General features: G+C 45.2%; 1 protein-coding gene and 1 pseudogene across 1 annotated transcript; one reads left to right on the top strand and one right to left on the bottom strand.

Moving 5' to 3' along the window:
* Positions 1 to 24,106: 24,106 nt before the first annotated feature.
* Positions 24,107 to 133,991, top strand: LOC149326869 (arylsulfatase B-like; annotated as a pseudogene).
* Positions 70,305 to 83,755, bottom strand: LOC149326870 (uncharacterized). The gene is made up of 6 exons (XM_089563763.1): positions 83,553 to 83,755; positions 81,952 to 82,161; positions 77,157 to 77,231; positions 74,826 to 74,912; positions 72,879 to 73,126; positions 70,305 to 70,766 (listed from the first exon to the last, which is right to left on the bottom strand). The coding sequence occupies exons 2-6, from the start codon at positions 81,983 to 81,985 to the stop codon at positions 70,590 to 70,592; spliced, it is 621 nt and encodes a 206-aa protein (XP_089419889.1). The 5' UTR covers positions 81,986 to 82,161; positions 83,553 to 83,755; the 3' UTR covers positions 70,305 to 70,589.
* Positions 133,992 to 144,179: the final 10,188 nt, after the last annotated feature.

The raw sequence follows: 144,179 nt of genomic DNA, 5'->3' as shown, positions 1-144,179 counted from the left end.
TACTCCAATGCCCTCGTATCATCTTAATAACAGCAGCATCGAATCTGTATCTTGTTACAAATATCTAGGCGTCTTTATTTCTACTAATCTATCTTCAACACGCATGTAGATTATATAACTAACAACACTAATCGCATGCTTGGCTACTTACGCCGCGATTTTTATCTTGCTTCTAGTTCTGTAAAATTACTTCTTTATAAATCGTTAGTTCGTACTAAACTGGAATATGGTGCATCTGTTTGGGACCCCAGTCAAGAGACGCTCATCTATCAACTGGAATACCTCCAGAACTGGGCGGCTCGTTTCATTCTTTCAAATTATCATCGCAACTCCAGCGTCACGACTATGAAAACAAGCTTGTCGCTACCCCTGTTGTCACAACGTAGGAAAATATACCGTCTTTTCCTTTCCCATAAGCTTTATTACGACAATCCCATTCTTAAGAATAAAATGATATCACCACCCTTTTACATTTCACATCGCATTGACCATCGTCATAAGGTTGGTATTCCTTCATGCCAAACCATTATCACAATTCATTCGTCCCAAGTACGTCAGTAAGCTGGAGTCACCTTCCCGGATCTATCGTCGAAATTCCTGATAATGCTACGTTTAAATCTGCTTTAACCAACCTGCTGCTGTCATAATCTCGAGAATCCTTAACACTGACATCTTTTTCTTTTTTTTTACGGTTGTTACACTTGTTTTATATGCGCGCATGTTACTGCATTTTGAACGTGATTTCTCTTGTCGTTTTTCTTTTTCTTGTATGCTGTTACTTTTGTTGTTTTTATTCTGCGATATGCGCTGTTAATTTTTTAAATGTTTTGGCGTAACCTGTTCGTTCGTTTTTTCTGTGAGATTCATTTATGTCTAATTTTTGTGTATTTACACCTGTATTTTTTGTTTCACTTTCGTGTGTAACCCACTCCCCTCTGTAATGCCCTCTGGCCGTGAGGGTAATGAAATAAATAAATAAATAAATAAAATAAGTTGTCCTGGACTACTTGCCGTCAGCAGAGACCTGGAATTGTACACGTCGTGCTTATGAAGCCTTACTTTTCGCAAGACGTTTAGGTGCTAAGCCCGTGCGTTACTCAGTTTTGTTTTTCTTTTCTTCTCTCTATTGTCTTCTTAAAGCATCGGGCCGATGCTCTTTCGGAGAGGTAGGGTAATACCGCGTCTGCAGCGACAGCCGTTAGGCGGCTCCTTGGCACATAGCGTGTGCGCCCCGTTAGTGTTATGGGTGAAAAAACTGACGTTCCGCTCCGGTCTCTGATTTCGCAGCTTCTCAGAGCTTCTGGGTTTTTGGCGTTTCTTTGCGTCTAGGCACAACAACCGCTATGTGGCAATATGTTCTTCCAACTTCCCCTCAGACCTCCATGAAAACTATGGTTCCCCAGTACACACTCTATGAGGGGCTAACCGCACGTATTTCTTGACCCAATTAGCACGATGGACGAATCAAGCACTCACGAGATGTCGGGGAACAATTACTCAAGAACACTGATTTCTTGGACATAACACCAACTTGGTGAAAACTCGCAACCTATGTTTAGGGGTAGCTGACCAGCTTTTCCAACGAAACAAGTGGGAGAAATAACAGTACCTTCCCCAATCGTGTACGCTTAGGGAGTACTAAAAAACAAATGGCTTAAACCAAGGTGTCGAACCGGAATTATTTTGGGGTTCTGTTCGGGTTCACGCCTTTCTGGTTCAGTTCCAGGTTAGGCTCCAGAGGGACATTCTGTTCCAGTTCGAACCTGTTCGGACCCTGTCGAACCGGTTCAAACGGGTTCAGGAAAAAAAATTGAACATAGGTGAGTTTCAATCAACCTTGCTATCCTGTTTACTTTTTTTTTGGCACATCCATATACAAAATGAAAAATGCCAAAATTGTTTACGAGAATGTGAAACAGGGCTCGTTGGTAAGGGTTCATGCTTAAGCAGCGCAGTAAGCAGGACAAAATGAAGACGAGAGACGGCATGAGCGTTGACTAACAACTGGTTATTTTGTTCTCGGAAAAGTATATAAAGGCGCAGGACACAGTGAACAACGCAAAAAAAAAACAGAACACAAAGATGAAAACCTAAAAACCATACTGCGCATGTACGTGATAGTCAAGTCATGACATCTTTTTCAAAGAAATTCGAAGACTATCTTCCATAGTAGACGGCATTCCCCTATCTCCTGGACCTCACACACTTACCAAGAAAGCCTAACTCCTTATCTACTAAATTGATACATGGTGAAGCAACACGTTCATCAACTCCCTTCCTGATCATAAAGGCCTCAACCAGCTCCCTACATAGGCGAGTAGGGTGATTAAACAAGACACTTGTCTTATCTAAGTGGGGGATCTAATAAACATTTGTTCGATGTACGCAGATGGATGAAAAATTAAGGTGAGTCGTACAACTTTGCTTTGCACTGCAGAGTGCAAAGATTGCTTTCCCCAGTTAGGTAAGGTAAGTGTCCTGTTTAATTACACTGAGCTGCTTAAGGCCTATATGATCACGAAGGAAGCAGATGAGTGTGTTTCTTCTTCATCTATCAGTTTGATAGATAAGGAGTTAGGCATTTATGGCAAGTGTGTGAGGTCCAGGAGATAGCGGGGTGCATGTCTACTATGAAAAATAGCCTTCAAATTTAGTTGAAAAAGCTGCCATGACTCTACAATGATAGGCACGCGCAGTATGGTTTTAAGTTTCAATCTTTGTTCTTATGTTTTTTTTGGGGGTTGTTCAGTGTGTCCTGCGCCTTTATGTACTTTTCCAAGAATGAAAGAACCAGTTGTTAGTCAGCGTTTGTACCGTCTCCCCTTTTCCTTTTGTCCTGTTCAGTGCGCTTCCAAGGAGAATTTTGATTAATGCGAGATGTTCTCACTTTACCCATTTTATTTATTGTCCGCAGCAGGTCGCGAGGAAGGCTCCAGACTGTGAACGGAGCAGATGCGTTTCGGAAGGTGTGGACGTGCTTCTTCATCGGGAGTCGACAAGAAAACATCGACCTGTGTGGCAGGTGGCATCCTTCTTATGCGAAAACCAGCTGCGTGTTCTTCCGGAGGATAAGGAAGGCGTCCTTGTTGTGTGCTCCAGGGAAATGTTCGGACTGAAAGCCCTTGATGCCATTAGAGGAGTGTTCCGTGAAGGTTCTATGGTACGCTTGCCAAAATTGAAGCAAGCAGCCAAATAATTGTGTGAGAGGCTGAACCTGACCCGATTAGACCAAAGTATTGACAGCTCCGAAATCAAAAGCCTTCAATTCATGTTTTCCGCTAAGACGCACAAGCTCGATTGCCCATTCAGAGTCATTTTGTCAGAAACAGGTTCATGGCAGAAAGCGATTTCACAATTTCTGCAAGAAAAGCTAAAGACCATCCCTATTGATGATCCTTTCCAGATTAAGAGCTCGGTCATAGGGTCATAGGGTCTCTGTGAGGCCAGAATAGGAAGAACATGCAAGTATAGGTATTAAGGATTTTTATTACTCTCTTCCGCAGAAGAAGTTACTTTCAAACCTTGAAAATAGCATTGACAAATTTGGCTCTGAAGCTTTCCACAATGCAGTTGGGATGCGTGTCAAGTCATTTTTAGAAATGCTTACTTTCTACTTTGGATCCACTTACGTAACTTGGAATAAAGAAATATATTTTCAAAAACAAGGTGTATGCATAGGTTCCTGCTTGGCACCCATCCTCAGTGACATTTTTTTAGGCCATCTTGACAACATGCTGATGTGTCACCTGGCAGTTAACGCCGTAAAAGTGTTGAGATATGTAGATGATTATTTAATTCTTTTTGATGATAGCAATGATTCTTTTCAGGCAGATGTAAAGCAAGCATTGTTATTCTTTCAGAGATTGTTCGAACGACCCGAGTTAACGCATGAGCTGCCGACTAACGACACAACCTGGTTCCTAGATTTAAGTATCACGTGTACGAGAGATCATATCTGCTGGGCATACGATCCACGAGGCGAACAAAAGTGTCCTCCCGTTCAACTCGGCACATTCCAAACTAGTAAAGCGTTCCATTATTAACCTGTATTAGACAAATGCTTTTGCACAAATCTTGTCCACATACCATGGAGCGCAGTTTTTATCAACAGACAGCGAGGTTAAAAGAAAGTGATTATCCGGAGCAGATCATCATCTCGGTGGCTGAACGAATCTACAGGGAAGTGAAAATTAAAAGCAAGGGAGGTGTAAAAGCCTCGGCTGAGAGTGAACAGAAATGAAACCTGGTTACGGTGCTCTATTTGCACAGCATCTCCCACAATTTGAAGCGGATAGGCAAAAAAGTGAAGTTGAGAGTAGTTTTCAGCCCCGGAAAAGCTGTCAAAGCTTTGCAAGCTTACTCAGACGTGTGGTACACCACGTGTGCAGTGTTCCAAAAAACACAGGCTTCGTTTGTACCTTGTACTAACTGCGTTGTGTATGAGATTCCGTTAAGCTGCGGGAAAGTTTATATAGGACAAACGGGCCGATGCCTTAACGACCGACTCCGAGAACACAACAAGAATTATGACAATCTGCGCGAGAGAGACATACGAAAAGGAAATCTCGCTGTGCAGTGCAGCGAATGCAATAAGAGCATACCACGGTTCCAGGAAACCACGATTTTAAGTAGAAGCAGCGATAAGACCACGAGCGAGATTATCGAGGCAAAAGCCATCGAACAGAAGGGGGCATGTGCGTGAGCGCTGCGTCCATAGTGCTCCTTGATAAAGAACCTGGATTCTTGCAGGCCGCAGACGCACACCCGTAAAGTTGGACACTCTTTAACGCGTGAGATAATATGGGTTGTATGCTGTTTTAGTTAATGTGTTTTTATGCCGTTTCAGTACTGTCTTTGTCATTTTTATTTTGTTTTACTTTTTCACAACGGGAGCCCGTATAGAGCTTCACCCTGCTTTTGCATTTTGGTATAAAAATTTTTTTGACAGGGTTTTCTATTGTTGTTTCTTCACCGTTGTTGATCATGACATCCTTTAGATGGTTTTAAACGGCACGTGTCTTTAAAAAAAGGTGGGCGTTCCACAAATCTAACCCGTTTCATCTGGTTGGTTGGTTGGTTTATGGGGTTTAACGTCCCAAAGCGACTAGGGCTATGAGAGACGCCGTAGTGGAGGGCTCCGTAAATTTCGACCACCTGGGGTTCTTTAACGTGCACTTTAACGTTTCATCTGATTGACCTGTCATGTCTTCTCAGGATTCCTCAGTGTATTCAATCACGTCCTTTATCAGGGCTTATCTAGAGTATCAGTGATTTTGGATGGCACATGTAGTAGGACGTTTTGACATCTTCTGAGTCACATGTTAAAAATTCTTTGTATAAAAGTCGCTTATTTTTCCAATGAAGCTCAGTTGAAAGTCAGCGCTGTATTTCGTTCCCTTTTCTGTCCGTCCTTGTTCGTGTGCGCTGCTAACACCTACAGCATAAAAAACCAACTAGCCCAAGAAAATACGATTCTGAAAAAGAGGAATTTGCGGCAAGAGCCGCAAATTGAAATAATCTCGAAATTAATGTAAATAGGCTAATTATACGCTGTAATCCACCTTATGAGGTATAAGGCGAAAAGCCGGTGGATTTTGCATCTACAAGACCCTCCAGATAGAGCAGTTTCGGGAACCGTGTCGCGCGAGTAATAGATGTACCCTGAAACATGAGTCACTCGAGAACTTCTCGTACGCAGTGCGCTTACTCGGGCGCCTAAATGACTGCCGCGCGCGCTCTCTACTTCCCGCGCATTACTGAGAAACGAAGCCGTCATGTATAGGCACATATACGAGGGGGTACCCAAAAGAAACCGGACTAAATTTTTTGGTCGGCAAAGCTTCTGTGCTACCGCGTTTTGCCACTAGGAGCGCATAGAACGATCATTCCAGAGTCAGTAAGCCGAGTGCCGTCGTTGAAGGAGGTCAGACTAGTTTAGGCAGAGTTTTAGAGTGACGACTGTTTTGTGTGAATGTCGTTTTTGCAGTGACTGATTTTCGTTGACAGCGTGCGCCGGTGAAATTCTGATTTTTGCTGGGAAAAAGTTGAATGGAAACTCTTGAAATATTAAGAAAGACGTACAAATACGATGCTATGGGGACAACTCAAGCGTTCCTGAATCGAATCCTGAATCAAATTAACAATCATGCCAATGGAAAACTTCAAATTCACCTCGCCTCATGAAAGCTCGTCAGGTGAAACCAAACCTCAAAACAATGCTGATTTGTTTTTTCGACGTGAGAGGAGTCGTCCATTGAGAATTTATTCCGCAGGGTCAGACAGTTAGCCAGGCTTTCTACTTGGATGTTTTGAAAAGATTGGGCAACAGTGTGCGGTGGAAGCGGCCAGATTTGTGGCGGTCGGGTGACTGGTTTTTCCATCATGGCAATGCCCCTACTCCCACAGCCCTGTCTCTACAACAATTTTGGACCAAAAATGGCATGACCCCTATTCCTCAACCCTCATACTCTCCCGATCTTGCCCCGTGCTACTTTCTTTGTTTCCTATAATGAAAAATAGGTGAATGAAAAGCGTTTCGCTGATGTTGCTGAGGTGAAGAAAAAACGACGAAGACACTGTCAAGCATCACAAAAGATGAATTTAAACAATGTTTTGAAAAATGGAATGAAAGATTCGACAAGCGTATCATTGCAAGTGGGGAATGCTTTAAAGTAGAGTGAAGGTCTTTGCTTAAAATGTGAACAAATAAGTTCAAACAAAAATAAGTCCGGTTTCTTTTGGGTACCCCCTCGTATGAAGACAGACACCTTTCCGTCGCCCCGAAACCGACTTGCTAGTCACCCCCCCCCCCTCCTATATTATATGGAAACAAAATGTACGAGAATCCATTCCTCCACCACCCATCCGCCACCCAACGAGAGCCTCGCGGGAGTACTGGCTCTCCCTAATATCGAGTGCTTACCAAACACATTTTATTTAAATCACCTCTTCGACATCGCCTTTGTGACCCACGTTAGATGACCAGAGTCCCTATAGCTCAATATCTTCAAAAACACAGCTAATCGTGCCATCTCGCTATTACAGTGAGAAATTACGACATTGCCTTATTATGATGACGTCAACCTCTTTTCTTTGGATATAGAGAGTATGATAAAAAAAAAACACGCTTGGATGGTTTGACAACGCTTCGCTTTTGCAGGGACAAAAATTGGCAGCATCTTCGTTGAGACGTCGCGCTGCACCATTTTTCCAAGTGCAGCATTGTGGGAGCAAGAAGATATAATTGCACTACAAAGAATTGTTGTAACTTCTCCTGGGGCGCTATCGAAAGCAACCTTTGCATCAAAAGAATTTTTCGCGCCCTTCATAGACAGTGGCTGATCTGGTGTGCACCATTTGTGCACCCGCTTATTCAATCATTTATTTTCAAAACTGGAATCTACCCCTTGCTGGCATTAATAGGCGGCTAAGTGCTCGCCTGTCTTTTCTGGACATGTTCGCAGCTAAACTTTGTGCTGATTCATTCGGTTTTCTCACTGTTCGCTTTTCTTTAGGGCACCAGTACGGCCTCTCCACAAGGCAGATGACAAATGTTGTGATCGGTCATTACTTCTTGTACCCATACGTCTACAGCCTTACCTAGACATTCTTCATACCAGTGTATTAAAATGAATTCAGAGGATGTACACACGAGCGGTGCGGTGCTACGTTCAAAATATGCATAAGGGCAATGGAAATTCGTCGCAGATGCAACGAACCACTCTGGCCACACCATTCGGTTATAGCGAACGAGGAGGCGCGGTAAACAACCCCCGAAGTTGGAGAGGTTGTGCTTCCACTAAGCACGAAGATGAAAAACCTTCACGACACCGCCCCGGAAAGAACATGGCTACCGATAAATGCAATTAAAAGGCTGCACTGCTATGTGCAGTGCTAACCGGAAATTCCGGCGTCCGGTAAAACTGCAAAAGGTAAAGTAAGCACGGAACGATATGTTATACCTATTTATTGAAACAGTAAGTAACCAGCGGTCAAGCCCGCGTCGATGGGCTACGAGGGCATTCATTGCCTACGCGTTCCCCGGCTGGGCAAAGCATCCTAAATGGAAGAAGCGCAGTGCGGGCGAGGGGGGCGCCGTCTAAGGCGAAGCTATACTGACCACGGCCGTGGATGAACAAACAGCAGTGATATACGATTCTTGAAATTCTTGATGACCATGCTGGTCACGTGCTATGCATAGCTTGTCGAGTCTGTTCCATCTTTTGTGCAGCTACCACGTGTAGGCATCGCCATAATGCGGACAGTTCAACTGATGCACTCTGCGCCACAAGCGCTGCCTTATATTTGCCGCTTTATCAGCCCAGGAACGACAGAAGCTTGAAAACACATGTGAGCACACGCATGCGGATTTCTGGCAACGCTTCGTTGATCCATAGCAGGCGAAATGTTTCCTAGGATAACTACGCTCCTGCGGGCCACAAAATTTCAGAACCGCGTGCTCTGACGAAGACGTTGAACACCAAGTACGACCACTTCCTTACTGGCAGGAGTCTTATTTATCTGACCGACTTGCCACCAGCTGCCGTCGACACTTCACCCACAATTAGTTATACCCGCCGCTAAATTACAGTTGGCAGCAAGGGTCCCGACGAGGATTAAGTGACCGCAATAGATAGCCTAGAAGAACTGCGGCAGGCTCTGCTTTGCACTACTAGGCGCGCATAACGCAGTTTTATAAGAAATAAACGCCACTTGTAGCAGCCTTAGTATATTTGGCTGTTATACGAAGAATCCACTTGCTACGAACAGCAGATATAACAAAAGGAGCCCGCGTGACTATCAGGTTGGCTCGACTTGAGTTTCAATCGGCCGCAAAAACCATTTCACGCTTCAAACGTGGACTTTACGCGTTAGGCCGTATACCTTCGCGCCAAGAAGACGTTTGTGCCGTGGTCACTGAATTTCTACCTGTGCGAGCAACAAGAAACCATTGAGCAATAAAATAATATTTTTGTCGTGATTCTGTGTTCTTTTGGTACATGTTTAAGCAGCCTCTTAAAAACCCACTCACATCATGCGTTTCATTATGGCATTTACGTCTCCGATGAAAAACTCCGGAATTCCTTGCGAACTCTTCGTGTTCATAGGACTGGTTAGCGTGTGAAAAGCCCGCATGATGAACGAACACGCAGAACCGCCGCGTTCAGTGAGTTCACTGCTCAGACAATAGTGCACTTTAGCACAGGAGGAATATGCTACGCAAGTTGAGGCTCCAGTCTGGTCCTCCTTCCTTGACGTGTGTGCTGTCTGAAATTTTCATGTGCTGGTGGAAAAAGGGAGTCACGTTGGCGTGAGGCCTTATGACGAGATCGCTTATTTAGACGCGGTCAAGTAAGGCATGAGGAGGGTCAGAGATGTTTCAAATATTCTGTGCAACAACCGTAAAATGAAGCCCCGAAGATAGCCTAGTAGCATTAAGCATCTGTAAACAGAGCTTTTCTGTTGCGCCGCCAATGCTACGAATCTCTTTTAGTTGTTATTTTTACTGCCTTAGCATTATAGCCGCTTTTTCAAAAATGTCTGCGCTGTGTGTGGGTGAGGGGGGAGGAGGGGGGGGGTGCGTGTAGCCTCCATCCTTAATGCACACTCTGTTGGTTGCACATCAGGGCATTCACGGGTAAAAATGCACCTTCAGCCACTTTCACTCATCTCTCCACCCCACATCACCCACCTGTACCCGATATAGTCGAAACGGGTTCTATCATTCTACAAGCCATGTCGTATGTATAAACTCTGTTTACTTAAAAATAATGATGCGATAACAAGCTTAGCCTGGTTAGCGGAAAACTTCCCTGTTTACAATGTTCGACATCCCGAAGTGTGGTATGTCGCCAAATGCAGAACAAACTATGGAAATCAAATGGTGAAATTTCTACTGCCCGCACTTCTGAATCGCTTATTGAAAGAAAGTAACATTGATATATCAGGTTTATCACCAAAACAACTGCGTGAAATGTTTGTATACTAATGCCATACAGTGACTTTATTTTGCCTGATGCTTTCCAGTTTCTAGCGATTTTGCTTAACTCATGTATTTTATGCGATTTTGTATGCGATTTTGCTTAACTCATGTCTCGAATTGCATTGTACTCCCTTAGCCACAGGCTTCTATGCTGCCCTGTGTGCTAGGGAGTCAGGGCTCCTCAAGCTGTTTCTTACAGCTTTTACCTGCCCTCCTCGCACCTTTTTTTTGTGGCGGAATAAAATTTGATTTGATTTGATTTGATTTGATATTTCAGTGCTTTAATTCTGGCATACGTCCGTTCATACTGTTCGGTGTGGGGTTCATTTTTTGCTCATGAAAGAATCTTTAACGCCGAATATAAACTTGGGGCACACTTAAGCTCACCTCAAGAGTATGACGCTCTAGCATTGAAGAGTCCCTATACTCCATTGTGGTTCTCCTTACGCAACCTACACATTATTGTTGATTATTATGGGTGACATTACTGTCATCTTAAAAATTATTACACATTATTGTCAACACTAACGGTTGACGCAAACACGTGACCCTAATTAACCAAGTGTTCCTGCAATGTAATATAGCTATTGTGCGGTGTGAAATGCGCCTAGAAGGCCGACACTTATCCCCCTCAACGAAAGTTCCTCAGTGCTGCTAAAGTAGCGGCCCGGTTACCTCAGATTAGTTGTTCGATTACACTTCATCCCACTTTTAACTTTCCAGCAAAACTGCTTTTCTATGACACAACTCTATCCACCAATCAGCATTTTTCGGTCACGGCAGCACACGAGCAGGTTGTTACCGTCGAGCGGGTTATGAAGCCAGCGCGTTCATAAAGTGAGACGAGGACAACTTCAACAACCTCTCGAATGAGTGCATATCTTATGTAGTGCACATACATTCTCTCGAGCTGTTAATTTGAATACAATAATGAAGCTTTCCTTTATTTTTGATCATATGAGCAGCAATAGCTCGCGATCAAATTACACATGGAAGCTACGTGTTTTAACATGTTGAAGCTGCGATCATTGCTTTCTTTCTGTCCACTGTTAACTCTCAAAGGACATTTGAAGAAACCTGAGTGGTTGAAGCAAGAGAGGATACAAAAATTACATATTTCCAGCTACACCATACAAAACACTTAGCAACATCACGAGCGTCACATAAACAAACATCGCCTCATACAAATGAGAAATGTGGTTTAAATTAAATATTTTAGTTATGCGTGGCAGTCACTGACTGAGAGATGTACTGCAGGTGCTTTACGCTCAAGATCACAACGTTCGTTCCATTTACAGAACATTCGTGTTTTCTTTCGACTTTGTCTGACGCTTTCTTTATAACGTATACAGCTACGAGCGCTTTGTTTCACAATATACATGATTCCTAGAGGGCGCCCTTTATTTCCGCCCTGGTCTCATTTTTAGGGCTCTCTATCATTCCTTGTAATGCCTCAAAACTAGCTCAAAAACAGTACTTGAAGTCAGGCAATGTCTGGCGCAAGCAATGCGCAGCAGCTGCAGCGTGCCTTCATGTGCTCGACAGCTGTGCAGCGGCGGTCGTTTTTATCACGAAAGATGCGAGGGCAGTGACTGCCAACGCTACAAAAACCGCGACAAAATTAGCAGTGAGTTGTCTCTGTGCCGGCACCTGTTTATCTTTCATGTGGTTCGGAGCCCGACTTACTGCAAGGTGTCCGCATTTCACAGCCCAGGGCGGCACCTGAAAGCTAAGTGGCCGAAAACTAAGCACTCCGTTATTAACCCTGACACATGGAGAAATTTAGTGCCACTTTCAAATAACATTCACATTCAATTTCATTCTCTCCGTCTCATAGGCTCAAATTTTCTTAACATTCGGCGCAGAAAGCAGTCAGCGCGAATGGACAGGATGAACTCACTCTATTCGGCTTGAACAGCTTTCAGGCCGTGCACTTGTGCAGTCGACTTTGCTCTTCGACCATAAATCCACATTGTCTGCTTGGCTTCACATAGGGAATAAAATGTGGAACAGTGCCGCTGCCGCATAGCCTCAGCAGCTGTGCGCTTGCGGTGTGTGGACATACTTGCCGTGCAGTAAGCTTTCGGGGACGGGGGGGACCTTTGATCGCCTTCCTCTCCGAATGGATGACTTTGTTCAACGAGACCAGTTCTGCTGTTTCGGTGCAGGTCTATGGGGAGACAGGTGGGCATCTGCGCGGGCTTAGAAGACGCCATCTGTGCACTTTGTATACCCCCTGCAGTTCTTGTTGCTCTATGAAATGCCTGTTGTGGAAAGCTGCGCCTCGCAAAACTGTTAAGGAGCATGAGATTGCAACCGCAAGTCTGAACTGAACGACGTATTTTCCATGTACAGGTAAGTAGATAGGTAGGTAACATTTAATGATTAAAATCAGGGGAATGTAATGAGTCTTTTTGGTGGAGTCCGCATTCCAGGGTTCCGTTGGTTTCAGCTGGCACCACCGCACAGCCAAACTGACATAAGTGAATTCCGTATCAGTGGCCTTAGACTTTCCTATTTCATAGATAATTAAAACCACAGAAAATAATCACTTCCATTGCAGAAAGAGTTGGTTGTTTTCTGAACCAAAACCTCACAGGGGGTAGAGGATTGGGGCGAGTGTAGGGTTCCGGTGGTCAAAGAGGAGTCGCTGGGAAGTTTTACCCAGCAACCCAGTAAAGGCATCTACGATGATCAAAGGGTTCATGGAAACGAGGATTAATTTACTGAATGATAACCAGAACGACAATTGAAGGACGCCAGAAATCGCATCATCGATTGACAAAATTCAGTCATCAGGTATCTGCCCAGCCCTCGAACCTGCATCTCCCGCCATCGACCTTTCCACACCTTAAAGTAGGCTCTTCTTGTAGGCTCTTCTGAGCAGCTAAGATGTACCTCCATACCAGCATCACTGGTGAAGTTAAGCCGTCTGAAGGTGACCATGCGCTACCCTTTCTAAAGCACTAGAAAGCGCTAGAAAATCACTTGGGCTTCCACCTTGTTTAATCATTCCAGAAATAGAATGATGTGCGCTAGGAGGCCACGGTTGTGCTGGGGTGGTAAATGTTACCAAGAACTACGATAAAGATTAATAGTTATCAATGCCGCATTAATGTATTTAAGTATTCCTTTTTCCCTAAGACAATCCTGGACTGGAATGAGCTTCCGAATGATGCGGTTTGTGCACCTCATTTCGAAAGTGCTATTGGAATGGTAATCTGATGTATTTCTTCTAGGTCTCGTGCGTTTACCAGCGGTGGGCCATCACTAATACTACTTGTAAACTCATTTAGTCTTCTTTTAATATGTTGTGTTATCCTTGCTGACATGTATCCCGATATCTTCTTTGCATGTGTTATTGTATGTAGTAATATGTCCCCTACAATAATGCCTCATGGGCGCTGTAGGTACTTACAACAAATAAATAAATAAAGTCAGCCAATAAAATTTGCAGCATCTCTCAGAGTCGATAGCAAACCCAACAGGCAAAGTTGTATGGCTAGGGGCTAAATGCACCCTCAAGCACGTTAAATAAGCTTGATACACAAGTAAATGTACAGAGATAGACCATCACCTCTGCCACTCAGCAATCCACTGCGCACGTCTGGACGCTTGCATAATCATCTTAGTTTTTCTCGCATCTTCGGCCGTACAAAACCGTTCAATTCATCTGCACTTCGTGCCATTTCATTCTGGAATGATCTTTCTGATGGATTTGTGTTGTTATCTAACCCTGCGTCATTCCGTGAACATTAGTTATACTTGTACTGCTAGCACTGAGTATTTTGTTATTTTGTACAACGTACAAGTGTTACCATGTCAGCCTTATTTTCTGTGTATATGTATGCATGCACCTGTAAGTATCGCGGTGTGTAGGTACAATGTAGTTTTCTGTTAGTTCTTGTGAATTATGTTCTGTTCTCAAACTGATATACCCAGTGTTTGCCTCTTGTTACTGAAATCTTTTTTGATATTGTAACCACCCTTCAGAATGCTCGTTGGTGCCTCTGAGCTTCAATAAATAAATAAAAAAATAAATAACGCCACCGTGTTCAGGTTGCAACTTCAGAAAGGCCGTACAAGGTTTGACACAGCCCATTTGTTTGTCTTTACAACATTGTATCATCATCTTAGTATCGCGTGCTCGCAAGGTAGGATCTTTCGCTCCCTTTAACTACTCGCTCTGCATTACGAGAGTGCAACAGTGCACCTTGAGATCGTGCGAGCTTGTTCTTGGGTTCGCCTGAACGTTAGATAAATTCTAAATAGTTTTCCGTATTTGTGCCATATTAGTGAATGGCTGAGCTACTGAGCACTGAGGGCGATGTAGCAAGTGCCGTGAATCATGAATCAAGCGCCACATGCCACGCACTACGTAAAGCTGACGTCATAAAAGTTAGCGCCTTTGCGAGTTTTTTAGACTTCCTGGTGTCTTCTTGTTCATTAAGGCTACGTTTTTCGCGCCGTTTAACGATGAATCATGCACAACTTATCGAGCTTCTGAAAAATGCAGTAAATGTTTTGTCCCACGTCCCTTTTGTGAAAACTTGAGTTTCTGCGCATTCTTTCTGTAAGATACGAGGAAACTCACCTACGCGGTACTAACGAGCTGGAATTAGAGCTTGTGAATTTTCACGCTAGGATAACCTGGAGATTCTCTAATCATTTGAATTTCTCTACACCAAAAACACAGCCACGACTGTCGATGGTAATGAGTTGCCCGCTCTGAAGGCGTAAATATTTTCAGCCTCGTTAGCGGGAGACTCCCTGGAACTCATGATAACTATCTTTAAACGACGCTTATCAGCAGACGAAATTACTGAGGTTTCGGAGTCCGCGCAAGAAGCCTGTAAAGAGTTCATCATCATCAGTATCATCCTCACCATCCTGACTACGCCCACTGCAAGGCATAGGCCTCTCCCGTGTCTCTCCAATTACGCCTGTCCTTTGCCAGTTGGGGCCACCGTATCCCCGAAAACTTCCTAATCTCACCCGCCTACTTAACTTTCTGCCGCTCTCTGCTACGCTTGCCTTCTCTTGGAATCCACTCCGTTACCCTTAAGGACCAGCGTTTATTTTGTCTTCGCATTGCATGCCCCGCCCAAGCACATTTATTCCTCTTGATTTCGACCAGTACGTCATTAACCAGAGTTTGGTCTCTCACCCTCTCCGTCTGCTTCCGATCTGTGAACGTTGCAGCTGCCATTTTTATTTCCGCAGTTCGCTGCGTTGTCCTCAGCTTAAGCTGAGCCCTCTTCGCTAACCTCCTCGTGTCTGCCCCATAGTTGAGTAGCGGTAGTGGGAAGCTTTTTTTTAAGTAATTAAGGAAGCCTAAACATGTTGCTATTAACACTCCGCATGACGCCGTAATTTGCGGTACCTAAAGTTACGCAATTTTATTTTTGCATTATTTTGAATAACGCTGCAGCACAAGAGTAAAAACCTGAATGAGTTGTGAACTTCCCCCAGGGTATTTCAATTCTTAGTCGCCTACCTTTAAGCCAGTAAGTATTAGACGCTAGAGGAATTGTGCTCGAAAGTAAATGTCGCAATTCTATTTATGCATTTTCCATCCAATGGAGTTCTTAAACTTTAGGGAGAATAAAACAGCCACGACCATGTTGAGTATCGTACTGACATGTTTATTGCGGCGCTTGCACAGTGCGCACTCGTCCTTAATTCTTTACTACCAACGTGCGCCATGTGTAATGGGGCGCTATGTTGCTACAGGGTGACAGAACAAATATCGAATCCATCCTGCATTACAACGAGGCATCTCACTTAAACTCAAATAATGCTCATCGTATTCCTTCCTACGTAACTGTGGATGTAAGAACGTGAACAGACATGTGTGGAGCGTTCGAGCTGTTTTTGTCGGGGCAAAAGTTGAAATTTTATTCCTTGTAGATATTGGAAGAGGTAGCCATCGCGCTCAAACCCCACCCTATAGCTCAAAGAACGATAAAAGCACGAGGGCAGTGAAACAACTAAGCAACTGCGATAAGATGTCACGCCATCTTTTATGCAGTCCACCACTCGCGCGGTCATGGCAAGCGGGCTTGCCTGTGTACATGCGCGCCCGACGAGCCCGAAAGGCAAAAAACGGATCATGCGCAGTAGGCCAGTCGGTGAGCTTTATAAGCGGGACGCACGCTAGACGCAAGCGCTTTTTGCGGAGTAAAGTGGCTTTCGCTGTGCGGAGCGGCTTCAACCAATAGAGGCGCTTTGTAGACGGGCACGAGTATGGACTAGCGCAAACACCGGAAAGCGGCCTTCTCACAGCACAGGGCAGCGATGTTCCGCCGGCAGCAGCCACATTGCCCACTCAACCACGTGTCCGGGTAAGTAACCGCTAAACCTACTAACCCAAAGCATGGATCTGTCGCGCTGACTGGAATCTAGTGCAGGTGCGGGATTGTTTTTCCACTGAATGGCTTTGTTTTGTCTTTCTGTAATGCCGATTCCACTCTGCGGCCGAGAAGAGATCATTGTTTTCCGGTGTACTGCGTTATTCACCCAGTAATACTTCAGCTGTCCTAAACCTGTCGTTCATTAATTCATTGCAACAGGTGTTAGGTAAAAAAAACGTGTATGGCATCTTCCTTTTAACTGCTTTAGAAGTAGAGTCCTCTTTCCATGAATTTTCTTGTTGTGTGTACGCCTCCGCCTATGGCTGCATTTTTTATGCGCGTTTTTTAGAGAAGTCACTACATTAAGGCAGCTCACTGTTGAGTCTGCACCGACGGGTGCCTAATATATGAAATGCGTGTCTCACCTACAGGCCTGCATCCACCTCATTTTTCACCATTGTTCGTGCTCCTGAAGCGCCACACACTTCAGCTATTTTGCCTGAAATCTCTTGAATCTCCGCTCAACACCACTCACTCATATGCTCCCGAAGCCTCCAGCTGCCAAAAGCCCACGCAGCATCCGAACTGAAAAGCGCCGGCGAAATCCATTCCAAACTAGCTATAAGCAACCGGTCGCGCCCAGACAACTCTGAAATTGTTCCACATCGCGCTATGTGCTGCCGTATGCCGCCTGGGTCGCGATAAACGCGACACCACAATCTGCACGATTAGGGGCACGTCTTTGTCCGATAAGCATTCCTTTTTTAGGTGCTCTCTGAACCACTCCACGTCTCATGTAAGGCCGCTCCTCGTTTACGACCTTATTGGCTTTGTTTTCGTTACATTCGCTTGAGTTCGCCGTGCCACTCTGGACATCGAAGAACTTCCCCCAAGCTCTCTGCCCACATGGTCACTACAGATAAACACAAACGAACGGCACATACCAATGTTGGCTTAACGGCGCCGCTATGACATGACTATCCTTTTTGCGTAGTGAAGGTGGGTCCGTCTCTAGCACGAAGGGAGGAGCGCGCACAACACGTAACGTAAGGCACCTGTTGAAAATCGCCTCAGTCCGAGTGGGCCCACCCCCCCTTCCGATCCCCTTGTCGGTGGCTTCGTCATCTGATGTGCGATAAGACTATTGTATGTAAATTTTCCCCCTTCTTTTCTGGCATTCCAGAAATATTTCCTCTATCTGAAGCTCCGCGGCACCCACCGCCTGACGGCGGCTTCCCCCGCCGCAGCCATCGGCGCTAAAGTAACTAATTAGCCCATGTATCTGGCTCCCCCAAGATTCACGTCGGCAAACAAGCGGTCAACCGGGGAGTTATCGGTGAAATGAAATGCACGCCGTCAATAGGCAGTGCGTCAGGCTTCTGGGACAGCAGTAACTCCATGTCAGAGGCAAGGGCAGTCGGCAGCGCAATCAACGCAACTGTATAAGTATTTCATTGGTTTATCGAAGACTGAGCCGGATCGCTGGGAATAACTGTCACAATATCTTATTGACATGATGTCAGTGTGAAACAAAGCCGAGACGTAAAAATACGAGACTACAAAAAAATAGTATTTTGCAGCCGTGCAAGCTTCAGCGCATTCTTTTTCAAGTTTTGTTCTTCTCACGCACACCGCCACGTAAACAAAGCTGAATAAAGTTATCACAACACGTTTCCCTTAACATTAGGTAACTCGAAGGGGTTTTAAAGTATGTCCTTTAATAGGTGTTTGCTCACTGCTGTTTAGCTATCTGCAACGACAAATTTGTTTAAATGGTCAGGAAATTCAAGCGGCGCTCTACTAGACTTTCATCTCTAAAAGTAAGACCATAGTACCTAGCTACAAACCTGTTTTCGTGCATTTGTGCTATAGTTTCATGTTTGCCTTCCTTGGTATTCACGTTTCACGCAAAATGAGCCGTAAATTTTCTCGCGCTAAGCTTTTTCTGTTCGTTAAATAACCGAGGTATTAAAACTCTTTGAAAGAACTCCACTGCAGAGAACTTCTAACCAACTGTTTTTTTTTTTTTGCAAGCGAAACTCTTGCCCATTAACCATTCTTTTATTTTACATTTCCTGCGGCCGTGTAGCAATTTAAGAAGCAATATAAACGCAACAAACAGCAAGGCAGAGTCGAAGCGCACGCATTGCTGCGATCGCTCAGGAAGAAGTTATTTGAAAACTCGTTAAACCGTTTTGGAAAACGGCAGCATATGCTATGTGAGGTTCGTTGCACTTTCCAAAAGATTTGGCACGATAACAGGATGTGGTCTGCCCATAACTCATAGCAAAACCGCCAACGCCATTATTAAGCAGCGCTGGCATGGATATAGGGAATCAGCCTCGCGTACAAGATACAGGCCATATACTTTATTAGCTGAGTGGAAGGAGTCGATCCCTTCTTAACGCTGCAGGTCAACCCCGTCGGATGGCCAAGAGCTGATGCGCCTCAGCGACGCAGTCAGCCGGTTATATGGGCCGACCCTGAAGACACCCCTCCGGGTTGTGCAGAGATGTCTACCACCGCTACAAGGGAGAGGAGGCGATAGGGCAACCAAGATGGTGTAGGATAGGGTAGCGTGCCCACCGCAGAATCTTTAGTTGGAAGAGTACTGTGTGGGGTAGATATGGGAGAGAACGACGGCATTTGAGAAGGCGTCCGTATGAAGCTGGCACCAGAACATTTCGTGTGCGCGGAATAGGGAACTATCTGTCGGTGCTTAAAGGCTTTGGTCAAGTTGGTAATTTTGTGTGATTTCGTTATAAGTGTTGAACCGGTGCTTCGCTGTCCTCGTTCCATGTTGGCGATAGGGGCTGGGCCCCGCCTGGATACTAATGTATCGGGCGTGTGAGTGGGCCGCACCGCTCCCTGGGAGGGAATAGTGTGCGGTGTCGAGATCAGGTGGATATTGTGGGTGGGTGGCCAGGCTTGTAGAAGACGGATGGTGATGCGAGGAATGCGGCCTTCATAGAAAGTATTGATTGCTGTTTTGCAGTCGTTATGGTGGCTGGGTTGGAGGAGATGATGACTAGCGCGATGACTGCCTCGCTCGCAATAACGGGGGGAGAGTCATGACGGAGACAGAGAAAGTCAGGCGGAGAGTATAGTCCGTAACGACGAGCGCAAAGGCCTTTCGGCGGTGATTCAAGGCGGCATCCACATAGAACACCTCGCGGTTACTGCCGTAGTTTTTGTGTAAAGTCGGCGCCCTGTTCTACCTTCTAACAGCATGGAGGACAGGGTATGGTTGGAACCAAGCCGCGGCTGTCGCGTTACCCTGGAGGCGAAGAGAAAAAGGTGCCCGTGTGCTGGGTTACTTCGGCAAGAGTGCGAACGAGGCCAATGTGTTGAAGTCGCTTGCTTTAGGTGTAGAGCGTCGACTCAGAGCGGCATTTCCCTTGCGCTGTGCAATGTCAGTACGCGATAAAGATCCCACGTGTTTGAGATTATTCCAGAGATCTCTACTACGGCCTATTCCTATCTTCTTTCACTCCGCCCCCCCCCCCCCCCTCCGTCGGTGCATTTGAGGTGTCTAGCTAGGAGTAAGACTGTTACCGTAGCTTCCATTTCATCCAGGTCATTTTTTTCCCTCTTTCGATGCAGACGAAACGCAAATACGCTATATGTTGTACTCAAACATTCTGAAAAAAAAAATCACTCTTGAGGCGGAAACCATTTATAAAAGCATTTTTTTAAGTAGTGTGAAATTTCCCTATAACAGTCAATATATCTGAAGATAACTCGACCGCTGGCTGGTCTTTTTTTTTCTATTAACGTTTTTTCTGTTGTCAAAAGCATTCCACATTAGTTTTTTATGGCAGTCTTAACTGCTCGATGCGATGGATGGGAACACTGTAAAATAAAGATTTTGCCATATATCAGACGAAGGGAACATTAGCTTGAATATTTTCCTGACAGTATCTTAGACTTTACCGATTCTCAAAATTTTTTCCCGAGTATGCTGAACATTTCAGTGCATGGTAATGATCGCCAGGTGATGAAACCCATTGTGGATCCCTCTACTACGGCGCCTCTATCTCTTTCTTCTTTCACGCCCTCAATTATCTAGTCCTTAACTGCGCAGTTGAGATGTCTGTTGAGAAGAGAGAAATACGGTGTCACGCCAACCTACGCGTAAAAGGCCCACTTAGGGGAGCAGGCCCCTTCGCGACCTCTACGGGAAGACAGGTTGTTATGACGGAGGCAATGGGAGACGGCACAGGAGCCGTCAAACAGCGACAGTGTGTCACATCTCAACTCATCTCTATCTGCACGTGGCAGCGATTGATGCTGAAGCCAAAAGAGTAACCCGTGCATTTCCCTTTTCATTCTTGCAGCTGTCACAAAACCAACTAAGAGCTATCTATCTTTCTCTTGTGTGAATTTCTTTGGAGGAGAAATTCTAGAGCCCCGTGCACTGTGCGATGTCAGTGCACGTTAAAGAACCCCAGGATGTTCGAAATTTCCGGAGCCCTCCACTACGGCGTCTCTCATAGCCTTAGTCGCTTTGGGACGTTAAACTCCATAAACCAACCAACTAACCAGACATCTATTCCCGCTCTTCGCAGCACAAGGTGTGTTTCGGTGGAGGTGAAATGCAAAAAGGCGTCCCTATTCTGTGCGATATCAGCACACGCTAAAGATCCCAAGGTAGTCAAAATTATTCCAGTGTTGTGCACAACTGCAATTCTTTCTCTCATGTTTTACTCCCACCTTCCTGCCTTTCTTCACGGCACGGTTCAGGTGTCCGCCGAGAAGTGAAGTAGTTACTGCGCCTTTCATTTCCTTAATCCTCATGTTTAGAGCCTGTTGTAAATAATGCACATAAAAGCTTCTTTTGTTCCGGTCATCATCAGAATAGCCAATTTAGTGCCGTACCAGCACCAAACCAACTGCGAGAAGGACAAGATTGAAACCATCATTAGGAAAAGCGAGAAGTCAGCATTATGCCTCCCTATCAACACGTCTGCAGACCAACTGATGAAATTGGGTGTGCCAATACGTTGGTAGAAGCGGTCACCGCCAACTCACTCTCTCAATATGAAAGAATGGCTAAGTCATCAGCGCGACGAAGCATACTCCTAAGATTAGATATCCCCTACGAGAACCAAGAAGAACCCAAAATCCGCTTACTAACCGTGGTCAGGAAAACACTATACATCCCTCCTGCTTCCTAAGGATATGCACCCCCGAATGCCATCAAGAACTAAGGCATAAAAGAGCGGAAACGCTCCGGAATAGATATCTAGCAAGACAGGATGTGGTCTATGTTAATGCCGCCTTGTATGAGGACCAGCCCGAAATGCTAGCTATCGAGGTCACGAACGGCTAAACCTCAGTGTGATGAGCGACTGTGTCAAAACGGGCGTAGCCCAAACGTCCAAGAACGTATTCGTTGCTCTCGCGATATTGAGAGCAACCGCAATCGGGATATTGGGAACAGCAGGGGACAACAGAAGATAAAAATACAGTGACCTGGAACTTTTTTATGAACATTATCTCTGGGAAAGCGAAGAGAATGCTGGACATGCACTCTTCAAGCCACTAATTCGGGCACCAGCCCCCTCTGAACTCCCTAGTAACGAGGGAGCTGGCCAGCTTGCCCGCGGCCTTACTTTCCGGGCAGGCTCAAACTATCTGTAGACCCTCGGCAGAGACATGCTTGTCAGCTACAGAAGAGCTCACGCACCACTATCGGCTCAGCAGGATGGAATAGCCGCCGACAGATAGAAAATTTAGTAAGAATCAGAATGACATGTGGAGACGATTACGATCGAGGACTTATCCGAACCCAGCTAGTTTGGGCCACTGGTATGTGGTAAAATTCTGAGGAAGATGTCGGTTATATCAGAGTAGAGCAGACCTCTTACACGTTGAATGTACAGCCTTGATCAAAAGTCTTATTAAGGCAAAAGGATTTTCGCTTCAGCCCAAAAATAGAGCTATTACGGCATGATTAAAGACAGAATGACCTTGGAATCCTACCAGAAGGTTTCTTCTGGATGTAGAGAAGCTTCCTGCTTGACTTGTGTTTCAAATGAGCCGCTACATGGAGCATTCTATTGACATTCATCTCGCTGCAGCTGAACGCTGTGCTCTTAAGGCTTTGATGAAGACTGTACTTCTCTAAAACATCCGGCATAAGCGACATGCAACCAAACTAGGACTAGGAATACACGAACTAGGACTCTATAACCTGATTTATTATGTGAATATGGCGTAGTGTCGAGTAGCATTTACGAAAGCTAGCTTAGCTCTTTGGTTGATTGAAGTTACGGTTTCTCAGCAGTAAGCTGTCGACAGTACGCTGATCAGCGCGTAATTTCTCAGTGTCTGAAATACATGTTCTTTGCACTTGAATAATATTAGCGTTTTTCGATTCCAGTACGCCTGTGGTTGTGAAGCCTTGTGAACACAAGGTGATCAGATTTCATACGTTAGCATTAGAAGTACCATCATAAAGTAAAGCCAGTGTCTGTCGTAAAAGTGTGTGTGTGTGTGCGTAGTTTTGTGAGCCTTAAAAATAACCTTCCATACTAACAGCCGCAATTGGCATTCGAACCCATGCCGGCACGAAAGTGTCAGTTTCGCTGGCTCCTGTTTTAAACCACTCGGCCATCCTACCAGCCTCTGAGCGACGTGCTGGGATGTGCTGTGGAGTCTGGGATGAGCTGTGGAGCCAGAAGCAGCCATGGTTTGGGGGTAATCTGTCTCCGGCTTCTTTCATTGGCTCGGCGGCAGGCGGACCAGCGGGGAGCGTAGAGTGCAGGCGAGGGTGTCACCCTCTCGTAAATACGCAAGGCAAGCTGCGGGTAGCAGCCGCGGAACTGCCAAGTAGTCGCCGAATAACGCTGCGCACGCACCGTTGGAGCTTGCGCAAAAGCCATTTTATCCCCTGCTGGAGTAGCGATTTTTTCTTTCGTTAAAATTCTTTCGTTAAATTTTTTTCCTTCAAGTAGCGAGGAGGCCTGAGACGAAAGGAAGGACGGAAAGCCGCACCGGAGGGACTGGGTGTTGGCAGGAGGGTCAGAGTAAAAAAAGAAAGTGAGGGCGCTGCAGCTTGTCACACATGCAAAGTAAAGGGAGAAGCTAGCGCTATAATTGTACGAGAGGTAGAGGACGTCCGCTAGACGAGGTGGTGACATGTATTAGGTACCAAGAGCCCTTTGTGGTTTGCGAATGTCGCACAGTCAGCCGTGGAGTCCAGGGCCGCTTTGACGAGATGCGAAGAGCAGGAGACCACGCCGGATGTTCATGAAAACTGTACGCCGTATGGTGCTCGTAAAGTCACCATGCTAACGTAATGAATTATTCTGGTGGGAAAGTCCAAAGCGTGTTGATACCCGAGCTGGACGTTCAAGACGGTACCGCGAGCGGTGGTGCTGGCAAAAAAAAGACAGCGAAGCCCAGTGGCCAAACTAGTTCGACAAAGACAGGCTAAGCCAGGCACCTAAACATGCTTGAAATAAGCAGGCCAAGGCCAAGTGGCTAGACTGGGAAAGAGAGGCGCATCGAAGCAGCTATACGAGCGTGTGTGGGGTTGGTTTGTGGCATGCACAAAATTTGTCTAAATATGCTTGTTCCAGTGCTAACGTTCTCGTTGCATGCATGCGCCAGACCGACTAGACATGCCTAAATAGCCGCTAATTTGAACCAGCTTTCGATGAATAACGCGCTGAGCCTGTTAGCTTAGCTCCACTATCATTTCCAACTTCTGCGTCTGCGTCTTCCTTCTTTGTGTTCTGAAATACCTCCTTTGAACATGTTTCAGGATGATCGCGGCCCTTGTCGCCTTCCTGGCGCTGTCGAGTGTTTGTGCTGGCGGAAAGCGTCCGCACATCATCTTCATCCTGGCGGACGATATAGCAAGTAACATCTATCCACACTTTTCACTCTCCGCCAAATCAAAATCGATCGCTCTCCCGATAGCACCCCGTAGAGCCAACCTGTATATAATTGCCACATACGGGCACTCTCTGGATATGCGTCAGTAACATAATGCAGAAGAAGAAACGAGATGTGGTAAGTAATGAGGACGTGCATGAGAAACTGCATATGCTCTAAGTCGGACGCAAGGAACAAAAGGTGTTTAATTCTCAGCGGTGAAGTAGCCCTGTTGTAAAATCAGTGAATGTAACACCTTGCTGAGGGAATACTGACCACATCTCTCAATTTCAATAAGTTATGAACGTTGGGGATGCATAACGATTCACAAAGTATGGCCAAGAAGCAATTACCTCTAGCGCCATACCATTGACATGCGCTATGCGTGTCGTTTCTCGCTGCGGCAGCTGTTAAGCATACCTCAAGAAATGGTCCACACGTTTACGACTATACTATTCAGAGTGTCCATAGCGCGCAATGAGCTCCTCAGCCCGATGCAAAATAGGTGCAATTAGTAGAACATTCTTTCTAAACCTCGGAACGTTGTCGCAGGGTTTAGTACTCAAGTCTCCTCCGTCCGGAAATCGACCTCGAGTGTCTTTATAAGATGATAGGGCAACGCCGACGATATTATATTTCTTCGTGCATAAAGGGTCGAACACAGGCATATGGACGAAAATGCTCCAGATACTTCGCCGTCTTCCCAAGGCTAGTGATCAGCAGAAATAGCGACAGTTATAGCTCCATCGCACTCCCTGTGGTGGAAACTCTCCTCCATGACGGCAGCAAGATGCGACAGGTTTTAGAAACCAGGAAACGTACGAAGTGTAGCCCTACATTTTTAGACTTAAACAAACTGTCGTATATTTCAGAGATATACAATGATCTAACAAAACACTAAAAAGGCAGTTCAAGGCTTTGTGATTTCTATAGTAGTTTTCTTTGATGCAATTTATCGAGGGCCTTCGAAAAACGTAAGGCAATATCTACCTGCCCAGGCACAATATTTGCGCCCTACAACTAATAAACAGTTTAAAAAACTGTGTAACCATGGAAAATGTTTATGAAGCCATGACGTGACGACAACACTTTACGATCAGCTAAAAAATCATCAGCGTAACATGCAACAGCATGCTGTAACATTTTCCAACAAGTACTTGTGATAGAAACAGGGTGATAATTATTTACGAAAAGCCAGTCACCCTTTTTATGGATTTCTAAAACTCGTGCACTGCACCAATCAGCTACTTTGTTGGTTTTGGTTAGGTTTTATGGGTTTAACGTCCCAAAGCGACTCAGGCTATGAGAGACGCCATAGTAAAGGGCTCCAGAAATTTTGACCACCTTGGGTTCTTTAACGTGCATTGACATCACACAGTACACGGGTCTCTAGAATTTCTCCTCCAAAGAAATTCGACCGCCGCGGCCGGGATGGAACCCGCGTCTTTCGGGTCAGCAGCCGAGCACTACTGTGTCTCTTGTGGCTATCGGCAAGTTGAACATATCGGTCAGAAAGCCCGAAACCTGATTGGCATGACGTCTATTAATTAAATGCATTTGTAATGCCATTAGGTCCTGACGAATTCTTAGCATTCAGATTAAATGGCATATCATTGATACCTTCGCGAATAATTAACAGTGCTTTCGTTCGGACCATTAGTGCGAACTGGTAGCTATAATCATTCTATCCAAAATAGATTTTGTTTATACGAATAAAAAGTCTATTATTTCGCTTACGTCATTTATACCTACATAAATAAACTTTATTTTATGGCTTACACTACACCAAGTACTTGCGGGTTGAGTCCCCAACAGACTTTACTAGTGTTCTGCTGATCAAATTTTGTCTTGCGTGTTTTAATCTTGTCAGTGTTTTTTAGCTTTCAAAACGTCTTAGCTCATGAGCGGTGAGTGACCTTGATAGCTGTAGCTTATTCGTTCTATATGCTGCAATTACATCTCTTTTTCTTGTGTGTATGCAGAAAATGTGCTCTGGCGCAACCAGTTGTCGATCGCTCAAAGAAATTGATCAGCATCATCACCTTGACTACGCCCATTGCTGGGCAAACGATATTGAGACCGACTAAAATTGCTGCCGGCTACAACCATTTAAGGCGCTCTGTGCAGAATTGTATAAATTGCAAACACGCAGGCTTTCTTCACACTGCCTTCAACCTACCGCTCAGTTCTTTGTGTCAGGCGTATTTAAGTCCGGGGTTGCCATTAGTCTTTTAATCGACCGCAGAAGTTTTCGCCATTTTAGTAGCAGCCACGTTCTGGGTAACATACCGGAAATGCTTGCTAGAAGCTCCTGGTAGTTGTCATAACCACGTACGCCGAAGTGGCCAGCAAAAGTGAAATATTCATATTGATCAAGCGCCTCCCTATACCCCCGCCCCTGGGATAAGGTTCCTTTCACCATTTCGCTCCTATGTCAACTGAAATTTAGAAGAACTTCTTGTTGGGCGAGTTGGTGCATTGCTTGAAGGAACCTAGTTGCGCTAAAAAAGACAAACACAGGAAAAAGCCAAGAGACAGACAGAGCGCAAACTATCAACTGAGTTTATTTGTGTGAAAGTGCCTTATATAGTCAGAATCACAGCAAAAGAACAAGGGGAATGAGAGAGGGGTACAGCCAATCAACTCCTGGTCAACAACAGGTGCGCAGAAAATGGTTTTCCTTATTGTACAGTTTTACAGAAGTGTCGCTTACACATTTATCACCGTTTTCTTTAATGTGATAATCCTCCAAAATCTCCCGCGCTGTTTTGTTTTTACTTCTTCCTAGTATTTTAATCTGCTTAAGCAGAGGCTCGCATCCACTGCAAGCAAGGCAATGAGCAGGCAAGTTTGCTCCTTCTTTATTCCGAATGGATCGGGCATGTTCCCCTGCGCGTTCATTCACGCATCGGCCTGTTTGGCCCTCGTAGGCGCCTCCACACTTCAGTGGGATTTCATACACCACTCCAGTGGCACATTTCACATACTTTTCGGCATGTTTTATGTCGCATCCACTGCCTCTAACTCCTTGGTTCCCGGTTCTCGGGCACAAGGCTGCGAGTTTCCGTGGGGCAGAAAAAACAACAGGGACGCCATGCCTCTTGGCCACTTTTTTTACGTTGTGCGCCACTTTGTGTATATAAGGCAACACCACGACCTTCTTTTTTGGCAGCGGCTCATCCACACTACCTCGATTTCTTCTTTTTATCTTCCTGAGAAGATTCTCGGCCACGGCTGATATGACGTCGCAGGGGAAGCCGGCTGAAAGCAACCTTTCAATTTGATTATTAAAACTTGTATGCATTGCATGCGGGCATGACTTGGTAAGAGCGGATTCCAGGCACGAGCTTGCAATTGCTCTTTTGACTGTCTTCGAATGCGCGGAATCATACGGAAGCAACTCTTTCTTTGCTCGTGGGGCATAGTGCCAGCAGGCGTGTTGCGTGCCGAGGTTCAGGTTAATATCTAAAAATTGCAACGACCCACTAGAAGGAAGCTCATGCGTAAAGGTCAAACCTCGCCCATACTGTCTAAAGGCAGTTAAAATCCTACTCACTGAATCAGTGTGGGCCATTTTCTGCGCACCTGTTGTTGACCAGGAGTTGATTGGCTGTACCCCTCTCTCATTCCCCTTGTTCTTTTGCTGTGATTCTGACTATATAAGGCACTTTCACACAAATAAACTCAGTTGATAGTTTGCGCTCTGTCTGTCTCTTGGCTTTTTCCTGTTTTTGTCTTTTTTAGCGCAACTAGATTCCTTCAGTCAACTGAAATGTCAGCTGGCAGGATATCAGCTTTCACTCGTCGAGTGTGCCCAAGCTGCTGCAGGAGTCGCAGGAGTTCGAGTAGTGTCTCCACACATGAAGACTGCGAAGACTTTATGAGCAGTGCAGTGTTTTGTGTCGTACTCTCAGGTGAAATCAATGTGACGCCTGTAGCTATGGTTGAGGCTGGTGGTAGCATGAAAGTGGGACTTGCATCATTGACAACCAACAGGTAAACATAGTCAGTGCTGTTTGCGATTTCTAGTCTGCGGGCTTATGCAATCTTTGTCACCCCTGACAGAGTGCTGGGCGTTGAAGTCACCGCAGGTAATTCGACGAGCTAGGTAGCGATCAAAAAACTGCTATAGAAACTAATCCAACGCTACCTTCGTTCCACGGAGACACACAGACATGCAGTCGAAAGAACTCGTGAGCAGAGCTTCGTTCTTGCTGCCGCTACTTCAATGATGTCCGATCGAATAACGGGGATGGTTGAAGACACGGAATTTCTTCGCATAATTATAGCGCGGCACCTTCGTCGGGCAATGCCTTCACTACACGGCTGTATTGTTTATGAGCAACGTAACCAGTCAAAGATCCGCCACATTGGAGGCCAGCTTACCACCATTTCATTCTCTTCTAAATGACTCAACTATATCGGGTGTAATGTACTTCACAGGTCCATCTCCTGATTTCAGCCAGCGCTGCCGTGCCGCCGTTTTAGCCCGCGCACCAGGCACTCCCTTAGAGATATGGAGAAGTTTCATGACATAGGTACTGCTTTAGCGCTAAATCCACTTGCATATGATCCAAAGCCCTCACCGACATAGCGGCCCTATCGGAACAACACACCACAGGGACTTTAGTATAAGCTCAGATTATTTTATCCTGCTTGAATAAATACTTTGTAACTGGTCCTTGGAGAGGGAACTCAACACCTCCAGTGGCGTCTGAGATCGCTGAACATTTATATTTGAAGGTTCCAGTGTGAGGAGGTCACCTGTCACTCCAATGTGTCGAAGATCGTTTCAGAAGCATAAATCGAAGGATTTACGCAGGTGTTTACTTAGATACTTGAAGCTCGTGCCTGGGGAAGTGTACTCTCTTTTATTCGCAGCTTTCGTCTCCGCCATGTTCGCATCGAGATAAGGATCTGACGATTTGTGCATAGATGTTAGCACTCTTGCTCAGGAGTGGACATTGAAGCTTATTTCACCTGACGTATGGGAGACAATGTGATGTCTGGTAGAAAAGGGAGAGTAGCACGATACTCCTATATCTTCAACAAGCTAGGTATTATCCTTTTCAGTCCTTTCACTGGTTCGCGAAGAAAATGTAAAAACAGCAAAAAAGAAAGATAGGAAGCCCAGATCAGCAACCATTTGCCAGGCTTAACGCCAATTGAAGGTAAATTAAAAAGATCTAAAGGGTGAAAGAAAAAAAAACTATTTAAAGGGAAGACCAAACGAGTAATAAAACAACACTAAAACAAGAGCAAACCCCAATAAAAAACACAGTGAAAGTCACAGTCACAGGCAGACAGTCAAAACACAGGCTGCGTCTGGGGAAGTGGGATTAAAAGAAGAGACGTAAACGGACTCGAAACAGCTTATGGAGTAGTCGGCCAGAGGAGAAGAGCTCGAGAGGAGAAGCTGCTAAAGGGACGTTGTCGTGGTGGACGTGAAAGGAGACGACGGGTCTGGAAAGGCGACTTCCGGGCGGAGGGAATGAGAAAGCCAATCAGACTGGCGCGAACTTTGTCTGCCCGTTTCAGCCCATATTGAAAATGCACAGATTATCACTTCTACATAACGGACACACTGATGCATGTATGTTCTTCCTGCTACAAACTCAGGGATGGGCAGACACCTGACTCTTCGGCGCCTGCCAGATACCAACACCAAACCTGGACGCCTTGGCTGCAACTGGAGCTCTGTTCAGCCAGTACTACACGCTGCCGACATGCACGCCGTCGAGGGCCGCTATCCTCACGGGGCTCTACCCAATAAGGCTTGGTGAGTGTGCGTTCTCAACGGCCATTGCTGAGGGACTTCATTTCAATTTATTAACCCCGATACTGCTGAGTGGTATTACAGAAGGCGGCGATAAAAATGTTAACATAACACACAAAACTAGGAAACACAGAAAAAAGAAAAGAAAACTATCAGTTATTAGTGTTTATTTACTTATTTATTTTATTTCACCACACTGCAGGCCAGATTGGCCGAGGCAAGAGGGGCATACAAAACATTCAGGAAGCGCGTTCCAGTCGGAAATAGTTGTTGGGAAGAAACTGCGCTTGTATGCGTTTGTTTTGGCAAAAAGAAGCCGTAAAGAGTGTTCTTTGGTGTGACGGCTCTTTCTAGTGGTGCAATGGCTGAGAAATGGAAGAAATAATTCAGAATTTACCTGACACAGTTTTATGAAGAAGTGAAATGCGGTTGATTTTTTTGGCGGACATGCAGCAACAGAATTTTGTTATCGTCCGTAAGTTTTGTTGGCGAGTCGGATCATCTTTATTTATTAAAAACAAAACGGACCGCCTTTTTTGAATGAGTTCGGGTTGATAAATAACGTTCTGAGTGTGCGGATTCCATATATCAGAAGCGTATTCGAGTTTAGTACTGATGAAAGTATTACATGCAACTAACTTTATATTGTTAGGCGTGTGTTTTAGCTTGCGTCTTAAAGGGACCCTGAAATGGTTTCTTCAATCATATTTTATTGCAACAACTCTGTAGAGGTGGTCTCTGCCTGATTCAGAAAGCTGCGCGTGGAACCAGTAATTTACAAACAATTTTTCAAACTTGCCGCTCACAGCCGATTAGGGCGACACCTCACCGCGCGTTTTTAACCGCCTCTACCACATGACATAAACTGGGCAGCCTTGGCGATGGACTGGGCGGCCCTTATCATTGGCTCTGCCAAATGACGTCACGCGCAATTTTTGCAGTATTTCATTTGAAACTGACCACTGATGCTCCTTGAAATACTATTTTATTGATTGCTCATTATTTTTTAAAACACACGTATACAGAGGTAAGAATCCAGCGCATTTCTTGAAATTAATGTGGTACTTCCGGTAAAGAAGGAAATCCGTCTGCTCACAATAGCAGGTGTTCTTGTCAAATCTTGGCGCCCGCCTTTGCGATTTTCCTAGCTGCGCCGACGAGTCGCTGCTATAGTGTACTAGAATTATATATGTCGCTGCTGTCGTCGCCCTGTGGGTCTCGGTATGGCGTATACTGAAAGGCTTGAAGCCCATCTCAGCGGTGGCTGCACGCAGCCGCGCTTCGAGCTCCGGATCCATGCCGTTCGAGCAGCAAGCAGGAGACGCATATGTGCGAAAACTTGGCCGGCGCGCCGCACCGATCGTCACCAGAAAGACTGCCAGCTAACTCGAGCAGCGACAAAACATGCCTGCTTATGTTGGGAGCTTTCGGCAACGGCATCGCTCGCGGGCTTTACGAGCGACGAGCTCTGCTGCTGCCTGGCTGCCGTGGTCGTCGCTAGGCCTATAGCTCGTTTCACGTCGAAGCCGCAGCGGCCGGCGCTTCAGAACTCTCCTGAGCTATAATAAAAGGCTTACTCTACACATCGCTTTACAGTCGACAGCATCATCTCACAATAAAATAATAGTATGGTCACTTTCCGCGACGCCTTCAGCAGCGAAGCGAGCGGGCGCCAGGCGAGCCGGACCGCAACGTAGGGCCAGCGGCAGCTGCAAGGCGGTTGTGCCCAGAAATTTGCTCGTATCACAGTTGTTACCTTTACCAGCAGCTAAGTATTGGTCAGCGATCCTCAAAAATGACACATTTTTTACATTTCATGGCCTAGGGCTTATTATTTACGTCAAGAACACTCTTTAGCTCATTTTTTATGACGCCGGCAGACGTGATCCAGGCCGGTCGGCCGGCCGGCATGCTCGGTGTACTTGACGTTCGCACAAGGAAATACAAAACAGCCATTCTACCAGAGATGATGCTTCGTAGATTCGAGCAACGACAACATGTCTGTTCAAAAGTGGAACTTTCGGCAACGACACCGACTACGGCAACGCCGGGCGACGAACTGCGCGTTGGTCCCAGGCTGCCCTAGTCGTCGCTAGGCCTAATGGTTTCGCATCGAAGCCGTGGCTGACGGCGCTTCGGAAGTCGCTTGCGCTATATCAAAAGGCCTACTCTTCACATCGCTTTACTGCGAACTCGTCCCATAATAGAATATATATTCGATTTCCACGACGCCTTCAGCAACGGAGCTAGCAGTCGGCAGGCGAAGAGCCGCAGCAGCACCAAAGCGGCTATGGGATGATATTTGCTATTATCGCATTCATCACTTTTACGATCAGCTCGGTATTGGCCAACGACCGTCAGAAGTGATGCATTTTTGACATGCATCTATCCCAGGGCTTGCTATCATCATCATCATCATCAGCCTGACTACACCCACTGCAGGGCAAAGGCCTCTCCCATGTCTCTGCAATTAACCCTGTCCTTTGTCAGTTGCCGCCACTGTATCCCCGCAAACTTCTTAATCTCATCCGCCCACCTAACTTTCTGCCTTCCCCTGCTACGTTTGCTTTCTCTTGGAATCCACTCCGTTACCCTTAAGGACCAGCGGTTATCTTGCCTTCGCTTTACATGCCCTGCCCAAGCCCATTTCTTCCTCTTGATTTCAACTAAGATGTCATTAACCCGCCTTTGTTCCCTCACCCACTCCGCCCGCTTTCGATCTCTTAACGTTACACCTATCATTTTCCTTTCCATAGCTCGCTGCGTTGTTCTTAACTTAAGCTGAACCCTCTTTGTTAGCGTCCACGTTTCTGCCCCATAGGTGAGTACCGGTAGGATACAGCTGTTGTATACTTTTCTCTTCAGGGATATTGGTAAGCTACCATTCATGACCTGAGAGAATTTGCCATATGCGCTCCACCCCATTCTTATTCTTCTAGTTATTTCCCTCTCATGATCCGGATCTACGGTCACTACCTGCCCTAAGTAGACATATTCTCTTACTACTTCCAGCACCTCGCTACCAATGGCGAACTGCTGTTCCCTTGCTAGGCTGTTGAACATTACTTTGGTTTTCTGCATGTTAATTCTTAGCCCTACCGTTCTGTTCTGCCTGTCTAACTGATTGATCATGCTTTGCAGTTCTTGTCCTGAGTGGCTTAGCAAGGCAATGTCATCAGCGAATCGCAAATTACTCAGGTATTCTCCGTTAACTCTTACCCCCAGCTGTTCCCATTCCAGTCCCCGGAACACCTCCTGTAAGCAGGCAGTGAAGAGCATTGGCGAGATCGTGTCTCCCTGCCTGACACCTTTCCGTATTGGAATTTTATTGCTGACTTTATGGAGAACTATAGTAGCTGTGCAATCGTTATAGATATCTTCCAATATTTTCACATAGCACTCTTCTACACCCTGATTCCGCAATGCCTGCATGACAGCTGAGGTTTCCACTGAGTCAAATGCTTTCTCGTAATCAATGAAGGCTATATATAGGGTTTGGCTATATTCTGCGCATTTCTCGATCACCTGATTGATAGTGTGAATGTGATCTATTGTCGAGTATCCTTTACGAAAGCCTGCCTGATCATTTGGTTGACTAAAGTCCAAGGTTGTCCTGACTCTATTAGCGATTACCTTAGTAAATACCTTGTAGGCAACGGACAGTAAGCTGATTGGTCTGTAATTCTTCAAGTCCTTGACGTCTCCTTTCTTATGAATTAAGATAATGTTAGCGTTCTTCCAAGCTTCTGGTACTCTCGAGGTCACAAGGCATTGCGTATACAGGGTGGCTAGTTTTTGTAGCACAATCTCTCCTCCGTCCTTCAACAAATCTGCTCTTACCTGATTCCCACCAGCTGCTTTCCCTCTTTGCATTGCTCCTAAGGCTTTCTTTACTTCCTCCCTCGTTACTGGCAGGATGTTCCATTGCTGTGCTCGACTGCCTCCCTCAGTAACTTGATGATTAGATTCGCTTCTGTATAGATTTGTGTAGAATTCTTCGGCTAATTCATGTATCTTATCCATATTGCTGATGACATTGCCCTGTTTGTCTTTTAGCGCATACATCTGGTTTTTACCTATGCCCAGTTTTCTCCTCACTGGTTTTAGGCTACCTCCGTTCCTTAGAGCATGCTCGACTTTCTCCATGTTAAACTTTCTTATGTCGGCTACCTGGCGCTTATTTATTAACTTCGATGGCTCTGTTAGTTCTATCCTGTCTGTGGAGTTAGACGTCCTCATGCTTTGAGGTTTCTTAATCAGATCTTTAGTCTCCTGAGATAGCTTGCTGGTATCCTGTCGAACAATCCTTCCACCTACTTCTGCGACGCACTCTGTAACGATAGCTGTAAGATTATTATTCATCGTTTCAGCACTACGGTCGTCTTCTTTAGTTAAAGCGGAAAATCTGTTTTGCAGCGACATTCTGAATTCCTCTACCTTCCCTCTTAATGCTAACTCGTTAATAGCCTTTCGCTTCACCGGTTTCCTCCGTTCCTTCTTCAAATCTAAGCTAGCACGACACCTTACCATTCTGTGGTCGCTACAAGGGACCTTACCGAGGACCTCCACATCCTCTACGATGCCAGGGTGTGCACACAGTATGAAGTCTATTTCATTTTTAGTCTCACCATTGGGGCTCTTCCACGTCCACTTCCTGTTTGCTCGTTTGCGGAAGAAGGTATTCATAATCCGTAAATTATTCCTATCTGCGAACTCTACTAATAACTCTCCCCTACTGTTCCTAGAACCTATGCCATAGTCACCTACCGCCTTGTCTCCAGCTTGCTTTTTACCTACTTTTGCATTAAAGTCGCCTATCAGTACAGTGTACTGTGATTTTACTTTGGTCATTGCCGATTCCTCATCCTCATAGAAGCTTTCAACTATCTGGTCATCATGGCTTGATGTAGGCGCGTAGGCCTGCACCACCTTCAGCTTGTACCTTTTATTAAGCCTAATTACGATAGCTGCCACTCTCTCGTTAATACTGTAAAACTCCTCGATGTTGCCAGCTATATCCTGATTAATGAGGAATCCCACACCTAGTTCTCGCCTATCAGCTAATCCACGATAGCACAGTACATGCCCGCCCTTTAGTACTGTATACGCCTCATCTGTCCTCCTAACCTCACTAAGCCCTATGACATCCCATTTAATACCGGCTAATTCCTCCAATAGCACTGCTAAGCTAGCCTCACTTGATAAGGTTCTTGCGTTAAACGTTGCCAGGTTCAGCTTCCAATGGCGGCCTGTCCGGAGCCAGAAATTCTTAGCACTCTCCGCTGCGTCACAGATCTGACCGCCGCCTTGGTCAGTTGCTCCGCAGCCGCTGGGGACTGAGGGCCGAGGGTTAATTGGTTTGTTCATAGAAGGTCGTGGCCAAGTACTACACCAGGGTGGCCAAATCCTGTTCTGGTGAGGAAGTGCGTTGTCGGTTCTGGTCACCGAAATCAGGCCGCACTCCAAGCCTGGGTATGCAATTCCATCGACAGGCGGAGGTTTTTTTTTTAATCCGGTGGAGAATTGCGTGGCACCGGGATTCGAACCCCGGTCCTCTTGCACGCGAGGCGAATGCTCTACCTCTACGCCATCGCTGCAAAACCCTCGTGCTTGATATAAACGTGAACAAACAATACTAGCGCGTTTTTCACTCCCCGGCGGCCGGCACCAAGGCTGGCAGGCCGACCCGGCGTGGCTCGGCCCCGAGCGCCCTGAGGAGCGCGCGTACGTCATCACGACGCTGCCGCTCTCCGCCCTCGATTTCGCTTCCGCTTCCCGTCGTTGCGTCTGCCGCGCGCGGCTCGTCGTTCACATCTAGCAAGTTGCACGCAGGCGACGAGCTGCGATCGGACGTTGCGACGCCGTTCGCAACAGCGCACCGCACTGAATCGGACTCACTTTTCGCACATGTGTCTGTGACCACCGGAAGTAAACAAGCAGAGCGCCATTGCTTGACGTATGCATGGGCGGAGCATCGGCCCGTCTTTTCTTTTTTATGCGAAGCATACTACTTTAGCTACCACTTCAGCCCTTCACCGTGGTTATGCGCCTCCAAATCACGTGACACATGACGTCACACCACGTGACACGATGACGTCACGACAGTAGAGAAACGGGACCCACCTCGCGCCGTCGCTGTGGTTGTGCACCTCCAAATCACGTGATACATGACGTCACACCACGTGACACGATGACGTCACGACAGTGGAGAAACGGGGGCCCACTCGCGCCGTCGCTGTGGTTGTGCGCCTCCAAATTACGCGACACGATGATGCTTCGCATTCTCCAGGCTTAACCAAGTTAAGCCTCAGCCATTTTTTTTTCGGAGCCAGCCCCGCGTGTATGAGTTGAGGGTAGTATGTGGGGGAGAGGAGGAACATCATTTTTAATCGGCGATATCTTCGGTGTTGATGGTGTTCACTTAACAATTTTTGCGGTGTGGCGACATGTGATGGAATACCGACCTCTCGTGGGCTTTTGCTAACCGTAGCAAAGAGCTTTTCAGGGTCCCTTTAAGAAGCAAAGCTTCGTGAACGCGGCCGAGCAGATTTGAGAAATGTGAGCGCTCTAATTTAGTCTTTTAGTAAGAGTGACTCCGAGGTATTTATAATAGGGAACCTCCCGAATATTACTGTTCACAAGGTGATACTAGTAAGAGCTCACATTTTTCTTTCGTGTAATCTGCACAAGAACAGTCTTGTCCATATTAAGGTTCATATTCCATTTTCCACGCCATCGACATATTTTTATCATGCATTCTCAAAGCGTCTGGTGGTTTGCTACTGATAATATTTTTTTACAAACAGCGCAGTTTTCTGCGAACCGATTTATTGATACTGAATGGGAAGTTTAATCAATTATATTTTTTATATATGTTAAGAAAAGTATACGTCCTTACACGTTTCCCTGGGGGACTCCTGAAGTGACAGCAAGTGTTTTGGAACAGGTAGCGTTTACCTCGACATAATGAGTTCTGTTTGTCAGATAAGCTTTAGGTTTGGTTTAGTTTATGGGGTTTAACGTCCCAAAGCGACTAAGGCTATGAGAGACGCCGTAGTGGAGGGTTCCGGAAATTTCGACCACCTGGGGTTCTTTAACGTGCACTGACATCGCACAGTACACGGGCCTCGAATTTCTCCTCCAAAGAAATTCAGCCGCCGCTGCCGGGATCGAACCCGCGTCGTTCGGGCCAGCAGCCGAGCACCATAGCCACTGAGCCACCGCGGCGGCTCAGATAAGCTTTAATATACTCGACAAAATACAATGTAAGTCCAATCAGCTGCAATTTATAAATAAGTTTGGAAGGCGGTAGTTTATCGAAGGCTTCCGCAATATCGGGAAATAATTCACCTACCTGTCCCGAACTATCTAAGATGCTAATGAAGTCACCAACAGGTGCAACTAATTATGTAACAGTAGACATGCATTTCCGGAATGCATGCTGAGCCCTTGATGAAATACCCCTGTCATTTAATAAATCATTAAGGAAGCCAGCAACGACATGTTCTAACAGTTTACAACATGTAGAAAGAATTGAGGCTGGCAGATAATTAGAAACCGTTAGTTTATCCGTTTTTATTGTGAAAGCTGCACTACACTAGTCGCTCAGCCATTTCGCGGAGCTCTGGAAAGGCCTAGCTGCGCATGCGCGAGGAGCGGGTGGCGTCACACGGCGCATAGCTGGCGCTCCGGGGCCGCCGTCAGAGCCGCGGTCGCGCGTTCTCCATCGCCTCGCCGACAGTCTCTGTTTGTTCCTTTCCTCAAGAATGCAATTTTCATTTTCTTCATTACGACCCCTCTGTCTTCTTTCGCTACCACTTCCTCCCGTCCTCTAAGGTGCATTTCGGGTGTCCACCGAGATGACAGAGAATTACTGCGCCATTTCCTTTCCCCTAAAAACGTTGCGTTCAAAGGGCCAGGCATCGCACCTTACGGGTGGTGGCGTTCCGTGGACTCCCTGGTAGCGCTACAGCATGCTGTCGCGTTCCACTCCTGAAGGCGAATCTTAAGCGCCATTCATTAGCAGTTAATTAGTGTGTAGTCATGAATCAGTAACTAACCATTAAATAGTAATTTTCATTTCTTAGTAGTTAGCCGTGAAATATGTGCGACGTCGCCCAGTGGTGACGTCACCAGTGCCACAGAGGCAGTCAAAGTTCTGCGGAAAAAACTTTCGCCTCTACGCGCTTTAGACAAAGTGCCGATGAATTTTTTTGTGAATGGGAACAACACGACCCTTTGTGCAGTCATTTTCCAAGTCACTTGAATGCAAGGAGACTGAAAAAAGCCTAGCAAGATGCTCAGAGAGTTGAGGCGCATACCGTTAAAAATAACATTTGGAATAAAGTCGGACCGTGGCCTTCGAGATGTTTATCCTGAACAGTTAAGATAAAACTCCATCAGCGGGAACGATAGGAATCTCGTTAGAGGCACTGCTCGCTCCGGTACTGCAAGAGCCATAACAGAGGTGAAGACACTTTGAAACTATCGATTAAATAGTTCTGCGATTTTCTTGGGCTAAGAAACTAGTTTCCTACCTTCATGTTTTATTTCTCGCAAGGTTTTCATATTTTGACTAAAGTGACGACAGAATTTGCTAGCTTATGAGTTTAGGAAGGATCGTAGGGTGGTATTAATGTAACGAATTTTCGTAGGAGATAGGCTATGAGCTAATGCATATTTTAATGTCTGCAGGGACTGTAAGGATGTAAAATGCTTACGGCTATGTCGTTTAAGTTTGCCCTTAATATGAATAATATTGCGACTCACGAAAGGGTGTTTGCGCTTCATTCTGACCTTTCTTTTAGGTATAAATTTTTTGACCCAGAGTAAAATGCTATTCGTGAGGCGCTTCAATAAACTATGGACATCATCATTAAGCGTCATCAGCCCGATCAAAATCATGTACATGTGCAAAAGGCAGATGCGAGTGTTTTCAACCAGATCAGTAGACCATGAGAAAAACAGCAATCGGTGATCTTAAATACCCAACATCCATCTGAGAATAATTCATCCACCAATAACATATCCAGAAGTGCATTATTACGCGTACAGTCACGAACAAATTGCTTAAGGTTTAGAGCTAACATGATGTCCATAAGAACATCACCAGAAGTGCTGTTCCCATAAGCAGTCCTGTCCAAACCTGGTAAATTGAAATAACCTGTTAAAATCACTCTGTTTTGATGTTTAGTTGTCAAATAGTCACACAAAATTTCAAGAAATGCAATGCCCTCAACGGAAGCACAATAAACAGCACAAATAGAGAAGATAAACCGAACTAGCGACAGTCAAAATAGATTTCCCTGGTCAGGAATATGGTCAAAGACAGTAACCTGGAAAGACGACTTGAAAATAACTGGTACACCTCCACTCCTGGAACCCCTGTCCTTTCGGAATAGCTGGAGCCTGGTGTTGTAATATCATGATCACTCATTTTTTAGGAGACAATTGCGAATTCTAGCCTGTCAGTTTTGTTGACGATACTTCTGGCGTTTAGGAACAGCACGCGTAATTCCTGCATGCGGATCGGTAACCGCTGTCTCTCAGAGGTAGCGCTGCGTCCGACAGGCGCTGGCACATGCGTATTTCACGCATCATTCCCCATGTAACAGTCGTCATCGATTTTGAGTTTACCAAATGTGAGAAAAATTTTCTTGCTACAGTCTTGTTTATTTTTTTGCACTTTACCAAAGCAATTTGCGCCTTCTTAATGTTTCAGCAGAATAGTCGTTCTCCACTGAGAATTTGGTTCTCTTCAACATTTTAGCATCGCCCATAACCTCTTGCTTTTCTAAGTAATACTAAAGAAGCAGGATAACAGGGTGACTAGATGAACGGCTAAATCTGTGAATGCGTGCCACGGATGACCAGGTACGTTTAAGTTTATCTTGGAAAACTTCTTTAATCACTTTCCGGCGCAATGTTTCTTCAGTCTCGTCTTCTTCTCTTTGAATCCCGAAAACAATCAAACTGCTTCAGCAACCTTTCTCCTCAAGATTAGTTAACTGAGGTTCCAAGATTAGATAATTGATATGATCTCTGATTTCTGCGCCTTTTCTTATATCTCTATTATGTTTTTTTTTTATTTCATTCATGCGCAAGCCTGAGTTACGAAGAGTGGCTTCTATTTTCTCAAGTCTACTAACTACATTGTAATGAGGGAGGAATTACTCATTGACATCCACCTGAGTGCAGCCATACGGCTACAAAGGAAAGCTATGCGGCTGTTTTAGAAACTTCGCAGTTAATGAAAAATTCGTCCTGGTCCGGGGTTCGAACCCGGGACCACCGCTTCACCGGAGCAGTCGCTCTACCAAGTGTGCTAACCGGGACGGCAAGTTTATGATAGGGCGAGAGCGAATTGATCAATAACTCGATGTAGGACCACTCCACCTCCGTCTACTCCTCCTTGGGGATTCACGTTAACATTTGACTACATTGTCTAAATCAGTTCGTATAGCCTGCTGACCATTAACAAGTTGCTTTAACATCTCAGTGATAGCAGGATCAGAACCAGATCCAGGACTTTGCTACTGTAAAGAAGAAGAATCTACTCTTCTCCACAGTTCGTGATGTATGGCCACTACGTAGGGACTCGCGCTTTATTGGTTATCAGGTTGAGCGTCCCAAAGCGACTAAGGCTATGAGGAACACCGTAGGGGGGCCTTCCTTAATTTCGACCACCTTTGTTTTTGTTTGTTACCTGGAATGACTTCGCACGCTACGCGGTCCTCTAACATTTCACCTTCATCGAAATTCGACCTCCGCGGCCGGCATTGAACCGGCGTCTTTCGGGTCAGCAGCCGAGCAGCATAACTGCGGACCCACCGCGGCGGCTATTGACTCGCTGTGTACGTGTGCACAAGACTAAGCCCAAAACAAACAATTGAAAAAAAACTAAAGTTATATGCAACAACATTGTTTATCCCAGCACCGATATGTTTTTATACCGTTTTGGAGGACGCGGTATTGACTCAGCGCGGCCATTTAAAAATACCCAGTTTTGAAGCGAAAGCTGTTCATCTTACTTCCCAAGATCCTGGAATAGGCCGTTTTGTGGGCCATGAGGATGTGAATTACAAAGAACGAGATGAAATGTGTACAGAGGAGGAATTAGCGAGGATTGGTGAAGCTGGCGTGAACCTAGCGGCAGTTTTTTTACAGAGCGATGAGAGGCGACTAGCACTGAAGCAAGTACTAAACTGACTTCTGCGGCCACTGTGCCGATGTTCATAACGTATGCGCTTTCCGGCGCGGAGTGGACACTGTTGTGGCCGCATGTTTATCTTTCATCGGGAATATTGAGCACGTCGTGAGTCTTCAAATAGAGGTGTATGCTTTAGCCCCATAAAATGCCCAATCCTGCTACTGTGCCTGGAGACAATAGAATACGCATATGTTTGATGAAAGAGAACAGTGGTGTCAAAGAGATCATCCGCCACGCGTGCAAGAGGAGCAGGGCTCGAATCCCAGTACAGCGAAATTTTCCACCGGGTAGTAAAAAAAAACGCGAGTCGATGCAATTGCATAACGAGGCTTGGGGTGCGGCCTTATCTAGGTGACCACAACCGACAACGCGCTTCCTCACCAGAACAGGATTTGACCACCCGTAACACTTGGCCTCCTACATGAATAAGCAAATTACCTTTTGGTCCTCAGTCCTCAGCAGCTTCGTAAGAACTGACCAATGCGGTGTTCGTACCTTTCACGCACCGGAGGGTGCTAAGATTATCTGGCTCCACCTAGGCCGCCATTACAAACTGAACCTGGCAAGAACGGGGCGGCAGAATGTTAGGTGGGTGTATGAAATTAAGTCGTTTGCGGGGATATGGTGGCCGCAGCAGGCACAGGACAGACTTAATGGGTGAGATAGGGCAGAGGACTTTGTCCTGCAGAGGGCGTAGTCAGGCTGATGATTATGATGTGTGGTGAACGTCACCACCGTTCTTCGTGAATCGTTAAACACTGACGCGTGCCAAAACTTTCCGAACAGTGACCATGAACCTGAAAACGTTTATTGTACAGAGCAGAAATAAAGAAGTATAAATGGCACAACACGTTCTAGGTGAACGTGTGCTCACAAGTGTGTAAGATTTCGAGTGCATCTCTGACGTGTCCTTACATATAAAAATGTTGGCATGGATATGAAACATCAAACATCTGGTTTGCTAACCCAAAGCCCTTGCTTTGACAGATAAAAGTAGCTTCTGTTTGCTGCTGCAAAGGTAATTCATTACCTGCTTTAGGAAACAGTGTGTGGGTATCAAGAAAAGGAGCACAACGCCAAAATAAGGCTAAATTGCTGAAAATTGTGGCACAATCGCTCCGCAAGGATCCGCAAGCAGCCCAGGTTTAAAATATACAGCTGCCAAGGAGATCTTGCTGGCTTGCGCAGCAGGCGGTGTGGTAGTTGCGCGCGTCGTGCTCATTCTTGGGCTTCGAGCGAGTGCGAAGCAGACACTAAGGCTCATGTTTGGCTCGTTCTTCGCGCAAAGCGGCGTAAGTAAGCAAGACATCATGACTTTGATACAAGGCTGCTTGGGCAGATGCCAATGAGTAATTACTTTGTTATTACATATCTACTTCACCAAAATTTTAATCGACTGCTTTACCTTGTGGGTTTTCGCTCAACCTCTAACGCCACTGTTTACTCAGTAATACAACTACAAAGACTAACATCAAGAAATTGCTCATGATACAAAAAAGAATTCTTCGTCATGTTGCAAATCTCCAAGAATTGAGTTATATAGAACACGCCTTCCAAGCACTTTCCATCATTCGCCTAGATATCCTATATCCATTTATACTTCTGCAACTAAGCTGTTTTTTCCCTCAACCATGTCAGAAATTGTTTATCAACTTTGGCCGCCTTAGGATCACACCAAGCATTAATTCACACACGAAATGAGGATGTATTGGTTATATCATTTTTTCGTAGTAACAAATTACACTCGTTAACTCATAACGTTTCACGTACCTTAAATGCATTTCAAAACACTACTGGCTATAAAAGAAAGGAACTGCAGGGCCACCTCGTTACACGGTGAATACTTGTGTACTGTTAATATCATCGTTGTTATTGTTTGCTGTGTTGGTTAGCTCGGTGTCGTACTTGTGATTGGATCGTTGTTTGAATGCATGTCGTATTTAGTTGTATGTTGATTGTAATTTTTTTCTGTGTACAGCTAGTGCTTTCATTATTTTGTACTATATCACTGTCTCTATTCTGTGATTTGTGTTTTTGTCATTTATTGTTATAGTATGATTCATAGTTATTAAGGGTTTCAAATTAGTTCTCGCGTGCTGTACGCTTTGCCTTGTACTGGATAAAAGCTGCTAACGCAGCTTGACAAGGTCCAGGAAACCATCCAGAGATGTCTGGTAAGTAAATTGAATTGAATTGAAAGTGATTGGGACGTTCTCAATAATCCTTTCAAAATTGGTCACCTTCCCTAGGTAATTAACTTGAAATCACCCCCATCAATTATTCCAAGTAAACCGCGTAGTTGGACGCTCCATGTAGCTGACTGGAAGCTATTCCGGGAAAAGGCCTCTCTTGATAAACTGTGTGCATGTCATCACGAGATTGATGAACTGAACGAAACGTTTACATCTTGTTTCATTACTTCGGCACGTCATGCTACTTCTCAATCCTCGTGAGTGGTTCGACAGAACCATAAAGTGCGGTATAAAAAAGACTTTCGAGAAGCGAAAAAGGCGCAGAATAACGCCTGGTGTTTTGCAGGTAGTCAACACTTGAGAATCTTATTACCTTTAAAAAGAGGAGAGCTAATGCACGGCGTATCCGTTGGAACCCGATCAACACACCTAATCGGCACAATATTGAAAATGTATTGCCAAAGTGTGGTCCTGTAAAGAACCACACGGAAACCATCTATTTCCAGTATTCGGCCAATTGCCTGTGCTGCTGTGGAATGTCCTTGAAAAAAAAAACTAGATATCGTCCATAAACAGTGCAATTACATAAAAAATGTGGCAGAAAATTCACAAATAAACGGCAATATCTCTCCGTTCACAACTGCTTTTTGCACAGGCCCTAGTACAAAAACAAACGTAGATGAATAAGCAGATATCTTAGGCAAGCATTTCTCAAGTGTTTCAAGTTCTTCAAACTACACAGAATCATTTTTAAGTACAAAAACAAAACTGAGAAAAAAATTTCCAACAGGTGGTCCCACAAACGAAAGATTTAATAGATTAATCATAATCCATGAAATAAACAGAGTACGAAATGCTGCCACATTTTTCACAACCTTCTGTAGAACAACTTCTGAAATTGGGGAACAAAATCTAGAAAAAATTCCTGAAGCTCGAAAAAAAAGCCCTGATGGTGCTATTTCTGAAACCTGGAAAGCAGCCAACTTCCCCTGATAGCTTTAAACCAAAAGCTGTTAACAGTTGTTTGGCCAAGTCTTTTGAAAGCATTGAAAATATCATGCTAACTCTCGTGATTTAATGTCGTGAACTTCTTGACATCAGTGCGGTTTAAAAAAGGCATCTTCGGTAACAGACAATTTAGTTCGCCTCGGAAATACTGCCCAGAAACTTCCATACATAAACCACACTCCCTTGCTGTCTTCTTCGATCTCGAAAAGGCATATAAAACCACTTGGAGGTTCGCGATACAATGCGACCTAGAAGACCTTAGCATCCGCGGAAGGATGTTGAACTGTCTAAATGACTTCCTGTCCAACCGTTCTTCCTTCCCCCGCCCCCACCCTTTGGTCATGGTCTCTCTCAAACAAGGCCTACAGAACGAACCGACCCTCAACCTTAGGAAACCGGATTGCCAGTCAATGGACAACAGAAATTTCTAGCTATAATTTTGATAAAGAGCTCAAATTCCTTCCACACATAAACAACCTGAAGAAGAAAGCTTCCCTATCCTTAAATGTGCTAGAGGTGCTTTCACGAAAGCGGTGGGGTCTGATAGAAAATGCCTTTTGGACATTTATCGGGCTGTAGTACTATCTCTGCCTAGATTAGGGGTGCGTCCTGTCTGGCTCAGCGAGAACATCATAGCTAAAACGGCTGGACCCCGTACATAACCTTGCTTTACGTCTCTCAACTGGCGAATACAGAACAGCCCTCAAAAACCCTCCCTTACGGACAAAAGAACTATGCTCACATGCACGTATGTCTTGAAAGTACTACGTTCCCTGCAGGAACACCAGTGGTGTCGCATAGTTACAAAGTGCACCTCTATAACACTGTTAAACAATAAACCCTACTCAATCAGACGTATGCTTCTCCGCTTTGAAGATTTTTACCAAAACATCGAAATACTAGATTCCTTTTTTGATCTCGCCTCAAGGCACTACCGAGGTTTAGAAGAACTTTTTGTTGGGCTAGATGGTGCATATTGTAAGAAAAGAACAGTAGCGCAACCAAGACGAACACAAGAGAGGACCACACAGGACTAGCGCTAAACTTCATCTAACTTTATTCACTAACAGCGCAGCAAATATAAGGAAAACCAGGACACGTGCAGAGAGATACCTGTTTCCACACAACACTATCTGCAGAACCGTTCATTATACGCCATTTCCCATTTGAAGAGGTTCACCGACGTATCGCTAACACAAGATACACCTCTCTTCCTTATATGAAATGCTTCCAATAGTTCCCTTGCCCTTGTGTCTTTGCTTCTACCTAAAATCTTTATCTCATGAAACCGTGGTTGACACTTTTTGCAGTACTTGCATCTTGCCTGTGGCAAATGTTCTGCCGCTCGAGGGCATTCATAACACTCAGCGCAGTGCTGAGAAAGGTGTGCACCACTTACGTCCTTCACTGACCAGGCGTGCTCACCTGCCCTTTCATTGATGCACCGCCCTGTTTGGCCCACATAGGCCTTTCCGCATGACAGCGGTATTTCGTACACCACCCCGATGCAGCAATTCACGAACTTCTTTGCATGTCTGATGCGGCACCCACTCTTGTCTTTGCTTCCGATGCGCGCACAGAGCTGTGCCAGCTTGCGTGTGGCCGAGAAAAGAACCGGTACGCCATGTTTGTTGGCCACTTTTTTCAAGTGGTGGGCTACCTTGTGCACATATGGCACTACTTCGGGTTTCACAGCCGCTTTTCTGCCGTCACATGGCTGCTGCATCTTGATGTCTTTCATCTTGTTTAACAGGGCTTCAGCAACCGCTGTGATGATTGTGCCAGGAAATCCTGCCGAAAGTAACCTTTCAACCTGCTTGTCATAGCTCCCTTGCATAATATGACAACACGATTTCATGAGAGCCGATTCAAGGCAAAGCTTGGCAATGGCAAAAGCTTGCAAAACCGAGGCCCCATGGTACAGCCTTCCCACTGTATCTGTCTATATATCAAAACACTTGAAAAAAACAAACACCACACGAACACATATTACAGAAAAACTGCGCACGACAAGAAAAATACCTGAACGACACAGAATTTTACACTCACTGCTCAAAAACTGCAGCTCATGTTCGTAGTGCGGTGATTCAAGGAATCTGACACAAAAATAGTAAGGCCGCCAAACTGTGCAACTATTTTTCCTGCCGAATGTTAGGATTTCTCTGTAGCTGTAAGCACCATAATAAATAATTGCATTGAAATAGCATACCCTACCCAGATTCACTAAGCGTGCTCACGGCACTACACTGCTGAAATTGAGTCTAACCGTTAGTAGAAAAAGTAATAGCATAGAAAAAGTCAGAACACAGGGACATATGATGAAATACTGCTGTGTGCCGAGCCATGTTTGAACAGATGTAAATGAAAAAGCCGACTGATGAGCTGCTCAAGCTCACATTCATGAAATCAAGGAAGTTTACATGCCCCATAGAGACTGCACGAAATTTATACATAGTATTGTGAAGGCTAAATGACAGGCAACTTGGGGTAATGAAATAAAGAACAAGCTGAATTTTGTGAAGCGTGTCCTCGGAGATTGGAAGATATGTGCACACCAGGCATATTTTATAGAAGTAATTTCACGTCGTCTCTGCTTAGGCCCCACACACCCGACGCATAACTTCTTACTGATGAATCAAAACAAACCTCTTTGTGAAAGATGCGGAGAAGAGCTCACACTAAGCCATATTTTACTGTCATGTTCAAAACTTGAAAAACTAAGAAAAAGTATTTTACTCAATTTTTCGGAACAGATCCCTTTTCATCCATTGCGGCTGTTGGGAGATATTACAATTGTTGAAATACCGTACGTTTTTAGTTTTGTTATGAGAAGGCGATTTCTTGATAAACTGTAAATTATAGCCCAGCGCATCTCTTGTCTTTTATAGACTTCCGCAACTTCCTCATTCTGGAGAAAAAGACCCAGGTGTTTGTTTCATTGGCTGGGAGCCTTGAAATCCTTTCCCAGCGAAGGGTGGCCGCTGAATTTGCCTGAACTTCTTTTAAAACTTTTGCCATCAGCGATTTGAATTTTTTTTATTTTTTCTTCAATAGGGGGTACGAAATAACTTTTTAGGACGTTTACTCCACTTGTTTTGCACTTTTTATAAAATCCTGCAGAAAACAATTTGCCCCGCCGCGGTGGCTCAGTGGCTACGGCGCTCGGCTGCTGGCCCGAAAGACGTGGGTTCGATCCCGGCCGCGGCGGCTGAATTTCTTGAAGGCGAAATTCTAGAGGCCCGTGTGCTGTGCGATGTCAGTGCACGTTAAAGAACCCCAGGTGGTCGAAATTTCCGGAGCCCTCCACTACGGCGTCTCTCATAGCCTCAGCCGCTTTGGGACGTTAAACCCCAATAAACCAAACTAAACCAAACCAAAACAATTTTCGACGCCATGTGTTAGGCGCATGATAGCCTTAGATGCTTACGCGCCACTGAACTCAATAGAACCGTTACGGATAACGTCTTTTGCTTGTGGTATAATTGCCCTCATAACACCTATCTTCTGCGTCACGGCCGTGGGGTGCGGTTGTGACGGCAGCAGCCTGATGCCTAAATTAGCCACCCCTCCGTCGCATGCAGACATTTCGGCTGGCACTGTGCTTTTCCTTCAGCTCGTCCTGTCTGGACTCGGACCTTCTCCCCTGTCCTAGTGGGAGTGAACATTCACTCGTAACCTTGCTGGGTAGTGGGACGAGTTCAATTCCTCGGCATAGAATATTAGCATAAAATAGCATAGAATATTCCTTAGCATAGAATATTCATTGGAATATTCCAATCACTTATATTATCAACCACAATACTGTAGAATTAACAGCAAGATACAAGTACCTTGGCGTGCATCTTCAGTTTGACCTAACATGGCATCACCATATCGACCTCACCATAGCGTCTGCTAGCCGCTCACTTGGTCTCCTTAAACATACCTTCAGACACGCCCATATACACGTTAAAAACTGGCTTGTATAACTCTAATACGCCCTAAAATCAAATATGCTGCCGCCATTTGGGGCCCTGAACAAACCTACGTTTTCACTAACATCGAATCCTTACCCTACTACTACTTACCCTCACAAATGTTACAGCATTCAATAAACGTGCCGAACTGGAAGTTTTGGCGCATCACAGTAAATTTGTCCGATTAATAATTTTCCACAAGCTTTATCAGCACCCATACCTTGGAACGGACTTCTTTCAGTCACCTCATGTCATCTTTCCACGCCGTGATCAATCTTTCAAAATTAAGCCCCTATAGTGCCATTCAATCAATCAATCAATCACTTTATTTCAGCTTTTTTTTTACAAAAACTGAGGGCGGCAAGAAAAAATCAGTCATTACGACCGCTTGACAAGCCTCGCCACCCCTACAAAGAGGCAGTTTGGTAGCGACTATGATGGTTACTTGATACACTGGTAACAACGCACGGTACACGGAAAGACAAGGCATGTAAATATATGTATAAAAGGAAACATTTTTTTTTAAATACGTGCATAAAAAGAAACTTTTTTTTAAATACATGCATGAAAGGAAACTGTTTTTATTTTGCATGGACAAGTAGTATTTCCGCACAAGAGAATAAAGGTTTTACACAACATTTGCGGTTCAATGCAATAGAATTCAATACATGGGTACGCATACTGTGGGGCCTAGCTTGCAAACACATTTCGAATAACCGAGACAGACATGCTAAGCAACGTGTCGTGAAATGGCGTGTTCAAGTATTTGGGAAGAATGTATTTTAGTGTGGAAAAGCCATAGTTTGTTCTGCATCGTGGTAATGAATAGATGATACGATGTCGTGTCATATACGATGTCCGATGTGATGTAAGTGTCACAATGCTAGAAAAAAATGTGTCGTCTTCGGCTATTATTTTTTTATAGAAGGATGCAAACCTGTAATCGAACATTCTTCTTACGGGTATCATTCTGTATTGCTGGTAGATAGGACGTGTCGGAGCATCATACGGTACATTAGCAATTACGCGAAGTATTCTTTTTTGTAGTACTAGAAGCTTCTGGAAGTCAGATGCTGTGGTTTGTCCCCATACAAGGAAGCAATACAATACATAAAAATAAAAGAACGCATAGTACAGATTCACCTTAGTTCTGGCGGGTAAAATATGTTTATTTCGCGAAATTATCCCAATATATCTGGAAAGGGATAATCACACTTTGTTTACATGGGCGTCCCACGACATAGTAGCAGTAAATGCTACTCCGAGTAATGTGAAGGTTTCCACCTACTCAATGGGGGCGTTGTCGAAATAGAGTGGTGGCACACTGCCTATATGCTGCCCCTTCGGATGGAACAATAAAGCTTTAGTTTTTAGTTTGTTTATTTTTAATGAGTTCAAAGATGACCACTCAGATAATGATGACAAAACTGTATTTGCGGTGCTAGTTAGTTCTTTGATGTCAGGTGAGGACAAAAATAGACTGGTGTCGTCAGCATACATGATGTATTTAACTAAAATTACTGATGTTGCATACGTCATTGATATATATGTTGAATAGGAGCGGCCCCAGAAGGCTGCCCTGGGGCACGCCGTTTGTGATTGCTAACAAGTCCGAAGAGCAGTGATTTAAAGCAACATACTGGCGACGAGCACTGAAATACGACTGAATGAGACAGAGGGCGTGGCCACGTATACCGTAGTGGTCGAGTTTTTTAAACAGTTTCGTTATTCAGTGTATCAAATGCTTTGCTAAAGTCTACAAAGACGCCTAAGGTGAGGTGTTGAGCTTCGAAGTTATTTAATATGTATTCTTTTTGATCAAGCAGAGCACGCTCAGTTGATCTATGCTTTGTGAATCCATACTGACAGTGGGCTATTACACAGTGCTTCTGTAGGAAATTGTAGTAACGTCGATGCATCATTCGCTCTAGCTTCTTGGAGAAAAAAGGTAGTACAGATATTGGCCTGTAATTTTCTAGAACGTTTTTATCGCCTTTTTTATAAATAACCACAACTTTGGCGACCTGCATGGCAGCGGGAAAACGTCCTGTGCGAAGCGCGGTATTGTAAATATGTGTAAGGCATGGCACGATCAAAGGTAGTACGTATTTTAGAGGTAAACTTTGAATATTCCTTGGGTCAAGACTTGTCGTGTTCTTTAAACTTTTGCACACCGAGTAAACCTCAGCTTCGTCGGTTGGTTTAAGAAACATCGATTCGTTTAGCCTGTTGGCCAAAAATCGAGACATACCTGGATTGTACTGACTGCATCCAACTTCAGTGAAATATTGGTTGAAGGCATTTGCAAGGGACGGCCCAGCGATTTCCTTGCCATGCATAACTAGGCTCGCGAGGTCCTGATGTTGGTTATTTCGATTTAGCAGAATATTTAGGCGTCTCCACTTTTCTTTCGGGCGGTCTGAGAGATGCGCATTAATTTTACGAATTGGAAAAACAGCGCAATCAAAGACGAGACACAAGAGAAGGACAAAACACCAGTGTTTTGTCCTTCTCTTGTGTCTCGTCTTTGATTGCGCTGTTTTTCCAATTCCTAAAACATGTACCAACCAGCCCGTATTTGCCCTCTTCTGGAATGCGCATTAAACAAGCTATTATAGTAGGCAGTCCTGGATGATTTAATTTCGCTATTTAAGCGGTTCCTTAGCGACTTTTAAGTGGCTAACACTGCGGGGGCTCTACTTTTTATGAAAGTCGCGAAGAGCTTGTGTTTCTTTTTTACCAGTCGTACCAAGCGAGCAGTCATCCATGCCTTTCGTGCTTTTTTTTAAAGGTTTGATCTCAACGATAGGAAAACACTCATTATAAATTCGGAGAAAGAGCCGAAGGAGCTCACTGTATGATTCATCGGGTGTTGTGTGCTGGAAAACAGGATTCCAGTTCACAATTGAAATACTGTTCCTGAAATGGTCAAGGCGGCTTTGGGAAAGTAGCTGTCGACGGACTTTCAAGGCTGTCTTTGCGTAAGGTTCTTTTTGAAGACGGACGAAGATAGGAAGATGGTCGCTAATGTCTATCGCAATACGACCGGCAAATGACGCATCCTTGCGATTGGTGATTAGTAAATCCAAAGAAGAAGAAGAATGTGAGGTAACACGTGTAGGTCCGCGGATTTCATTTTGGAAGCCAGATGTTTGTATGGTGACTAACATGCGCTCTTGCACTGAACTGCTTGTGCTCATATCGATGTTGAAATCGCCCCCGATGCACGCCAAGAAGTTTTCAGACAGAAAAGATAACTCGTGTTCGAAGCTGCCAAAAAGTTGGCTATATTTCCATGTGGGGGACGATAAACAACGCAAAAAGCTTGACCGCTACACCTAACTGCCAGCATTTCTATGTCATCGTTACTTAAGCAGTGATCAGATAAAATGTCACAGGGATAGTTTTCTTTGATCAACATTGCTACGCCTCCGCCCCGCTTCGTAGTACGATTAAGAAAAAAATGATCTGTACCCGGGAAAATGGATGACGTCAACGTCTGAGCGATACCATGTTTCCGTCAATAGAATCACATCGAAGGGACAGGTTAAGCTGCATAAAAAGTATGTTAGTTGGTCAGCTTTATTTACGGCCGATTGCATATTGAAATGTATGATTTGGCAGCATTTGTCTTTGTTTTGGGAAAAATATATGTTGAGCTGTGAAGGTGTGAAAAATGGCGATTCCTCCATTGGCAATGTTACGAGAGCCATTTCCATGTGTGCTGCTTTACGGCGTCCCTAATTCATCTTCGATAAGTCTGCTTGTGAGTAAATGTGAACCACCGAAGAATCGTCAGTTTGGCGGGCTAGAATAGTGCCGTTTCTCGTCCACACATGTTTCCACGAGACCTCCTTCTTTCTCGCAATCGCAGCGCCTAGAAGCCTTTTGTTGTCTGGTGTCAAGTGTTCATTTACATAAATCGGTGGTGAAGTTGGCAAAGAACAATCTACACTGATGTCCTCATTTGTCAGACGTACTTTCTTCGCCTTTTCCAGCACTGCGTCCCTTTTTACACGGGATTTAAATTGATCAATAATGTTTGAATTATTAGGGTGACGAGTGGGCACTCGGTGTCAACACGCTACGTCCGACTCAGTGATAGGTTCATGAATAGCATCTCCAAGGTTTGTAACAAGATTAAGAACATTTTCCTCGTCTTGCTTCAGGACACCTTTAATTTCAATGTTCGACCTTCGTGAATACTGTTCCGCATGATTAAGCTTTCTTTCAAGCTCCTTTGTCTGTTTTTCCAGAGAAGCACACGCCACACTCAATTCGTTGGTTACTTGCTCCAACTTGGCGTTCTTTTCCTTTTCATTTTTTAGTTCCCTTTTTAGGTCAATTTTAGCATGCGCGCGGTCAATGCTCTTGATCATCTCAGTTTGCTCATTGCGAACTATTCGGATTTCATTGCGCAGGTTTCGTTCGACAGATTCTCGTGAAGTTTTTAGTTCCTGCTTTATCTCTTCTTTCAACTTTGACAGATCGGCTCGCATTTCACCCTTTACTTTTGCTGCGTCTTTTGACATTTTCAGAACAACAGGGCAAACACCAGTTGGCAGCAGCGGCGACGGACAAGAAATGCAAAATTTCGATGTGTAAATGCCAAGCACTAACCTGCGGAACCGGGCAAACGGAGCGTTAGGCGTTGTTTTCCGTGCGTCGTCGCTACTGCCAAGTGATGAGGGTAGCCAGCGATAGCGGTTTTATAGCCGGGTCGCGGTACGTCACTGCTGCTGGTGATAGCAGATGCCCCTCGTCGGTGACGATTACGTCCCCTGGTGCCGGTTGTCCGGTAAAGGGCAGCGCGTCCAAGCGGAGGGAATGCTCGGCCGGCCGAGCATTCATCGTCTTACGCCAATTCTTTCACTCCCCGTACTATCATTGAACGGCATAGCTTGCTATCAGTCATCGCCACAAAACTGACATCAAAATATTTGTAGAGCTTCTTTGCTGTGACGGAAATGTTGGTTGGTTGGTTTATGGGGTTTAACGTCCCAAAGCGACTAAGGCTATGAGAGACGCCGTAGTGGAGGGCTCCGAAAATTTCGACCACCTGGGGTTCTTTAACGTGCACTGACATCGCACAGTACACGGGCCTCTAGAATTTCTCCTCCAAAGAAATTCCAGCCGCCGCGGCCGGGATCGAACCCGCATCTTTTGGGTCAGCAGCCGAGCACCATAACCGCTGAGCCACCGCGGCGGCTGTGACGGAAATGTGTCAAATTTGCTGTTTTTTGTGCTTATTTTTGATTGTGGTGCTGTGCCTTATGTTTCAGCGTGTTTGGTTGTACTGCACATTTTACTAAAGTGTATAAATTTTATTATTGATTGTATCGCCCCCCCTCCCCCCATGTAATACCCTCCTTTAGGGGTAACGTGAATAAATAAATAAATATTTATTTCTTAGCTTGCGTTATGGTTGTTGCGGAAATAAATGACTTGTTTTTGTAAGCCAAAGTGTCGTCCCAAGATTTCCCTCACAGCAAGGCCCGCCGTAGTCGACGTGCGCTTGATAGCGGACGTTATCATGGGGTGCAGTTGGAACAGACCGGCATGGATAAGTGGGGAGCACGTATTATACACTCTGTTTTAACACTATTAAATGCCATAGGCGAATGGCAGGACTGGTGTGGTGTACAGTTTTTGACCTAGCCTGCAGTATTTTTTCGTTCTGCAAAAGTCCTAAAGGGTACTTCACAATACACTTTATTTATAGAAATCGGCAGAATAAAACCAACCCCCAGTCGAAAAAGGCACTCCTACCCTTTAACTCGTGCCATTCGAAGCTGGTCAAGAGGGGTATTGTATCAACTTGCCTCAGGGCTTCATTAACCAAGTCCTGTCCACATAAAGTTCAGGTTAGCTTTGAGGCTCAGGTTGATCGGCTTAGGTCTGCTGGTTTTCCGCTGGCCCTTCTTCAGGCTGTGGCTGAGTCCCTGTTGAAGTCCTTCCGCCCAAACTCAAAACCCCCGGGGGCGGATGCACAGGAGAGGCGGAAGTATGAAGTTATGCCGTATGTTCACAGGGTCTCGCACGGCCTCAAGAGGGTCGCCGGAAAATTCGGCGTTGACGTCATTTTTTCTGCGCCTTGCAAGTTGTCGCGTTTGTGCAATTTGGCGAGAAAAGATAAGCAAAAGAAGGTTGAGTGTGTCATTAACCACAGGAATAATTTCGTACAGTGTACATGCAGTGTAATTTATCAGATTCCCCTGAGTTGTGGTAGGTTCTACATAGGGCAAACTGGCCGCTGCGTCAACATTAGATTATTAGAGCACGCAAATTTCTTAGAAGATTCAAGGGGGCAGCATCTGCCTAAGCATTGTCACACTTGTAAGCATGATGACAAAGATTGTAATCCGCTTTTCGATAGGACTAAGATTATCGGACGCTCGAGGGATAAGAAAGAACGAGAAATTATCGAGGCCTTGGAAATCGCGAGGTTAGGGCCTGATAAGTGCATTAGCGATGCTTCAGTACACCTGTACCGCAAGGACGTCGAGTTCCTTGATTCCACGAGATGAGTGTCGCTTCTGTTTTTTGTTTTTGTGGTTGGTGCGCATGCGCTTTGCTGCTGAAGGAAAGAGGAGTTGGTGGAATAAATCAGTTGTCGGTCTGCGTTTGTCCTGTGTGGTTCTCTTTCTCTTGTCCCGTCCTTTTGCGCAGTTACTTTTTGTTCTAATAATGTCGTACCAACTAGCCCCTCACCGCACTCTTCTAGATTTCATTTCTTCTACATGGGGCTCTTTTCTGTGTACCCTTTCCTTCGAGGATGAGAGCGCTGCGTGCACTAGCCTCATTGCTGCAAAAACATGCGAGGCCAGGTGGTTGGGCTTCTGCCTGCGCAAGAATCTGCGCCCGCCGGAGGTGTTGGGCTTCTTCGGGATTCTTGGCTGTTCCGAGGGACACTGGAAAAGAATTGCAGATTCTGAGAAGCGCATGCTGGAGACACGTCCGCCTGTTGCAAGACTGGCTGCGGTTCCTGTGCTTCAGCTGGAAGGGAATAGGCCCGACAGGCTTCCGAACACTCAAGGATTACCAGGTCCTGGCTGAGGGAAGTGCTGAGTTCCTTTGGAACATGCGGCGACTGAACCTACCCAAGGTCCCCAAAAAGCAGGTTGGTGTTGTTCCGGTTGTCTACCTTGGAGGAGCATCGGTTCCACACAACGTTGAAAGTGTCCTCAACAAGGGCCCCAAATTCAGCGTGGAAGTCCCCCTGAGCAAGCCCGAGGCTTTGGCGGCGGCGCATAGGATTGCTGACAAAGTTCAAGGTGAAGAGAAGGAACGTTGCCATTTAGAATGTGTTGATTCGATCCGCAACACTTTCAAAGGCAAGAAGAAAGAACACTCCATGGTGAGATCTGTGGCAAGCTATTTTAGGAACTCTGACCTCGCTTTGATGATGGCCGACAAAGAAGGAGGCTTTGTGGTTCTGCCTCAGAAGCTTTTTAGTGACAAGGCCATGACATCTGTCTTAAAGAACTTTATGAGAACAGAGGTAAAGCCGTCTAAAGCGAAGGCAAAGGCGGTTGCACTGTTAAGGGATTTGAAACTCGACAGGCTAAAAAGTGAAGTGGGGAAAAACAAGGTCCTAGTGCTCACTGTGTTCTTCAGTGCCAAGAGTCACAAGATAGAATGCCCTTTTAGAGCCTTTGTTACAGAAACTGGATCCTGGCAAGCTGTGGTCAGTCACTACCTTCAGCGCCATCTGGGAAGTCTGGCGCCCGACGATCCGTACAAGGTCAGCAGCTCAGACCGAGTGGCCGAAATGTTAGGGGATAGCCTCTCCGATGTTAACTCGGGCTTCTCGGTTGACATCGAAGAGTTATTCTACTCCCTTCCCCACGATGACTTGTTCCGTGCAGTCCGGAACTGTATCGAACGTTCTGGTGCTGTGTCTTTCCAGAATGCGTGCGGTATTTCTGTTGAAGGTTTTTTGGAATTGCTTAAGGTTTATCTTACTTCAACGATTGTGAGGTTTCAGGAAAAATTTTACGTGCAGAAACGGGGAATATGCATCGGGTCATGTGTAGCCCCAGTTTTATCAGAAATCCTTTTAGCTGAAATTGATCGCTCGCTATCGCGGGTACTATCTGACGACCGTATCGTTCGAGTGTTCCGATACGTGGACGACTTTTTAATCATTTTAAATATTGACAACAACGACGACTTGAGCCAGGTGGCAATGGAGGTTTTAGCATCTTTTAAGTCAGCCTTTCCGAGTTTTAATTTTACCATTGAACTTCCTGACAACTCTTGTTTGCAATTCTTAGATTTAAAATTATTTTTTAACGATCCTGACCACCTCTGCTGGGCGTACATGCCTAGGTCGAAAAAGGCACTCCTACCCTTTAACTCGTGCCATTCGAAGCTGGTCAAGAGGGGTATTGTATCAACTTGCCTCAGGGCTTTATTAACCAAGTCCTGTCCACATAAAGTTCAGGTTAGCTTTGAGGCTCAGGTTGATCGGCTTAGGTCTGCTGGTTTTCCGCTGGCCCTTCTTCAGGCTGTGGCTGAGTCCCTGTTGAAGTCCTTCCGCCCAAACTCAAAACCCCCGGGGGCGGATGCACAGGAGAGGCGGAAGTATGAAGTTATGCCCTATGTTCACAGGGTCTCGCACGGCCTCAAGAGGGTCGCCGGAAAATTCGGCGTTGACGTCATTTTTTCTGCGCCTTGCAAGTTGTCGCGTTTGTGCAATTTGGCGAGAAAAGATAAGCAAAAGAAGGTTGAGTGTGGCATTAACCACAGGAATAATTTCGTACAGTGTACATGCAATGTAATTTATCAGATTCCCCTGAGTTGTGGTAGGTTCTACATAGGGCAAACTGGCCGCTGCGTCAACATTAGATTATTAGAGCACGCAAATTCCTTAGAAGATTCAAGGGGGCAGAATCTGCCTAAGCATTGTCACACTTGTAAGCATGATGACAAAGATTGTAATCCGCTTTTCGATAGGACTAAGATTATCGGACGCTCGAGGGATAAGAAAGAACGAGAAATTATCGAGGCCTTGGAAATCGCGAGGTTAGGACCTGATAAGTGCATTAGCGATGCTTCAGTACACCTGTACCGCAAGGAGGTCGAGTTCCTTGATTCCACGAGATGAGTGTCGCTTCTGTTTTTTGTTTTTGTGGTTGGTGCGCATGCGCTTTGCTGCTGAAGGAAAGAGGAGTTGGTGGAATAAATCAGTTGTCAGTCTGCGTTTGTCCCGTGTGGTTCTCTTTCTCTTGTCCCGTCCTTTTGCGCAGTTACTTTTTGTTCTAATAATGTCGTACCAACTAGCCCCTCACCGCACTCTTCTAGACCCCATAAATAGCTGTCATTCATTATGAGAAACCATTTCACTCAATGAAAACCTCAGTATTCATGGAATTATCCGAATGAGGGTGTAGAACAGTCATATGTGAAAATACTGCAAGATATCTATAACGAATGTACAGCTGATATAGGCTGCTCAGCAGTCGGGTTCCTACCCCCCACTTTCTTTATCCGTCACCACCTGGCTCGACTGGTTTCACGCTGAAGGGGAGGAAGAACAGCGACTTCAGGTCGCCCAGGCGGTCGACATGTTCGGCCTGTAAACTATGGCCGAAGAAAGGTCTTGTACTACTACTACTATTAGTCTTCTATAAAGTAGGCAATAAAATTCTAATATGCAAGGGTGCCAGGAAGGGAGACGCCATCTCGCCAATGTTATTCACTGCCTGTTGAGAGGAGGTATTTCGAGGCATCGACTGGCAACAGCTCGTGATAAGAGTTAAAAGAAAACACCTCAGTAAACTCCGGTTCGCTGATGGCACTGCCTTCCTAAGTCACTCAGGAGATTAACTGGAAAGCGTGATCAATAATTTAGACAGACAGAGCAGAACGGTAGGTCTGAAAATTAATATGCAGAAAACCAAAGTAATATTCAACAGTCTCGCAAGAGAACAGCAGTTCACAATTGGTAGCGAGCTGCTGGAAGTGATAAGGAAATACTTGTTCTTTGGGCAGGTAGTGACCGCTGATTCGGATCATGTTAGGGAAATAACTAAATTAATAACTTTGGGGTAGATCGAATATGTTTGGTTGTCTCAGATCATGATGGCAGTTTACCAAGATCCCTCAAGAGAAAAGTATACAACCGCTGTATGTTGCCAGTACTCACCTATGGGGTAAAAACTTTGAGACTAACGAAAAGAGTTCGGCGTAGGTTAAGCACATCGCAACGATCTATGGAAGAGATCGGAAGCGGGAAGAGTGGGTGGGAGAACAAATGCGTGTTAATGAGATCCTAGTCGAAATCAAGAGGAATAAATGGGCTTCGGCAGGGCATATTAAGCGAAGGCAAGAAACACTGCTGGTCCCTAAGGGTAACAGGGTTTATTCCAAGAGAAGGCATACGTAGCAGAGGGCAGCAGGAGGTAAGTTGGGCGGATGAGATTAAGAAGTTTTTGTAGATGAGGCGGCCGCAGTTCCAAAGGACCGGGTTAATTGGAGAGAGATGGGAGAGGCCTTTGCCCTCCAGTGGGCGTAGTCAGGCTGATGATGGTGGTGAAGGGTCGTTGCTAAGTTCACTTACTAACTTTTTTTAGTCAGTTGGAAGATTCTACGTTGATGTACTTGCACAACAGCCAGGGAAAATGTTTGCAACGCAATGCCAGTTACCTAGTTTTTAGCGAGCCTAAAATGATACAAAATTAAAAAATACCCTCGTGACAGCGCTACTATATGAGTGCCCCAAGAAGCATTTCGAGAGAAAATTTGCCACTTACCTCCGGAACGCTGTCGCCGGTGGACCTTCGTGTTTGCACTGGGCGAAGAATGTATGCAGTGAGTATTAGAATGCTGGCAGTGGGGGTCGAAATGATTCTTGCATTTCACCTCCTGAGCACGCTGCAGAGCTGAAATTGTCAGCCTGCACGATTCACCGATACAAGAAGTGCAAATAATGAAAAAAATATTTGAAAAAAGTTTAGAGATTAAAAAAATTGGTGACGATTACGTTATGCACTAATGCGAAATATGAGCGCCGGTCATCAGCTGTTCCAGCTTTTCGATAGACTGAGGCAAGGAATTCGAGCAATACATGTATGTACAATTATTGACAACTCATTCCACACATATTCCTTCATCAAGGAACACTCCACTAATAGTTCTTGATTGTCATGAAGGAAGCTTTGTGGACGGCGAAATAGATGTATATATGCTAGACTTGCTGCACAAATGCCTGGTTCTCAGAGACGAGGTTTGCGAAAGTATTTCGCGAGGTTGTCACAGCTGTGGGAGCCGTTGTGAACGAGAGAAACGGGATTTTCTCCGACATAAGTGGTGAGAAATTCCCGCTTCTCTTCATAGCTACGATAAAGTCCCCACCCACCTTGCCACCCTGGCAGGTGGCAGCGTTTCTAGCCCAACGTTGTCAATGCCAAAGCATGCAGCGCACATCTGTCACTACCGCCACGTAGCTTAAAGCCCGATTGAGGTGTCCAGTGTTATGAGGGCAGTTATGCGCATTCCCTCAGGTTCATGTGGCCGCCGAGATGTGTGAGACAGATACTGCGCGTTTCCTTTCCTCAAAAACCAACTGATAAATTTTACCCTCTGCTTTCCAAGCCCCCGCTCTATTGGTTTCGCAGCAGTGAGAGACAGACACTGCGCATTTCCTTTCCTGAAAAAAAAAAAATGCCGAAGACACTTTGGCAATTCTAAAGTGTGATTGGCGAAAGCCTTGTGGTCACCCAAGCCACTGCCACTTTCCCGAACCGCTTGGCGCGGAATCACTGGGCCGCTTGACATCCATGCGTCTCACTCACTAGACTCCAACGAGACGTCTGGCAAAGTAGCGGCGGTGTAGCTGAAACCGCCGACGCGCGCACGCTCGTTCTACCGCTACTGTGTGAAGTCACGGTTGCTATGCACAGCTGCGTCCCCCATTGGCGCGCCGGTTGCTAAGGAGGGGAGGAGGTTGCGCTATCACTTTCTTCTTTCCAAGCTTCCGCTCCATTGCTTTCGAGCTTAAAGGGTTTCCGCTGCTAGTAACAACGGACAACGGCGATGGCGAGGCCGTGAAACGCAGAAACGAGCCCCTAAGAGCTCCGCTCAAAAAAACAAACAAGTGCTCTCAGAAGCAATCGACAAGGCCATTAGCCAGTAGATCATGAAATGGCAGATGGTGTTATAGCTAGAAACTCGGGATTTGTATGTGCTATCCCGTTGGCCGAATACAAATACCTATCGCTTCGTAACAATCGAGCCTTTCCTGAGCTACCAGCATTAAAGAAAAATAGAAACGCATGGTAGAAAAAATATTTCCTGCTCTGAACTACGTAGTCTATCGCTTCCCGCGCACTCGAAAGAGCGGGGCGCTCCGTTTCGAAACGTTTTGTGGACTAAGACTCGACGCATCGTTGTGAATTTTAAAATTATATGACAACAGAAAGGCCACTTTCGTTATATGAAGGTGAAAAGCTTATAACTACCTCTTAGTGAACATTACGTCAGCTGCACTCGCTTTGTTCATAAGATATTCATTGCGCAGTGGCGAAATCAACCTAGTTCACATGGTTTAAAAGTGGGGTATAGTAAACCTGTTTTGAACTAGAAATGCTACGTGTACTGTCCGAGCTCTGAAAGCGCTCGCTTTGTCGACTCACGCTGCAAACATATTGCTAGCCACGTGGCTCCATTGTCCGCGCCACTCTAGGAAAGAAGGACGTGTAGCGTTCGTTTTATTCTTTTGTTTCAGTACCTTTCGGTAACGTTAGAAGGGCACTGATCCGGGCAAAAGGCACGATTCCGACCACGGCCAAGATACACAAGTGATTGCAATGCTAACGTCACTGATGAATGTTATGCGTGCTCTGCTGTCCGGCTTGCGCACGCCAGCAGCACACAACGCACTGCAAGTACTGGACGCGCTACAGCCAGTTCTTGCAGCTCTTCATTAGAAGGCACCATGGCTCCCCCGGAACAATCTTTTACGAAGAAAGTCAAGCAAGCTTTTATTTTTGAGTGGAATGCCCGCGGGCTCCAGTCCCGGATTTCAGATATTCGAAATTATGTTTATGAAAACCGCTTCCCCATTCTTGTTATCTGTGAACCGAATCTACCCAACATTTTGCGATTATCCGGTTATGAAGCTTTTACTTCCCCCACGCGCAACAGAACCAGCAAAGTCATCGTCTACATTCGACGTGAACTTACATATGTGCATCATTCGGTTCCCCCACACAATGACAACCAGTATGTTTGCCTCACAGTGAAGAGCCGTGACCTCACGTTTACGCTTTTGGCTGTGTACATGGCGCCGTCAAGCCGCTTTGACGAAAAAAGGTTGAGTGATTTAATGCAAGCCACCTCCGGTCCATGGGTGATTATAGGTGACTTCAATGCTCACCACACCATGTGGGGAGGCGTTAGGATGAACCTTAGTGGAAGGAAACTCGTCTCCTTCGCCTCTGACCACGACCTCCAGTGCCTAAATGACGGAACCCCGACGTATATTCGAGGGGTGACCTATAGCAGCTGCCTAGATTTGACTTTCGTTTCGCGATGCCTAACCAACAACGTCCAATGGTTTTTGGATGTAGAAACCCATGGAAGTGACCACATCCCAACCTACCTGATTTTTACCGGCCATTGCACGTCCCGTTCTGCCACACGTAAGCAGCGCATTGATTGGACAGTTTTTAAAGCGCGTATGGAGGATGCATGCATGGAAGGATTCTCGACAGGTCTTGAACAAAAAATTAAGGAGGTCATGGAGAGCGCAACGTGTTGCTACAACCCCGTCGCAAAGTACACCGACTTTCATATTGAATTACAACAACTGCGGGCACTACGGCGCAGGGCAGAGCGCAGATACCGACGCACAAAGTCGCGCTTAGACCTCAGAGATGCAAGACGCCTGCAGAAGAAAATCCAGCGCAGAATTCAAGCCCTGCAGACACAACGTTGGAGAACATTTTGCGAGACACTTGACCCACGAAAGCCTTTGTCACGCGTTTGGAATGTGATCCGTGGCCTTCGTACGTCCCCTCAACAGCGCCACCCGTTTAAATCCCTCGCGCTCCACCAAAGACGCAGCGAGGTCGCGGTAACCGAAGAATTTTGCGCAAGGATAACAGGCCAGCCGAACCCATTCACAACGCTGCACTGCAGTGATGTTCCACCCTCGCGGGATTCACGAATGGATAACTTGTTCTCCATGGAGGAACTTGACGCTGCGCTGGCTTGTTGCAGAAGGTCGTCATCGCCGGGGCCCGATGGTGTGACATACTCCGCGCTCGCCAACCTTGGCCAAGAGGCTCGACGGGTTCTTCTGGACACATGCAACAAGTCCTGGTGCGAGGGCATAGTTCCTAATGCATGGAAGACCAGTCGTCTCGTACCACTCCTTAAACCGGGAAAATCACCACTCAACATTTCAGCATACCGACCAATTGCACTCTCCAGCAGTGTCGGGAAAGTCATGGAAAGAATGCTGTTAACACGCGTGGAATGGTACCTGGAGCGATACCAAATTTACCCTGCATTTATGTCTGGGTTTCGACGTGGCCGCTCTTCCATTGACAATGTGGTTGACCTTGTATCGTCCGTCCAGCACCAAAAAAACTTGAAAAGATTGACTGCGGCACTACTCTTGGACATCAAGGGCGCCTACGACAACGTAACGCATCAGGCCATTTTGGACGCATTAGAAGCTGCTCAGATTGGAGGCCGCATGTTCAGCTGGATACGCAGCTATTTGTCAGGGAGGTCGTGTTTTGTCCAGACTGAAGACGGACCAACCTCTTCGCATCTAAATTCGCGCGGAGTCCCGCAGGGTGGAGTGCTGAGCCCAACTCTTTTCAACATAGCTCTCGTCGGCCTGGTTGACTCATTGCCACAATCAGTCCAGATCTCAATATACGCCGATGATATCTGTATTTGGGCATCAAGCGTGACCCGTCCCCAAGTTCGTGCGAGACTACAAAAAGCGGCAACGATACTGACGTTATACCTTCGTCAGCAGGGCCTAAATATTTCAACCGAGAAGTGTTCCCTCGTGGCGTTCACGCGAAAAAAAATGACAAGTTACCCCATATATATTAATGGCAACGCCATTCCCTATGAGAAAAACCATCGCTTCCTTGGCGTTGTTATCGATAGGAACCTCTCGTGGAGTCCCCATCTTTACGACATGCGAAAGAAACTGACAGCGATTGTTCATATTCTCTCCTTCCTCGGGGGAAAGTCCTGGGGTGCATCTGTACGCTCGATGCTTCAACTGTACCGTTCGCTGTTCCTGGGATACATGCGGTATAGCTTTCCCATTTTAAACAATATCAGAAAGACAAACCTTCAGACACTTCAAAGTGTTCAAGCGCAAGCTCTACGAATCTGCCTTGGGCTACCTAAATGTGCCTCAACGGCAGCCACTATTCTTGTCGCTGGGGAGCATCCTGTTACTTCATACATTGCTGTTGAAACCATGAGAACACACATTCGGCACCTCACGCGAGTTCCGAGTCATCATCTTGCAGCTCTTCCCGTACTCAGACCACATACTGCATTTGCAAATGCAATTCAAGCTCACCGTGCCTATCTTCCTTCGCAGTTCGCCCACCCATCAAGATCATGCTCACCCGTATGGAGTCTCCATGAACCCCGGGTGCACCTATCTATTCCTGGAATTAATAAGAAATGTGATTTATCATTGCCTGCTCTCAAGCAACTGACACTACATCATTTGCATTTTAACCATAAACACCGCATACATGTCTACACAGATGGCTCAGTGACTTCAACAAGCTCTGCTGGGTCTGTGATAATACCGGCCAGGTCTATTTTAATGAAGGTGAAGACTGCTTATGTCACCTCTTCAACTGGTGCAGAACTAGCTGCCCTACGGGCTTCAGTTCAGTTCATTAGTCAGGAATCTGCAGATGACTGGACAGTTTTCACCGACTCTAAAGCAGCCCTTCAAGGCCTGCAAACTGCACTACGCCGTGGGTCACACGAACAACTCTTGCCGAAATCCGCAAGCTCTACCATGACGCCACATTGAAAGGACATAACATAATTTTCCAGTGGCTGCCGGGCCACTGCGGCATTCATGGCAATCACCAGGCTGACGAAGCTGCCCGTTCTGCCCACAATGATGGAATCCCCGTTAATATCCCCGTAACGAGAGCTGACGCAGCGTGTGGGCTTCGTTCTTTGAGGCTGGAGCTCACACTTTCAGCGTGGAACTCTGGTGAGTTGTGCAACCGTCGCCTCAGGACTTTGGACCCTGGACTGCGCCTCCCTCTTCCGTGTAATGTAGCGCGTCGTGAAGCAACACTACTGTGTCGTCTATGGCTCGGTGTTGCCTTCACGAATAAGTATGCTTTCCGGATCGCGATGTCCGACAGCCCTTCTTGTGTGAACTGCGCCTGTGATGAGACAATGACCCATATCTTGTGTGAGTGCCCTGCCTTTGTAGCCGAAAGACATAAGCTGCGATGTGCTTTGGACCGCCTGGACCCTCGCCCTTTCACAGAGGCCAAGATCCTCGGTCCGTGGCCACAACACTCAACTGCCATCAAGGCTTACAAGGCACTCTTTCGCTTTTTGAGAGCGACTGCCTTGATTGACAGACTGTGATTATTTCCCGTTACTTCTCTCTTTCCTCTTTAATTCCCCTCATTCCCTTCCCCTGTGCAGGGTAGCCAACCGGAATCCTTTCTGGTTAACATCCCTGCCTTTCCCTCTCTCTCTCTCTCTCTCTAACAAACGACACACACTGTGATCTCTGACAGAGTCATATTCATGGCCCAGCAGCCTTCTAAATAGAGCAGCTTTCCCGTATGACCACAGCACCATTTTTTTTCAAGTGCATTTTCTGTTTCAGTTTACAGTGTAGCATACCTGCGGGCCGAGGAGCCGTATTCTTTTCATCCTCTAAAAACATCCTCCCGGTACGCATACAATAGCAGTGATCTGAAAATAGTGCAGGCTTCTGTCATTCTTGAGCATCCAACACTGGTGTGTTTTTATCGGCCTGTATTTTCATCCCTGCCTTTGGAAACTTTTTATCCTATTAAAACATGGCCCTGGCATTAAACCACTGCTCGATGTTTACTGCGGAGACGACAGAATTTTTATACTTGTTCTCCACATTTTCGACCTCACATTTAGGATGCAGTCGACTAGTATAACATGCCACTTTTCCAACACTCTGCACTTCATTTTTACCGCCTGTGCTGATTGTGCATCTCTTGTGTGGCATCTCTCCTTTCATTCTTTAATAACGCTCACGTGTGCGAGTTCAGTAGAGGAGTGAAGAACCGACGCAATTATAGAAGAGCTAACTGCAATGCCTTGGTAAGAAACTTTTAATTTTATCCTATTTTTTTTCTTGATTTTTTTATGGTATTGTTTTGAAAACTGACATTGAAACAATTTTTTATGCCATGTTCAAGCATTCTTCGATGCTCAATAGTATACTTGGTACTAGCGTGAAGAAACCATGATATAAGAGACGAATAGAACGTAAAAAAAAACGCCCTTTTCGCTCTTTTACACTTCCAGCAAGTGACAGGCGTTAGCCCGGTAGCAAACAGCCTGAGAAGCTGAAGGGACCCCGATAAATCAAGCTAAATTCTATTTTTGTTTATTACACTATCGTCCGTCTGAAAGGAAATTCTGATAAGTATTGGTGCGCAGTTAACCTGTTGATGGATCAGATCATAATGATGGAAGGTCCGTCCTATTTGCACGTCATGCCAACAATTGAGCGACCCTCCATAACAGTGCCGTCCGATAGTTTCATTCCCCACTACAATAAATTATAGCAAATGCATCGAGACGCCCAGAATAATGCTTTTTGCGTTTTAATCGCTTTTAATCCAATCGAGAATAATTTTTGAGCAAGCAATTGGCACATTTTAACTGGTACTCCTTGGAGAATTCGGAGGGTAGTTCCGCTGCAGAAATTTTTTTCGCGTTCATTTACCTTTAATCCTTTTTAAATTATGTCCGGGCGGAAAGCTTCAACTGTTTGCAAACTAAAAATTACTTGTTTTAAAATATCTTGCTGTCTCCGAGTTTAAGGTACTTTTAATGATTTTTTTTTTTCATTGCTTACGAGCTTATGCAAGTTCACGGACTGATCCCCAGACAGCATTAACCAAGATGTCTGCTTTGAGGGTGCAGGCGGCGTGGCACTCTACGGAAGCTTTGTATGATAGAGCAAAAAAAAATCACTTGTCAAGCTGAGCGCTTCCACTCTATTCTTCGCGACAATGCACACTCCTTCGATGTCATAGAACAGGTGGACTCTCTGCAATTTTGACTTGCTGTCGTCTGCCAAACTGAAGCAACCCTGACCTTCCAAACAACAACGTTTTCCTGTTTCTCCACTAAAAGCTCCACTAGAAGAGAGGACTGAGCCCGACGATTGCGTAAGAAATGTAGCGCTGCTGTAGAAAGGAAGTCTTGAATCACGCGGGTATGCAGAAATTTTATAGTGCTGCAAACAATATACTCACGAGGTTGGCTCATATGTCGTGCAAGTCTCATATTCGGCAATGAGTGCAACTCTTTGTGTCTTACAGCTTAAAGTATGAACCAAAAGTTTTGAACGGCTTTGGTTTATGCGAACGCGTACAGAATTTTGACAAAGCTTATCGACAAAGGTGAAGTTACGTTGCAGATTGACTTCCTGTCTTCCTAAATAGTTTTCTTTAAATACATATTGTATTTTGTAATATTCGTTATAAAGGTATAATTCTTAATCTAGTGCAAACTTTCGGAGTTTAAACTCCAGGGGAAAAGCGGTTTCCTGATTATGGTAGTTTTGCTAGGCCCATCCAGTTACAAAAAGCGTCCTTAGATGACGCCAGCTGCCCAGCGGTGGAATTAACCTGCAACGAAAAAATTAGGGTGCCAGGAAGACCGTCGCGCGGCCGAACAGTTTGGAGTAGTGACCTTAGCCAAGGACGCTGCACCTCTGTAGCCTTGTGGTCACTGCCAAGAAAACCTATAAACGCGAGAAGTGCACCTTTTTAGTTTTATGCCGTATATTCACCGCGCTCGTCAGTAAAGTGTATAGTGTGTTGGATGCATGATGAACAAGAATGTCGCCCAGTACAGTTTTTCCCCCCTGTTTCACAAAACTGGACTTTGCCTTCACCCAGGTAGCTGAGAGGGATTCTAGGGATGCTAGAATAAAAAAAAACGAACTACATTTGTCCGCTTTAAATAGTTTGTCTTAATGTTATTTTTGTATACGTAGGTAATATTTTCTTTGTGAACTTCACTTGTACCGTGCCAGGAAATAACTCTTTGAAATGAAAAACCCTGCTTGCCGATATCTGTATACCAAGGGTCGAGGGCTTGTCAAGATTTCTGGCTTTTTCCCTCGACTCCTTTTCATACGTGTAGGCACGAGTAAAGAATAAGATTATTATTATTATTAAACCTTGCAACTTTCATTCGCCTCGGCTGGGATGTAGTTTAAGTCGCAGATGTAGTGCACGAAAGCACTTACCGCAAGTGCTTTGATCCGAATTAGGTTCAACGTACGCAAGCCACTTGGCAAAACATTGCGTGTTCCTTAATACACGCTTTATTTGTGCAGGTCTTCAGCATGATGTTTTCTATGTCGCTGAGGAAGGGGGCATGAACACCACCGTTCTGACCATGGCTGAGCAGCTGCGCAAGCTTGGGTACCGCAACTACGCTGTGGGGAAAGTAAGTGCATGTCCCTTATGCACATCTGCATTTCGATATTTACCCTCTTTCTGCAGACGACGGTGTAATGGGCGGCAAAGACCAGTATAAGTGAACGTTTGTCAATCGGTGAGTTCCATCGGCAAGGATGGTAGTTCACGGCATATGTATCTGGCATGAAAGTAACCAAAAGCACTACACACTCAGTCTTCTGCCTCTAGCTTTGTTGCGAAGCATGGTGTTCTTACACACAGTAAAACTGGGCAAACAATTACTAACATACGTCATATGTTCGGGAATTGAAGGAAAAAACACAGCGCATCCAAACAAAGAGAAAAAAGAAACAATAGAATCCTGTAAAAGGTTAGCATCTAACGTGTGTTCCGAACTCACCTGCTACAGAAAAATATTTAGCAAAATATGGTATCTTTCATGGTGTCCGCAGTGACAAATAGGAGTTGTTTTTGAGAACCTGGACATGCGTGCTTGCGAAGAGACCGTTTCACTCAAAGCGCCGTAGCTTGAATTCAGCAGGCAGTGTTCAGCCGTGCACACCCGCAACTATATTTCGTTACGCTCTTTACTCCTATTGCAGTGGCTTCTACAACATGTAGGTCAGAACCACGCCTGACGTAAAGCTCACAGTCGTAAAGACTAAACAGGATAGTGATGATTGGAATCGTTTGCTGAGTTGTACCTTTGGAGACGTTTCACGCTTGCTCCGGCATAGAGATGATATATCGATTGTCGAAAAAGTGCGATGGTGTCGGAGGTCTCGTTTTTTCTTCTTCGGAGTAGCTTTTTACGAGGTCAGAAAATAACCATTACTTTAATCAATAAAAAAATAGCATTTTAGTTCTACAGTGTACAGCGGTGCCCGAAACCTCAACATCAGAAGCTCAATCAATCAATCAATCAATCAATCAATCAATCAATCAATCAATCAATCAATCAATCAAGTTAACATCTTTTCGGTCAGTAGGTTCTTTCATCATTGTCCAACGTTTACAGAAATCACATTGTACCTAGATGGCTTGCGGAACAGGTAGAGCGGCTTTACCCAAGCAGCACACCAACAATGGACCGACGCTGGCATAATGCTGGTCAAAATCGGCTCGAAAGTCGTACCGACGTCGGCATTGGGGCAAAAAGTTACTTTTTCCAACCTTGGCCTGATGTTCGGACCAACACTGAACCGACATTCATGCCACTATCAGACCACTGTTCAGCCGCTCTACCAACACTGAACCGACATTCATGCCACTCTCAGACCACTGTTCAGCCGCTCTACCAACACTGAACCGACATTCATGCCACTCTCAGACCACTGTTCAGCCGCTCTACCAACACTGAACCGACATTCATGCCACTATCAGACCAATGTTCAGCCGCTCTACCAACACTGAACCGACATTCATGCCGCTATTGTACCCACTTTCAGCCGCTCTACCAACACCGGCTTGACATACCACAATTAGGCCACTGTTCAGCCTTTCTGCTAACGCTTGCCCGAAGTTTATGCCACCATTGCATTTCCAGTTCAGCGAATATTCACATTCCAGTTAATGTTCGCATTGGGAAAGCCATGGGTTTTGGCATTGCAAAGCTGCAATCATCTCTTCTATACACATGCACAACAAAATGAGGCAATGAAAGAATCCAACTGAGAAACAATTTATTAAATAATTAGGCACCGTGGCTGGGGACGCGCGGTTGCGCGAGTCCTGCGAGGCAGCGAGGGCCGCGCAGGAGGCGGGACCTTGGGAAGGAGCCAGGGCCGCACAGGAGGAGGATTTCTGGGAGGTGGGGGCCGCTTGGGGAAGGGAGGGCACTGTGCTGGGGGCTGAAGCACAGGGGCTCGCAGTGGTTGCCAGGCCGGCAGCGGTACTTGGCAGAAACGCTTCGGCAAAACGCCTTTTGCGTCCGCCGCCACGGTCCACCGAACCTGGCAACCACTTCCTAATAAACCCCTGCGCTTCCACCACATCCGCCCCCGTCTTCTCACAGATGGCATCTGCATAAGATAAGCGTTCATTTTAGGCCAGCAGAAAAAGTTTGCTCGTTCACAGAAATCAAGATTATTTCAGCAACAGAGAAAACAGAAAAGGCCACAAGTACATGTTAACTCAAAGTGCGTGCCAGAATGAAAGGACTACAGTATCCAAATACAACTTGAGGGGAAAATCCACCTGAAAGCTCTTCTAACCAACTGTATAAAGCTGCTGCGACATGACGGTCGACCACTTTGCACTACTAACATATGGGAGCACAAATGGCTGGCAGATACAAGGCACGACTACGATCCATGACAAGAGATGGATGTGACTGATGGGAGGGCTTTCTTTGAAAGGCATCTGCTGACTCATATATCTTCAGATGCACATGGAAGAAAACTGCAGATGACTACCCCCATAAAAACAGTAACAAAATATTCACCTGTAATGAAAAAGAAAACTGGTAAAGTATCAACTGAAAAGAAGAAAAGAAAACAAAGCGCAGCAGAACCTGGTGCATGTTCTTCCACTCATCTTTTAAAATTCAGTTAAAAGCTACTGCAACAACATACTTGTTGCCACCTTGCATAACTTCAGGGCAATAAATGACCACTTGCCCTTGCGGCCATGGAGGCTGTACATCCTCTGTACAGCCAACCCCATGATGGCGGTCATTATGTTGGAGCCTACCTCCCTCAGGCCCTTGCTCCCCAGGTGGACCAGCTGCTTTCGCTGAAAAGAAACACCACAGGTGCACAAGCTATTAGGCACAAACATCAATTATAATTTCATTTAGTTTAACAGAATCGAATAGCTAAGGCAATTGTGTGACTACCTGTCAACAGCCCATGCGAGTACCTACAATCATAATGCATAATTTCTGTATGATACAATAGCTTGACTAGTTGCTACCAGCAGAAAGCACCACCACCAATATGGACATTCTTTTTTTTCCCAGTTTACTAAGAGCAGGGAAACTTTAGCGATTAAGCAAAGGTGGCCAACTCCTACCCATTATGCTTTGCATCTTGGACATTATTATATTATAACTATAATGCTTTTTGCAGATATCTATGTGCTGGATGTGTTTTCTCTGCACAGCCGTTACGCTAAAATTGATTTGGTTTGTAGAACTTAAAGTTCCAAAGTGACTCAGGCTATGATGAGGGACACCATAGTGGAGGGCTCCGGAAGTTTCGACCACGTGGGGTCTTTAACATGCGCCACTGACATCACACTGCACACGGGCGCCTTGCTTTTCGCCTCCATGGAAAACTGGCCATCACGGCTGGGTTTGAACCTGAGTCTTTGGGTTCAGCAGTCGAGTGCCCTAACCACTGAGCCACCATGGCGGGGCTCACTACCCTGAAATTGAGCAGTCTAATTAATGCTATACAAAGGGCGCTTATTTAAATCCCCAAGCACCTGAGTAAAGCTGCGTGCTTAGCAACCACATTTAATTAAACGATGTTGCTTGTTTTTGGCAGCAGATTAAGTAATGAAATGTGCATAATGTGAGCAAAAGACAGGGAAGAGGTGGGTTAAAGCTGCCCCATTATTTGGGAAACCTAGCCGAAATTAAAGACGCGCTGAGAGAGGACCAACTTCCAGCTGTGTTCACAGCAGTTCATGCAACAGTATATTAACCGAAAGCTCAGCTTCCTGTAAAACAGACCTTACAACATCCTTAATGTTAGCTACAAAGTCCACTGCTGAACTAAATTAAAACAGCACAACAATAAATGACAAATGTAAGGAAAATGAGGGGCTCGTTATGAGACACATACGAAGAAAGGCAGCCACAGGCAACAAAAGCATAGGGGATTTTTTTTTGCTGTTGATCGATGTAAAACAATAATGTAATCACAGAAATATTTGACTGAGAAAAAAAATTTGTTGGAACCAAGTCTGTTATGCAACGACCGGCCACCGGCAGAGCTCTGGAAAACTACATCGAATGACATTGAGTGACACCATCTGAGAGCAACTGCCCCAAAAAAGCCTGTGACTGCACCGCCAAATACCAAGCTACTACAAGATGTGACAGGTGCAATGCTTCGCACAGAACCAGCATCAGTAGCTTTGTTTGCTGTTTAGCGCTCCTTCTCGCCTAAACGCTCTGATGCGACAGCAGTCTCGCAGGTGGCATTTTCTTTGCATTGCGTGGCTGAAACATGATGTGACAACTGGCACTTGCCGTAAGCAATATTGCGAGCACCACATGTTCAGCACTGCTACTGAGCCCAACAAATTGATAGGACCCAAAGAGCAGATAAAGAGAGTCCCCTAACAGCTGTCCCGACACGTGATGCAGTTTTTGCAAGCTCTGCTACCGGCTGGGCATTGCGTACCACTTTTGCTTCCAACAGTAAATCTCACCACACAAGGAATCGACAGGGCGTTCCAGTGAACACTCTCAAAAATTCCTAAAGAAGCGCAAGTTCGATATGGGAAAACAATTTTTTTTTTTGGAGGAACGATCTCTCAGCAGTGGTGGACATAATTTACTGCATAACTGTGCGTGTGTACCTGCAAATATTTCTTCTATTTTGAACTCCCTATTCTTAGGAATTCCTGAAAATGTTCACTGAAACAGCCAGTGTGTATATCAGCAAGCAACTTTCATGAACAGGACATTTACATTAACAAAACACACTGTGACAGCACACTCCAGCACAACAGTAGGAATTATATCTATGAAGAGCATGTTATTCACAGAGCACGGCATGCAAATACTCTTGGAGCTCAACATTTCTTCACAAACCTCGGAATTACATTAGGCATGCAATTCGTTAGTAGGCATTCATTTTTTCCAGACACAAATTATCAGAAACATTAAATCACCAGTCCAGCAGCCACGCTGTCGTCCTGGACGGCAGCTTCCGCAGTGTCCAACTGCTCGGGGGAGAATGCGGGCAGTGCAAGGGTGGGAGGCGGTGGCGAGGGGGACACTGGCCGAGTCCTCTGCTCCAGCTGCCGGTCTGACCGCAGCAGCACGTGATCCTCCAGCCTTTGTAACCGCTGCATTAAGTCGCGCTGCTGCTGTCGGACCTCCAGCACCAGGCGCATCAGCTTCAGCAGGGTAGCTGAAACTGAAGCAATCAACAATTTCAGTGAGAGCAGGGTTAACCTGGGCGCAATAATATCATTTGCGCACTGAGGTACAATAAAGAACAATATGAGGCTAACAGTAGGCAGCAACACACTCTGTACTATGCTCCTAAACTTCCACCAATTTTATCCTCCAAGACACTTCTAATTCATGTTCTATTCCTTGCTAGCCTAATTTAAATGCCATAAATGTCACCATGCACTGACAAACACCTAGGTGAAATGGAGCTGCTCTATGTGTGATAGCTAGCACAGAACCTGCAGCCTTGTTGTGTAAAGGACTTCTCAGTCTATGAGCTTCGCCAATTTTTACATTGGTTCATGGGCATTTCCACTGCTATTGCACCATGGCAGAGATGGCAGCAGTTAGTCGCAAATGGATTCTTCCAGTGTCATGAGAAGCATGTGCTAATAGAAACCAGAAAGGAGAGCAGGCCTGTGCCCTTAATATAGCATTGCACCATTTGGAAAGTATTGCTTACGGCAACACCCACATTGGCCAAAATGCTGGAGGTAGACATCTGTTCTAACTGCAAGTGCTGGCAGGGATCAATGCATTAAAACTGCAACAAAGATAGCCCTTATGAAATTATAGCCCTTAGCTGACAAGCGAAATGCAACAAAGAGGTGGACCAAACGTTTCTTGCTAGGCACAGGAGGTGCCAAACCGTTGAGAAATAAAACAAGGTCACATTTATCTCTTACCACGCATCGATTTTGCTGCAGGCAAGACAAGACTAGGAGCCAGCTGATGTGCTCCACAAGGCAGTTAGGCTGTTCAGTTCTTTCCTAAGCAAGAGGTCCTCCTTCAGAGCATGCCACTATTATTGGCTGCATATCTCCTTCAGCACCCTTTATGGGAGCTTTGTGATATTGCAATTAATTTTTTTCAGCACATTTCGCTGCATCCAAGGCACTGCACTCACTTCCAACCAATAAACTTTTAAAATACTTTGAAAGACAATGAAAAATTACAATATGGGCCTTGCTGACCTGTGTGCCTCTGGAAGCGACCAAATTATGCTGGTAAGGAAACAAATGCACAGAACATGGGACTACTGTGTAGAGTGCAATTTGTAGGAGTGGCTTCCTGGTGGTGATGTAGGCAGAGAGAGGCAACAGAAATGCCAGGATCCAAAAGAACCCAACAAAAGCACAACATACAGCTCTTGGGAAGGGCGCACAACAACCAGTCCACTATGAATCACAAGAGAAAGCAATGGAAGTACTAGGTTGTAAATTCCAGTACCACTTCAGTTCAATACAATCGTTTTTGAGAAATACATGTGATGATTTTCAGAGTGACCCCTTTCAAAGCACATAGTTTGAAACTAGAAATGTGCTCCTAGCACCATTGCAAGAGCCACTGACGAGAACTCCATGCAAATATCTTCCTGAATAAGTATATTCTCTAGATCTTTCTGGGCCTGTTGACTGCTGCTCGGCAGCAGCAGGTACAATGAGAAATTTAAAATTTGCTGTTTTTCTATAAGACAAAGCAGATCTAGCTTCTACATCTTGTCGTGTGACTTGATACTAGACAAAATAGGAGTGTAATTAAAAGAAAGGAACACAGTGAAAAGATGGGACAAGCAGCATTTGTCCTCTCCTCTCACTGTGTCCCCATGTTTGGCTTGCATTTCTCTTTTTGCACAAAAGTAAACAAAGTGAAAATCTCACCATCAACAGTCCCAGCTGTCGACTCCTCCAGCTCGCTGGGTGGCGCACTGTTTTCGCTCACGCTCTCCCCAGCGTGATTCAGTGGGGCTGAAGATGAACATGTGTCATTGATGGCAATCCAGGAAGTACAGAACACACTACTGTGTACAACTACAATGTCACATTTCTATCCTAATTGAATGCAGAAATGCTACTTCAGGATATTTTTGGAGAAGGGACAGAACAGTTGCATGGCCAGGCTGTTTTGCATACAGGTGATCTTAAAACACAATAGACACAAAATTACGAAGTTCAGAAACAAATTCCTGGTTATATAGAGATGCCCCCCAGGCAATAGTAACACTTCCTTTGGCCGAAAAGATATTTTAATTTGGTTTCAATCACAGGCTGTACAAAGACTTCATAATTCAAAACCCACCAAAACCGACACCTCCATGACAAGTAGTTGACGTGACAAACAATGTCACATCATGCAGATACCTATGACACATAAAAGAACGTTGTGATCCGACTGCGGCGGCGCGTTTCGATGGAGGCGAAATGCAAAAGGCGCCCGTGTGCTGTGCGATGTCAGTACATGTTAAAGATCCCCAGTCGGCTGAAATTACCCCAGGGCGCTGCGGCACCTCTTTCTTCCTTTCTTCTCACACTCCCTCCTTTATCCCTTCCCTTATGAATGTCCACCGAAATGCGAGAGAATTACTGCACCACTTTCTTTCCTGAAAAATCAGTTTTCAATTTTTTAAATATGTGTCTATAGTACTTCAATAATTACATTTCTCATGCACCAGCATGGTGCATTGGTACCGTATTTTCCGGTGTATAAGACGCGGCTTTTTTTCAAAAATCTTGCTGGTGCGTCCTATACAAGGGTGCGTCTTATATGCGAATTTTTCGTTTTTTTTAGAGAGTTCAGAAATTACTCAGGTTCATTTTCAAGCTTTCTTTACCGAAAAAATATCACTACCAATGATGCGGTTGTAACACGGTTAATACTTCAATACAGGGACCACCGTGCGCAACTTTTTTTAGGTGAACTTTATCATGAAACGACGGGGATGACGACTTCCGGGATCACAAACACACCACCGTTTCGGAGGCCCCAAGCAAAAGTAATGTGAAATGCCAAAAGATGACAACAATCACGCTTCTCACCATTGTCATGACAAGCCAGGACAAGCCGGCGTTCTTATTTTAGCCACCCTTTCCCATTTTGTTTGCTCCATGTACGTAGTGCGAACAGAATATTTCAGTCGCGTTGCCACCAGAAATGGGCGAACTTTTTGATAGCGCATCCGAAGGTGAAGACTTCCAAGGTTTTAAGTAGAAATAAAATGTTCTTATGGACATATGGGAGAGTTTTTACGTTTTTCTTTCTTTTTTCTAAAACGTGGGCAGGAATGGTGTGAGTGTTGCCTTTTTCGACCACTTAGCGTTGCTTAAGAATTTCTCACAAGTACGGTGAATTTCATGATGGTCGCACAAGCGTGTTTAATTGATCCTCACTAGCCCAACTGGGTAAACTGGGGTGCGTCTTATATAAGGGTGCGTCTTATATAGCAACTTTTTCAATTACAGCCTGCATATATGGCGGGTGCGTCTTATACACCGGAAAATACGGTACATTTAAGGACATAAAAGAAACTGTCATGGCGAAACCAAAAACAGAGAGCGGAATATATGTCATGTGAATAGAAACCTGTTCGCAGTACTGTTAACGTGGGTAAGAGAGTTTGCCACGAAATGGTTACTGGCAGATTCACTGCTGATCTGAGAGCATGGCAAATGTAAAAAGCTGATGCCAAGTCTGAACACGTTCTATTTCTCTGCAAGTGCAATTAGCTACGGTGGAGTTTTTTTTCCCAGATTTTGCAAGCATACTACCATAAATCCCCAATCAAAACTAACACAATGTCGACCTTACATTAAATAGAAATGAGAAATGGTGTTTTAGTTTTAAGGCGGTTAACATCCAAAGACGACTCAGGCTATGAGGGACGCCGTAGTGAAGGGCTCCGGAAATTTCGACCACCTGGGGTTCTTCAACGTGCACTGACATCGCACAGTACACGGGCCTCTAGAATTTCGCCTCCATCAAAATTCGACCGCCTTGGCCGGGATCGAACCCGCGTCTTTCGGGTCAGCAGCCGAGCGCCGTAACCACTGAGCCACCGCGGCGGCTTAACAAATGAGAATTCATGTCGTACGTGGTGACGGCAGCTGTACAACATCGTTGTGGCCCTTATTTCCTAAAAATAATTGCACATGAACGTCTTGTTGAGTATGCAAAATAATTTCTCATCAATAAAGAAATATGAGAATTTCAATTACCAGAAACTGCCGAGCTTTCTAGGGCTGAAGTGAACTCGTAGCGCCGCACCTTTTTTTCGGCGCTCTTGTAGGATCCTGCAAACATTCTCAATATCTCGACAAAAACCATGTCATCTCCAAGCAACAGTACGGATTTCAAAAAAAAACAAAACAACTGAGGCCGCCTTAATCAAAGAAGGCGGCCTCAGTTGTTTTGTTTTTGAAAACATAGAAAATAAACTGCTAACAGTTGGCATATTCCTTGATATGAGGAAAGCGTTTGACTCGGTTAACCATAAGATATTGCTTGAAAAAATGCGGTGTTATGGAATACGCGGCGTTCCTTTAACCTTATTTGCTAGCTACCTTGACAACCGATCTCAAACAACTATCATTAACGGTATTTCATCTGGGATCGGTCAGATTGTGTCTGGTGTGCCACAGGGCTCCGTTCTAGGACCAACGTTGTTCTTATTATATATTAATGATATCGTCAACCTTCGTCCAGCAGACAACATTATAATCTATGCAGACGATACTAACGTATTTTTTTCAGGGCAAGATAGTAATATTTTGCAAGCAGCCTCCAATAGTTGGTTATCCCAATTGTCTGTTTGGTTAAAATCAAATAGGTTAGAACTTAATGTCAGGAAAACAAAGTACATACTGTTTAGAGCCAAAAATAAGGAAGTTCCGAACAACTTCCAAATTCACTTCGAGCAAGCTCCTATAACTCGTGTCAGCTCTACAATGTTCCTTGGAGTCATTTCTGAAGAACATTTACTCTGGACAGATCACGTAAACTACGTTAGCACTAAAATGGCTCGCTCTGTTGGTATCCTAAATAAATTTCGCACAATACTGCCTCGAAAATTCAAACTACAAATTTATTTCTCTCTAGTCTTTTCGCATGTACAATATTGTTTGTTGATCTGGGGAACGACTACCTCAACCAATCTTGTGAAAGTACTTACTTTACAAAAAAGAGCTGTACGAGCGATTTATAACTTACATTACAGTGAGAGCACAGGTCCTTCCTTCCTCAACCATAGACTGCTAACCATCACGGCCACTTACCACAAGAAGCTTGCTGTTTATATCAGAAACCTTATGAAAGGAAACTGGCAGACTTTCGAGAGCACATATTTAATTGCCCAAACAGCATACAGTCTTAGGCACCCTCAATACCAAGCATCAAAATCCTGTACAAACTATGGGTTCCAAAAACTAACTCACATAATTCCTCATACATTAAACGCCTATCCATATTTAACAGAATTGTCACTACAAAATATGTCCGAGGTCAGATTTAGGAAAACTGTTCATGAATATTTTTGTTATAGCTATTTGTGGTGTGTTTTTACCTAATCAGTTTTTGTCTGTTATGTTTTGATCTTAGTTTTGTTGTGCTTAGCTCTATGCATGCCTGATCTCTGTTTCGTTGTCAATATATCCGCTGTTTTTCTTGTTTCTGTTACTTATGGAAACTTTGTACCATTGCCAAGTGCCACTTTGTTTTTTGTTTTTTACATGGGGAGGGCAGGCCTCTGTCAGGCGCTACTAGGCGCCTTTAGCTTGCTCTCCCTTGTTTGCAGTCTCTGTACTGGCCAAACAAAACCAATAAATGAAAATGAAAAATTACAAATCAAAAACCAAACTCTTGAGCAATCTACATGAAAATTCTACTTCATATGAAATAAAGCAACATTTCTCACATTGCTGGGATCCATTGACACCACACTACACACACACACAAAAATAATGTGAGTGTATCATGCTGGTATTTCAGGATGAACATCTTAGAGCAGCCTGATTGTTAGAATAGACAAGGAAATGCTCCAGCTCATTTTATATCGCAGTTTACTGTGTTTTATATTCCAACCAATTATTTGGCACATTTCAGGACAAACAGGTCACACTGCAAGTCACGCCATTATGCACGTAGTTTAAATATGCTTGCTTTCTGGCATTTGTAATTTCCAGGTAGCAAACAGCATATATAAGGCCAAGGTGCAGTGTGGCAATGACACAGGCATCTTACATCCCTGTCAGACGGGCATTTCGAAGGCTCTCAAACTGATAGTCTATCACCTCGCGCTGAGCGCTGCTACAACGGAAGTTTTAATGGCCATTGAGTATATAGTCTATAGAGTCAAAGCAGTGTGGAACTCTTTAGCGAGATTTCAAGGGCCCTCGAGCATTGTACAAGGTTGTTAGCATTGTTTCGAGCGGCACCAAAGCATGCTCTCATGCATGATATGTTCACAGTAGAAAAACGTGAACAAAGATTACCCTCCCAAATTTTAATGCAAGTACCAAACTTTAGCTTCTACAATGATTTAAAGATTGTGTCAGTCTGGTTTAAAGTGCATTACTTTCATACTCGGCATTGCAGAAGACTGAAACACCAGCGGTATTAGTATTCCCAGAGCACTACAAACTGCGACAGCAAATCACCTAAAACGGCAGTGCCTTTCAAGACAAGGCAACTGACCTGCAATAACTCAAAACCTCCTACGATCCCAAATAAGGCTGTTTCTGTGCCGATGCTCGAGAAGCTGCATGTGTGTGCGCACATGTTAGTCAAACACACTAATTTTTTTCGGCTGGTAAAGCCCTTTTGTAAAACCATGGTCAGTGTGACCATTACCAGAGCATGGGAAATGATGGCCGGCACACGAAAGCACGCGGCGCTGCCACCCCAGTCCTACCACGGTAGATCCCGAAGTGATCCAAAAGCTTCACTGCCCACACTGACCAACAGCCACTGCTGTCTCCATTTCACTTCACCCACAGCCGATTGTGCGGCAGTGACAGGATCCCGAGGTTCCACTCGCTTTTCTCAGTGCTTGTTAAGCAAATCACTCGTGTATACAATTAATGAGTGCTTCAAGATTCCTGCAGGAATGCACCGATTCGTAAATTGCAAGTACGTACACCCCAGCGTGTTTGTTTACAAAGCTAGTGTACAAGTGGCTGTATATTGCTCATTTGTACAGGATGAGACGCAAGGTAAGTTCACATTACCAAAAATGTTCTCTTCTGTTTCTCACCAGTCGTAGCTTTATTTGTTCACACACTGTAACAGTGCTGCAAGAAGCGTCAAGGATGTGACTTCCAACATTGGGATATTAGAGGATCTCCGCTTCCCGCTTATTACATGTACATGCTTTATTCGATATGACTAGTACTTAATTTTAAATTGTTTAATCCAGAAGCATGCTTGGTGACCATTTGCATTAAATAAAGGCTCCAAATTTGTTGCCCACAAGCAGCGCCGACTCAGCCTCTGGTCTGCCGAAGACAGATCGAGTGACCATCCGCCGGCTGGTTTCATCGGTCGCAGGCTTTAGGCGATCACTGGTTGCGCTGGTATCGTCACCGGTATAATGTGAAAGATTGGTGCATCAATCAGCTAAGGCCTATACCGCCCAGCCCACCGAGTGCAACCATGCCTTAACTATGCCAATAGAAACATACATTAAGTTTATCATTTTAGCAGAGTAACACGTTCAAGACAATCCCGCATGAGGTAGGACCACTACTTCATTTATGCACAAAAGGAAGGAGACATGTCCTTTGACAGTGTAGCCTGCATTGCAGATAACGCTCTGCCATCTATTGTGACATCACATGAGCAGTTCAATATGGTGGCCACTCGCAGTGGGAACAGCTTCCCGATCACGATTTCTATCGCATTTTTTTTTTAAATAAAGCGCCCCACGTACTAATACTTCCAGGAGTGGAATCAGACTTTCATATTATTCCCAGAAGCGCAAAACTGCCTTTCCTCAAAAACCAGTTTACCAATATGTCGAATGACCCTGTCATAGCCCCTTCAAGTGCACCGGGATTTTTTTTCCAATTTCACTAATAATACTGCTGTGGCTTCATTCCTCAGCACCTAACCACAACACTGCCATTTGAGAGTGCGCAGAACTACTGCATGTAAACGCTGTTCTGGGCTGCTTTGCTGACTTGATGCCCGTTCAGCTGCCTGTATAGCAGCACTCAGGCCAACAGACCATCAGTTTGAAAGCCTGTGAAACACTCATGTGGCAGAGGCATTGTTTTATTTACAATTAAAAGTGTGATTCTGATTTCTAGGATTTAACAGCTTTAAGCTATGAAGGATGACGTAGCGGAAGACTCCAGATTAATTTAGACCACATGGGGTTGTTTAACATGCACTGATATTACAGAGCACAAGCGCATTCTGCACTGCTCCATTTCACCACAGACAGGATGTAACCTGGGCCCTTGGCTCAGCAGCATGGACCACTCAGCCACTGCGGCAGGCTTACAATTCAAACTGAACTAAATGTAAACAGCTGGATGAATTGGTTCTGAATTTGCATTATGAAACACTGTCTCAGTGCACAACAAACATGGATGAGGAAAGAGCACACAACGCAAAGCATCAATTGATGTCTGGCACTTGTATTGTGTGCTCTTTCCTCGTCTGTGCTTTTTGTGTGCCAAAACAATGTTTCATAATGCAAAAAAAAATTACCATACTAAACCTTTCTGTACAAAATATTATTAAGCATACTGAGTTCAGCACTAATTCTGGGAACTACAGGTCTTCAAAAACAAAGCACTAATGAGTTTCAGAAGTAGTTCATCAGCTTACAAGTGCAATAGCTAACAGTTCATTCTGCTCCTCTTTTTGACAGCTGGCTAAGCGGTGGCTATCAACATGACTTCTTAGTTGTAATTTAGCCATGCAGAGGTGCAGACTCAGAGAATCTAGCAAAGAGGCCTTTACAATCGCTGATGAAGCTACCATCATTATGTCTGCAATAAGACTACTTACGGCAAGTGGTAACGACGACCACTGGGCAACGCATCCACTCCCCTCCGAGAGCTGGCTTGGCCTCAGCTTTTGCGAGCCGCGTCACCTCCGAGCTCCTGGCCACAGGCCAGTAGCACTCTTAATTTTGTCTCTGTGAGCCATCCGACAGGAATGACTGCAAGGCAGTCATCCTCAAGAGGAAACTTCACCACAGCGAATGGTTTTGACATGCTGCACAGAGGAAACGCGACAAAAGATTAATGGGGAAACAAGGATTTTTACCAGACACTGTCTGTGCCATACTCTACTGGCACTTGCCTGTTTGGGTGCCGAAAACTTCACACTACCATGACAACTGACAGGTACTCTTACAACCATCTCGTTCTACTTCGCAACGCACTTCTGAACTTTCATGAGTTGAGAGTTACAAGTGTCACGAGCGCCTGCAATTTGGGACTTATTTAAACAATATTTCTGTGCCTGCTGTCATGTGAACCAAATAACATCCAGCAATAGTGGCGTGCAACTTCACTGCATTGACCATCAAACTGAGTGCAATCTACCAGGAGCATAGTGATGAAAAAAGAAACCAGTAAAACGCAAGATTGACCAAATGAGGAAGAGAGAAAACAAGCGCGTTCAATTAGCGAGCTCGAAACTAGCACTCGCTATATGTAGAGTCACACTGATCTAGACTTCGTAATACAAGGCTCTGAGTAGCGGGAAGGGACACACATAAATAAAAAGTACTCTCAATTTTTTTTCTGTAACCGATCACTGGCAGGAGCAGCATTACTTCTGGCAGTACAGAAGAATTGTGTTCATTCATCCTGTTCTTGTCACATTTCTCTCATCGCACGGAGACTCGCAACGCAACAATGTCAACACTGCCATGGAAGCATTTGTCAATCAAGCACAAGGCATGCAGGCTGCGACTCTATGACGTCTGACATGCATGCCTGAACCAAGCGATTAGCCTCACAAAAGCAAAAATTGGCGATGAAAAACACTCAACTGCATCGCACGTGGCAACTGGTTGGTCATGGGGGGCGCCGCAGAGAACGGCTCCGGAAATTTCGACCACCTGGGGTTCTTTAGAGTGCACCGATATCGCGCACAGTACACGGGCCTCCAGAATTTCGTTTCCATCGAAATTCGACCGCCGCAGCCGGGATCGAACCCGCGTATTTCGAGTCAGCAGCCGAGCGCCGTAACCACGTGACGACTGTCATTGCGATCATGATCATAATATCTATACACGTACATAAATGTACGATGTGCCGTGAGAAACAAACCCTCTCAGAAGCAATGCGCCAACAAGATTTGCCGGGATAGTGCGTTCACCCTGATGAAGGAACACACAAACACACGCGACATTCAGAAGCGCTTCCCTTCGTGTACGTGTGTGTTACTTCATATTACCCCAACCCTTACACGCAGTTACACCTTGCAATGCGCCGCTGAGTTAATCAAAAGACAACTGCTGACAGAGGCCTACAGACAAGTTAGCTAAAGGGGCAACACACGAGGCGTGCTCATTGTCCTCACTCTTGACAAGTTCACAAGTAAATATTAGCTGACAACTAACATGAAAGGGAAAAAAGGACAGAATGTATACTTACGCAAGCAGTGCCTTCTGGTTCCCCTCGGTGACTCACGCGTGCCGCCACCAAACTTGAAAAAGCTTGAAGAAATAAAAATTCACAAGCGCGCGCTGCCACTGCCAAACGTCCAAACGAAATGACCACCAGCTATGGATTGGGATTGGCTTGGAACGCACGTGGGAACGAGAGCGGATGCCTACGTTTATGCGTAAAGCGGTGGATAAATACACGTTTAGTTTCGGAAAATTTCTTTGAAGCTTGTGTTGACAACACCGCCAAGAATAATTTTTATCAATTTTTTTACACTTCAATTTATTAATGAGCAAAACAAAGATGGAATGGCATGGCTACTTTTGACTACTTTCAGCTCAAGTTTTGGCTCCTTTTAAAATGTTCCCAACGGCAACCCTGCCCGCGAGTCATGCCGCGAGTACAGTGGCTGGAATTCACTGTACCGCGAGTGCTCGCGCTTGTTTTTCTTTTGTGGTGTGGAGGTGTTGGTCGTACTGCCTGTCTGCTGTCCCTTTGTGCGGCTGTTGCGGTCCTCGTCTTTCACCGCAAAGCTTCTGCATTTCGCCATGAATGCAAAGCAACGCAAGTACCGTATCGTTGAAAAAGAATACCGTGAGATCTTGCAAGATCTCGGTATTTCACAACGGCCGGTCGCATCTACGTCTTCAAGCTTGGATCAAGGCGGCAGGAAACGATCGCACTCTGAAACATCAGTCGACGTACGCACCCCCCAACTCTTGCTGCCGTCCGAAGCAACCACGCGACGCAGAAGCGAAGTGCGCGCTGAAGACGCGTGATTGAAATCTATAACCGTAATCAATATGAAGACGATTAACCGATAGCGATTAATACGTCCCTATCGAAAAATCTCGTATATATGTGTCATATGTGTCTGATTCATACGAGATTATGGAATATCTCGTATGTGTCATATGACATATGTGTCATATGACACGTTTACAATTATTGAGAAAGGAAAGGGAAGGGCTGGGGTTGAATTATAAGGCAATTAGCAATAAAATAGCTTCCATTGAAGTTAGTAAACTAAAGAAAGTAAAAAAAAATTCGGATGCGAAAAAAAAACTACGCGTCGTTCCGGTTTCGAACCACTGACCTAGAGATCTTCAGCTCACTACACTACCCACTACACCACTGCTGGCATGGCAAAAACTGCTTTACATTTCTATGACAAGACTTATGCTATGCTTCCCACTACTATAGAATTCGACGGTTAGGTGCGAGGACAAATGTTTATTTTTAAGGTATAAGGAGCTGAACTACAGCCGATTTCACTTCCACTGATATTGTGGATCTTGATGTGCTCTGTGATAAGCACTGAAAGATCTGATATTTGTATGTATTTTAATTTTCACAGCGCCTGCACCATTGATCGTAGTACTCTCATTGCGCACATATTGTTAACTACAGTCGGAGCTCTTGCATGAAAATACCTGGCGTTATTAGCTCAACTAAGCCCAGAAGGCAACATTTGCCTTCTGGCTGAACGTTTGTCCAGGCACATTGGAAACGCCTAACGTCATACTGTTTGGATAGGCGCGGTTTACAACAGGAGGGCACAAGCAGAGAATCAAGGAGAAAAATATTTGAAACAGGCCAAGAGTTTTTTTTATGCGTTGGTTGGACACTTGTTAATCACTTGTTCATCCCTTCTTTTCCGCGTGTTTCAAACAGCAAGGCCCACTCTATAAGAGGCACTCATCAGCGGCTATGTGTTTCGCACGAGATTGATGTAAGCTGATACGGTGCATATCGGAGCTCTTGTGTACGCACGAGTGTCGCCTGTCAGTTAAGGTATGCCACATATGTAATAAGTCCATACAAGTCACCTTTCCGTAGCGCGTGAACTACTATATATGCAGCAGATGTGTTCATCTGTGACATTTGTGACGCGTATGAGCTCGTACGCAGCCTATACGCGTTCATACGAGACACATTAATTTGTGACACACATGAACTCGTATGAAGTATATGTGCTGATACGAGGCGCATTTGTCGACACATATGGCTCATATGGTGCCCATATGAGTCAAACGAAGCACATATGAACTCGTATGAAGCCTATATGTGTTCATATGAGGCACATATACTGACACATATAACTCATATGGGCTGCATACGAGGCAAAGGGAGAGAACGAGTACCGTGGAGGCGCAGTGCCTTCGCATTCTTCCAATTCGAGTTCCCGCAGACGATGTAACGTTTTTTTTTCTTAAGCTATATGTATCTCTTACATAAGCGCATGGTCAGCGCTGTCCTATCATGGAGCAAACGCACGTTACTGTTTACCCATTCCTGCTTTAATGGAGTGCTCGACACGTTGCGCCATGCATATATGTTTTGGTGCTGTTCTGCAGGTATACCGCATTAACTGCGACGCCCAAGCACATCAAGGTACAGCGGATTTAACGTTAGAATCGAGAAGTTATTTTTATAAAATGCTATTTATAGTTTTTGAAATTCAGGCCTGATAAATCGGTGCTGCATATATATGTTTCTCCGACTCGCATTCTTTCATTGCACGACTGGACTTTTTACATTTACACAGAACGAAGACCACACCTTGAAGGGAGAAATAATCGCATGCATGCATGCAACTTTGCATATTTTAGTTTAAAAAACTGAGATTTAAAAAATCTCACAGGAGGTTATGCGGGTTTTTACGAAGATATCATTATCTGCGCCCCGAACTATATATGCTTATAAATAATTAACAATGTGCGAGCTATATATATGTATATATATATATATATATATATATATATATATATATATATATCGCGCCTAACGCCGCAATTGAGAAAACTAAGAAGTCACAATAGCAACTGCATGATGCTCCATAGCAGTCGGCACTTCAAAGTTGCGTTGCCTATTGCAGGAATTGGCCAGCTTCTAAATATGGCAAAGTCAATGCAGGGGAAACATTCGAGAAATTGGTCCAATACTGCCAACTTCTAAAAATGGCTGAGCCAAGGCGGGTGAAACGTCCGAGAAATTGGTCCAATACTACCAACTTCTAAAAATGGCTGAGCCAAGGCGGGGAAAACGTCTGAGAAACTGGTCCAATACTGCCAACTTCTAAAAATGGCTGAGCCAAGGCTGGGAGAACGTCTGAGAAAGTGGTCCAATACTGCCAACTTCTAAAAATGGCTGAGCCAAGGCTGGGAGAACAGAGGCAACGCGGGGCCTTCACAGGGCTGTCGTTTGCCAACTCAGATCCTACATTGGACCGATGTCATGTGCTGCTTGGGTAGTAGCAGCCCTGGTGAACAAATAATTTGTCATCGTTAGACTGTTATCATCAGACTCGCCACAGTGCTAGAACTTATCGAATCTAAGGAAAAAATTGGGGATTCTTCCTTTTTTTATGGTTTACCTTTCCTTCAATTACTGTTGCTTTCATCCTTATAAGCAACTCAGCCAGCTTTTCATTGCTCAACCCTTTTTGGATTGAACACTTACCCAGGGCCTAGGTTTTAACTCTACTTATGTCACAGATACACCCTAAGCGATTTTTTGTCGTTTCGGTATTAAGGACGATCATTGCCTCCTGGAAACGACGTATGGTGCGGGGTAATGATTACCTGCTTGAATAAGCAGCCCTCTCTAGATTTGAACTGCCAAGTGCTTCTAGCTATCTGCCAGTGAGACTAACCGAGAGACAAAGACCATTAATTTTTTCCCTCGTTGTTTGGTTACTTCCTGTCGTCATTATGGGGAGGTAAGCCACCTACGTTGATTCTTTATTTGTGGCTAATTAAACTGTGGCCTGCTTTCTTTAATAGACTTTCACGAGTAGACGCAGCAAGAGAGGGAAAACGGCACAAGATGGTCATGAAAAGAGGGCTGTCGCTATCCGTGCGAATGCTAGACTCTGCTGAAAGGAAGTTCTATAGACATCGGAGAGAATGGCTTCTTGGGATGCTGATATGTGCACACGATGCTTTTCGAAACTTTGACAGGATGAATTGCTGTATTACACATTAAGGATGGGCGCAATTTCCTTTCTTTGCTGTAATTTATTTTACAGTCTACTGGCGAACCGATGCAAATGGGCCTATGTCGGCCGCCGCTTGCCATGAAAGGAATCTAAGAATTTAAGAAGTATTTTTGAACTGCCAGTTACTACAAAAGTAGTCGTATATTCTGCCCCAAAACGCCAGCGAGTACCGATTCGGCCGCGAAGAGCTTTGCCTCAGTACACGCATTGCTGAAGAAGCATTTTGTGCGTGGCACACCGTTACATTCGCTATGTCTATGCTATCAGGCTCGCGAAAGCATTCTGAGAAAGCAGGTGATACTTAAATAACCACGCGTTTCGAGAAAGCAGCGACATTATTAAGAAAAGTAGTGGTGTTATCTTACACGAACATCTTGAATGCCCTATCTGTCCCACATATCTTCGCCCACCTATTTTAGGTCATTTTTGTCTACTGGATTATATTATTTGTGGCGCTCGGCGACAGAGAGAAAAAAGTGGGGGCGCTCAGGCTGTAGTACGCCCGACAGCTAGCCAAATAGTCAAAGTTTCGGTCGCTACTTTGGCGATACGCTTTCGTTCCTCTGTAGGCTTTGCCTTTTATGAACGAAGGTATGCCCTCGTACGTTCCTCTCGTCGAAAGAATGGCTACACCCTACCAGATGATAATAGCAATAAATTAGCACCCGCTGAAGTAGAAAAAAAGGAAAAAAACATTAATCTTTTTTGGGGTCGCCCCGGTTCCTTGTTCACATTGACAGCGGACGGACGAAATTGGTGACTTACGTACGACAGTGGTGTCGTAATTACCGGGCGTAAATATCGCGAGGATTGCCGCGCGTCTGGTTTGAAATATATGGAGCACTGATGATTTACTCATGAATAATGATTAATCTCTCCGAATTCAGTCTTGGGAAGGTTTATTTGTTATGGTAAATAAGTTAGTCACCGAAAGTACGAAGGCTCCATTGCCTTTCGTTTCGCTTGAAGTGAAGCAAAGGGTGTTCTCGCACACATTCACACAATCACGTTCTACTCAAAACTTTTAAGGTGCGGCATGCGTTGCAAGTTCTAAGCAATGTTTAGGGCAGATCCTGGTGAATACCTAACTTTACTCATAAACATAAATGCATTTGAGATAGTGTTTTCAGACTGTGACGGCCATAACTCAGTCGGAAAATGGGATAAAAACGCACCGGGCCATCTCTTATAACAGCAAGTAGAGCCACGCACGCGACAATGGTAGGTCTCATACTTTAAAACCGGTGGCCACATTGTGTTTTCTTTTAGTGCGAAAACACTATTCCGAGCAACCACCGAGCAAGTTCTTGCGATTTAGTGGGTTGAAGATTTGTGTTTGTTTCTGCCATGTGCTTTGCGATGTTTGTTGGATTGTGCGAAGTGAAAGAAGTAAATAAAAATGAATGAAATAATTATGCGCGACTGGGATTCGAACCTGCGGTAGCACGACCAGATAAGCTTCGCTGGCTACTGCGCGAGAGCACTACGCGACCGCTGAAGCCTTTTCTTTTTCATTAGTGTACTTGCTACAATAATGGGATGTTTTATGTACATGAGCTATCTGCAAACAATAAGGAAACAGCGGCACATCAATGCACATAAGGAACGAAGCGCGAGAAGAGAGTCAATTCGGTGCACATAGCTAATATATCATAACACGACAAATGTAAGTAATAAAGAACTAGAAAAAATGGCAAGGAATAATCCAGTACTAAAAGCGAGTGCAACTCCGGATAAAACTCGTTCTGGGAGCACAATTTTTTTTTCGCGCACAATAATTCTACAGAAATGGTCTTTAGCAGAAACAACAGATTCCCAATGTCGCTCCTTCATGCGTGTTTTCCACATGGGCAGCGGCTTTTACCAACGGCGTCCCAGGCTAGGGACCCGATCAGCCTTCCCTTCAACTAAGGCATTGTGGCTTTAATAAACGTTTTCATCATCATCACAGGCTGTGTAATCCAATTAAATATACCATATCTAAGGGTTCATCAACAAATGGTAGTGGAGTGAGAAATTCCACAGAACGCGGCGTCAAATTATCTTTTTTTCCGATGTCCGTTGCATGATGTCCCAGAAAAGTATTGCATCTTTACAATTAATGAAACAATGTTCAATAGCTTAAGGAGCCTCAAAAAGGCGAAACATCGCCTTAGAGACGAAAATTCCTTTTTTTTTTCTAGCTATGTTTTAACAGGTAACGTCTCACTGTACAGCTTAGTGAAAAATGTTATTGTTCAAGGTGAGAATAGTACTTTGCGTGCTCTCTTGAGTACGTCATGTCCCGTTAAACCAAAATACAGAGAGCAATACGTTGGAGGAAGAAAAAGCATACAGATTAAGTCCTTGTACAACCGTTTTCTCGGAAGAGGAACTAAGCAAAAAACGAGCCAGTAGGAAACGAACAGACAAATACTCCTTATGCATGAAGCCCCACAAACACGGACGGTCAAAAACATTAGAAGACACAAAGATGCTCGGTAAAGCATGAACTATATTTACTTGCAGGAATGCACACACTATTGGATGTGCAGTGTCCCAGAAAAACATGAAACCTGGAACCATCTGTCGGACATACAGGTGGTCTAAACCGAGGCCGCGAGAGCTTAGAGGCCAGAAAGGTTATCACGCCTCATTGATTCAAAGCATTAAGTCCACACAATAGTTGCGACAACTCTGTGGAAACGCTGGATATCAAGTGTTGTGCAATGAGCATTTTTCAGTACATAATACATTTTAGTCGCCAGAAACAGATTGCATGCGGTCGCCTTGCCAAAGATCGAGAGACCATTGGGCAAAAAACTCTAAGCATAGCGCTGAAGAGTTGCCACCCTGTCTTTCCAGTAATGTGCATTGTGCTTATAGGCATTCAAAGGAACGCCAAGATACTTGGTGGCGTACTTGTCGATTTTATACCAGCATACTTTCCAGGTGTCGTTCCCTACATACAAAACCAGCTACCGCAACTCCTAGAACAATTAATTCGAGCTCCTGACACTGAACAGAAGTCCTCCGTTCAACGGATAACCTCATCGATGCTTGGCTTATCAGAGCAGAATAACGCGAGGTCATCCTTATTGGATAATATTTTCAGTTCGTGACCAATAATACGAAAACCATTCACAGCTGCACTGTTTATGACACTTAGCCGAAGTGGTTCCAAGTATAATCCGAACAGGAGCGGGGACAGCGAGCAACCCTGTTTCACAGAGGACTGAAATCGGACTGGTTGTGAGTGAAAGCCATTAACAATGAAGCGTGTTGATCAGCTTTTGTAACAAAGGCGCATCCCAGTAGTAAGAATTGAACCAAGAGTGCCGTGATTTATAAGAGCAAAAAGAAATCAATAGGACACTCAATCGAACGCATTTGCTAGGTAAATTTGCAGTAGTGCTAATCGTTTTTGAGCTTCACTGCAATATTGCAACACCGTGCGCACTATATATACCACGTATCCCAGCTAAATGTAACCAAGCTTTTAAAAAACACAGGATGCCCTAGCCGTCTGAAACCAGCTAAGGGTTTTTAGAGTCGCGTGACCTAGTCTGCACTATTTTTTTCGTTTTTCAAGGTTAAGTAAGAGTTAAGCTTAATTAGCTAACTTTTTAATTATTGATTTGATGAACAAAATGTCACTGGAAATGTTTTAGATCGCTTTGAAAAAAAAAAACTGACTGAAACATTTGCAGCAACGTACTGTTTACGTAAAGTAGTTTTTTTACAGGCCTTAAACCGTAATTCGGACAATAAGAAAAAGCTGCCACGTGACAACGGTGCCACTTCAACGTCCTAAGATGCGCCTTAGAGATAAAAATTCTGTTTTTCCTGAAGTCCTCTCCTCGATGAGAATTTGGGTGCACATTGGGGCAGAGATGCAAGCGAGCAGCTGGTCACGTGATAACTTTCTTTTAAGGCCGATGTATGAAGCTACGTAAATCGTAACTTGACGTAAACAGCACTACTAGCGGTTTTTCGAAGCGATCTAAAACATTTTCGTTGACATTTTTTTCCGAAGTCAGTAATTAAAAAGTTAACTAATTAAGATTAACTAGCTAATTAACTCTGAAGAATGAAAAAATACTCGAGACTAGGCCGTGCGACTCTGAACAACCTTCAGCTGGTTTCACTGGACTAAGACACTTCATCTATTTTAAAAGGTTGGTTACATTTAGCTGGGATACCCGGTATATTAGACTGTATTGACTGATCCCTCAAGCCGCACGTTTGATGAGGCCCAATCAAAGTAGCGATTGCTGCTGTAGCCCATTTGAGAGGACTTTGGTGAAGATGTTGTAATCAACATTAGAAATCCTGATAGTTCTATAGTCGTCTACAATTCGTAGCTTTTACTTACCGTCAGTTTTTTCGGATTAAGACAATATGACTTCTGGTAAATGACTGTGGCAAAAATGCAGCATCAATACTGGTTACAAAAAAAATTGGAGTAAAACAGTAAATAACAAAAATTTTAATATGTTATAAAATTCCTCTGAGAAGGCCGTGAAGCCCCGGGGTTTTCTGAAGGGGTAATTGATTAATTTCATCTTCCAATTCACCCAAGGTCATAGGACTACTTATTATCGTTCACTCGTCCCCAGAAAGCGGCGAAACCATAGACACCCAGGGCGCTACATGAACATCGTCAGGAATGGTTGAAGCGGCTGCAAAGAACGAGGTGTAGTATTTTGGCAACTTGGTTACTGTTTCATCGGTACTTTTTACCAGCGCGCAACCACAGTAGAGCTCAGAGACGCGCATGGCACCCACGTGGCGACGCACATCAGGCAAGGCCTGTCTAGTTGGCTCCTCACAGTGCAAAGCGCGATTGCTGCGGGATCGTACACGGGCCGCTCGAAAGCGTTCTGCATCGAATCTTTGAAGGGGACACTACAGTTGCAATTTATTCTATGTGCCGACACACGCCTCTTGTTAAACTGTAACACATTCTCGTACTGTGTGTTGCACATCCTCTTCTTCATCAGCTAATGGGACTATCAAGCTAATATTCGTTCGCCCTTCGTACTGCATTCGTTTTGGCATGGACAACGCTCTGGCAGACAAACGACACTAGAGCAATACACGTTGGCGCTGATACATTGCTGCATAAATGCGGCAGTGGAGCATAGGCCGCCGGCGTATATTGGCATTAACGATGAAAAAGTTGAAGACGCGCACAAGTGGCTCCATGGGTCCGTAGACAACTCATTCGCACTTTCAGATACGTGGCGCTGGTGTCCACTTTGCTTTCGTTCAGTATTTTACGTTAAGCAACGCTAAACAGCCAGCCATTTTTATTCTATATTCGTTCACCTATATTCCATTCAACAAAAAAGTATTACGCTATTTTCTCCTCTTCTCAATATCATGATTGGAAATTAACGCTCCGCTATAGTTAATTCGCTTCAAGGGCTGACGCCTTCATTCATTTCACTATTTTCAACAGCCCCTCATTTCTCTTCCCACGTTTACTGAATGTCACACTAATGGTTTGGAGCGAAGGTGATTCGAATGAATCCTCATCTACACGGCCGAGAAGCCAACGAGGTGCGTTTCGAACACATGAAAAGGAGTGTGCATTGAACATGGATAAATATGAAAGTCATTGTCAAAATGGAGTTATCTGCTGTGCACTCCTCTGTGCTCATCTGTTATTTAACTGCCTGCTATTTAACCCCTCAGCTTATTCGCGTGATATGAGGTGCCCAGGACAGAGTGTGCTGCAGGACCTCCTGCTGTAAGGCTTATACTATTGTACATTCTTTATTATTTATTCAGAGGTTACCCCTCAGCGCCCATAGGCGTTACAGCAGGGGGGTTACAGCATTGAAAAAAAAATACATCCTCGTGAGTACAGCACACCTGCATTTCACTGAGTCGATTCCATACGCCTAATTTTTTAACAAAAAAAGAGTTTGCGTAAGTGCCTGCCCTTGAATGGTACTCACGACTAACAAGAAAAGGCGGGCTAGTTGGTGGTTGACAATGGAGTGCATATTGCAACCGCGCAAAACGACAAGGGACGAAGAGAGGAAAGCACAGGACAAGACGCGGAACTTCAACTAAGGTTTATTACAGAAAGATGAGATTTATACATGATTCGTAATCACACCTGATAAACAGCCACCATTACATTATACAGGCACATGGGGCGTAAGTTAGCATCTAGATAGTCGAATTATTTCTTGTATAACGATACTGAAGTGGAGCTGATTCACCGGTCCATTTCTTTTTTATGCAGTAGGCTTCGAAAATTTCCCTGCTAAGCTGGGTCGTCAATTTTTTCAAGACAATCGTGTCGCGGAACCTAGGCATGCGGTTACGACAATGGCTACAGTGTTTTGCCAGTTCCCCGCTCCCCACCAATGATTCAACGGCTGCGCGATGCTCCTGAAGTCTAACATTCAGGCAACGTCCAGTTTGCCCTATGTAGCAATTCCCACATGTGAGGGGTATTTTGTACACAACCCCAATTTTGCAGGAAACGAGCCTGTCTACGTGCTTAGTGCGGCACTCATTCTTTTTGCCACTTCCCTGCACCATATTGCACATGCGCGAAAGCTTTTTGGGCGCCGTTAAGACCACCGGGACATCACATTTCACGGCCACTTTTTTGAGGCGATGGGAGATCTGGTGGAAGTATGGCATAGCCACGGGTCTCCGGCGTTGCGGTTCTACACTTGGGCTGTGCTTCGGTAAACATCGAGCTTCCTTGGCAAGGGCTTCTATCACCGAGGTGACCATCTCTCGAGGAAAACCAGCACTACTCGGACGTTGTAGCTGAAGTCGCACACTATCCTCCATTTCATGTGGGCAAGACTTATCAAGAGCGGCGCGCAGGCAGGTTTTTGCTATTACCCTTTTAATAAGCTTTGAATGAGCTGACTGGTGGTTTAAAATACCTTTTTTTGAGCGAGGCTAGGCTGAGTGTGGATGACTTTGTAGAAATGCTCCGTTTTATGCGAAGCTTATTACTAGAGGTACACTACAGCCCTTCGCCGTGGTTACGCGCCGTGCACACCACGTGACACATGACGTCACGACAGAGGAAGATGAGGGTCCACCTCGCGCATTCGCTGTGGTTGCACGCCGTGCAGACCACGTGGTACAGTGACGACACACCACGTGACATACCACGTGACACATGACGTCATGACAGATCGCCGTCACGCGCTGGGAGAGGGAGAACGATGCCATCGCCCAGACACCGGAATGTCCTCGAGCGGCATTCCCGCGCATTTCGAACGCGCGTTCACACTCGGTGTAGGTGAAACGCTCGCTCCACCAGGCAGGCGGACGCGGCTTCCGTGGCAATCCAGGCGCCCACCCAACGCGCGTCTCGGGGTTAGTCGGCGTTCCGCTGTAGCCATGCCGTTGTCTTCCCCCACGACGAAGGCTTCTAGTGGTTGTATTAAAATGATCAAGTATTCAACCAAGGAAAGCCATGTATTAACAAGCCTAGCCATCAATATTCTTCGCATCTGACCAGGGTTAACCAAGTTAAGCCTCAGCCATTTTTTACCTTGCTTCGACCATAGCTAATTTTGAGGGAAAGAATTTGTTTCACACTCATGGTGTGTGCATCGGTTCATGCATTACCCCATTGTTATGTGACATCTTTTTATCATATTGTGACAAGCGAATCGCTGCAAGCCCCGACACAGTCCACTCGGCTAAGATTTTTAGATATGTTGACGATTATGCCATTTTCTTGAAAGGGGCATCTATAGAAGGGGCCGTTACAGTAGTGAACCGAATCCTCAAAATCTTCAGTGAGTGTGTCTTTGGGTTGAACTTCACCTATGAGTTGCCATCTCAGGGATGCTTGCAGTTTTTGGAAATATGTATTGTCACTAGTACTAGTGGAATCCAGGTGTGTTGGAGGTACCAGCCTCGCTAAAAAAAAGGTATTTTAAACCACCAGTCAGCTCATTCAAAGCTTATTAAAAGGGGAATAGCAAAAAACTTCCTGCGCGCTGCTCTTGATAAGTCTTGCCCACATTAAATGGAAGATAGCGGGCGACTTTAGCTACAACGTCTTAGTAGTGCTGGTTTTCTTCGAGAGATGGTCACCTCGGTGATAGAAGCCCTTGCCAAGGAAGCTCGATGCCCACCGAAGCACTGCCCAAGTGAAGAACCGCAACGCCGGAGACCCGTGGCTATGCCATACTTCCACCAGATCTCCCATCGCCTCAAAAAAGTGGCCGTGAAATGTGATGTCCCGGTGGTCTTAACGGCACCCAAAAAGCTTTCGGGAATGTGCAATATGGTGCAGGGAAGTGGCAAAAAGAATGAGTGCCGCACTAAGCACGTAGACAGGCTTGTTCCCTGCAAAATTGGGGTGGTGTAGAAAATACCCCTCACATGTGGGAATTGCTACATAATGCAAACTGGAGGTTGCCTGAATGTTAGACTTCAGGAGCATCGCGCAGACGTTGAATCATTGGCGGGGAGCGGGGAACTGGCAAAATACTGTAGCCATTGTCGTAACTGCACGCCCAGGTTCCCCGACACGATTGGCTTGAAAAAATTGACGACCCACCTTAGCAGAGAAATGTTTGAAGCCTACTGCATAAAAAAAGAAAATGACCGTTGCATCAGCTCCACTTCAGTATCCTTATCCAAGAAAGAATTCGACTACCTAGTTGCTAACTTATGCAACGCGCGCCCACGTGCCTGTATAATGTGATGGTGTCGGCTGTTTATCAGGTGTGATTACGAATCATGCATAAATCTAGTTTTCCTGTAATAAACCTTAGTTGAAGTTCCGCGTCTTATCCTGTGCTTTCCTCTATTCGTCCGTTGTTTTGCGCGGTTGCAATATGCACTACATTGATACTCACGAATTTTGAGACTATGGTCTGTGCCCCTGGAAACATAGTGAGGCTCTTTCAGATAGGTTTCTCTATTAATACCGGTTTTATTATGAAATATTGTGTATAAGAGTTTAAGTCATAGTTTTCTTTGGCGAGAGGCAAGTAGTTCCCAGTTGAGCTGATTCTTCACGGCACTTACGCTATCCCGCCTTCGGAACCGTCCTAAGACAAACCTGGCTGCACGGTTTTGAATTCGTTCAATGTGCTCAGTGAGTGTCTTGTTCGAAGGGTCCCAAACCGCACAGGTATACTCCAAAATAAAACTGACGCAACTCAGATAAGCGGTGTTTCTTAAATTGACATTCGAACATCGCAAATTGCGTTGAATAAAATTCAGTGCTATTCTTGCCCTGCGCACCAAGTCATCAATGTGCGCGTTCCAGGAACAATCAGATGCCAGCGTTATGCCTCAATACTTAATTGCTGCCTCTTTACGTATTAGTTCGCTCTTAATCATGTATCGAGAATCAGTTGGTTTTTTCTTTCTATTAAAACAAACATGAATGCACTTTTTGACATTTAAATTTATTTTCCAATTGGAACGCCATGATTCAATTCTTGTTAGGTCGGTTTGTAAGGATGAAATATCGTTGTAAGCAACAATTTTTCTTTACACAATGCAGTTATTGACAGATAACCGCACAAAAGATGAAATTCCATGAGATATGTCGTTTACATAAACCAAGAACAAGAGTAGTCCCAAAACCTAGCCTTGCCGAGCGCCCGATGTGACATTTACGTAGCTTGAACGTTTCCCATTTAAAACAACACATTGTCGCCGCTGAAACAAATAATTCTGTATCCATTTACGTACAGAAGAGTGAATATTTAATAAATGAAGCTTGTTAACAAGGGGTGAGTGTGACACTGTATCGAAAGCCTTGTGAAAACCTAGAAAAGCACAGTCAATTTCTCCCCCCACGTAAACAACTGATGCTAAGTCGTGATAAAACTCGACCAACTGGGTCGTGCAAGACAACCCCTTGCGAAACCCATGCTGTTCGTCAATTAACAATTCGTTTTGAGCTATGTGTCTCATTACCTCTGTATATAGGATATGTTAAGAATCTTACATGTCATTGATGTTAGTGATATGGGTATACAATTACCAACTTTATTTTTGGGACCAACCTTGTGAACCGGAACCATGTGAGCAATTTTCCAGTCATCCGGTAAATTGCCTGTTTCCAACGATTTGTTGTAAATCAATAGAGATAACGTGAAATCGATACCGAGCACTTTTTAAGAATACGTGATGAAATACCATCAGGACCAATAGCTTTACCTTCGTCAACATTTTCTCAGAAGAGTTGAAATATGTGTTAGTTGATACATAGTTAAGAAAAACCAGCCAAAAAGACAGGGACAAAGGAGAGACGAGGCACACACAACGACTGGACTATCAACTGTGCTTTATTGAAAAACAGACAGTCGCCCAGGAAACCTAACAGAGCATGCGCAGCTCAACGGCACCGCAAAACCAGTACAAAAGACCGCGAGCTCGTAAGATAGTCAAGCTGCAGTGTCAACGGGACAAGTAACCTAACTCTTTCTGCATCAACGTGATAGACGGCGTGCTAATACAGTAATCATGGAGATAACTGTCTACGCAAAACAGACCTCAGTGATCACCATTTGTAAGCCAATGGCAATATAGCTTCGCCTTCGGTATCCGTGCCCCTTAAAAAAGTGTCTCCATGCAACAAAGTTTACCCCAAAAACCCGCCAGTGGTGGCAGTACCTGGATTTCTTGTTTTTGCAGCTTTTCTGGGATACAAAAGGTCCGTTTAGAGCAAAAGTGGCATCATTTTTCATTGCAAACTCGTCATACACTGCGCCTAGAAGGGCGGCGAGAAAACTGTCGTTTAAAGTTCCTTTCCTTGTTAGTAAAGACAAGTTTGGACTTCATCCGTCGCAATAGTTCATTCCACAGCCTGCTACAACCACTCGACATTACCATACTAGGTTATTAGCGCCATATTTTGCACAAACAGACTTGCTTAAGTTTTCTTTTTTTCCCTCGCACCGTGACCCAGTGGAACTGTTCGCCCCGATGTAGTTACACCACCATGGACTAGCGTATGTATTTTCTGAACTGTGTATCTTTTTTATGAGTCGGCAACATTTTATTGAGCTGCAGGTTCCTGGATTGTTTCAAGTGCCTTCTATGCCGACTGGTTCCTTGCAAATTTTACATGCCTTTTGTACTGCATTTCGGAGATCCTCGTATATCTTGAGGTTTTATTACTTTTCGAATTGTCTATGTTTTATGTTCCATTTATTCTGTGAATTTCCATGCGAATTGGTCTGTATTTTGTATTTCATTTCATTTTTCTTTACTGTGTGAATTGAGCTTCATGGTTGGACTAACCATGGTCCCCAGTATGTCCGTAAATAAAAATCTAAAAATGCCGTTATTTTATCAATACTGGCCAACTTCCCATCTTTCTTAGTCACCGTACACAAGATATTTATGAGTGGTCGGATTTTCACTCGTTTTTTTTTTCCTCTCATGCCAGTGGCACCTGGGTTACTCGAGTGTCGTGTACACGCCGACACGAAGAGGCTTCGACTCGTTCTTCGTCATCTACAACTACGGGCAGTACTACTTCAGCCCCCTGACGGACTTCGTGAGTTCAGCTGCTGTTTTAGTGCACTGATCTTTCCATTTACTTGAAACTTCTGCTTCACTTCACACTGCATCCTTTGTCTCTTCTCAACTCGGCCCCACCGCGGTGGCAAAGTGGTTACAGCGCTCGGCTGCTGACCCGAAAGACGCGGGTTCGATCCCGGCCACGGCGCCTGAATTTCGATGGAGGCGAAATTCTAGAGGCCCGTGTGCTGTGCGATGTCAGTGCACGTTAAAGAACCCCAGGTGGTCAAAATTTCCGGAGCCCTTCTCTACGGCGTCTCTCATAGCCTGAGTTGTTCGGGATGTTAAACCCCAATAAACCAAACCAAACCAACCTTCTCAACTCGATCACTGTCTTTATTACCACAAATTAAAAATTACTACAAGAATGAAGTATTGCGCTTGAAAATATCGTATTTAAGATTGTGGTGGCTGTTTGGAACTTCTAAAAAAATGTTTCTTCGTTTATTTATTTTCAACTCGTCAAATGCCCCTGGGCAGGGGTTTTACATGAGCGTCGTACATTCGCAATGGCAGACGAGTTCTTCGGTTTGGTTTGGTTTATTGGGGTTTAACCTCTCAAAGGGACTCAGGCTATGAGGGACGCCGTAGTGAAGGGCTCCGGAGATTTCGACCACATGGAGTTCTTTAACGTGCACTGTCATCGCAGAGTACACGGGCCTCTAGAATTTCGCCTCCATCGAAATTCGGATTTCGCGGTCGGGAATGAACCGGCGTCTGTCAGGCCAGCAGCCGAGCGTCGTAACAACTCAGCCACCGCGGCGAGGCAGAAGAGTTTTAAAGAAGCGCTTGAAGTGGTGGCGTTTGCAATGGAGAACAGCAGCAGCAGGAAGGTCAATCCAGGCCGTGGGCTTTGTTACGAAAAATGAGGAAAGAGGCGATGATGAACGGACTGGAGGTGGGTACACGGTCTTCTCATGGCTGAGGCTCAGGGGTGGGGTTGTGCTGGTATAATGGCAGGGTTAAGCGGGGATTCATAATAGAATTTACGGGAGAGGGAGAGGCGAGAGACTTTTCTGTGATATAAAAGTATGAGGAGCTTAGCTTGCGCTTTGAGTTTAGTAGTGCCTGGTGTATATGAATAATCAGAAAAGATAAAACGCGCAGCACGGTTTCGAACGGATTCTAGTAAGTTGATATGGTTATTTTGGTGTGGGTCCTATATAGCGCATGCGTACACCAGTTCAGGTCAAACGAAGGGGCAGTATGTTAGTAATTTTACAGAAGGAAGGGCTACTCGAAGGTTGCGGCGTGAATAGCCGAGAACACGGTTAGCTGCTTCATTTGCCGGCAGATAGGTTCGGCAGATAGGTTAATTCCTAAGTATCTGTAAGAAGTTACGGAGCTGAGGTCAGAGCCAGAAAGTGCGGATTTCCGGATTAGTTAGGACTTTCTGCGATGAAAAGCAAGACGATATTATTAGTTTTGGTTTGATTTGGTTTGGTTTGGCTTATGGGGGGTTTGCGTCCCAAAGCGACTAAGGCTATGAGAGAAGCCGTAGTGGTGGGCTCCGGAAATTTCGACCACCTGGGGTTCTTTAACGTGCACTGACATCGAACAGTACACGGGCCTCTAGAATTTCTCCTCAAAAGAAATTCCAGCCGCCGCGGCCGGGATCGAACCCGCGTCTTTTGAGTCAACAGCCAAGCACCATAACCACTGAGCCACCGCGGCGGCATTATTGGTTTTGCAATGTCGCTAGCGTGAAACGTTTTTTGGGGGCTTATGTGAGTTATAGGAAGAAGTCGATTTCCTGGCGTCCAGGTCAATACTGAACGGAAAGCAGTCTTAAGGACATTCGGAATATCTTATTTTGATACAGGATTGTCATGGTTGTCAAAAAAAGAACAACATCTTAGGGGTGTGTGGATAGTAGTCTTCCACAACTGCCTGGAGTTACTGCGCAACCTATGTAAAGTCGATGCGAAAAATAATCGTTTAACTTTCTTTTTGCAAGAGCTTCGAGATTCCTTTCTGTGGCTGTGCTGCTGCATTTTCCTTACGCACCCGGAACTCTCATCTTTTATTGTTGCTAAATGCTTTAAAATCACGGTGAACCACGTTGATTGGAATTGTTCTGTAGCGGTGATGTTGGTAATGTAATTTTGTAAAAGGCTCCGCATCTTGAGTTTAAACAAACTTCATTTCTTTGTGGCGTCTTGTGAAAAGGCAAATAGTAACGTACCAGAAATTAGCTAGTTCTTCATTGTTAGCGTTGTAGCGGCTTTTGTCATAGATACCTATTTTATTTTTCGTCTTATTGAAGGTGTAAGTGAAAATGGAGTGAAGCATGACTGGCTGGTTCGTTAGCGATCCAAGGTGATCGGTGTGTGACGTGAGCAACAAGTGAAGGATACTAAACGAATTATGAGTCTCTCTAGGTGGTTAAGAAATAAGTTGTGATGCTAACAATAGGCATGAAATTACAAAGTAGCTATCGGTTTTGTGTTTAGACAATATATTTTTTATTTACGAAATACGGCAGGCCTAAACTCTAGCGGGATGGGTATGCATGAAATGTGGAAAGAGGCCAGGTTCACAGCAAACACAGATAGAAGAAAAACAAAAATCGTTCCACACGATGTGGAATATTGTAGGAGTAGAATTTATACAGCAGGAAAAGACAATGGTGCACCTTGTGACATTGAAGAAAAAGTGCGACGTCCACAATTAGAGACATGAAAGTCTGCACCACATCAAAAAAATTTCTGGAATTAAGCCCAGACAATAATATACCGGCGCGAGATACATGTAAAAAAGATTTCAAAGGAAAGCATGTTTTGGCCGTTCATACCTGGAGTTTAAAGTATGTGTCTCAATCATATTCAAAGGTAGATGACAGTTATAGTGTAAGTTGTTCCAGGCAGTTACAGCTCGAGTAAAAAGGGAATGTTGGAATGCCTTGGTCCTTGGAAAGTAGGTCGTTAAAAGAAGCGAATGAGTATGTCGTGTCTGATCTGCGTGTTTAATATTGGTTGCGGTCTAGAGCTAGTTTATGGTTTAGTACTTGGTACAGAAACTTTAGGCGGAAGACTTCCGTCTGGAATGGAGGGCATGAATTTGGTTGCATGTCATTGCAGCAAGTACGGAAAATTTGCGACCGCATACAGAATATCTGAAGGGAACAGCTCGACGCTTGATTCTTTCTAATGTGTGAGTATCGTTCTTAGTGAAGGAGTCCAAGATGATACATGCATATTCTAGTTGAGGACGTTATCAGAGAAGTATATGCTAGGCATTTAACTTGAGATGTGGCGTGTTTAAGCTTATTGCGTTGTAAACAGAATTTTCGGAGGGCTGATGAGGAAATATTGTTTATATGTGTATTCTAGTAAAGGTCACTTGTTATCGTCGCTCCCAAGCATTTGAATTCATTAAGCTCAGTAAGGTGACAGCCCTGGATGACGTGTGTGAACTGAAGATGACGTTTTTCTCCCGATACGCGTAGAAAGGCTTATTTCTGAGAAGTTTAATTTCATGCCCCATTTATTCGTCCAGTCGCCTATGGAATTTAAGGCTGAGTTGAGTGCAGTTTCATCAGTTTCGGAGCTTTTCTTGAGAATACCACAATTATTTGCTAAGAAACCGATTTTTTATCGCAATAACTTCTACGATGTTAGAAAAAATACCAAAACAAAAGCGGCCCCAAGACGCAATTCCGTGCGGTACTCCTAAGATGAATGGGACAGTTTGAGACCGTTAGTGCTAACATCCTGTGTGGGACCGGCTAATTAAGCGGAAACTTAGTCTATGAGAAATTGAGCAAGACGAGGTGGTTTTAATTTCAGAAAGAATTTGTCACGATGGACACAGTCGAAAGCTTTACTGAAGTCTGGAAATATTACATCAACCAGACCTGCTTTCTCAAGAATAGAAAGGAAATGGACAACCGTTGAAATCTCAGCGGCAGTAGAAAATCAGTTTCTAAATCCATGATGACAATACGATAATATGTTACATTTATCCAAGAAATCAGAGAAGGACGTCGCAACTATATGCTTGAGCATTTCGCAAGAAGATAACATAGAAATAGGGTGGTAGTTGTGGACAGAAAGCGTGTCACCTTTTTAAAGGTTGGTTAAAATCTCGCATACTTCCAGACCTGTGGAAGAGTAGCGGCCCACAGCGACGTGTTTAAAAGGAATGCGAGAAATTTCGCTAGTGCATCAGCGTGACGTCGCGGGAAAGCATTCGGTATTCCATCTGGGCCGTGTGAAGATTTGGCTAACTAGGTAACCATGTCGGCTAGGTGGTGTATATCAGACATAACTTCACCAGCGAAAGTGCGAGACACGAGCGTTGTCCTATGTTCTTCTCCTGTTGTCTCGTACTTTCACTGGTAAAGTTAGGTCTGAAAATTTAACGCTTTTTTTCGTCATTTATTTTTTCGTCGTCATTTCGTCATTTAACAACTCCTTCGTTTTTAATGGCGAAATCATCTCACAAATTAGGGAAGTTTTCGACATCACGATGAATAGTCGAAGGAGAGAAAACTGTAAAAGTGAAACTTAATGTGGTGCGCAATTTGTGACCAGTCAGTCCATAATATTCCGTGAAGCTTAAAATCCCCCAGTAGTACGATAGGAGCGTGAGGATGTGAACCGATAATTAATTAAGAGCTTCATAAAAGTGCATACAAGAGTTGGCTCACTGTCTGGCGGGCGGTAACAAGCTTCGAAAAAAGTGGAGGTGAAAATGCGTTGCATGATACGAACAGTTTTTGTAACGATGATGGGATGTTGATAACTGCACACTGCAGCTGCTGGCATAAAGCTATTAGTACTCCGCCACCACGCTTATTTATGCGGTCGTGACAAAATGTGCCGATGTTGGGGATGACTAGATGACAAGATGTTTTAAATCTACTCGTCCGAAGTTTTGTTTTACTTCCTTCGAAGCAAAAGGTGTGATAAAAAATTGTCATTTGAATCTTCAGAACACGACACCAGTATACATCTCCAGATCAAAATAGTTTTCTTTGCCATTCGTCTTCTCATTTCGTATACATCGGCGTGCAGCTGTGTCACTGAAGTACGACCTGAAAGAACTTAGACTGTGAAGAAATGTTCGTCAAAGTGAAAGGTTGCACCACTTACATGAGCACAGCAGGCTATTTTGAAGGATTGTAGCAAATACTAGATTCGAATTGTTTCTAGATGCATCTTTTCACATAAGAGTTACGTCGAGGCAAAATTTATTCTCTGCTGTGTCACGTGCCAGACACCGGCAAAGCTGACCCCTTCGTCACGGCACTAATGAAAAACCGACACACAGTTGCTTTGGAAAGCAAACCGCTTAACTTCGCATAAACATTTGCGCAACGGTAGAGGCAAGAGGACAGTATCAAATCAGCAATACTCATCACTCAGCCACTTTTTAAACGGCAGCTAAATCGCTTACAATTTTTGTTTAAGACGAGATTTCTCTAATTCGGAGCACGAAACCCAAAAACAGTTTGAATTAAAACAAAAAAACACGGCCTTCAAGTGTAGAGCTACGCGTGCATCCTGCATCAAATTGACACGCGTTACGTTCCCCACCCACCGTTAGTGAAAATAGTTCCGGGGAGGAGGAGAAGGGGGCGGTCCAAGAACTAAGTCACGCGAATACACACACGATGGTGAATGCGTACGGAAGCCGTTAGGAACTTTGAGAGCAGACCGGCGGCAGGGGGATAGAGTGTCCTCGCCTCATACGTAAGGCTGCGTTGCTCTGAAGGCTGTACGAACTTATGTTTAAACGCTCTTTTATTGCGACATTGGGCATTGCAAGGTATTTCACCTTCCCAGCGCCCTTAGCGCCACGTCTGGCACTAGGTGCAAGACAGATACGGCTGACGCACGCCATGACTTAACCTCGTGAAGCGCATCCACTCTCTGGAGCGCAAGGGCATGTGTTTCACCTGCGTGTGTTTCATCTGGAGTGCCACAAGGTTCTGTGTCCGCACCATTGCTCCTTCTCATATTCATCAGTTTACCTGTCGGCCCCAGATCCATTCTCAGACTATATGTTGACTACGGCAGTTTGTATTCCCCTGTCGAGTGCTTTGATGGTCTGTGTTTGCCACAAACTGACCTTGACAAGGTTTCTGACTGGTACTTGAAGAGGGGCATGACATTGAATGGATCCGTGTGTTTGCCTGTACAGCTTGCTAAAAAAGAAAAAAATCGTGCCTATTAAGGAATGACACAATCCAAGCAATAGAAAATGCAAACTTTCTAGGGGTTATAATCGCAACAAACATAGACTGAACAGCCCACATTGACGTGATAACTGGCAAGGCGTGTCATTTTTTGTATTTTAGAAAGGAATTTTAAAACTGCTTTCCAAGTACTAAGGGAAGCTATGCATTTGACAAATGTCAGGCCAGTGTTGGACTGTGCTTGAGCAGCGTGGAACATTTTCACCGGTACTCTCATATACAGGTTGGAAAAGGTAATGAAACGCACCGCGAGGTTTGTGACTGGTAATTATAATTTTCGTGTGGAAAGCTGGTAATATCGTGACCGCATTGGGTAGAAGAGTTTGCCCATCCAGAGAAAAATCTGCAGACTGATGTTCTCATATGGTATGTACTATGATTGTACCGGTAATAATAAAAGCGCTTATCTAAAGCGCCCACAATACATATCGGAGAGAGTATACAACAGAAAATTGTCTACAGCTATCAATGCCGTATTACTGTATTCATTTTTCCTAGCACAACTCCTGACTGGAATAATATTTCGAATGATGTGGTGTGCGCACGAAATTTAAAGTATATTTATTGAAATTATAACTTAGTGCGCTTATATTATGTTACCGTGAATACTAACTAGTTGAGAATTCATATTCTTGTTTTCTTATGTTGTGTTGCCTAGCTGATATGTTGCCCATATCCTCTTTGCGGGTTATATCTGAAGTCGTCAATTCCCCTACAATAATGCCTCATGGGTGCTGTAGGCACTTGCAATAAAATAAACAAAAATACTTTCGTCCTCCACCTTAATTGCTTCTAAAGACAGGATTTTCCGATTGTCACCTGCTTCACGGTTTTCCCTTCTCGCCGTCTAAGTTCTTTTTCTGGTTTTGAGGAATTCGAACGTGCATAATGTCGGCGCCTGTCCTTTACACCTTGCGCGGCAATGGCGACAGCGCCGCGGAAGAGCGCGTTGCGGTTGGCGACAGCAGCAGCAATAGCTTGGGCGCCCGCGTAGATGGGACCAATAAGAACAAATCAAATCAAATCAATTCAAAATCATTGTTGCTGGAGGACACAGTCAAAAGCCAGTAATTAGCATGACAGGGACTGTACCCATTGTACATAGCAAACAGTAGCACGCACAATTCGACACATTACTATAAAAATAACTCATGCAAAATAATCCATGCCAAAGCTCTGCCTGTATTGTATGTCGGTAAGGAATTGTTCGGCTCTCTGCTCAATCCTTTCCAAACAGATATGTTTGTTAATTTCACCGCATACATTTTCTCTTGCCGCTGTAGTGTCTCCACACGTTATTCTCAATAAAACCTAAATGTATAAACCTACAATTATGAACTCCAGCACTCGTTAAACCCGTAACGAGTGCTTAAGTTACACACAGTACCTACTGGTTTCAAGGGCAAAGCCAGCTGCACTGCACAAAGGCGTCATCAGCACAGCGCAGCGTATCATGCACGTTGGTCTTGGTTTGTCACCTTAGCTGGTTGATAATTTGGTTTGCCTCCATCCTGTTCATACACATCATCAATGTGGCAGTCATTATGTCGCAAAATCGCAAGATCGGTACATGTACTAATGTCCCTGTTTTCTGTTTCGGCTTTCTTCATGACCATCGTGGCGCCTAACCTCTCTGAAATCTTTGTTTGGTGCACGCACACTGAGAGAAACGGGTCTGTCTCGTATCCCCTCATATAACCACAATGCTCAGTTTAAATGTCCTATTTATATCGAGCATTGGAGAAAGATCTGTGTCGATGAACAAAGCTGGTGGATGGGTATGCGCTGTGACATCATTGTTTCTGCAGCAGTTCTTCACAAGAAATGAGAGTTCACGATGCCTACATTAATAGCACAATTTTTATGTTCTTTGAATTCTGTATGTTAAGATTCAGAATGCCATCATTGTTGACGATTCGGTATCACATCGGACAGTGGCGATATGGCTCACATTTAATATATTATTAACGATGTCAACCGCATGCTCCGCTTCATTTGTAGCAACTTTTCCCTTGCCCCTATACCTGTGAAACTACTGCTCTACGAAACACTCCTCCGTTCAGAAATTGAGTACAATGCTCCAGTATGGGACCCATACTCTAACTCTCTCACTGTGTAGCTTGAATCCATCCAAAATCGCTCTGAAAGCTTCCAAATGTCCAATTACTCCCACCATGTCAGTGTTTCAGAAATGAAAAAAACGCTTAATCTTCCAGATCTTGCCATACGGCGCCGCATTTCGCGCCTCTGCACATTTCATGAAATATATAACAGCAACAAAAACCTAAAGCAGTCCTTTTTTACTCCTCCGGTGCACATATCGTCCCGCAGATATCATCACCTAAAGGTGTACATTCCACAGTGCAGGACTGTCCAATATCTTAATTCCTTCGTCCCCAAAACTGCGTCGGACTGGAATCACGTGCCCTCCACTGTCGTCGCCATCAATGATTCTGATAAATTCAAAGATACTGTTAATTCTTATGAATTGTAAGTGTTTATTTATTTCTTATTTTTTATTTTTTTTTCTACTCCTCTCTATAACGCCTGACCGGATTGAGAGTTATAAAATGAAATGAAATGAAATTAAAGTAGCACAAATCGTTAGATAGAAAAGCCGTGCATGGAAACGTCGTTACTTGCCCTAAGAGTTCTGTCAGATTTTTTATTATTATTATTTTTTTGTTTGGTACCTGCATCGCCTTTCAGCATAACAGCAGGGGGGCAATTTCACATTCAAAAAACAAAAAATCATGCACTTAACGCGTGAAAAAAGGCATTAGGTAGGACATTAGCAATATATGGTGTAACACCTGGCAGATGACGTTAAACAATAAAAAATCCGTTTGCATGACAGTCACCAGGAAAAAACAGCCATATAACTATGACTACAGTATCAATGATTCAACGCTTTCAAGGGTCTCTGAACATAAATACCTAGGGTTAACTTTAACTTCTGACCTAAGATGGGACGCGCATATCGCCAATGTTACATCTGCTGCCTTGCGAAAGCTGTTCTTCCTTAGAAGATGCTTACGTTTGGCCCCTCAAAATACCAAGCTTTTTGCCTACACTACCCTCGTAAGGCCAATCTTGGAATACGCAAGCACTGTTTGGTTCCCGCATTCTATCACTAACATCACTCGGCTTGAGAGAGTGCAACGAAAAGCTTTAAGGTTCATTCATAACAAATACAAACCCTCTGACTCCCCTACCGATCTTGCAGCATCATCTGGCCTTCCATCACTATTATCTAGGGCAAAAGAATCCCGCTTGAAGTTTTTATATCAATTATTACACAACACCTACAGTATAGACGTGTCTAAATATGCATCCTTCTCACAGTCACGGCAATCCCGGCACAAGCATGCGCACATGCTGACTGAATACTCATGCCGAACGAACACACTCAAGCATTCTTTCTTTCCTTTAGCTATCAGCGAATGGAATCAGCTCGATCCATCGATTACCATGTCGGACTCACTATCTTCCTTCACCCCAAGATTAGTAGAATGTAACAAGAATCAGTAAAATATCAATAGTCCTACATTTTGCTAGATACTGCCGAACAGCTACTTATTGATATTTCTTGACATGTTATCTTTAAGCATGATTGCAAGCCTATTGCCACCCGTTACCTTCTTTTTCGCTTTCTTCTAGTTTATATTGTAAAATACTTCAAATACTAGCATGCTTGCTGGAATGAACGACTCCTGCTGTACTTGATTTCTTTTTGTTTCAGTTCTGAATTTTCAAGTTATTGTTTGCTAACCTGCCTACTAGCAGTTATATAACACTTATGTAAGAGTTCTCATTTTTGTTGATCTGCTTGTAATTTATCTGTATTGTACTCTATATAGTACTGATGCCCACCTGCTACGGTCTCTTACTGAGACTGGCAGTATTGTAAATAAATAAATAAATAAATAAATATGTGGCGGCAAAGCACTCCATTCGCGATCTGTTCGCAGAAAAAACGAATAACGGAGTATGTCACCTTTAAAAGGAAATTCATGAAGCTTTAAATTGTGGTCCCTTCGCTTGGAGACATAGAAAGGCGGCTTCAAATATTTTGATCCGTCTATGCCAGTCTTGGAATAGAAAATGTTATGCAAAAATTTTAATCTAAGATTTCTTCGAGTTTTAAGTTCTGGCCACTGAAGATTCATTTTGCTTTCCCAGATACTGAGTGTCCTGGAATAGTTTCCAAGTGCAAAGCGGACTGCCCTATTTTGAATTTTTTCCAATTTGTCAATAAGTTCTTGTGTGTGCGGGTCCCAGCACACTGATGCATATTCGAGTACTGTGCGGACGCGAGTAAAATATAGTTGTTCTTTGAGATGCTGTGGAAGGTGGCTGAAATTTCTTCTCAACAAACCTATAAGCATCTAAGCATCTTCACTCTCAGTTCTCAATCGACGATGAAAATTTTCATGTTTTTGTGAGTTTATTTTGAACCTCTCTGAATTGTATTTGTTGACACTGTCATTGAAATGCTACTTCAGTTGAATACTAAACTTTCTCTAGAACAGGCCCGCCTTCCAAATGCATCACGAGGGAAAATGTGCTGAGTCACAGTGTAGCTTTGTCTGAAAATCTTTTGCGTTTCTTTGCCGTATTGTTTTTTGCCGTCTGGCGGGTTGGAACAAAAATCATTCTTATTTTAAGAATGGTAACTGTCTCTGTGTGAAAAACTGCAGTCTAATCACTAAAACTGCATCCTATTCTAGGCTAATCGAACCAAATACTCTCAAAATACTGAAATTTAAAGATGAACAGAACCCTGTTCAGACCAGCTGCACGAAATAATTCTCTACGCTCCTCAATTCGTAACAGCCATTCAGAAGTTTAGGGCACCTTCTGACAAATCCGAACAAATTGATTTATTTTCCAGATTTCACCAAAACCTTTCACAAGGTGGAAAAAACAGCGCAAACTTAGACAGAAAACACAGAAAAGAGGGGAGACACTACTTCAGCGCTTGTAGTGTCTCCCCTCTTTTCTGTGTTTTCTGTCTAAGTTTGCGCTGTTTTTTCCACCATGAATTCACACCAACAAGCCCAAATGTCTTCTTTGCTACAGTTACTTTCACAAGGTGCCGCATAGCAAGCTTCTTTTGAAATTAGAGCAGATAAGTGTTCCTCCCTTTCTCTTTGGCTGGACAGCAGCTTATCTACAACTCAGGACGCTGTTTGTGGAGATACGTGGTTCTTGCTCCTCCCTACTCCCTCTAACTTCTGCGGTCACTCAGAAAAGCATGCTTGGTTACTCGGTTTTCTGCGACTAACCTTTTTATTCCGGCTGTGAAAACTTTTCTGTTTGCTCGTGATTACATGAATTATTGCTTTTATGCCTTCCGTTTCCGACCAGTAAAATCGAGACGATGCTCGGCTCAGTGTTCTGAGATGTAGTGATACTATTTCTTGTTAAATATATATCCCCCCCCCCCAAAAAAAAAATACCTGTGTTCCTGCGTAGGACCAGAAAGAAGAATCCGTTTCACTCATCTACTTTAATAACGGAGTTTTAGCCAAAATAGTTAAAAAGTACAAAACGCGTGATGCACTGAGATGCGTGCCTCCTTAAGTTGTCCGTTATTCGCGCGCATGCAGAATAGCAGTTGCGGCGTCGACATGTGGGAGAACGAGGCCCTTGCAGCAGATACTGACGGAGTGTACAGAACCCAGCTGTTCACCGACAGGGCGGTCGACATCATCCGTCATCACGACACGGAAAAGGTGCGCTACTTTGAGCCTTGTTTGGAAAAAAAAATAATGTGTTTTACAGCTAATTTGCACTTGCAGTAGCAAGATATTCGTCACAATACAAAAAATGCGCGCTACTTTGAGCTTCTTTTGAAAAAATCAAGTTTTTTTTTTTGCCTCTAATATGCACTTTCAGTAGCAAGATATGTCTAAGCGCTGCTCTCTGAGTGCCTATCCGTAGTATCTGAGTGCCTAGATATTAGAGCCTTTCTTTGCTCTGTCCATGGGCCACGTTTCAGGAATTTGAAAGTCTTAAAGGTGACAAAAACTTGTGGCGAAAGATAAATAAGCTCCTCTTCAAAAGGCTAAAAAAAGTAATGTAATGTTCTGATAATCCCAGAGCTAGAACTATGGGAAACACTGCTAAGCCCGCCAGTAACAGACCAGTATGTCTTGCACAGGTTACTCTTGAATAAGGCGATACTATTCCTCTGAAACAACCGTAGCCTATGAAAAACATCTTCCACATGCTCCGTTTCGTTCATTTCCACTCGAATATGTGGCAGCGCCAGGGAGTGACATTCAATAGTTTCGGCGTTATCAATACACCCTTGTGCATTTGCAAGAAAGGAAAGCGTTCATGCTGATTTTCCGCAACGTTGGATTAGCAAAATATTCATGGAAAGTATAGAGGTATTGAAAGAAACATAAACAGGGTTGTTTTGCCGGTACAAATTGTCAAACAGAACAGTAGCCTAAATAAGTCCGCAACTATTCAGAAGAGGGCTGAGTCGGGCTGATTGGTTCATGTTGAATGGTACGGCAAAACACCGCTGACGGACGGGACGGAAGAAGATGAGACAAACACAACACAGACAAACAGCGCATGTGTTTGTCTCATCTTCTTCCGTCCCGTCCGTCAGCGCTGTTTTGCCGTACCATTAAACTATTCAGAACTTCACAAAAATGATGCGCAGAAAAACATTGACAGCAGCCGTAATTCGGGTTTTTTGCTGAAGCGCGCTTTTGCTTGTGTGCTAGCATAGACGGCAAAACCTGACTGCCTCGGGAAAAACAGCTCAATTTGAGTGATCAGCAGTATCATGTTGTTGAAAATGCTTCCTAATGCTGTGGTTCCGCTTGTGCTCATGCTGAAATTTAGAGGATTGCAGTTCTCACACTCCACTCCGCGCAGCGACGAACGGAATACCGTTCCACGAACGGTATTCCGTTCGTGGCATGACCCATTGTTTCCACCTCCTAGTCTTGCACTTTATGCCGCAGCCCTTGTTCTTGTACTTGGCACCCACTGCTGCCCACGGACAATCCAAGAATTTGACAACTGACGCTCCTCGAAGAAACCTGGCAAAATTTCCCTACATCGGCGACCGGAACAGGACGCTGCTAGCTGGTGAGAAATTCTTGCTGCATGGTACAGAGAGAGTGCCCAGTGAGCCGGATTTGTGAATGTCATTACGCGCGTCTTATTAGCGGCGCCCGCAACACTAGTGATGTCATACAGTGGGCCATACGAATACGATGCTCCTGGAACTAAACGGTCGCTTTTGGTTTGCCGTCCTCGACGATCTAGGAAACATTTATAGGTGAGTTCACAACACGGGGAATTGCATTTGTCGCTAGTGGCGTGGTAAGTGTCCGTCTCCATACTTCAACTGAGCCTGCCATTTTTTCGTCACCGATCATCTGAGTTGCGATACTTTACTGAGAAACAACACCATTCATAAAGTATCGCGTTTGTGTGGCGTTTGGTTATCCGGCCCCCGTTCAGCGCTGCCAAGCCTTACGCGTTCATTAAGCTTTATTTTTTTTTTAACTTCTGCACTAGACGGAGCCCGTACTGACGGGCGCAGGGGATGGCGATGCGCCCCATTGTTCTGTCACCCAAGTGGCGTAGTCGCCAGCGCCAGAGTAACGGGATGCATTTAGTAAGCTCTGCTTGAGTTCCAGGCTAGTGGTAAATGAAAACAATTGGCCGCAAGTGGTTTCACTAGACCTACAACAGCGGTTACGGAAGCTGCAGAGAATACGTTATCTTATTTGATGTGTTCTACGAACAGAAACGGATAAAAGAGAGGGCAGATGCCATTCGCCGCAAATACCATGAGCTGAGTGGAAAAGATGCGATTTCTAGTAGGCATTCTCCGAAGAAAGCAATCCATAGAGAACACTTCACTCACCGAGGCGGTGAAAGTTTATTTCACGCTTATATGGGAACTGTGGCGGCGGAGGACGCCATTGCCTGCGTTTTGCCGCCGTAATCAGTGATCATGAAGACGCCGTCACTGACCTGTCAATCACCCTCCCCCCCACCTGTGCCTGGACATAGGCGATGGATAGCAGCAGAAGGGATCGCGATAAATGAAGGCTGTCCAAAAGCAAATCTTGTAAAAAAGGGAATTCTCCACGTTTTCTGCATGCGAGGAAGTCGCGATTGCTATCACGCAGAAAAAAGACTCCTCAGCCACAGCACTGCTAGAAACGGGCGAAGGTTTTTTTGTTGAACGCGTGCTCAATGAAACCTCTGAATCCGACATTCAAGAAGCAATCACAACGTGCACAATCTACCACACCACAGCCAGCAAGAACTCTGCAGCTGTGGAAGCGCGAGCCAGCTGCACTGTAGACGATTCGCTGTGTTCCACTTCGTAGGATGCTCAGCTTCAGACAGCTGCGTTCAATTACCACACAGCCTATTAAAAGTGATTCACAGCTTTTGTTTAACACCTTCATTTTCGTTAACCCCTTCATTCGAAGGTTTTGCTGGTTGAACAGTTCAAAAAAGCAGCATTTTCTTTGGGAACTTTTCTTCTGGCCTCCACAACCAAGACAAAAGGAATTTTCAGTTTCCCAGCAGCGTTGTCTGGGAAACTGAAAATGCAGAACGCTAAAATATTTTCATGATGGCACATGTCATAAGCGATGCGTAAATTAGGAGGCTCGACTACGGCTGCATGAACCTAAATGCTATTTGGAGGCATAATTGGTGCCCATGCTGCAAAAGAAGACACAATGCACATAATGCTCTAGTTTTGAGGACATGCGTCTAGTTCTTAATAGCAAGTAGTGTGCAGTCGGGACTTCTAATCCTGCGACAGCGCGCTAGCGGCGTACATTTATTTATTCATGATATCACCAGGGTTAATGTACGTATCATAAAGTGTGGGTGGCGAATGTATATCACGAAAAAGAGAAAGAACATCATGGAGGCACAGAAAAATAACAACAGAATTACAGTGGCCTAAGTTTCCCGAGGAATATATAAAAAAGACCCTTCAAGAAAGCACGCTGCACACTTTCGGTGACAAAAAAAACCCCCAAAACATAAAGAATACTAACAACCTCAAACAGAAAACGGTTAATGGTCGGTAAGCATGGCTAATTCTAACCACAAAAGAAACAAACAGAAATTATACCATCAGGAACAGCATAACAAAATACTAAACGTACTTTTAACGATTGTACGGTCCTTAATGTGTAGAAAAATCGGGACCACCGGGCCGACACGAACTGGGAGAGTGCGAAAGCATTCACGCCTCTTCGGCAATCGTCGCCTCTCTTTGCCTCTTTGTAACTTTTTGTTTCGTAATTTAACTACTGAATTAGCGTAAGTATCTTATGCTTTAATTAAGTATTTAATTAAATTTGGTTTTTCAAATTTGGCGCTTTGTATGATTTCACGTCCACTAACTATATCCCAACCCAGCCCATTCAACAGTCCAACGGTGTTGGCTTACAATTATTAGCTAATTAATTTAAACCAATAAAACTTTTTGTTAGATTAATTACCACACATCAAATATATTTTAATTATTTAGAAGTTTATTTTCACTCCTTTGCCTATTTTTGCACTATTTTGCCGACCACGGCTGTTTTTCCGCCCACTCACTATATCGACGTCCACACTATTTCGACGTTTTTTCGACATTTTCGTCTGTGATTAATTAACTAGTCATTTATGAACATAATTTTTTTGCGCAGCATCCTCACGTCATCCTCTTTCCATTACAACCACTTCTTTGTTGGACCACTCTTCTGAGAACGTAACAACTGCTGCGGACAGGTTCCGGTGACACCACCCCGCCGACGTAGCCTAGAAATGCTTTCGCATCAATAATGATGCAGGCATCTTATTCCCCTTAGTTTAAATTTTTAAAATAAATGAATTGGCGAAGATTACAGTTTAGCATTGCGTTATGCTAACTTTGTGTTGGTGATGCCGGCGAGCAGAGAAAAATGGGACTCGGTCAATCCGAAATGTCCGCAGTGACTCGTTATGATAAAATATCTTCTGAAAAAATATGGAGGCCCTCGCTAAGCTTAGCGAGGGCCTCGGTTCTGGCAGCCTTGACGCCATAGGAAGCATAAGAGGGTTCTCACACAGCTTCCACCCTCGCCGTTCGATGACGTTCTACGTCACACCAGCAGTAACTCAGGACGTTCTACGTCACACCTGCGGTAACTCAGGACGTTCTACGTCACACCAGCGGCAACTCAGGACGTTCTACGTCCGCCGCTTGCGAACGTGGGTGGCGCTGATGAACACTCTCAATGTTAGGCTATTTGTAAACACAAATACCCCCGAAAGCAGAAGATTTAACAGCCGTCGCCGTAGCTCAGAGGTAGAGCACCGGATGCGTAATTCGGAGGTCGTGGGTTCGGATCCCTCCAACGGCATGTCGTTATTGTTTCTTCTGTTTTTCTAATCAATTAGCTTTAAGCGATAACATATTCAGTAATATTCTAAATTGATCAACAACACAAAGTAAATAAATAAATTAAAAATTCCCTGTGCCATTTCGTTTCTGTGCCTGTTGGCTTCTCTCATATTTATAACGAACCCCTCCTTCCCTTTCTCTTGTTTGCTTAATTGCATAGCGAGGGCCTCGGTTCTGGCAGCCTTGACGCCATAGGAAGCATAAGAGGGTTCGCACACAGCTTCCACCCTCGCCGTTCGATGACGTTCTACGTCACACCAGCGGTAACTCAGGACGTACTACGTCCGCCGCTTACGAACGTGAGTGGCGCTGATGAACACTCTCAATGTTAGGTTATTTGTAAACATAAATACCCCCGAAAGCAGAAGATTTAACAGCCGTTGCCGTAGCTCAGAGGTAGAGCACCGGACGCGTAATTCGGAGGTCGTGGGTTCGGATCCCACCGGCGGCATATGGTTGTTTTTTCTTCTGCTTTTCTAATCAATTAGCTTTAAGCGATAACATATTCAGTAATATTCTAAATTGATCAACAACACAAAGTAAATAAATAAATTAAAAATCCCCTGTGCCCCTTGGTCTCTGTCGCTGTTTTTGCCGGATAGGAATATATGCTACGCCGACTTCTTGGTGACGTATGTTACGTACTGCAAGTCCGCCACTGCGCCAGACGTTACATACAGTATTTCTATCGTATATCTGCGACGCTTATTTGGTTTTGTTGCGAAAGCTACACTACGCTAGCCGCCGAGCCATTTCGCGGAGCCGAGGAAAGGCCATACTGCGCATGCGTGAGGAGCAGTGACGTCACACGGCGCACAGCTGGCGCGCTGCCGCCGTCGCTGGCGTGCTGGCGGCCGCCGGCACACGAGTATGTTTTGCAGGCTAGTTGGTGCCTAAGCATTCTGGGTTTTTTGCCCAAAAGACACGACACAAAAGAAATGAGGTACAGGACACACGCTTTCTTTTTTTCCAACGTGTGGACGTTGTTCCCAGGTCGTCCAGCGTTCGCTTTTAGTGCGCTCCGTCGAAGGAAGGGAAGTGTTCGTTGCCACAGGAATTCTGTAGTACTGTTGATCATCACGCAGAATTGGCGCCATTGCGATGAAACACTGGAAGGCTGCGTGCACTCTTTCAGCCGAATCCACAGAATTTCTTTGTACAGACGGCACTGCCTTTGACGCATGTCAGACGGCACTGCCTCTGAGGCTGCCACGCCACTGTGCGTAGTGACGTAACTTGCTCCTCGCGCATGCGCAGTATGATCGTGCAAGAGCACGCGTAGCGGCGACACTGCAAGCAATGTTGCTCACGCAACAATATATGGCTACGCGCAGATGTTGCTTTCGCAATCCTCCAGATTTAACCGGAGATAAACCACAGCAAACTTTTTCTAAATTTGAGCCCATGCGGCGTGATAACCTTATCAGGCCTGCTTGTGCAGGAAGACTGCGCCTAGAGCACCTGTATGTGAGACGGTTGCCCGCGTCTTCTTTTTTCGTGATTGTTCCCATCCGATTATTAGAGCATCCTTGCAGGTTAACTCAATGACTCTACTTCCGAACATAGTAGTTTATTCCAATTTTACTGAACCCCATCTTTAGGCAGGAAGTTTATGCCTCCGTGCTGTTTTTGACAGTTCGGTTTTCAAATGAGTTCTTATATCTTGCTTTGTGCAAAAATCTGTACAGGGAGTTGATAACGATGCTCTTCCACCCCCTACCCCCACCCCACTCCCCCCGTATTGTTCAGTCTACTTTGGGTTCACAGGTCATGATGTTTTAAGGCAAGTGCGTAAAATGCCAATTTCTTCTGGCACTAAAACATTTTTCTATAAACTACACACCGATACTCTACCTGTCAACATGTGGCACGATGGGGAAAACATTTTTTGTCTGCTCTAAACTGCCGCTTGTGCAATGTGCCCGAAACAAAATAACATTGTTCTATTGACTGCAAAGACGCCATTTTTTTTTTGGGATGTCCTGCAGAGGACGCTAAAGAAATATTTTCTCCTGAATTCCTACTGTGTGCGCTACCTTGTTGATTCCCAACCAAACTCGAATCTCTATGATATGATCTTCTGATTAGACTTCATAGCCTTTGGAAAACGCGCATGCAAAACCGCAACGTTGAACATTGTTGCTTCACCCAGAATTTATATTAGCCGAATGTTGCCTCAGGCAACGGACATTAACGAAGGATTGGTCTTTTAACGGATTGGTTTCCTCTCCTGATGCGCTGTATATTCTTGCCGGCCTGAGTTCTATTGTTTTCTATCAAGTTCGTGGTAGTTGCGCCTACCTAAGTGCTCTGTAAATAGTGCATGCGTGCGTGTGTGTGTGTGTGTGCGTGTGTGTGTGTGTGTGTGTGTGTGTGTGTGTGTGTGTGTGTGTGCGTGCGTGTGCGTGTGCGTGTGTGTGTGTGTGTGTGTGTGTGTGTGCGCGCGCGTGTGTGCGTGTGTGTGTGTGTGCGTGTGTGCGTGTGTGCGTGTGTGCGTGTGTGTGTGTGTGTGTGTGTGTGTGCGCGCGCGTGTGCGCGTGCGCGTGCGTGCGTGTGTGTGTGTGTGTGTGTGTGTGTGTGTGTGTGTGTGTGTTAGTCAAGTTAGTCATCACTTGTGACCAGTAATTGCTATTTATGACTTTCACCTCAGATGTAACGCAGATTTGGACCGACAGACTCATGGCTGCCAGTGTGAGCCATTAAAGGCTTTCGCCTTAAGTACGCATCCGTGGTGTCTGTTGTGTGTCGTTTTGTGGTGCATCGCAGCCTTGCTCGTCCTCGCGTGCAGTGGAATTAAGTCGGTATGTTGCTGAAGGGCGGCGCGCAAAAATGTCTCCATTTTTGAATTTTGTCCCCTTGAACCACCTGATATGCCTGCTCCATGGAACCGCTTCGAGCCCCTATCTTCGCTGCGGAGGTGACGTGCGCCGTCATGGTGTTCCCGTGTGTCTGAGAGTAAAGCCACTTGGAGCGTTCGTATCGCATGTAGCGCGAAAACGCAATTGTTCGCCGCTTCTGCTTACCGTAGCAACTGCAAAACTTATTCCATGAGTTTAACTATAGAGCGCAAGTGTAGAAGTTCTTGTGTTGTAGCTGGAGCACCTATCTCGAAAATTGCATAAAAATAGAGCACAACGCAGGGCCAGTTCGTGTGGCGACATATTAAGGAAAACTTGCGCTCTTGTGTGTGTGCGTCTCTCCCTCCCGTCTTGTCTTATTCTGCGCAATGTTGTGCTGATTATGTCCCGCAATAAATATTCCGCCGCGATACTTTTTGAGGCAGACCGGTAGGAGACACTCATAATAAACAAACTCAGAGCCCTGTCAAATTTGCAGGCGCTCACATCTGAAGGCATCTGCAATATTGCGCTGCACAAGTAATCGGTTTCAAACGAAGACGTGGTGTTCCTTCATTCTTTTCTGGTGTTGTTGGTGTGTGTTCTCTCCCCCTTTGTCCGTCGTCCTTGTTTTGCGCTACTCTTATGTTATAGACTAAGGAGCACTGTTTTTAAAACCTAGGCTCACACACTTTGTTTTGTTGAGGCACTTGGAAAACAGTCGTGTAATATGCGGGATATTTCAGGTAAGATGATCTGCAAGTCTTATTAGGTTTTTGAGTGAGACGACCGCTTTTTCTGGCATAGCACACGTGCGCGCGCACACACACACACACACACACACGCACACACACACGCGCGCGCGCACACGCACACGCACGCGCGCACGCACACACGCGCACACACACACACACACACACACACACGCGCGCACGCGCGCGCGCACGCACGCACTCACGCAGAGACGCACAGACATGCACACACACGCACACGCACACACACAAAGTTTACGGAATTTAGAAAACGCAGTTACCCCCATGTCAGCTCTGTGGTGGACAAATTTTGCCTCCAAGTGATTGAGCAGCTGCACTGGTAGTACCCCCCCCATTCCCCCAAAAAATGAAACGCTGAGAGCATTTGCCGAATTTACAATCACCGCCACGACAGTCTTAGAAAAAGCCCACGAGCCGATTCGGCTATGGGAAAATCTGTTCAGTGAAGATCGTGAAAGCAAAGTGTCAACTTAACTTACCCTCCGCAAACCTTCCAGGGCTGATTAACCCTGAATCCAAAGCTGTTGTCAGAGTGAACACCGACCGATTGCTGCATCATAACAGCTCTCTTCCCCAAGAGATGGCCAATGCTCTAGTGTGTTCTATTCTCTGTTGGATATGTACTTGATGGACATTAAGAATGTAGGGTGCAATCAAAATCATGTAACTGTACTTAGCCAAGACATAAGATATTATGCAAAAACTCATGATGTAGCGTTAATGAGACTGCGTGAGTAAAATATTACTATCTAGGGAAGAAAAATACAAATTATCTTAATGCTTGGTCTTTTAGCTCGCACGCAAGACAGATGCACAGCGAATACACCCTGCCAAAAGCGCACAAATAACTCTTGGTTAAACATTTATCGAAGGCTACTAAACAATTACGGAAAATTATTAAACAATTTATCTTCTGTGACCGATCTATTCACAACCTACACCGAGACAGAGAACGATGGGATCGGATGTAGAAATTAACCGACGCATTTTTGGCCGCAGAACAGGTGTTTAACATTTCATGCGCTCACACCGATCATACAGGAAACAGCTGAGGTTTTAATGTGATCTGTCAGTATACTGCTTTTGATTTTTTAAGTCTCATGTGTAGCCGAACGGTGTGGTGTGTCAAATAGCAATTGCTTTTCGGACCTTCACGTCCGCAGAGTACAATTTACATGCAGTGCGAAAGAGACGCTTCAAGTCCTATTGTGTGATACCGCAAATCCTCCAAATTTCTGTTCAGAAAAAAATAGGCTTGGGCAGGTAGCGCTTCTCCCGTCTCGTCTTTGTCCTGTGTTGTTTCCCGCGCTATGATTACGCTGTTGCAAATTTCGGTTCGGCAGGAAGCTGTGATCTAAAGAAATAAAGAGGCACTACTGCAAAACCCTGGGGAAAACAAAGGTACTCGAACGCTAGCAGCTGCTAGGCAACAGTTGTTGTCTTGAATTGTATCTACTCAACGTTTGCATTAGAGTACTGCAAGGCCATTGAAGGTCTTCTTGTTGATACACTGTCACTATTGCCTAGTCCTTGCACTTGCAACGCTGAACTGGCTTAATGACTGTCTATTTTCGAATGCCCCCTGCTCACAGCCCGATGTGTTTCCAAAGGCACCGTACACAGGCAGCACAAGAACATTGGATGAACGCCGGGTGATCATTGGCAAAAATTGGAAGGGAGGGCTCTCCTACACTGACATTTAGGCAGAGCGCTACCATTCTGACACATTGGCCAAACATCCAGGCCAGTTTTGGGCCAACGTTCGGCCGATCCAGCGGCCAACGTAGGCCTGGCGTTCGTTCCGCGACATGGTCCACTAAAGGTCTCGGACTGCCTTTTCAGCTTTCGAACTATGGCATTCAGCTTTCGAACATTAGTATCCAGCTTTCGAACTCTGGTATATCCAGATTTCAAGCATTGATATCCAGCTTTCAAGTATATCGGTATCCTGCGTCCGAAAATTTTCCTGCGTGTCCATGATTCAGGTTGGACAACGCATCTCGGCAAGCTGCTGTGGCATGGCCACCACATCCATAAAGTTGTTAACAGAGCTGTCATCCAGTGGTCTGATCAGTAATCCAGAAGTGTTAATTGTTGGCTTAGTTGGTGCTATAATTGGGGCATATTCATAGAATAACAGCGCAACGGCTGTCATACCAGTGATATAGGAAGTAATTGTGGCACCCCTCTTACAAAAGGGCCTTTCGTCTGCATTCAGAGAGAATCCTCGTAAAGCATGACAACTTGCATGATGCGTCGAGCCTGAAAAGAGATCCATGATGTCATGATGAGCTTAAATATTGCCTTCGCGGAACAAAAACAAAAAAAATGATTAAACACTAAATCCTGTGAGGCACACTCTGCCTGAGGACACTCGCAACATATTTTAGGGGATAATTTGCAACTTCTGCTTAAGAACTCACAGCGCATTAATTGCAAAGTGGAATTTAGTTTACTCAATGTTCCTTGTACCAATGGGTTGGTGTTTAGTTTAATGCGCACTGTCGCACACCTAGAAAACATATTCAGTGGCGCAAATGGAAATTAATGAAATATTGAAAGCAAAGCAATGTATTGTTTTGTTTTAATATCATAAATACGTATCTCTAAACTGCAAGGTAATTTTTATTCGAGTAAATGTGTACAGGTTGTAGCACCAGCACCGCGTGGACATCAAAACATTTTAGAACAATTTTTTTTTTGGACGGCGTTAAAGATATGGCTTGCGCCTTTTTTGCGAAATACACTGAACGTAAGAAACTCAGACCACCTTTGTTTTCTTTTTTTCAAATCAGAGTTTATCTTAGTAGCTTCGAGTGCATGTAATATAGGATTTCAAACTGCGGCTTGAAAAACACGCAAGAACACCCGCCTGACAGTCCAGAGTAATTCTCTTTTTACATTTAGAGAAAACTGGAGCAAAGCGCTTTACTAGAAACTGCCGATTTTCTAGTGCGCCTGCAAGGGTGCAAGCCAAAGAGAAACAGTAAGGAAGTATTACACATATTTTTACCGACTGGTCTGCAGTAGAAGACTAAGTGGTTCTGATTCGTGTCGGGTTTTGATTCCTGTTGAGCTAGTGCTGCCGTCGGCTTAGCACTCGCTCTTATGCCTCAAAACTAAGAAGGTGTGGCCACCGGATGATGAATTCTGTTTGTAGAAATTTGAGGCCAGCCTTTCACGCTGCGCCCATCAGCCTCCCTGAGCAAATGCAGCCATCGTTACGTATTAATTAGTTTAGTAGCTGCAGCAGCAGCCTACAGCCGCCTAAAGCAACGGAGTGCAGGGGAGCATATCTCGTTACGTGCTAGTGCCATACACTAGCCTGTTCTTGGTTACGGAAATCAAGAGAATGCTCCTCTGCACAGTTGCCGGATAAATACCGCCGCTGCCTTTGTTACGTCAGCTTCCTGTACCAACGCTGCACCTCCATCGAATCGTGCGGGCGTTGCTGCTCAGCCGTGTAAAGTTCCACGCCTCTTATCAAAGGTTCAGTCTAAGCGATCTGAACGACTGAATGTCCTTCTGCGACCGGTGGTCAAGATAGCTCTCCGACTGCCTCCGTACCCTTCGACATACCACCTGCTCTAGCTGCGCCTACACAACACGGCAGAAGAGCTGGGGGAAGCAAAAAGAACTGGCCAGCTCACGCGTCTTCGAGACACGAGAATAGGACGGACGGTTCTGCTCCGGCTAGGCTAACCGGACCCGACCACTCCGTCGCAGCAGAGGTAGCACGCCATCCCACCCATACCCGCAGTTTGAATCAGAGTCGTGCCGGTCCCGAAGAACATGCACCCTGAGCTCCACGGCAGCCGCTTATGTGACAATGCGGCTCTTACGAAAACGTCTTGTGTGTAGATGCGACAGAATATTCAACCGGCAGAGGCGCTACGGGACTCGCGGTTAAAAATGCCACTGGCTTAATTCAGCTTAAGAGCTCAGTTCGAGGCATGAGCTCGAACACGACGGCTGAGTAGACCGCCATAGCGGTAGCACTTTCTTCCATAGTCTGCATGACCACACATGACGAACACCATGCCAGTCCGACATGCACAATCATTATAGACTCACAGGCTGCCTACCGCGCCCTCCAGAATAATACTTTTTCTTCGTAGGCTGCGCGCGCGCTACAAACGATCAATCCCGATATATTACCTACCTTGCGCATTGTTTGGACCCCTTGTCACGCCTCCCTTACCGCCAGCGAGAGCACCCACGCGCTCCCCCGAGCAGCAACCTTCCGGGCGCTGTCGACGGCAGCGGAGGAGGAAGCAGACAAAGAGGGCACCTTTGTGGCTCTGCACACTGACATCACAGAATATTACCGCACACAAAGAAGAACACTTCCACCACCGCACCCAACACTCACCAAGGCCCAAACTGTGGCATGGCGTCAACTTCAGGCTCACACGTAACCTAACCTGTATCACAAACACTTGTTCACTAACACCAAGAATATCGACCTAAACTGTATCATTCTGTTTGGGCGTGCACAGCCCCAGCCGCAGGAGTGCCGTTCATAACTCTCCCCACCCCTTCTTCTTGGGAAGATGCCCTGTCAAGTGCGGAGCCCACCCACCAGCGCCGGTTCATCGAGCGTGCCCAGAAAATAGCAGTGCCAAATGGGCTCATGGACTGAGAGCCCTTCTTGAGAACACTCTGACCGGCACACACCCGCATGACCAGCGACAGCTGCTCTGGCGGGCCTGCAGAATTGCGGCGACACACGGAGCTCTGTACTGAGGGCTGCACTCAAGAGGACGAGCAGAGAATAGTTTCCTAAAAATGCTTCTCCCCCTCCTTAAACATCCAGCTCCCTATGTTGAAACGTTGGCTGAAAACTGCTCCTTCTATGTAGTTTATTCAGGTACCTACAGCGCCCATTGAGGGCATTTTTGTAGGGGGGGGGGGGGGGGGCATTTTAGGAAGGCATTTATGTACTCGACATCCCTTCAATGTAATGTTGCGATATTTCTTGCCAGGCACCATAGACGCGCTGGATGAGTCCATCGGGCGGGTCTTCAGCCAACTGCACCAGCGAGGAATGCTGTCGAACAGCGTAGTGGTGTTCGCCAGTGACAACGGAGGCAGTCCCTGGGGTCCCGTCTCGAATGCCGGCTCCAACTGGCCCCTTCGAGGATCCAAGGGAACCATATGGGAAGGTGGCGTGCGCGTGCCAGCCCTGGTCTGGAGCCCTCTGCTGCACAGTCGCCGAGGATCTCCTGTCTCCCGAATGGTGCACGCTGTCGACTGGCTGCCCACATTGTACTCAGCAGCAGGTAAAACTAAACTTTCATCTGGGTCTTCACCTTTTACACGCACCGGGCTCTACGCTGTACGGCAGTTGAAAGCGAAGCTTAGGGACAGAATCTCTGCTTAGCCAACTACCTACCTGGGGGGAAATACAAGATCGAGCAATGCGCTGCCCGATTTATGGCTTGTTGAATAACCCGAGGTGTTCGAAATTAATCTGGAGCCCTCAGCACACGGTTTCTGATAGGCTAGGTGTAGCTGGCTTGGGGTCGGTAAACTACACACCCGTTAATCATTGTTTGCTTAATTTCTCAGCGCAAATACTGTGCGATTCGTTGCGCATCCTGCGCTCTCCAGACTGCGTTCTCCCGTATTGGTTCAGGAAAAAATTTCTTTTTGTTTCTCACTTTTCGTCACCTGTTTAGCCCTGTTTTGACTTTATCACGGTCTTCTCCGCGGGCTGTTCCGCTAGATATTCATGCGAGGAAAATATATACCAATATAATTTTTTCTCTGCAGCACATAATACCCAAACCATTTTACTCGACATCCCTTCAATGTAATTTTGCGATATTCTTCTGCACTTGAGAAGCTGTTATCTGGAAAACTGCCATTTGTATGCACGTTCGGCTACAGGAGCACGTTCGATACGTACTGAATGAGTCCGCCAGCCGAAGCGATTGAGCATGGCGGTGTTTCATGAGGCCGCACATCTTTATGCCCCTAGCCGCCTAATTGGAAGGGCTACAAGAATGGGATCGCCGTGTTGATTCTTCACGAATTCTTGATTAAAACAAACAGGACTCTTGTTCATCGCTTTTTTGTTTACCTGATGGAGATTACCGGAAAACTTGAAAGAAATTTCGGGGACCTCAAGGAAAGATGCGTTAAATGAGAAGCGAACGTAGTGTTTCAGTACCCGAGGAACTATTTCAAAATGACCTTCTTGAATGTTAAAGTCCTTCTTATGAAATATGCATAGCAATATCCTTAGACAGGTGCGCCGGATACAGAGATGCTGGCTGTGCTCTGGAAAACTGATCTCCGAGGTGTCTACGGTAAGCGTTGTTAGTGAGACGCTTTACATCGCTACACATTATGATTCACCAAAACGCGGTATTTTGCAAGAGCATGTTGTTGATTTAGAAAAATGACTTTAACCGTGAAGTTGACGGTTTGAAAATGCTATACTTAAGAGTGCACATTCTTGGCCAGTTGGTCGTGTTTTAGCGATGAAAGGGGAGAACCGGTGAGGGGATCACGAACTAGCATGCAAGTAAAAGTTTGGACAAATGTAAATGGAACGTGTTACCAGAACCGTCTTAGAGCCCATTAGTCGCACTCCTCTCCGTCTAGCAGGCGAGTCGACAATATGCGGACCCCTCTTATTGCTGCTCTACCCTTGCACTCACCGGTAAAAAAATTCAGGGGGCAATTTGACTGTCTAAAGTGGGTAGAGGCGGAAGCGTTTTCCGCACCACCTTCGCTGTTTCTGTGGCACTGGTGGCGTCACATATAATTGAGTACTAATTACTAAGTGATGACAAATCACTAATCAATGGTTAATTACTGATTAATGCCTGAATACTAATTAACTACTAATTAATGACGCTTAAGCTTCGCCTTTAGGAGTGGAACGCGACAGCGCGTTGTAGCGCTGCCAGGGAGTCCACGGAAGGCCACCACCCGTTCGGCGCGATGCCTTGCCCTTTGAACGCAACGCTTTTTGAGTAAAGGAAATGGCGCAGTAATTCTCTGTCATCTCGGTGGACACCTGAACCGCACCGTAGAGGAAGGGAGGAAGTGGGAGTGAAAGAAGATAGATAAAGACGAGCCGTAATGAAGAAAATGAAAATTGTATTTGAGGAAAGGAAATTACGCAGTAACTGTCTCACAAAATTCAGGGGGGCACTTTTTTTACCTAAAGTGTGGTCACTGATGTGTGGTTAAGATGTTAAGCTTCGCCCCTAAGAGTGGAACGCGACAGCGTCTTGCAACGCTGCCAAGGAGTCCATAGAACGCCATCCCCCATTCGGTTCTACGCCTCACTCGTCGGTAAATTGGTTTTTCAGGAAAGGAAATGTATCTGTCTCTCATATTTTGGGTGGACACCTAAACCTCGCCGGAAGGGAATGGAGGAGGATGAGAGGGAGTGAAGACACCGTATTCACTAGACGCGCCTTTGTTCACTCCAAACCATCGAGCTGGCATGGCGGAATAAAGACAAAAAAAAGCTGGCATGGCGGAGTGGATAGCATGCTCGTCTCTCACGCCGAAGACCGGGGTTCGAATCCTGAGCTCGACCAATTTCTTAATCGGTTTTATTTATTTATATGGCCTGACTAGTGAAGCTAATTAGGCTAATTGGGTAATTAAGCAATTTACTAAGCTCCGTCCCACTTACTTGGAGCATCACTATACGACCCCTTCAATTGGTTGCATGGTTACTAGCCAAAGTACAATTGGCCCCGTTTGAAATTCGCGCACTGTGATGTCACGACCGTTTCCACCAATCGAAAAGCGTGACATTTTCTGTCGACAACTGCTGCTTACAACGATGAGACATTAAAGGCTTCCGCCTTAATATGTGACCTTTTTGGAAAGACAACATTGGCATTTCTGACACTGTGTGCGTGACAGCCTCCATACTGATGCCTCCATACTCTCATAGCCTTAGTCGCTTTGGGAAGTTAAACCCTATAAACCAAACCAAACCATCCATACTGATGCATATGAGGCAGCTGTTTCCGCATTGGCGCCGCTAATAGCGTACTGGCCTTGTCAGTTTCTTTCCGCAGACACTGTGAAATGATCAACCAGCCTGAGCTTCCTCGAGTTTCTTAAACTGACAACTTTCGCTTTTCACACTGGTGCTTTCAGCCGATGTTCCAGTAACAGAGCGTCGACGAAGTACGCTGCTGCTGCCTTTTGTTAGTTCTTAAGCCGGTGCTCGGTGCTACATTGCAACTACAGGTAGTCTGTGCTCTCGTTAACTTCGCGATCCGCATCTAGGCGCCCAGGAATGGTTATCCCTCTTGCTGAAGACGTTAGCACTACAACTTACGAACACAGCGAGTGACTGGAAAAACGAAGCTTAAGTCTCAAGTTGTCACCACAGTAGAGGAGCGCTCATCCCCGTCAGCGTAGTTTTAGTCGGTGTCGCGAGCTTAGCGTGGCTCGCTGACATTCTTTAAGGGACGGGTTGTGCGCACGAGCACAGCACAGGTTGTGAACAGACCAGGGACAACATTGACAATTGCTAATACAGGCTATTTTGTTGTCCGGAAGTGAAATTCCGCTGGCTAACAGGCATCCTAGATGTTGGCAGAGCGCGCAAGAGTATTAAAAAAGTTTGCTGGAAGGAGAACAGCGTCGCGCTCCAAGCTCGATCGGTAACCTCCGCTTTAGATTGCTCAGCATGATAACGTGATTGAATTCGATCTGTTGGGGCGCCCGCTTGTTTTAGTAACTGAAAGTTAACTAATTGATTTGGCTTACGAAGCCCCACGGTGAGAATTATGATCTTTTGTGTCCTATCTGGCCACCACGGTGGGTGATGACTCATGTGCACGGTTCGGTTTTGCGTCCAGGTGCGGAAAAAAAGTAAAAGGAGCTCCCATTCTAACATTTTCCATGGGTTGCTCAATCGGAATTGGCAGCTGTGCTATGTGCAGGCTGGTTATGGTACCTAGTGCACTTTCTTGCGGATAAGAAATGTTTCTTTATTTGCTACAGCGTAAACTTGATTGCAGTTTGGGCGAAATAGCGTGCTCTATTTAATTACGACCATACCTCTTCATCCAAGTGCATGATTTTAACAAATTTGGAATGCTCAATTTTTATAACCCTGTATGTTCTCTTGTTAATACATCAGATGCAACGTTTTGAAAGCCACGCAAGTATTCCAGATGAAGAAATAAAGAATGGTGCAATATTCCGCGGATGTTTTGTCGCCGGTAGTGAACTTCTGATGCGTAGGTTTGAACTTAAGACATGACGTTGGGTTAGTCAGTTCATGGTTAGAGCAAAAAATAACTGCGCGAAGACGACGGGACAAAAGAAGGCACGAATACACATACACAAAGCGCAAACGTTAGAACCCTCTTAGCGACAGATATTCTAGCGGTTTGCTTTTTATTTTGGTGCTATTATACTTTGCACACATTTTAGTTCATTATTTTGTTGTACTCAAATCAGCGTTCAATATTGCGGTAGGCGGAACCGAACTGCATGCATCAAATCCTTTCATGAAGATTGTGTTGATATAAGCTCTCGGAAATCAGCTGAGTTAAAGCGCTATATATGTATTTTTGAAATATTGACTCTACTGGACACTGACAGCTAGTACCTGGGTTTGAAGTGATAGGAAAATGAATCCAGCATTGTTTCGCAGACACAGCGGTCTCAAACAGCCGCTCCATCTTAAACGTTGTGAAAGATTTGTCCGATTCGCCGGTATCTTCACTATCACTTATCATTTATCAGGTATCAGTTATTTCAGAACAGACTGCCACCTTAAAAGGACCCTTGCACGGCTGCAGAAGTTCTCAATTACTTTGCACCCGTGTAGCGATGTTCCGTAAGTAGGATGCTTCAAAATAGTGTTCCCAGATCGCTTCACTCGACGTCATCTTCTCAATACTAGTTGATGCTTTTTTGCGGGGACAGTTAGAGCTACCACTTGCCAAAATGAGAAATTCAAAACGGTAGTTTACAGATTTCTAGACTTTCGACAATGATAACCGCATATTTATCAATCTCGCGACAAATGTATCAAGGTTTAAGCCTGCAGGAAAGAGTTAATATTTTTCAGAAACCACCAAGAGGCGCTAGTTTTTCGCCATGGATGTAAGTAGCGCGGACAAAAGCACTGACCTTCACGGAGTTGCACCTGATGTATAAAATGACGTGTTTCTGTTTGGAGAGACAAAGGCACAGAGATGCGCGTTATACGTAATACGTTGGCAGGGTAAAGATATGCTCGGAACGGCTGTGTCGTGGAAGTGGTGCGCGTCTAGATCGAAGTTTCCTGCTTCGCTCATTGTGTGTTTACACGTTGCAGACTGAATGAAAACAGCAGCGCAGGCTTTTTATGTCTTTAAATTTTTGTGAGCAGGTGGCGACGCGACTGATCTGGGCATGTTGGACGGTCTCGACCTATGGCCGTGGCTGCGAGACGAAAAAGCAGGAAAAGAAACCTCTTGGCCGCGCAACAAATTTCTCATCAACGTGGACGTTGTTTCCGGCCAGTCAGCGTACCGAGAAGGTGACTACAAATTGGTATCCATCGCCAAACCATCAGCAGAGGAAGCTTCCTACCTTTTCGGGGACCCCGCCTTCAGTCGGCACATCCCCACACCAGGCAAGTCCCCACCATGTGGTAAAGCGGAAACAGTGAAAGATCTCGACGCCCTGATGACTTCGTCTGCTACGTGGAAGACGCTTCAGCGGTTCTACCGTGACTCGGGTGGCTTGAAGCCATTGCCTTCCCGGTGGCGTGAGCTGACTGCACTGCACTGCAATGCTGAGAATTCAACGGTTGTGGGTCCAGAAGGGCCCCGTGGGGGCTACTACCTCTTCGACATGAGACAAGATCCGTGCGAAGTCAATGACTTGTCCTCCCGCTTACAGTCGGTAAGAAAATGCTGCGAGACAGCCTTAAGATACTGCATTTATGCCGAAGCACTGGTGATGATTAACGATGCGTGCTTGTTAGCGCGAAACTTCAGTTGTCACAGAAATGCCTTCTGAAAGACCCAAGCGTCCGACTTCGCAAATGCGCCAAATTATCGCTCTTCATATTGCTCTACGTATTCCGAAAGTTTTTCAAGAAAAAAATAGGCGTAAGGTATCACTATCATCAAAACTGAGTATCACTTTTTCTGTGTAAGGATCTCTATGGTTGAGCTGCAACAGACAAAGTGGACCATAAAAGGTCGTAATCTCAACAACTGGTACCGAACGAAATCTGCGTAGTATATGCGTTTTCGGCACGCTCTCCAAATTGGCTTAACCAGTAGGTGCTTCCGTGAGCACCCTTGAAGCGTGCGACTAAGCGAGATGACTATAATCTAGGATTTTTTTTTCGCTGGACGAGTTTCAGGATCTGAATTTTCCTAATGCCATGAAAATTGACAGAGCGGTAAGGTCAAGTAGAAGTTTAAGATGAGTGACCCTTACTCTGGTATAAGCTTTCGACGCGCGTACAATTTTTCCTTCCGGCAGTCTTTCAAGAAGTGGGCCCATTAAAGCCAACACATGTGATTCTGAAAACGCAAGTGTTCATTCACTTCTGAGGAGAGCTGTCGGAGCAGTAGCAGCTTTCAACCAGAGCCGTGCGCATAGCACAAGTTTTGCAAGTACTCGCTAAAAAAAATTCTCTCTCACGTCACCAGATCCTGCCTGTCAGCTAGAAGAGTTTGACTGATACCTCTGCTGAGCACATTGCGGTGAGAGTATAACACTAAAAAACGTGTTGAGGTGCGGTAATCAGGGAGCAGAACAGGCGCTTTGTTGTTTTATGTCACTGTATCGGTCACGAGATAACTTCTAAAGTGTCCAGAACCGCGAAGCGCCCGTGTGTACTTGAAACAGCCGAATCAGTGTAGCTCGTTCGAAGAATGCAGACTGTCTCGACACAAGACAGATTACTTCTGTGAGACTGTACTGGAGCCCGTAACTTTAAGCCTTACCTTCATCGATAGGTCTAGTTTTTATGAACATGTTTTCACTGCTTTTGTCAGCGATGACAGTGATGTAAATAGTCCAGTTGGCGGTCACCCAATCTGACCGAAAGGTTCGCAGCAGTACTTAGGTTTTCTTGTGACTAGTGCTTGCATCATTACCCACAATATGGAAGCCAGCGCTGTACTTACTGGTGGGGCTATTAGAGGAGCCGTAGGCAGGGTAGCAGATGGCGATCACATGCCTGCTTTCGCTGAGAATATAGTGCACCTTCCAGCGGCAGTTTTTGCATTGGTGATTTTGAGCCGTGCATTCAAACAACCGTCCGACCTGTCAGGCGATTCTTCTTCTTTGGCAGGACGCGCATTCCGTCGTGTGCATGGTCCATCGGAAAAATAATCCATAACCGAATTGTTTAGATAAGTCGCCACGCCTAGCAGACGCCAATGGTAGGAGGCTCATCATCCTCATCATCATCACCATTTATTGGCCCTTAAAGACCTCTGGCGGGGTATTACATAAGAGGGCGCGAACATCGAAGCAAGTAATGACATTATTAGGTAAAAAGAATACATATACAAAAAATACAGTAAAACAGTGAAGAAAAAAAAACAGTGAAAAAAAGTATACAGTGAAACAATCGTGTCTTGGGGAAGAGAAAAAAAGAAAAACGCGTTTATAAATCAGGCAGACAGGTGCAGTAGTAGCTCAAACAATCATAACATAAAAATAAAACACAAAGGCAACAGTTACCCACATTGGGATTTTAAGTGCAATGACAGCATTTGGCGGAATTTAAGGGCATCGCGTTCAGTGACAATACATTCGGGTAGTGAATTCCATTCATTAATTGCAAGAGGCAGAAATGACTTGTTAAATGCGTTTGAGGAGCCATGGAGTCTTAGGATGCTCATGGAGTTGAAAAGACGGCGTGATGTTCGGAGGGGAGGGAGCAGAAGGGAGTGTCGAAGTGAGGAAAAACAATAGTACAATTTATGCAATAATGATAAACGGGCAATTATACGCCTATGCGCGAGAGGCTCGATGTCGGCAGATAATTTTATTTTGGTAATGCTAGAGCGAGTGTCATAGTTGGAGGAAATAAAGCGGGCTGCACGGTTTTGGACGGCTTCTAGGCTGGCTATTATGAAGCCTTGATGTGGGTTCCATATTGGGGATGCAAATTCAAGTTTGCTACGGACGAAAGTTTTGTAGGCTAGGCTGCGAATGGAAGAAGGGGAGAAACTGAGGTTGCGTCTGATAAAGCCTAGTGTTTTCGATTCATCAGCAGCAATCTTCATGATGTGCTCGGAGCAAGTGAGGTTGCTCGTGATATGGATGCCAAGATACCGGTATGATTCGGCTTTAGTGAAGATGGTTGAACTGAGTGAATACGCGTAGTCGGTATTAGTGCGCTTGCATGATACCTGCATGTATTTGCATTTTGTTACATTGAGCGTCATTAGCCATGTGAAACACCAGCTTTCAATCCTGTTTAGGTCGCTTTGGAGCAATTCCTGATCATTGTTGGTAGTTATGCGGTGGTACAGGACGCAGTCATCTGCGTAAAGACGAATTGTCGATGAAATGTCGAAAGCAAGATCATTGATGAAGATTAAAAATAAAAGTGGTCCGAGCACCGAGCCCTGAGGCACACCAGAGAAGACCTTTGTTGTGGGAGAATTGTCATTATCGATAACAGCGAATGGAGAGCGATCAGTTAGGAAGCAGCGAATCCATTTTAATATCAGGCATGATAGTCTTGACTCTGCTGCCGTTCCATGCTGCCATTGCACGCGAGCTGTGTCCCTCCTGTTGATCACACCATCCAACGCGAACAACAAATGAAGTCTTGTCTCTAGCTTGCACCTCTAGGAAGATGTGACGTAACAGCTGTAGAAGCTCCGCTTTTTCCGTCTCATATTCGACGGCGTTCGGCTGGAAGCTCCGACGCTTGTAGCAATCGATTATGTTCTCAATCGGTATTACCTTATTGAACCGCAAGCATTGCAGCGTGCGGGAGCTTTGGAACCGCGAACACCTACGGGCCTCTGATTCTCACGCATACGTAGTCAAGCGCACATCTTGCTCTTTCTGTGCTCGGTTGTTCTTTTTCCGGTGTTGTGTACATGTCAATTAGATTACAGTCATTGCCATATCCAGCGATGTTTGTTTTATTAGGATGCCTGTATTGTATAACCACTTAAAATCTGCTCAAGCATGCTCGGATAACATACAGTCTCTACTACACGCATGTATCGTTGGAGGGCAAGAAAGCTGGAGTATAGATCACTGCGCACATATCCTACGACTTATTGGGCGTGAAAGGAACTTTTGCTGAGTATACACAGTGCATGTATTTTGCGTTTTTTGCACCTTACGAAACTAGATGTCCTTGTGAGTGGCGCCACCGCTCTGCACATCACTTCGCTATACAGGCCTGCCGGCCGTGTAGGATGGAGGTCCACCAACGCCAGAACAGACCAAATTTGAACATCGTGCTGTCTTCCCTCCCTGAATTTCAGGTGGTGGCCGAGATGTCCCTCAAGTTGAACACGTACGAGGCCGCAGCCCAGCCTCCGAAGCGCCACATCCCGGATCCGAGGGGGCTGGCCGAGGTGAACGACTGTGTCTGGGCACGCTTCGAGGACAGAGCGCAGACGCAGAGCCGCCGCTGTGCCTGCCCCAGGCACACTCGCTTCGCCTGACACTGTGCACTGTGTTTGGCCAAGGGCATTATTAGTGCGAAAGCTCTGCTAGCCGCACTCCCCGGATTTAATCGGTGTCTGTGTGAACCCTCTGAGTTGCAAGTATAACAGGCTCACTGGGTCGGTGGAGACATGCAACGCGCTTTGAGTAAACTGTGGCGTCCACCTACAAATTACGGGAGTTATGACCCTCTCGTTCTCTCAAAATTAGTGGAAGGTGTAGACCCAGTTTATTTTGATTTGTTGTTGTTGTTGTTGTTGTCGTCGTTTATGAGGTTTAACGTCCCAAAACGGCTCAGGTTATGGGGGATGCCGTAGTGAAGGGCTGCGAAAATTTCGGCCACCAAGGGCTCTTTTACGTGCCCTGTCATCGCGCAGTACACGGGCCTCTAGAAATCGACCGTGGCTAGAATTCGACCTAATTTCGACCGTAGCAGCCGGGATCGAACGCACTTCTTTTGAGTCAGCAGCGGAGCGCCATTACCACTGAGCCACCGCGGTGGACTCAGTTGATTTTGAGGGAAGACGCACAATTGGCTTCCTTGTTCAGTGAGCTGAAACTCTGTTGCTCTTTGAGGCACGTGGTGATGGTGTACACCAGAAAAAAAAGAAACCGCTCTTTCGCACTATATTTCGTGCTTAGGAATGCCAAACCAACAGCGATTTTCATTGTCTGCACAAAAAGTGCTCAGCAGGAATGCTGAAATATTCGAAAGGTGTTCTCGGGTTTTTCAATAGCTCATAAAACAATAATTTTTGATCCTGAGAAAACTAAGTGCAAGAGCGCTGCAGTTCCTTGCGATAATATTTTAGAAAATCTCCGCTATAAAAATAGGCAAAACGTATTGGAACAGTGCAGTGGCTAGCAAGGTTCTTTTTGGGAGCGTACGCGCAAAGGCGGTAGAAAATGACCAAGATGAAGTATGGAGATAGATTCGTTTAGGGTAGCTGTTTCCATCTATCATCTTTCCATCATAATTTTTATACTGCCGGCCGATATCTCTTACAAGCACTGGTTGTGAAGTACGAGGAGGAAAACTTTGAAAATTGCATTTACCGCAACTAAGTAACTTCTTAGTACTACAGCAGCGTAAATGCTCCAGCAGTGCATCAGTGACATTCTTTGAAATTGCTTTCAATGAAGGTGTGCGTATAAATTTTGCTGAATTTTTCTAATGCATTTAGCTGCGCGTGATCTTCCTAGCTAATGGCAAAACTGAACAGTTTCCATTCGCGCTTAGTTTGAAGATTTCTTGCAGCAGCCTTCAAGACGTTTTATATATAATGCCAATTCACCAAGATCAGAGTAACGTTTGGAATTTTACAAGCTTCTTTGCCTTAGCCTATATTTTGGACGGTTGATCCTGATATTACCACGGATGATAGCTGGTACTATCACTTGTTTGCCTGTGAGAGTGCACTTGATAGCACAATGCGCTATTTCATGGCTGATTGCAAAAACTTTCTGATTTTTGCTCTGACAGCAGATGGTTAATACAAAAACACTGCAAAAATTCTCATCGCAAAAATAGAGTAATGAGGTATCAAATACAAAATGGCTACAATGCACAGACCTTCGCTAACCAACACACTAACCTTGATCGCATGGTATAATGCATTATGCAAAAGGTGGGCACATCGATAAGATTAGATCAGCTGCCTTGTGTGTACTCTTTTTGCCTTCAAATATATTCCGCCTCCCAATAGACCATATTGCATTAAAGCAAACTAATATTACCTTTAACAATATATGTTATACGTGTTCTCAAATATACTATCAACTTTTGAACCATAAAAGTGGACTACCTGCATGAATTCTGTGCTAACGCTGAATAATATTCAAGGTTTGAGCAAAAGCAGCCGGAAAGATAAAAGTGTAGAAAATACCCTCTAATTAAACCTTTTAATCATTTCGAAGTATCCCGCTGTTTTGTGGTAAATTGTATTTTTGAACTCCAATACGTTGTCTGACGTTTTTGTTTTTTTGCAAAATTGAGCACCCAGAAAATTAACGAAGACAGTTTGGACATTCCTCCGAGTGCAATAACACCAAACGTTCCATGCCCTTTTGTGAATTCTATCTGAAGCTGGAACCTGTTAAAAGTTCGTCGGAGTATTTTTTAAATAAAATTTGAAATTTTGAAATTAGTATACCTATTTGCGGTGAGAAATTTAGATGCTGTTGTTGAGCTTCTTAGGGTGAATGACAGAATGCAGTTATATGACTTTTTAGTGGACATCGAGTATCTCTACTATGCCTTGCGGCACGGTGAACTAGTGCCAAGCGTGGAGGCTTGCCTCGAACGCTTTGGTGTCGTCGCCTGAGAGAATTACGTCGCAACTTTTCTATGGCGCCCACTAACTTGAAACTTATACTGTACAAAACACTAGTCAGGCCAAAACTTTAATATGCGTCGTCTGTATGGAACCCTCCTCTTAACTCACTAATTCTGAAAATCGAAGCCATTCAAAATCGGGCTGTCCGTTTCATTTTCTCTATCATAGAACTGCAATTGTAACTCAAATGAAAGCAAATTTAAACTTACCGGATCTTTCAATTCGTCGAAGAATTTCCCGTCTACGCCTATTCCACAAAATCTACCATTCAAACCATCATCTCAGAGATACGTTGCTTATACCACCATCTTAAATTTCATCCCGCAGCGACCACCAGTTCAAAGTTGGCGTACCCAGCAGTCGCACCAACTTACAGTTCGCCTCTTTTATCCCCAAGACTGCTAAGGAATGGAACCACCTTCCCGCTTCCATCGCCTTCATTACATACGCCGACTTGTTTAAAAATGCTGTAATTGATTTTACATTGCAGTGCTGCGTTACCTGTTCTGTTTTTGTTGAGTATCACCCACTCCTCTCTGTAATGCTTCGGCCCTGAGAGTAAATAAATAAATGAATAAAATTCTTCAGGTGTGAGCTCCGGCGCTTTTTTTTTAGAATGATTGAATGTGTACTTCCATTTTGATAACTTTGGGGATGGGTTATTTACATGCAAAAAGAGGGCATTTGTATCGACTGCTGTATAGCTCCTCTGTCAAGTGACTTGTTTTTAGCTCACCATGAAAGAGCGGCGTTGCCACGTCTGCATGGAACTGGGCGTTCAACAGTCTCCCCTTTTCTGGATGACTTTTCAATGGTTTAGACGCACTGGGTTTAGGCGACTGATCCGATCACAACAGCGTTAAATTTCTTGATGCTAGAGTTGTTTATAAGCCAAATCACCTTTGCTTAGTATATGAACCCCGAGGAAATAAGCATCAGTGCCAGTTTAATCTGCATACGCGCCGCCACGGTGGCTCAGTGGTCATGGCACTCAACTACTGACCTCAAAGACGCGAGTTCGATCCTGACTGTGGCGGTCGAATTTCGATGGAGGCGGTGTACTATGCGATATCAGTGAGCGTTGCGGAGCCCCAGCTGGTAGAATTTTCCGGGGCCCTTCACTGCCGCGTACCTCATAGCATGAGTCGCTTTGATGAGTTAAACCCCCGTAAATCCATAACCCCATTTTCTTCTGCGCATTCAATACTTGCGAAAGAATTGTATAGCGCTTCGTGTAGTTTATGTATTTCGTAATGCCCCCCGCCCCCCTTACTTTAAGGTTTTGGCGCTTTGGGTTCTTTGCTAAATAAATAATTCTGTTTCTTGGAAAATCCAAGCCAAAATTTAATCCATGCAAGCTTACACGTGTAGTTGTCGCATTTGGAAACAGCAGGCTTCCCAGAACAGGCTGTTGTAGCTATCACTGAAAGCATATCTCGTAAAAGAAAACTGAAGGGAAAAGATTAGTAATGAACAAGCTACAGAAGTTTGAAGAAAAGTCGAAGGCACAAAGAGGCAAAAAATGGATGTCATAACAAATGCTGAGAATGTGTCCCATCAGCTCAAAAAGATAGGATCTCGCTCCAACGGCTGTCACATTCTCGGTCCCCACAAAACTGGCAAGACGGTGCGGAAAAAGGCGCCCAATGAAACATGACACTGCAAGATGCGCGAAAAGCATTAACAGAAGTTTGTGGACTCCAAAGAAGGCGTACACTCTCATGTAGGAAATGCTATACCGGCCAAACGGACAGATGCGTAAATGAGCGTCTTCGTTAGCGTTATCGCAAGGTAGGTCAAGGCAGTATTGGGCACACGTCAGAAAAATTCACTGCATGGAAAGCGTACTGTGCCAAATTAAATGTGTGCCGGGTTCTGTGCGACACACGAATCATCTGGCCCGTCACATTGTCGAGGCGAGGGAAATTCTTATGTATCGCCCCGGTTGCGTGAGTGCTGCATGACTAGGTTTATTGGAAAAGGGACTGAAATTCTCGGCCGGGGAACTGATATGAAAGGGTCACATTTGGTTTTCGGCACGTGTGGCATTAAAGCTTGATATTCGTTGATCCTTGATATAGCTTGATCCTGAGTGTGAAAGCGTATATTTTTCTGGCAATGAGAATAAAATCCATTCAAGTTTTCCGCCTCTCTGTGTTGCTTTTCATGCCTGTTTGCTCTGTGCGCAATTATTTCTAAAAGTATGAAATACTAATTCATCGAAAGTGCAACACTCATGTTTTTCATATTCTCTGTGTACCGCTTAGTGATGTTTCAAATCTTTATCTTGTTTTATATAGTTTTGCAGAGCTTCCGGATGACTTCTACGTATGTACGGTTATTTTCTTTCAGTTTTGTACTCATCTTCTGCTAACATCTCGCAGACACTGGCCAAACTTTAAAAGTATAATAAACGTACTATTACCATGCCTGAACTAGTAGCCATGAAGACATTTAGTTTGTTTTTTCTTTGGTTTATGTGGGTTTATTTGGAGTCTAGTTTCTGATGGAAACCCGTCTGGTCGCGATGGTACATGACGAAAAAAGAAGGGGCCGACCGAAACTTAAGATGGACTGACGTTTCGGATCTCTCACGGGAGCCTTGTTGACATTGATGCATAACGTAGCAGCGTAGTTATTTATACACGGCGCATGACCGAACCCAGGCACCTGGCGTAGATGGGGGCAAGTTTCCATCATTCCGATTAAGCGTACAGGGTCTGATCTGAAAGTAGTAGGACTGATTTTTTTTCTAAATTTTTTTCATGATAGCAGCACAAATGATTACCATTTTTCAAAGGAGTACCCTTTCGCATCTACACACTGCTGCCAATGAGTTTTCCAGTTTTCGTACGCCTCCAGGAACGCCTGGACCGGAATGCTGTTTAGTTCCCTGGTCACGGCCTGTTGAACCGCCTCTACCGATCCGTGATGCTTCTCCTTGAGCGTCGGCTTTACTCTCGGGAATAGAAAAAAGTCTGCGGGGACAAGTCGGGACTCTAGGGGGGCGAGGCAGCGTTGCCACCTTGTGCTAGGCAAGATACTCCTTTACGAGGAACCCTGTGCGGCTCGGCGCGTAGTCATGGTGCATCCGCCATTTGTTGGCGATGGCTGGGCGGACACGAACAATGCGTTTTCGCAGTTTTCTGAGGACTTCCACGTAAAACACTGCATTAACTGTTTGTCCGGGTGGTACGAACTCTTTGTGGGTGACTCCATGTCGATCAAGAAAGCAAATGAGCATGGACTTTTCCTTGGGTTTGCTCTTTCGCGCTTTCTTGGGGCGTGGGGAAGAAGGGGTGGGCCATTCTAAGCTCTGCCGCTTGCTCTCCGTGTCGTATTCAAACACCCACGTCGCGTCACAGGTCAGTATGTCACCCAAAAAATCGGGGTCATCATTAACGTGATGAAAAATATCCTGACAGATCGCTTTCCGGCTGACCTTTTGCTCCTCTGACAACATTCGCGGCACCAACTTCGCGCACACTTTCCTCATGGCTAAGTTTCTGTCAGGATCTCAAAAACTTGGGTTTAAGGAATGATAAAGCCATCAGCAATCATTCTGATACTCATCCTGCGATCACTGTTAAATGTTTCACCGCGACACATTTTCGTTGGTCTTGCTGGTCGATATAGGCGTCCGGAGCGGTTGTCGTCTTTCATTCTTTCGCTACATTCTTGGAACAGCTTCTGCCACTCAAAAACACCTGATATACCGATGGCAACATCCCCGTAGGCCTCATTAATGATGTGGTAAGTCTCTTTGCCGTTTTACCAAGCGTTGCACAAAATTTGATCGCGTATAGCTGATCCAGTAAACACTCCATGATTCTGCGTGACGAGGCGTTTCGACAGGGGTCCACAGTACAAGCGACCTGCTCTCTTCAACGGCCGAGAGCAGACTGTCGATTCTCCCCACCGTTCCTGTTCTGTATCAGCCAGTCGGTCTGATAAGATTGTACCAGCAATGACGTGTGCCTGACAGGCATGCACTTTGAAAGAGATTGCAATTTCGGCACTTTTTAAATGATGCCTTGTGGGGATACACATGAATCCCCTGCCCCATTGTAACGGCCGCGCGTAATTATCACGCGATGCTATGCGCGCGCCGTTCGGGAGGTTTTGCGAGGGAGGGCACTCTCGCCACCCCCGCTTCCTTTCGCTCCCCGCCGCGACGCCGCGGCGGAGCCTTTCCCTCTTTCCTCTCTTACAACGGAGAGACCTCCTCTCCACAGCCCGGGAGGAGACGCGTTTCTCCCGAGGCTCGCTTGTCTTCTGGCGGGAGCCGTGCACACGCACGGATCAGAGATCTGCCACGGAGACCGCTGCCCTTATCGCCCGGCCACCGTGTGTGACTTGACCGCCGCGGGCCGTGAGCGAGGAACCACGCGAGGTGAGCGGAACCCTCTTCCCCCACATTTTTGCGTGCGTTCTTTCCTTTGTGTTTTTCACCCCCGTACGCGAGCGGAACCCTCTCCATCGTTACGGCGGTTGTATTGTTGCTGCTGCACTGTATTGCTCGGAAGCAATAAACGCTCCTCCGAGTAGCATACTCGTGTTTGTCCCTTCTGGCCCGAACCCGCCGTGGTTGCGACTCACCGCACCGCGGGTTGGGGGTCACAGCTCTGACTGCTAGGGCTGGCACGCTGGTGCTAGAGAGCGACAACTGCTTCTAGCCCTTTGAGCGTTATCGCAAGAATAACCCCCATATTCTTAAGGGTCAGGCTTGTAGCTGGTTTGCGTGACGAGGAAACGCAGCGGGCTCTTTTTGCACAGCCTGAATTGACGTTCGAGCTGACGTGCAAGACGGCGCTAGAAAAAGACCTAGCGGCACAACAGGCGAAGCAAATGCATGAGTTTCGACACAAAACCGTGCAGCGTCAGCGTCATCCAGGGCGAACGTCGCCGTGATAAGGAAAAGAAATCGAGGACGGTTGCATGGTGAAAAGATAAACGAGAGGAAGAGCGGCGAAGTGCTTGCAAGCATTGCGGAATGCGTCATGCGGGAGAAAAATATTGGTAGCGCAACCACACCTGCAGGTATTGTGACAAAAAAGGGCATTTGCAAGCCGTCTGCAAAAGCGTAGCCAAAGAAAAAGCAGTCAGATACGTCGACACCACGGACGGCGAATCCGAAGACTTGAGTTGTCAGACTGTGTTCTTCTCGGGCAAAAGTTCAAGGGGCTACAGCGTCGACCTGAACATTGAAGGGAAGACTGTTTCGATTATAATTGACACAGGTGCAGCGGTCACGATCGAACGAGAGCAGTTCTATAAGCAGTATTTCCCGCATGCAAAATCTGTGGAATCCAATGTGTCGTTGCGCACTTACACCGGAGAAAAGCTGAAGGTACTTGGGAAAGCAAACGTCTTAGTCAAGCAGGACCCAAGTGAAATCTCTTTGCCCGTAGTGGTAGTGAAGGGAAACGGAACGCCGATGTCCGCTCTCATGGGAAGAGACTGGTTGGAAAAACTGCAGATAAACTGGAAAGCAGTATACAGCCTGTCCACGGATAGGTCATTGGAGCAGTGGGTAGAAGCCTTACGGAAAAAGTATTCCAAGGTTTTCAAGAGCACCCCGGGAGTCGTCAAAAACTTCAAAGCTCGCATTTTTGTGAAGGAAGGGGCTCAACCAGTGTTCTCAAAAGCACGGCCAATACCATTTGCCATCAAAGAGGAAGTAGCAAAGGAGCTGGAAAAGCTTGAACAAGCCGGAATACTAAAGAGGGTCACGAAAAGTGACTGGGCAACGCCTCTGGTAGTGGTCGCGAAGAAAGGCGGCGCCGGATTAAGGTTATGCGGTGGCAACAAAGTCACGGCTAATCCTGTTCTAAAAACTGACCATTACCCTTTGCATTGCCGGAAGATTTTTATTTTGAAAAATTTAGCGCGACACACAAGGACCGAAAGAGTAGACGACACGAGCGCTGCTCTTTCGGTCCTTGTGTGTCGCGCTAAATTTTTCAAGATGTATGTTAACCAACTCGCCCAGTCTGCAGTATTGTTAAGATTTTTATTCCATGCTCGCTGGAGCTAAAATCTTTTGCGTCCTGGACCTATCGCAAGCCTATCAGCAAGTGGAGTGCATATTGCAATCGCGCAAAACGACGCAGGACGAAGAGAGGAAACCACAGGACAAGACGCGGAACTTCAACTGTAGTTTACTACAGGAAAACCACATTTATACAGGAATCGTGATCACACCTGATAAACAGCCGACACCATCAAATAACACAGGCACGTGGGCGCGCGTGGCACAAGTTAGCATGTAGATAGTTTAAATCTTTGTTAGACCAAGATACTGAAGTTCAGCTGATGCAACGGTCATTTTCTTTTTTTATGCAGTAGGCTTCGAAGATTTCCCTGCTAAGCTAGGTCGTCAGTTTTTTTAAGACAATTGTGTCGCGGAACCTGGGCGTGCAATTACTACAATGGCGACAATGTTTTGCGAGTTCCGCGCCCCCCGCCAATGATTCAACAGCGGCGCGATGCTCCTGAAGTCTGACATTCAGGCAACATCCAGTTTGCCTATGTAGCAATTCCCATATGTGAGGGGTATTTTGTGCACCACCCCCGTTTTGCAGGGAACGAACCTGTCTACGTGCTTACTGCGGCACTCCTTCTTTTTGCCCCTTCCCTGCACCATATTGCACATGCCCGAAAGCTTTTTGGGCGCCGTGAAGACCACCGGGACATCACATTTCATGGCCACCTTTTTGAGGCGATGGGAGATCTGGTGGGAGTATGGCATTGCCACGGGCCTCCGGCTTTGCGGTTCTTCACTTGGGCTGTGCTTCGGCGGGCAACGAGCTTCCTTGACACGGGCTTCTATCACCGAGGTGACCATCTCTCGAGGAAAACCAGCACTACTCAGACGTTGTAACTGAAATCGCACGCTATCCTGCATTTCATGTGGCCAAGACTTATGAAGAGCAGCGCGCAGGCACTTTTTTGCTATTCCCCTTTTAATAAGCTTTGAATGAGCTGACTGGTGGTTTAAAATACCTTTTTTTGAGCGAGGCAGGTACCCCCAACACATCTGCGTTCCACTAGCACTCGTGACAATACATATGTCCAAAAACTCCAAGCATCCCTGCGATGGCAACTCATAGGTGAAGTTCAACCCAAAGGCACACTCACTGAAGATTTTAAGGATTCCGTTTGCTACTGTAATGGCCCCTTCTGGAGATGCCCCTTTTAAGAAAATGGCATTATCGTCATCATATCTAAAAATATTAGCCGAGTGGGCTGTGTCGAGGCTTGCAGCGATACACTTGTCACAATATGATAAAAAGATGTCACTTAACAATGGGGCAATACATGAACCGATGCACACACCATGCTTCTGAATGAAATTCTTTCCCTCAAAATTAACTATAGTCGCAGAAAGATAAAAACGGAGCATTTCTACTAAGTCATCCACACTCATGCACATGCGTTCTGAAAGGGCACTGAGCCGTAGTCATCTCTGGTATCCTTAACAGCACAAAGCAGTTTGTCTTGTGGCATGGAGCTTTGTGCTCTTAAGGATACCATAGATGGCTACGGCTCAGTGGCCTTTCAGAACGCATGTGGCATGAGTGAGGATGACTTTGTAGAAATGCTCCGTTTTTATCTTTCTGCGACTATAGTTAATTTTGAGGGAAAGAATTTCATTCAGAAGCATGGTGTGTGCATCGGTTCATGTATTACCCCATTGTTAAGTGACATCTTTTTATCATATTCTGACAAGCGAATTGCTGCAAGCCTCGACACAGCCCACTCGGCTAATATTTTTAGATATCTTGACGATTATGCCATTTTCTTAAAAGGGGTATCTCCAGAAGGGGCCATTACAGTAGTAAACGGAAT

The sequence above is a fragment of the Amblyomma mixtum genome, chromosome 10 (genome assembly GCF_055824585.1).
Source record: "Amblyomma mixtum isolate Tamu chromosome 10, ASM5582458v1, whole genome shotgun sequence".
Taxonomy (NCBI): domain Eukaryota; kingdom Metazoa; phylum Arthropoda; class Arachnida; order Ixodida; family Ixodidae; genus Amblyomma; species Amblyomma mixtum.
This window is presented reverse-complemented; position numbering and strand designations above follow the sequence as displayed.

What these genes read in the sequence shown, in the direction of transcription:
- LOC149326870 (XM_089563763.1), bottom strand. Translation starts at nt 81,985, where the DNA reads ATGCGTTGCCCAGTGGTCGTCGTTACCACTTGCC. An exon ending in GGTCGTCGTTACCACTTGCC is followed by an intron (nt 77,232 to 81,951) that starts GTAAGTAGTCTT and finishes GAATGTTTGCAG; the next exon opens with GATCCTACAAGAGCGCCGAA. An exon ending in AGAAAGCTCGGCAGTTTCTG is followed by an intron (nt 74,913 to 77,156) that starts GTAATTGAAATT and finishes GTTCATCTTCAG; the next exon opens with CCCCACTGAATCACGCTGGG.